The sequence below is a fragment of the Arachis hypogaea genome, chromosome 20 (assembly GCF_003086295.3).
Source record: "Arachis hypogaea cultivar Tifrunner chromosome 20, arahy.Tifrunner.gnm2.J5K5, whole genome shotgun sequence".
NCBI classification, from domain to species: Eukaryota; Viridiplantae; Streptophyta; class Magnoliopsida; order Fabales; family Fabaceae; genus Arachis; species Arachis hypogaea.
In genome coordinates, this window is record NC_092055.1 from 140,823,477 (window position 1) to 140,927,500 (window position 104,024).

The 104,024-nt window shown below is 33.2% G+C and overlaps 10 protein-coding genes and 1 long non-coding RNA gene across 15 annotated transcripts; 7 read left to right on the forward strand and 4 right to left on the reverse strand.

The window, feature by feature from the left end:
- Positions 1–1,949: 1,949 nt before the first annotated feature.
- On the forward strand, positions 1,950–5,010 carry LOC112784710 (B3 domain-containing protein LOC_Os12g40080). Of its 3 annotated transcripts, XM_072230255.1 has the most exons (7): positions 1,950–2,107; positions 2,802–2,931; positions 3,019–3,366; positions 3,460–3,608; positions 3,734–3,983; positions 4,335–4,456; positions 4,595–5,010. In XM_072230255.1, exons 1-7 carry the CDS (start codon positions 2,003–2,005, stop codon positions 4,838–4,840), a joined length of 1,350 nt encoding a protein of 449 aa, XP_072086356.1. In that variant the 5' UTR covers positions 1,950–2,002; the 3' UTR covers positions 4,841–5,010. The 3 variants fall into 3 exon arrangements, with proteins under 3 accessions (XP_072086356.1, XP_025683790.1, XP_025683791.1); XM_025828005.2 differs by having other exon boundaries at positions 2,802–3,366; XM_025828006.2 differs by having other exon boundaries at positions 1,976–2,107; positions 2,786–3,366.
- A 521-nt stretch (positions 5,011–5,531) lies between these two features.
- LOC112784568 (B3 domain-containing protein At4g01580) lies at positions 5,532–6,691 on the forward strand. The gene is made up of 2 exons (XM_025827824.2): positions 5,532–5,770; positions 5,914–6,691. Exons 1-2 carry the CDS (start codon positions 5,672–5,674, stop codon positions 6,433–6,435), a joined length of 621 nt encoding a protein of 206 aa, XP_025683609.1. The 5' UTR covers positions 5,532–5,671; the 3' UTR covers positions 6,436–6,691.
- A 611-nt stretch (positions 6,692–7,302) lies between these two features.
- On the reverse strand, positions 7,303–8,477 carry LOC112784569 (uncharacterized). The gene is made up of 3 exons (XR_003193945.3): positions 8,066–8,477; positions 7,890–7,992; positions 7,303–7,557 (listed from the first exon to the last, which is right to left on the reverse strand). It is a non-coding gene; the product is annotated as an uncharacterized lncRNA (long non-coding RNA).
- Positions 8,478–31,929: 23,452 nt separating this feature from the next.
- LOC140183278 (zinc finger BED domain-containing protein RICESLEEPER 2-like) lies at positions 31,930–34,449 on the forward strand. Its single transcript, XM_072231313.1, has 3 exons — positions 31,930–31,950; positions 32,058–34,281; positions 34,391–34,449. The coding sequence occupies exons 1-3, from the start codon at positions 31,930–31,932 to the stop codon at positions 34,447–34,449; spliced, it is 2,304 nt and encodes a 767-aa protein (XP_072087414.1).
- A 17,233-nt stretch (positions 34,450–51,682) lies between these two features.
- On the forward strand, positions 51,683–55,533 carry LOC112785297 (B3 domain-containing protein Os12g0591400). Its single transcript, XM_025828758.3, has 7 exons — positions 51,683–51,886; positions 52,757–53,330; positions 53,462–53,786; positions 53,918–54,069; positions 54,164–54,413; positions 54,861–54,982; positions 55,119–55,533. The coding sequence occupies exons 2-7, from the start codon at positions 53,250–53,252 to the stop codon at positions 55,362–55,364; spliced, it is 1,176 nt and encodes a 391-aa protein (XP_025684543.1). The 5' UTR covers positions 51,683–51,886; positions 52,757–53,249; the 3' UTR covers positions 55,365–55,533.
- Positions 55,534–56,107: 574 nt separating this feature from the next.
- LOC112783686 (uncharacterized) lies at positions 56,108–57,351 on the forward strand. Its single transcript, XM_025826732.3, has 3 exons — positions 56,108–56,123; positions 56,275–56,408; positions 56,552–57,351. The coding sequence occupies exons 1-3, from the start codon at positions 56,108–56,110 to the stop codon at positions 57,089–57,091; spliced, it is 690 nt and encodes a 229-aa protein (XP_025682517.2). The 3' UTR covers positions 57,092–57,351.
- Positions 57,352–58,004: 653 nt separating this feature from the next.
- On the reverse strand, positions 58,005–63,701 carry LOC112782297 (cationic amino acid transporter 2, vacuolar). 2 transcript variants are annotated; one of them, XM_025824641.2, is made up of 15 exons: positions 63,571–63,690; positions 63,241–63,475; positions 62,695–62,896; positions 62,481–62,565; positions 61,844–61,984; positions 61,522–61,640; positions 61,338–61,434; positions 61,039–61,211; positions 60,864–60,930; positions 60,207–60,365; positions 59,685–59,889; positions 59,400–59,505; positions 59,037–59,149; positions 58,641–58,716; positions 58,005–58,397 (listed from the first exon to the last, which is right to left on the reverse strand). In XM_025824641.2, exons 2-15 carry the CDS (start codon positions 63,395–63,397, stop codon positions 58,241–58,243), a joined length of 1,857 nt encoding a protein of 618 aa, XP_025680426.1. In that variant the 5' UTR covers positions 63,398–63,475; positions 63,571–63,690; the 3' UTR covers positions 58,005–58,240. The 2 variants fall into 2 exon arrangements, with proteins under 2 accessions (XP_025680426.1, XP_025680425.1); XM_025824640.3 differs by having other exon boundaries at positions 63,241–63,701.
- Positions 63,702–70,151: 6,450 nt separating this feature from the next.
- On the forward strand, positions 70,152–71,023 carry LOC112786549 (uncharacterized). The gene is made up of 2 exons (XM_025829919.1): positions 70,152–70,873; positions 71,011–71,023. The coding sequence occupies exons 1-2, from the start codon at positions 70,152–70,154 to the stop codon at positions 71,021–71,023; spliced, it is 735 nt and encodes a 244-aa protein (XP_025685704.1).
- A 2,795-nt stretch (positions 71,024–73,818) lies between these two features.
- LOC112782298 (histone-lysine N-methyltransferase SUVR3) lies at positions 73,819–76,852 on the forward strand. Of its 2 annotated transcripts, none has more exons than XM_029296109.2 (2): positions 73,819–74,556; positions 76,248–76,852. In XM_029296109.2, the coding sequence occupies exons 1-2, from the start codon at positions 73,917–73,919 to the stop codon at positions 76,691–76,693; spliced, it is 1,086 nt and encodes a 361-aa protein (XP_029151942.1). In that variant the 5' UTR covers positions 73,819–73,916; the 3' UTR covers positions 76,694–76,852. The 2 variants fall into 2 exon arrangements, with proteins under 2 accessions (XP_029151942.1, XP_025680427.1); XM_025824642.3 differs by having other exon boundaries at positions 76,305–76,852.
- LOC112782299 (uncharacterized) lies at positions 75,173–79,891 on the reverse strand. The gene is made up of 2 exons (XM_025824643.3): positions 79,388–79,891; positions 75,173–77,893 (listed from the first exon to the last, which is right to left on the reverse strand). Exons 1-2 carry the CDS (start codon positions 79,763–79,765, stop codon positions 77,498–77,500), a joined length of 774 nt encoding a protein of 257 aa, XP_025680428.1. The 5' UTR covers positions 79,766–79,891; the 3' UTR covers positions 75,173–77,497.
- Positions 79,892–83,678: 3,787 nt separating this feature from the next.
- LOC112784311 (probable inactive leucine-rich repeat receptor-like protein kinase At3g03770) lies at positions 83,679–88,127 on the reverse strand. The gene is made up of 7 exons (XM_025827462.3): positions 86,411–88,127; positions 86,192–86,325; positions 85,785–86,025; positions 85,069–85,271; positions 84,872–84,924; positions 84,673–84,781; positions 83,679–84,193 (listed from the first exon to the last, which is right to left on the reverse strand). Exons 1-7 carry the CDS (start codon positions 87,756–87,758, stop codon positions 83,915–83,917), a joined length of 2,367 nt encoding a protein of 788 aa, XP_025683247.1. The 5' UTR covers positions 87,759–88,127; the 3' UTR covers positions 83,679–83,914.
- Between the last annotated feature and the right edge of the window lie 15,897 nt (positions 88,128–104,024).

A 104,024-nucleotide genomic window follows, 5' to 3' on the forward strand; every position in this document is an offset into this window, starting at 1 on the left:
AAGTAAAAATAATAAATATATTTATGAAATGTTAAAAAAGGTATTTTATTATATAAAAAATATAAATTTATTTTATAGTTATTTTTTATTATATTATTATTATTTAAAATATAAATTCTAATTTTTTTAAGTACTATTTAATTTTATAAAAAAAAACTATAAATTTACCATTTTTATCGTATAATTCACAGTAAAAGAAAGAGTATAATAATTTCCGCATAAATAAATTTAAAAAGATTGTTGTCATTCTCTATTTCTCTTCATAGAGTGCTGCACAACAATATGGCATAATAAATTAGCGCACTAGATAACATACTTTTTTATTTTATCTTTCGTTTTTTATTTGAAATTGTTGGACAATTATTTTTCTTGGACAGTGTTATTTTATTTGTTACAACTTTTAAAGTATGCATGTTTTATTTTTAAATTTTTTAATCAGTTTTCAAGTTTCTATCATTAATATTATTTGTCATTTAGTATATAAATTATTATTATTATTATTATTATTATTATTATTATTATTATTATTATTATTTGTGACGGAACCTAGGATTACTATAAGAACAACGGATTTTGATGACATTTTGACCCGTTTGTTTTTTAATTCATTTTTTTTTGTGTGGTAACATAAATGAATAAAATAATTTTAAAAAGGGTCAGAAGTAAATAAATAACAAGCTCCAGTTTATAATTTAACAATGCATTTTTTTCTACAATTGATTAGGGATATCACTGCGTTTAGTTTAGTTTTTATCATAGATATATTATGTTCGTTCCAGAAAAAAAAAAAAAAAGCAAGTTTCTTAAAATTTTGCCCTTATTTGTTATTCTTGTGTAAATAATATCCTTTTATTGTTATGATAAAAAGTTAATTTTGGGTTCACCAAGGTTCGAACTCTTGATCTTTTAGATCTAAAATTCTAATACCATGTCATGAAACCATTCATCCAAAAAACATAATCTAATAGGATAATGTAATACTAATAGTCATATCTCTAATACTTTCATAAAAAAATACCATCATTTAAAGTACCTTTGATATATTAAAGAATCATTTTTGCCGATTGTAAATAGAGCCGTCAAAATGGGTTAAACCTATTGGGCCAGCCTATTTATCCATTTAAATGGGTGTGGTTTGCCTCTAAAAGTTAAGTTTGTTTAAATTTCAGGTTAAACGGGCTGAGCCCGATTAACTCGAAAAAAAATGAGAGGTTAAATGGGCTAGTCCATCGGTTAAACGGGCAACAATCTATTTATTTATTTTTTAAAAAAAGTAGCATTTTTAGTTGACATTTTTATCGATTCAACCCGAAAATCTGACTCATCGACTAAAAAAATACTATTTATTTAAAGTTTTTTACCTAAAAGTGATATAATTTGTCAAAATATTTTTCAAAAAATAAAATAAAATGATAAACGGACCAGTCCATTTAACAGATCAAGCTGACCATAAATGACATGGGCTAAAAAATTTTATCAAACTAAGCCAAACTTTAACTCAATTGATTATTAGTATTCACTTTTTATTTTATGTACTAACATTTATCAATTATTATACCACTTTATTATGCCTCTATTTTGTTTCTTTTCATATACACCTTCTCCTTTTGTTTAACTTGTCTAATAGTGTTTCATATTTCCATTTTAGAAATATTTGATCAAAAAAATAAACAAAAATAATTACAAGATAAATTTTAACTATTTTTTTTGTTTTTCCAATAGTACCATTATCCATTAAGGTTATATAACTCTGCAATCAATTATGAATGAATCCATATCCTCACTTGATCCTTTTAACTTATTAAACTATATTAAATATATATTAAAATTATCTAAAATTATATAATACATAAAAATAAATTAAAATATATATAACTAATTTTAGTATTCACTTGTTATTTTTGTAATTTAATTATTATCCCAAAATAAAGTTATTTAAGCAGCACCGGTGAGAGAGCCTGTGAATCTCAATAACAGTCAAATACATTCATCATCCATTGCTATGGTTCCCTCTAACTGTCAACAAAACAAGCATTCTCCTTCTAATTCTACTGTGATCCGTTTCTTTAAGGTTATCCTCAGAAAAACTCTTCAAGATGAAAACTTTGTAAGTATTTTCTGATCTTTTTCATTTCCTCTTTTTTTTTAAACTGTTTATCTTTTGAGATATTGTTCAGTTCAACAATAGTTTCTCTCTTTATTTCCTTGTATATGATTTTTTTGTTTATAAACACTTTCCTCGTAGAACAACACACATGCATGGCTTCTTAGCTCCAAAGATAGTAATAGTAAACTCTTTAAAATTAATAGGATTATTATTCATCGCTTCATGATATCTAGATCATCTTTCATTAGCAATAATGTAGCCTTAATTATAATTAATTTTGCAGCAAAAATAGATAAAAAATACATAAGATGAAATGAAAACCTAAAAATATATTTTTTAAGTGGTTACATCTTATGTACTCATGATGTATTCTTACTACAAAATTAATTACAATTAAATCTACGTTATTCTTAATGAAAAATAATCAGGTAACACTTTCACTAATCATTTTTTATTGTGCATATGTTCTTATTCTTATCATTCATTACTGATTTGGTAACACTTTCACTAATCAGGTAACTATTTATAATTATCAGTAAAGGATGAATTGGGGGTTTAATGTTACTATATGATGGCTTGACATGTTTGATTAAATTATTTAACATAATACATGTCAACATCTTGGTGAAGACATGCTAATGTATATCACCTTATTGTTAATATGGTTATTAACATCAGGTTCATAACATTGCAGAAGTTACCAAAAAAGTTCACCAGAATATATGGTTCTGGTCTATCAAACCCGTTGTATCTTAAGCCTCCTGATGGTACTGAATGGAGAGTAGATTGGATCAATCAAGATGGTGGAATTTTGTTTAAACAAGGTTGGAAAGAGTTTGTTGCATATTACTCTCTTGATGATGGCTATGTGTTATGGTTTGAGTATAATATTGGAACTTCTCACATTGAAGTACAAATATGTGACATGAGTGGCCTCCAAATAAAGTATCCTGTCAATGATCAGATCAAAGAGCACCCGCCACAACACAGGGGCCATCCGGTGAAAAGGCCAAAAGAACAACAAACTATAGACGTGGATAACAGTCCCAACACTCAAAACATGAGACTTAACGAGGGACGGCAGGAGAAAAGATTGAATGAACCAATGTCAGGAGTCGGGGGCCAATCGAGGAAAAAACTGAGAGCACCAGTGTCATCTGCTTCTAAAGGTAGACAGTTGGAAAGTGACACACAAATCAGAGAAAGTATTAAATCTAAAAAGAAAAACCATAAGATGCCTGTCAATCAAGATTCTAATGGTATGTGTCTCACGATTGGATCATCCTTTCCTTTTGTGGATTCAACCGTTATTACTTGCAACTGCTTCTAATTCTTTGTTTCCCATGTACAAGGCAAAAGAAATAGAAAAAGAAAAGATTCTGAATCTTCTGTTAGGCCCTGTCTTGCAAGACCTAAATCTCTGAAAGAAGCTAAGTTCAAGTGGGAAAAGCCCTCTTTCATCATCAAGATAAAGCAACTGTCTCAAACGAGAGCACCATGTGTAAGTATAGGTTAATACATATATCCGTGTTGAAAATTATGTATCATGTGAATCTCTATGTGCTATCATTCTTTCAAACTTTGTCTTATTTCTAACGATAATGACATAAATATGATGTGCTGCAGTACTTTTCAACTAAATTCTTCAGGAAGTATTTTGTAAATAATCCACAAAATGCAAATATAAGGTTTGGAAAGAAGTTGTTCCCTGTTAAGTTGATCTATAGGCCATCATCATGTGATGCCTTTATCTCTGCTGGTTGGAACTTTTTTGCTCGAGCTAGTAAATTACAAGCCGGAGATGTTTGTTTGTTTAAGCTCGTCAATAGAAAAGATCCAGTGCTTGATGTTCATATTTGTCGTCGACAACGCCGCGGTAAGGCAATTGTTTAGAAATTCTTAAACTGTGTTATTCTGTAAAAAAATTAAGATATCAGTCCAACATTGAAAACGTAATTAACTTTAATAATGGAATAGGATTTAGCATTATCCTCATTAAAAAAAATTATATTAAAAATTAATTGATCCCGTGTTTGACTGAGAATGCAATTAGCTTATAACTGCAGTGACTATATATTTGGTTTTTAATGTAATCACAATTTGTTATATAAACTAATCTTATGATAAAATTTTTGTTGGTCTCCAACCCTATAGAAATAGCTTGTATCTAAAACTCTCCACAAGTAAGATTTACACTAATTTTTTTACAATTCTATTATGATATCAGAGTCACTTTCCAAACCAGTGACTCATGGGATTCAGCTCCTGAAAGAAGTTGAGGAGCTCAATTCACAGAATCCCTCTTTCATGGTCAAGATAAAAGACAGTGATCCAAGAAGATCAAGGCCTGTAAGTTTATTTCTTTTCTGTGATGAAACATAATATGCCATACAAACTTTTTTGAGTGCTAATTTATACTTAATTTCACAAATTGTAAGTTTATAACTATTTTTAACCATAGTGATTCAAAAATGAAATGTGGTGCAGAACTTATCAGCTATCTTCTACAGAAAATATTTTAAAAAGAATCAGCAGAATGTAAAGTTACAGTTCGGAAAGAAGTTGTGGCCTGTTACGATAATCTACAATCCGTCGTCAAGAAACACCTTTATTTCGGCTGGTTGGAGCTCTTTTGCTAGAGCAAGTAAATTAGAAGCTGGAGATGTTTGTGTTTTTGAGCTCATCAATGAAAAAGATCTGTTTAATGTTCATGTCTGTAGAGTCCAATGCTAGGCTAATGTATTATAACTTCAGGAACTAAGAGCTCTTAATTCTTAGACAAGTTAATTTTGTGAAGAATGTATCAGCTTTCTTTTGTTGAATCAAACTTCTACTGTATCCTGTATTCCTATCTTTTTTGGTGTCACTAGTTATATATATATGTATGAACTGTTTTAATTTTACTTCTTGTTTTGTCACTTCATGATTTGCATTGTTTATCTTCTCAAAGTGAAGATATGGTTGTGTTTGGTATAGGGATAAAAAAAAAGTGAGGCAGAATTTTCATGGATTTTTACCTATGAATCTAATCGATCAACTCATTAAAATAGTATATCATAAAAAAATTGAAGATTAAGAAAATATAAAATAATTATAATTAATTTTATGTCTATTATAATTCCAATATTTGAAAGATTTTTTTTAGAATACTAATGTGCTAAATTTGTGCTTTTTATTTTGAGAGAATTTTTTTTTTATTTATCAAATAAAATTTATAAAAATTGGAAAGGTTAAGAATTCTTTTAAAATAATTTTTGAGTCTTTTCCACAGTTAAAGAACCTTATTGATACATTAAAGATAAAACCATTTTTAAGTACTAACACCAGAATTTTAATCCTCTATAATTAAGAGTTTAAATATAGTTTTTGGTTTAAATATAGTTTTTGTGTGTATATATATAACTGCTTATATAAGTAGCGAGTTGGTCATGTATCTAGCATTAGATTTGATGACGGTTCTTCTTGGTATTGCATCAAGTACTTTCATGAGAGTAGAGAGTAGAGACAACTCATATTGAGGGTAAAATGATAACTTCATCATCCACCACCGCCTAAATACTCTCCATGGCTTCCTTTATTTTCCAAACAAACAAACATTCTCCTTCCTCTCTGAGCTGTTTCTTTAAGATTGGTCTCAAAAAAAGCCTTGAAGATGGAAACCTTGTAAGCATTTTCTTCACTTCATATCCTTTTTACTTATAATATTATTTAATGCATGCATTTCTCTTTGTGATTTTTCCCTTGTAAGGGTTTCTTCATTTATGCTTATTACTAAGACTAGTTTCATACTTTTATTTGAATTGCAGAAGTTAACAAAAAAGTTCAGTAAGAAATATGGTGATAGTCTTCCAAATCCAGTGTATCTGAAGCCTCCAGATGGCACTGCATGGAAGATAGATTGGTCTTTGTATGATGGTGTGATTCTATTTGAAAATGGTTGGAAAGAATTTGCTTCATATTACTCTTTGGATAATGGCCATATGCTGTATTTTGAGTACAATGAAACTTCTAACATTGAAGTACGCATTTTTGACATCATTAGTGGCTCTGAAATAGACTATCCTTCCTTGGATCACATCGGCCATGACAATTCGATTGAGATCTTGAATGAACTGCCGCCACGAGGCTGGCCGAGGAAAACAGAAGTATCATCTCCTTCTACAAGTAAAAGATTGAGGAGTTCTGTCAAAACTGGAGATGTAGAAAAGGGCCCTGATGAACAAAACTGGATGCAGTGTTGCAAGAATGAAGAAGCTAGTCAATCTGAAGAGACAAGTCTTAAGATGCCAACAATTCAAAGTGCCAGAGTTGATCCTGATAGTATGTAATTTCATGATGAGTTCATCCTTTTATTTTCGTAGATTTTAATGTATGTCTTTGTGGCTAAAATGCATAAATCATAGTTACAAATTCACCAAATAGGTAGCGTACGCATATATTCCACATAAAATATTTTACATATGGCGTACTCTAAAAAATATCAGAGCATATTGCATTTCATGTAACTATGTAATAAATATCTTATTGTTCTTAGGCTGTGTTCAAATTTTGTTCAAATGAATAAAACTTACTGTGTTGTTTGAAGCTTGAACTTAGCTACAAGTAACTTCTATGCAAATTTTTATGGTGTACATGTAAAGTTGTTCGGAAGCAAGGAAGATCAAAGAATCCTTATTTTCCATAGTGTATTCATGGCAGACGAAGTTTCGAATATAAATGGTGGTTCTTCTTCAAGTGACAGTGTGCCTGTAGTTTCACAAGTGATTTAAAATAGGATATGATGACACATGTCACTCCACTAACAAAGTTAGTTCTTACAGTTACTATTTTATTTCTCATTAAAACCTGGGATCAAAATATCTTACATCACAAGTATACTTACAAGAATTAGAGTGAACATTAGCCCTTCCTCAGCATTTCAACAATGAAATACTTCTAATGTAATAGTTCTTTGGTTTCAAAATGTTGATCACTTTTGCATCTCTACATTACTTCTTGACTATATCTGAATAAGCAATAGTGACAAAAGAAAAACAGATTAAACATTCTAATTGCCCTGGAAATCACTGTAGTATCAAGATTTGGCTACATCAATATGGAATGAAAATTTGAAATCTGAGGAGATGTTTGCTCATTTGCGTTATCAACTTTTTAAATTATATTTGCATTTAGGATGATACAGAAGGTATAATCCGTATAAAAAGAATATTACAGCTGTAGTTTAAGGCATAATACAACTGTTGCTATAGGAAATCATATTCCACACTACAATTGCTAAACTATTGAATCTCGATATTATATGCATTTTCTGTACAGAAATTACAGATATATACAACAAAAGTGGAGCTGCAGTTTGGGCTGCCACCAAGATTAAGCAAGACAACTTGTCGATGCATGATAGGCGTCGTCCACTTGCCAGCCATATAGAAACACGCGCCCATGTACCAGACCTGGAAGTAAAAACCGGCTAGATAAGTTGCGCAATGGAAGAAAAAATACAGGTTAACCGAGCTATACTGAGTAAACGGGATGCTGAAAGTGCAGTAATATCCTATTAATTTGTTCTTCAAGTGTTCCCTAGGTTCAAGTTATGGCACAGATTTGGTATGTAATCAAGAAACTAATTGCTTTTCCAAGGTAATGAATGAAGAGGATAAGTTCTATGTACTTTCAGACAAGAAACTTGTGTATGCTAGTAGCAAAACTAATTACAACTCTTAGTAACAAATTTTGCATCATTTATGACAGAGAAAATGGTAATGGAGAAGGATGTGTAACTCACAGTTGCCAGCAGAAAGATATTTAGAAATGAAGTCAGCTGATACATCTTCTTTCACAACTAGACATTTATGTTTCTCAGAAGAATCAACTGAGATAATTGGTTCCTGGAGGGATATATCTTAGAATTAACACAGATATTGCCACAGCAGTGAATGCGAGAAGGGTACCCACACTAACCTGCAGATGACTAAGGGGAGTGGATCCTCTCCAGTGAATAAAAAACTGGATGGTGTGCAGTGTTTAATCTAACCATTCACCACATTCTTTCTCTTATTTATTTTTGGTCCCACTATTAAAATCAAAGGTGAGAGATTGCACTGTATTTTGTCAAGTGTTGAAAAAACTGGAGATGATTCATTTCCATGACTAAGCCAAATACACTTTTAGTGCTTCAAATACACTAAAATACACTTTTGGGTAATTTTAAAATAAAAAATAGCAACTATATAATTAAGTTTGTATTATTAAATTAGAAAGAAAAAATTGGATTTGATTTTAATAAATTGAAATATAATACTAAATTTAAGTTTGATTTTAAAGGACTAAAATACACTTTTAGGTCATTTAAAATTTAAAAAAAATAGCAACTATATAATTAAGTTTGTTTTATTGAATTAGAAAGAAAAAATTGGATTTGATTTTAATAAATTGAAATATAATATTTAATATTAAATTTAAACAATAAAAACTATTTTAGAATTAAGTTTATTAAATGAATTAAAAAATATAATTTTGAATTAAAATTTTTATTGGAGTTGATTTATGAAATGAAACCGATATCACTTTAGAGATACAGTATTACATTGATAGAGAACCAATAAAATTTTGGTACTTATATAATTATGTTGATAAAATAATTAAAAATAAAATAAAATTCTAATTGAACTAATATTAGGTATTAGAGGAACAAAATTTATTTTTAGTTTTAAATCACTATTTATAATGTATAGTCTCACAAATATTTTTATAGATCTAAAATAAAATAAAATTAAAATTAGCATTGAAAATGCTCTCATAATTAATTATAAACATATTCAACAATATATATACAAGTACAAATAATTAAGTTGCAATATTTAAATAAGAGAAAATTTCATTCTCTTCCCTTGAGAAATGCTAAAATAATACTCTCCTTCCTTCTATTTATAAAATGTACATTTTTCTTCCTTATAATTTTTAAAAAATTTCTTCTTTAATTCATTTTAAAATTTTTGTATTAACTAATATTAACTTTATCCATTTTTCAAAAAAAAATTATTTTTATAAAAATATCCTTTAGTAAAATTTTTTTTCCATTAAATTTTGCTTACTAAAATATCCTTTAATAAATTATTTTTTTATTGATTAAATCGTATTTTTACCAAAATATTTTTTAAAAAATTTAATAATTAAATTAATTTTTTTAAAATACCCTTCAATAATTTTTTAATTATTAAATTATAATTTTACCAAAATTTTTTTGTTAACAATTATTTTTATATTTTACTATTAATTTTTTGATATCAATATATATTATTTTAATATTAAATAAAAAAATCTTACCACTGTTAATATGTATAACAATTAATATATATTGATATCAAAAAATAATCTTACCAAGATTTTTTAATTAATGTTAAAATAATATATATTGATATCGAAAAATTATTAGTAAAATATAATTATAATTGTTAAGAAAAATTTTGATAAAGTCACACTTTAATAATTAAAGAATTATTGTAAGATATCTTAAAAAATAATTTAATTATTATTTTTTAAATAATATTTTGTTAAAAATATAATTTAATCAATAAAAAAATTTATTAAAAAGTATTTTGGTAAGCAAAATTTAGGATAAAAAATAAAATTTTTGTTAAAGGATATTTTTGTAAATAAATAATTTATTTTTCTTGAAAAATAGATAAAGTTAACATTAGTTAACACAAAAAAAAATTAAAATTAATTAAAAAGGAAGTTTTTTAAAAATTATAAAAAAATATACATTTTACAAATAAAAGAGAGGTGAGTATCATTTTAGTATCTTTTAGGAGAGAAGAGTAAAATTTTTTCTTTAAATAATGTTACGTCAAAATATTTAAAGTACTTTTAATTGTGTAAAATATCATGTAAATAACTAATTTATTGAATTAAATTTAGATCATAGGATTTAATTGGTAAATTTATTTTAATTATTATATATCTTCTTCATAATTGTATTTTATTGGAAATATATTTTAGAAGTTATCATTAATTAATGTGTTTGCAGTTAACATAAACAAATTTAAAAAGATTGTTGCCATTCTCTTCACAGAATGTTAGTGTAGTTAATTAAGTATTGCACAAGTCAACAATACAGATGCCATAATAAACTAGTGCATGTACACCACGTATCTATTTATTTTATCTTTCTTTTCTTTCTCGAAATTATTGTCGATGAATTATTTTTCTTTTACAGTGTTATTTATTTATTCTAAAGCATGCATGTCTCATTTTTCCCAGATTACCATCATCCATATTATTTGTAACAAAAAATTCAGTTCCATCGATAAAAAAAAGCAAAAGAAAAACAGAAGAAGAAGTTTGGCTAATATAGCCCACCAATATTCCTCAAAACAAAAAACGAAGGCTCAAGACAAAAATTGCTTCTGTGACATCCAATCAACAAACATGCAAATTAAACCTGCTGCATGTATTATGATCATGATTAAGTAATACAGTACAAAAGAAAATTAACAATATATAATAGCAAGAGAAGAAGAAGAAGAACAACGTCAATAATAAATGAAGGTATAAACTATAAAGCATCAACGGTCACTTTTTAATCTATCAAAAGATTTTAAATAAATGAAGAAATGAATTAGAAGATATGGGAGTACAATCACATCAAATATCTTTGATGCTCTATAAATTCTTAAAAGCATCACAAGCAAAGGAGAGGGCCAAAAATGAGAAAATCCATAAAGCAAACGAACTTAAGAAGCGAATTTTTTTTATTACATAAAAAATATTTCTGCAGAGAATATCATAGTTAAAAAAAAAAGTTGGAGAAGAAAAGTGAGAACTTTTATTTTTAATATTAGAGTGGTAATAGTGTTTTATTAAAATGTAAATTATTGGGGTGTTATTCTTAAATGTGGGATCGTTTAATTAGAGAAATAGAAATCAAACCATTTAATTTATTAGAAGTACAGAAATCGAATAGTCCAATTTCTAGAGGTACATAATCGGACCGTTCGATTTGTGAAAAGTACATAAATCAATCTGTCTGATTTGTATTAAAAAAAATAAAAATTTTGAGGTATAGAAATCGCACCCTTCGATTTGTATACTTTCTACAATTTTAAAAAATACAAAAAATTATAATGATAAAATATATCAATTCTTTTACTTTTATAACAAAAAAAAACAACAAATAAGAGAATCTTGGAACTAACAAAAAATTTGAAAAGAGAGATGCATGCTTTGAAAGTTGAAACAAGTAAACGACACTACACAACATATAAGAAGAATAATTAACAACCGACAATTTAAGAAAGAAAAGAAAAATAAAATAAATAAATACGTAATCTACATACACTAATTTATTATGACACATGTATTGTTGACTTCTTGTGCAATACTTAACTACACGGTATGAAGAGAATGGCAACAATCTTTTTAAATTTGTGCTTGAAGTAAATTGTAAAATTAGTTTTAAAAAATTTGTTTTTTAAAATAATTAAAAAAAATTAATTAATTTTTTTTTAAAAAATTTAAATTAATCATATTAATTTTTTGTCACTTTCATAACTACTAATATCATAATTTGTTATGTAGTACGTTAAGCAATATCACAATATACATCTAATAGTTGTAATTGACTATTAACATGATTAGTTTATGAAATTAGATAAAATCAATCTAAAATTAAGAGATTCTAATAAAAATAATAGAAAGTCTAATAAAATTAATTTAAATTTTTTAAAAGACAAATTTAATTAAAAAAATTTTAAAGGCTAATTGAAAAAATAAATAATTTTTAAAATTAATTTTCCCATTTACCTTTTATTTGTGTAGTTGCACACATTATACTCTTTTAATTTATCATATTTGTGTAGTTGCAAAATTTTAAAAGAGTGTGTGCAATTATTATCATATTTTACTTTTTTTTAATTTATTATTTAACTTATTTGTATTTTTTAATTTGACAATATTACATATACAACTGTTTTTTTAATTAAATCCAATCAAATTGATATATGTAAAATTTTTCAAAATTCAATATGCATGTGCATTATACATTTTTTTTTTATTAATATAGCACATAAATTTTTGTTAGAAAGTACAAAATTTTATTCATATAGTACATAAATTTTTGTACTAAACAAAAAAAATTTGTACATAATATAAATTTGTTAAAATAGCATAAAAAATTTTGCGTAAATTAATTTAAGAATGGAAGTAATAATGAAGATGTGCAAGTATACTGTGATTTGGGGTGTATTCCACAGATGTGGATCCGTTGAAGTCAGTAACCTGCAAAACACAAGTTACTTTTTGCATTACCTAAAACGAAAAAAGCTGAGGCTCCTGCAAAACGCAGGATACGTTTTACGTAAATCTAACCTCTTCCATAATTTCAACCTCAACTAATGTTGATTTTCGTTTCTTTGACATAAGTAACTGTAAAAAAAATTCACAACTATGACATATACAGAAGTTTTTTCATTAAAATAAAATAAAAAAATTATTATTTTCTCAGACACCATTTTTAAACTTTAATTTTCCAAATACTTAAGTTTCATAACAGACAATGACAACCATTATCATCGACTTCATAGTATATATGGATACACAAGAGTACACAGACAACAAGCATAACTTCTTCAATATCGCCGGCACCAATGGCAACCATTATCATCGTTCAAAAATTCACAGACACACTCTTGATTAAAATATTTTTTCTACTAAAAACGCAATCTGCATTTTAAGCCTTCTACAATAGTTTTTGACACCTTAAGAATGCAACCTGCATTTTGCGTCCTTAAAAAAAATCCTGACACCCAAAAAATTTTTGTTGTTAAAAAAAAAACGTGAAAACAATAAAACAAAGGCTACGTTTTATTATTTTGATGAATAAAAAAAATAAAAAACGATTAAAAATGGTAAAAAACAGGTTACCATTTATACTGAGATCATAACAGTGAAATTTTTGTTCATCCGTTCATTTCATTGCATTACACCATTATTGTTTTCATATAAAAAAAATGAGCTAAATTTTACACATAGCACATAAATTTATTAATTTAGTATAAAAAATTTTGTACATCATTCAAAAAATTTTGCTAAATAACTCAAAAATGACTTTTACTATCACTGTTCTGGATTCTATGCTCAGTTATTTTGCTGCACAACTCAAATTATTTTTACTACTACTGCTATTATGGGTTTTGTACTGTGTACTAAAATTTTTGTACTCAATAACTTTACTAAACATATATATAAAAAAAGATGATGACCATAAAGATAACGAAGGAGGAGAAATAAAAACAAAGAGCAGAAGAAATCAAATGAAAGAAAAAGGAAGAAGAAAAAAAGATGACGAATTTATTTCTCACTGCTTAATTATAAAAGAAGAAGATGACGACCATGAAGATGACGAAAGAGGAGAAGTAAAAATAAAGAGTAGAAGAAATCAAATAAAAGAAAAAGAAAGAGAAAAAAAGATAACGAAGTAGACAAAAAAAAGTAAGAAGAAGATGACGACCATGAAGATGAGGAAGGAGGAGAAGTAAAAACAAAGAGTAGAAGAAATCAAATGAAAGAAAAACGAACAGGAAAAAAAGATGACGATGTAGACAAAAAAAAAGTATCAGAAAGAAGTACTTGGAATGTGTTTTTATTTCTCAGTGCTTAACTAGACTTGGTTGTATAAAGTATTTGGCTGCCTAACATTCTATAAACATATTTATAAACGAAAGAGCTGGGTATGTTTGGCAAACGGCATTGGAAGAGAGAAGCACCATTTTTATCTTTTTGAACGCAGAATTAATTCTGCCTGTGAAAGCACGTTCGGCGAAACTAAAATTTACGGTTTCACGTTCATGGTTGCTTATTATTCTTAAAAAATTAGGTGAAAATTTTATTTCTTTTTAACAATCCTACCCTTCATTTTCTTCTATAAAAAGGATACTAGTAACTATTACCTTTACAATAATTCTTTGTAGTTCTTTCTACTTCTTCATAGTTCTTCGATCTAATTTTTTTTCATTAAAATAGTTAGATTATCAGATTTGTTTTAATCACTAACAAATTGAATATTTTAATTTTTTTATTATTTTTAGTACTCATTTTCATATTTTAATTTTTATATTTTTATTATATTTTTATTTATATTTTTTATTTATATGATAAATATTTTTATATTATTTGTGTAGTATTTTAATTTCTCATGTTATGTGTTTATGAGTTTTTTTATCATTTACTATACTATTTTTTATATGTATATTTTTTATGATTTTTTTATTTTTGTATGATTTTGTTCATATGATTTTTTATTTATTTTATTGTATTTCTTTTATTCGTATGACAAATATTGTTGACTTTTTTAATAATATTTTTATTATTTTTTTCATATTAATTTTTTTCTATCCTTTACTACATTGTATTTACATTGTGTATGAAATTTTTTTATTTTTTATTTAATTTTATTCATACAAATTTTATTTACTTTTTATTGTATTTTTTTGTTCATATGATATATATTGTTGATTTTATGAAATTTTTATTATTTTTTATTTGTATAATTTGTTTTCTATTCTTTGATGTACTTTATTTTTGTTTTGTATTAATTTATTTTATTTTTTATTCTGACGTTGTAAAATTTGTAATGGTAATTATTATATACTATGTTTATTGTCAAAATTTTGTATAATATAAATTATAATCCTATAAAAAAGGACAAAATAAATAAAAAATTAATTATAAGTAACAATAAAGTCATAAATAATAAAAATTTATAGTCTAAAATAATAATAAATTAAAGAATACTAGCAGTACTAGAAAAATTATAGAATATTTTCTTTTTGTTTGACATTATAAAATTTATAGTACTCTCTTTCATATTTTTCTTTTTTATTGTATTTACTTTATTTATATGATAAATATTTTTTATATTATTTTTTGTTAGTGTTCTGATTTTACATATATATATATATATATATATATAATTTTTAAATTGATGTCTCTTTTATTAATTTTTTGTCTAAAAGTAATTTTGAGTAGTATAATTTAAATAACATTTATTTTACTACAATCAATTTTAATATAAAGATTGCCAAACATAAATTACGTTAATCCAAACTTATTTTTCATCTAAATGAATTTTACAAAATCAATTTTATACAAACTTCAATTTGTAAACTGTAATCCAAATATAATGTGTGCAGCTACACAAATAAAAGGTAAATGGTGAAATTAGTTTTAAAAATTATTTATTTTTTAAATTGGTCTTTAAAATTTTTTTAATTAAATTTGTCTTTTAAAGATTTTAAATTAATTTTGTTAATCTTTCTATCATTTTTTTAATTGATAATGTCAAAATTTACTAATGTAGCACATTAAGGGCCCGTTTGGTAAATTCTAGAAGTAACTTTTTTTAACTTTTGACTTATGAAAAGTAATAATATTAATGTCTACTGCAATTTTCAAAACCAAATTGCAACTTTCTAAGAAGCTATTTAGGAGCTTATAGAGAAGTTAAAAAAAATGATTTCTCTCATAATACTTCTACTTTTCATCACATTTCTATAAAATAAGCACTTTTAGAGTTAAAAATTCAAACACAAAATAACTTATTTATAAGTTACTTTTAACAGAGTCATTTATTGTTTAAGTTATTTTATCAAAATGAGCTTAATTAAGTTGGTTATTCAAACTGGGCCTAAGTATACTACAAAACACATTTATAAATTTTAATTGACTATTAACATAATAAGTTTATGAAGTTAGATTAAATCAAAATTTAATTGAAGAAAAAACTTGAGACATTAAAATCTCTTAATTTGAGATTGATTTTATCTAATTTCCTAAACTCATCCTATTAATAGTCAATTATAACTATTAGATATATTATGATATTACTTAACGTACTACGTTAACAAATTCTGAAATTATTAGTCATGAAAATGACAAAAAAAAAACTAACATAAAAAATTTAAAATTTTTAAAAAATAAATTTAATTAAAAAAAATTTTCAAAAGCTATTTTAAAAAATAAATAATTTTTAGAAACTAATTTTACAATTTACTTCAGGCACAATTTTAAAAAAATTGTTACCATTCTCTTTATAGAGTGTTCGTGTAATTAAGTATTGCACAACAATACAGACACCATAATAAACCAATGTATGTAGACCACATATTTATTTTTTCTTTCTTTTCTTTCTTGGATTCTCCGTCGTCAATTATTCCGTCAACTTCCAAAGCAGTCTACATATTTATTTTTTCTTTCTTTTTCTTTCTTGGATTCTCCGTCGTCAATTATTCCATCAACTTCCAAAGCATGCATCTCTCTTTTGTTAGTTCCCAGATTCCCTTATTTGTCATTTAGCATATAAATTATTATTATTATTTGTGACGGTACCTTGAAATCTGGGATTACTATAAGAACAACGGGTTTTGATAACATTTTGACCCGTTTGTATTTTTTTATTATTTTTTTTGTGAGTTAACATAAATGAATAAAATAATTAAAAAAGGGGTCAGAAGTAAATAAATAACAAGCTCCAGTTTATAATTAAACAATACATTTTTTTCTACTATTTATTATTGATATCACTGCGTTTAGTTTAGTTTTTTCATAGATATATTATGTTCGTTCAAAAAAACAAAAGCCAGTTTTTTAAATTTTTGCCCTTATTTGTTAATGAAAGCTCTACCTTTTTTTTCCAAATAAGGTTAGTTAATGACATATCTCATATTATCAATTAACTAATGATAAAATGTAATTAATTACTCTAATAGTTTTTTAAATAAAAATTTAACACAATTATAAATGGAACGTATTATAAAAATTAAAATAAAACACAAAACACAAAACAATAAATAAAATAGAATAAAAGCTAAACCACAAATTTATAATATATTACACATATTCTATTTTATATCATTTTTAAAATATAATATCCTCATTTTATTATTAATCTTAGATTACTCACTCACTTAAATAATATTATTATATATATATATATATATATATATTAAAAATTTACCAACACATTCACAAAAGATAAGAGAATTTCTAATAATTCAATAGATTTTCATTCATATGGAGTTTGTAATATTTCATTAATTTAATAGAAATTTTGATTAGTCAAGTTCTTTATTTAAATTTGTTTTAAATTTTTTAAGTTAAGTCATTAATTTAAAATTTTTAATTTATGATTCTTCATTCTTTATAAATATTATGTTCTTTTGTACTAAAAAAATAACTTGCATTCTTATAGTTTTTACCATGTAATTTAGGGTGTAATTTGGTTATTAATTTCAATTCAATTTGATTTTGAATTTTTTAATGTTTTAGTGTAAATGCCGAATTTTGTCTAACATAATATTAAAAAAAAAAGTAGTTGATAATTTAGTTTGCACTTATTATTATTCTGTGTGAAAAAAAATTCAGTTCCATCAATAAAAAAAAAAAAAGAAAACATAAAAAAAAAAGCAGAAGAAAAATAGAAAAGTCTAGCTAATAGCCCAATATTCCTCAAGATAAAAAACGAAGGCTCAAGATTTTTTATTGGACCAACAAAACATCCAATCAACAAACATGCAAATTAAACCTGCTGCATGCATTGGCTGAGGCATGTGATGTAGTGAACTTAATAAGCGAATCTTTTTTACTACAAAAATATATTTCTGCAGAGAATATCACAGTTAATAAAAAAATAAGTTGGAGAAGAAAAGTGATAGTTCAAAATCTGAAGCAAAATAGGCATATTTAATATTAGGTATATCTTAAATTTCTGAACGCAATTTTTTTTTCAATTTTTTTATTTTATCATGTAATATTCATAAAAAAAAAATCATCAATTCACCCATAAAAAAAAATAGTTAATATGTGTCTTATAAATACATAATAAACTTACTATTAATAAAAAATTTTAAATATTTTTATTTAATGACTACAAAATAAATGCATAAAAATTTTAAATAAGAAAAAGACAAATAGGTCATTAATCTTTTGATCCGCAAACATTTAAATTTCGAGAATTTGAAAATATATTTAAATCTCTAACATTTTTTAAAATTTGGACATATCGATCATTTATATTCACTTGGGTCAACGAAAAAATTAAATGTGACTTCTGTTCTACTCACCTGGTTAATACGAATGTATATGTGAAAGAGTTTTTAAAATGGGACAAATTAGATCTAGGGATTGTATCTAGATTTTAATTTAAAAATATCCGAAACTTAAATGTATTTTTAAATCTTTAAGAACTTAAATATGTGCAGATAAAAAAGTTAGAGATCAATTTGTCATTTTCTCTTAAATTTTTTATATTTTCAATAAAAACTTTTTGTTTTGTAATCTTAACATGTGTTTTTAGAACATATGATAAATAAATTCTAAAAAAATTATACTATTCTTGTTTCTATATCAATAAAAATTATCTTCAATATCTTTTTTCTTTGCTAATATTTTGAATAGAATAAGTTCAGGCTTGCATATATATTTAAATTGTGTTGCAAGTATTTATGAGTGAGTAAGACATAAAATAATAAAAATAACAAAAATAAATGTGTGTGAAGTAAAAAAAATAAAGGAGAATAATATATCAATAGAGAAGTAAAAATAATAAATATATTTATAAAATGTAAAAAAAGGTACTTTATTATATAAATTAAAATCATATAAAAATATAAATTTATTTTATAATTATTTTTTATTATATTATTATTATTTAAAATATAAATTCTAATTTTTTCAAGTACTATTTAATTTTATAAAAAAAAACTATTAAATTTACCATTTTTATCATATAATTCACCGTAAAAAAAAGAGTATAATGCGCTGCACAAACAAATTTAAAAAGATTGTTGCCATTCTCTTCATGGAGTGTTCGGATAGTTAAAGTACTGTATTGTGTTTGTTTACAGAGACAGAACACTGAGATATGGACACTGAGATACAAAATTATGTTTGACAGAGGAGACATGGATAGAGACAATGTGTCAAGAACACTGAATTAGTGTATTTTGTATCCATACTGTATTGCGTTTGTTTACAGAGACAGAACACTGAGATATGGACACTGAGATACAAAATTATGTTTGACAGAGGAGACATGGATAGAGACAATGTGTCGAAAACACTGAATTAGTGTATTTTGTATCCATCTTGACAAAAAGGACACAACTTATTTTTCATTCATTTTTTATTATTTTTGTTAATTTTTCATAATTATATTTTTTTATTATTATATTTTTCATCTCAAATTTTTTGAATGAAAAAAAAATGAGAATAAATTAGATTTTCATAATTTGTTCTAGTTTATCACCAAACAGAATACAAAAACACAAAATTTTGTGTCTCTATCCATAAGTGTCTTGTCCTGTCATATTCTCAGTGTCTTATCCTATCTTATTATCAGAAACAAACGCATAGTGCACTAGACAACATACTTTTTTATTTGAAATTGTTGGTCAATTATTATTCTTGTACAGTGTTATTTTACTTGTTTCAACTTTTAAAGTACGCATGTTTTATTTTAAAATTTTTTAATCAATTTTCCATGTTAATATTATTTGTCATTTAGTAAATAAATTATTATTATTATTATTATTATTATTATTATTATTATTATTATTATTATTTGTGACGGTACCTAGGATTACTATAAGAACAACGGATTTTGATGACATTTTGACCCGTTTGTTTTTTAATTTTTTTGTTTTTTTTTGTTTGTGTGGTAACTGTTTTACTCAAATTTTTGTTCCATTGTTAACAACAAATAAATTAACAATTTTCGAGTTTTGTTTCACAATTTTAATTTAAGGAGCGGAAACGACTCTTTTTGTGGATGCCTCAAGGTCTCAATTGTAGTTTCGAAAGTAAAATTAAAGATGAAAAGAAAACATGCAAGGTGCCGGAGGCAAAGTAAAATGCAGAAATTAAAACAAACAGGAAATTAAAAAGAAAATGAAGGAAGAAACATGAACGTAAAAGAGAAAAAGACGTAAAAGTAGAGGAATTTTATTAATAAAAACTGGAAAAAAGCAAAGTACAAGTGTTTGAGTTCAGAGGAATTACTTAAGATTCCCAATTTTACTCTGTGATGCCAAGGGATTGAGAGCGTTTTTTGGGTTTCTAAGCGTTTTCCAAGAAGAATTGAACTGCCTACAATATTTTCCTAAAGTTCTATTTATAGACTAACCTAATGTCAGCTAACAGTTACCATTTGTACACCACTTGCGAAAAATTTGAATTTCTTGTAACTGTTCCCGCACCTCTTGTGAATTTCAAAAGTTAAATAGATAGCTGTTTTACTCAAATTTTAACGCTCCATGTTGATAACTGCTCCTGCATATAGCACGTCCTATAATTCAGGCTTAATTCAAATTTTGAATAAAAATTGCTTCTTTGCTAGTGAATTAGAAGCTTCTCCTAATATATTGAATCTGGCTTCATAAGTTAATAATAATATTATCTTATATTTATTTACTTAAAACAAATTATTTTTTCCTAAGTGATAATAATTTTTTGCCTAACAAGATGCCCCCCAAGATTTCTCACTTGAAGATATGCAATGATTGAAAGTGAGAAAACTTAGTTGTTTATTGACATTTTTCTTATTTTTGATATTGAGAGTCAATTGACATTTTAGACACATCCGCTTGACAGATTAAATGCCTACTAGTAATAGACTTAACAGAATTTCTAAGTCTATAAAATTTTTTACATTAATAGTTGAACTGTCAATGGGGTCTATTCTTTTGTATGAAAATTTTAAGTGTGTCAAATGATATCTGTTCTAATTTCGACACATTAAATGTGTATCAATTGACCTTTGTTTTGACCTTTAATATTTCAATTAAGAATTTTTTGACACACACTTTCATTGTTTTAATTGACACAATTTTCCTAACTTCAGAAGTAACAAAATCTTAACTTTGTGAAGTCGTTTCTTTCATATGTTAAACTCTAGGTGTCAATTAAATTTGATAAAATTTCTAATCCTATAAAATTTCCACACTAACATTCTAATAGTTTTGACTCCAAGTGCTAAGAGACTCAACAGAATTTCTAAGTCAATTAGGCTTTTGTATTTATGAAGTACATACCCAAATGTCAATGAGAGATTATTTTTGTCCAAGATTTTAAACTTGATGCATTTTCTTTAAATAAAACCATTCATAAATCAGGTTTTTTGTGCCATTTAAATTAGGTTTATGAGGATCTTTATGCCAAATTTCCAAATTCTCAGGCAGCCATCTCATCGTGTCAACAATTAACTGAATCTCTTTCTAAGTTGAAACAAGACACCTCCTCTTTTGAGACTGTCAAAGCTACCCTGGCTGCCCATATTACAAAAGCTAAAGATCGGGCTCATGAGCTATCTGAGGAGATTCGAGACTTAGAACAACAACTGACTGTCAAGAGAGGAGCAAAAAATAGGCTGGATGCTGCTTTGATAAAGAATGAGGCTCAATTTACCAAAGCAAGTAGCATGCTTGACAGTAGCAATGCAGCCTTACAGTCACTTGAAGAGAAGATGCCCTCCTCACAGGAAGCTGCCAAAGAAGCCAGGAACTTCCAAACCGCTCTCCAAGCTGAAGTTACTCGCTTGAAGGAGATCTTTGAAACCTAGTCTTGCATTGCTTATGTGAACCTTTGTGATTTTAATATGTGTCTGCAATCTTCACTTTTTGAACCTTTAGAATTTTGTTTATTATTCGCTTTTGTATGCACTTTATCCTTATTTTGGAGATTGGACACTTGCTATTTTTTTCTTTAGACACTTCAACTGGATATTTTCATGTCCTTAAACATGTGGAATGTTTATCTCATGTATGCCTGGCCTATATACCTTTAAATATTTGCCATTTATTGAAGGAATTCTTCTTCCTGATCCGATTTCAATAATCTTATAGGCATTTCCAGAATAAACTTTGTCAACTACATAAGGTCCTTCCCAAGTTGGAGACCACTTACCATAAGTTTTTTACTTTTTTTCTATAGGCAAAATTGTTTTCCACACTAAATCTCCAACTGCAAATGTCTTTGTTTTAACACGGCGGTTGTATGATTTTGACATAACCTCTTTTTGTCGAATCACCCGCTCTAAAGCTCTCAACCTTTCGTCATCTAGTTCATTGAGCTCATCATGCAAAGAATTTCAATAATCTACTACTGCTATCTCGTCTTGTCTAGCCACCCTTACACTTTGCAGATTAATATCAATTGGCAACACCGCATCATGACCGTAAACTAACTTATACGGGGTGGTTCCAGTAGAACCTCTTGGAGAATTTCGGTAAGCCCAAAGAACTTGACTGAGAGTTTGGTGCCAATTTCTTGGCTGCCTTCCAATGTGTTTTTTAATTAATGCAATCAAAATTTTATTCGCTGCCTCCACTTGTCCATTGGCTTGGGCATAATATGGTGTAGAAGAAAGTATTTTTTATATCCCTAGATTTGGCATATTCCATGACCTTTTTCCCAATAAACATGGTTCCTTGATCAGTGGTAATAGACTGAGAAATTCCAAACCTATGCACAATATGCTCCTCAATAAAATCTATTATTTCATTGTGAGTCACCTCCCTTAGAGGGATAGCCTCTACCCATTTAGAAAAATAATTGTTCATACCCAGGATTGAGCTGTCCGACCTGGGATGTTTTGCAGACAAAGCAACCGACCTCTTCAGATCAGACTATCCGACCTCTTCTCAAAGAGCTCGGCCAAATTGCCAGGAAAGCCCACTAAAGGGCCCGAATAGAGGAATACGACCCAAATCCAAAGGCATCCCAAGCCTATAGAGATAAGGGCGGTTCCCTTGAAGATAAGCTGACCTCACCCAAAGATAAGATAAGATAAGATAACTAACTTATCTTATCTAAAAAGGTCACTCTACACCATTATAAATACACTGGAACACCCAGGTATAACTCATACTTTGATTCTACTAAAAATCTGCTTAATACCCTTGCTAACTTAAGCATCGGAGTCCCTTGAAGGTACCCCCACCCTCCGGTGGTGAAGGATCAGCAGTGCAGCCAAGTCCAACAAGTCGGACATGACAGCTCCGGACACGTCATCTCCGACCGGTACAGAAGATCTCGTCCAAGATCGACCTACAGTTTCAGGTAACCCTCAGAATATTGGCGCTGTTGCCGGGGACCTGGAAGTCATCCCATCGCCATGGCGGGCGACCATGACAACAACCACGATTCAGATTTAGAGGATAGAACACCGCACAAAAACGCGGACACTACACTGAAAGACACCCCGGAATCTAACAGGGACAAAAATGCAGCAATCCGGGAATGATAGAAGCGCTTCAAGATCGTTTAAAGTAACTTGAAAAAGAAAGCCAGCATCAACGAGAAACAGGGAAGGATCTACAAAAAGAGGTAAGGCGACGCCGAGAATTAGAAGACAAACTTCTAAAACTCGAAACCGATCTCAAAGCCAAAGCTACTCGATCCACTCCTGAGGACAACTCTCGCAAGGATCAAGATCCATTCACTAGGGAGATCATGAGGACCAAAATACCTAAGGACTTCAAACTTTCGGATATGGCTTTGTACGATGGCACTACAGATCCCAACCATCACCTCAGCAATTTCAGAAGTAGAATGTACCTCACCGACGCCTCAGATGCAGTCCGCTGCAAAGCTTTTCCAACAACTCTCACAAAGACAGCAATTAGATGGTTCGACAACCTACCTCCGAAATCCATCTCAAGCTTTGACGACGTAGCCAAAAAGTTTCTGGCCAGATTCTCCATCCAAAAAGATAAGGCTAAGCACGCCCCCAGTCTATTAGGAATCAAGCAAGGAGATTGGGAAAGTCTTCGTAACTACATGGAAAGATTACACAAAACATGCCTAGATATACAAAGCCTACCAACAGAGGCCGCCATCATGGGCCTCATTAATGGCCTACGAGAAGGACCTTTTAGCCAATCTATATCAAAGAAATACCCCACATCTCTGGATGAAGTGCAAGAACGAGCGGAGAAATACATCAACATGGAAGAAAATTCTCGACTAGGAGAAACCTCAAGATCCGGATTCACCTACCGAGATAAAGATAAAGAGTCCAAAAAGAAGGAAGATCGACAAGGGGAAAAAATTAAAAAATATCATAATTACACCCCTCTTCGGGTGTTCCTTGTGGATGTTTACAAAGAAGTCTGCCACACAGAAAAAATACCCCCAGCTCGACCACTCAAAGGCAAAAGAGGAGGAGGAAACCGGAACGAATATTGTGAATACCATCGAGTCCGTGGGCATTCCACCAATGAATGCTTTGATTTAAAAAATGTTATAGAAAAATTAGTGAGAGAAGGAAAACTAGATCGGTATCTGGCCACCCGAGACGATGATCAAAGAAAAAGGAGGAGGGACGAGGAGGTTGGACGAACTGAGCGATCACCTCGTACACCAGAAAGACATGTTCATATGATACACGAAGGGTTTGCAGGAGGAGGAATCCCCAAATCATCTTGCAAAAGATATCTCAAAGAAGTATATCATGTCGAAGGAAAGGAGGAAACACCCGACATCCCTGCAATTACGTTTACCAAAGAAGATGCATCCGGTATCATCTCAGAACACGACGATCCCATGGTCATCACTATTATACTGGCAAATGCAAATCTCCACTGCACACTAATAGACCAAGGGAGCTCCGCCAATATCTTATTCAAAACTGCCTTCGACAAGCTCGGCTTAGAAGAAAAGGAGCTTAGAGCATACCCAAACAGCCTGTTCGGACTAGGAGACACCCCAGTGCAACCACTTAGATACATCTCACTACACACAACGTTCGGAAGAGGAAATCAATCCAGAACACTCAAAATAGACTACATCGTGGTCAACGTGAGTTCAGCCTACAATGCCTTAATAGGTCGGACAACATTGAATCAACTCGGCGCAATAGTCTCAACTCCACATCTATGCATGAAATTCCCAACTGCAGAAGGGATAGCTACAATAAAAGCAGATCAGAAGATGGCGCGCCGCTATTATAACGAAAGTCTAAATCTCAGAGGCAGAGGAGAAGAATTCCACACAATTGAACTTGGTGGAGTTCAGAGGCGAGAAGAACTCCGTCCACAACCTGAAGGTGAAGTAGAGAAAGTCCAGATCGGAGACATCCCGGACAAAACAACTAATATTGGCACGATTCTAAGAGGAGACATAAAAGAATCACTCGTACAGTTCTTACGAGATAACGTCGATCTTTTTGCATGGAACGCTGCAGACATGCTAGGCATAGACCCCGAACTAATGAGCCATAAGTTGGCAGTCTACCCAGGATCTCGGCCCGTACAGCAGAGATGAAGAAAACTTGGGCCAGAACGATCCCAAGCTGTGGAAGAGCAGGTACAAGCCCTACTGGAGGCAGGATTCATAAGAGAAGTCAAATACCCACTATGGCTAGCTAACGTCGTCTTGGTGAAAAAATCAAACGAAAAGTGGCGAATGTGCACTGATTACACTGATCTCAACAAAGCCTGCCCAAAAGATCCTTATCTACTCCCAAGTATCGACGCTCTGGTGGATGCCTCATCCGGATATAAATACCTCTCGTTTATGGATGCATATTCCGGATACAATCAAATCCCAATGTATCCACCTGATCAAGAAAAAACCTCGTTTCTAACACCAAAAGCAAACTACTGCTACATCGTAATGCCTTTTGGTCTTAAAAATGCGGGAGCTACTTATCAAAGGCTAATGAATAAAGTCTTTTCAGATCATATCGGAAAAATCATGGAAGTCTATGTGGACGACATGTTGATAAATACACAAAGTGAAGAGACATTATTGTCCGACCTGGTCCAAGTGTTCGACACTATAAGGAAGCATGGCATGCGACTCAATCCTGCAAAATGCACCTTTGCAGTAGAAGCTGGCAAGTTCTTGGGTTTTATGCTCACACAAAGAGGAATCGAGGCAAATCCGGATAAATGCCAGGCCATACTCAACATGAAGAGCCCAACTTGTGTCAAAGAGGTACAACAACTCAACGGGAGGTTGGCAGCCTTGTTTAGATTTCTAGCGAGATCAGTAATAAGGTCTCTCCCCTTCTACGCCACTCTAAGGAAGGGAAATAAGTTCGAATGGACAACAGAGTGCGAGCAAGCCTTCCAAGATTTCAAAAGTTTCCTGGGACAACCACCTATCCTAACTCGACCACGAGAGGGAGAGCCACTCATATTGTACCTCGCAGTAGGAAGTCGGGTAGTAGCCTCAGCGCTAGTTTGAGAGGACGACAAGGAGCAACAACCTGTATACTTCATTAGTAAAGCACTACAGGGGTCCGAGCTGAACTACCAAAAAATAGAAAAATTTGCCTATGCGCTCATACTAACATCTCGACGACTTCGCCCGTACTTCCAAGCTCACACCATTAAGGTTCGGACCAACCAGCCCATAAAAAGGATATTACAGAAAACAGATCTAGCAGGCAGAATCCTACAATGGGCAGTCGAGTTGTCTGAGTTCGACCTTCAATACGAAGCTCGGACAGCCATCGAATCACAATACTTAGCCAACTTCATTGCAGAATTTACAGACACCCCGGAAACCCCCACAGAATGGAATCTCTACGTGGACGATTCCTCGAATAAGACTAGAAGCGGCACATGTGTGATAATCGAAAGCAAGCAAGGAACCCAAATTGAACTTTTTCTCAAATTCGGGTTCCCTGCCTCAAACAACCAGGCGGAATATGAGGCACTACTAACTGGTTTAAAGCTGGCTAAAGAGGTCGGAGCTCAAAGACTCATTATCTTCAGCGACTCACAGGTGATAACTTCACAAATAATGGGGTGCTACCAAGCCAAGAACTCCACTATGAAAAAGTATCTGGCTAAAACCAGGGAACAGCTCAGACAGCTCCGGGAATATGAGATCCACCACATACCCCGCGAACAGAATGCCCGAGCTGGCGCACTCTCAAAGCTAGCCAGCACCAAACCAGGGGGCAACAATAGGAGCCTCATCCAAGAAATATTGCAGAGTCCGTCCATCTCGGAAGAAGAAAAAGTCCTAGCCATAACAGGTCAGGATCAAGGATGGATGACCCCCATAATTAACTAGCTCAAAACAGAAACACTCCCTACAGATAAAAAGGAGGCAAAAAGGTTAAAACGGGAGGCACAACATTACACTATCATAAATAATACTCTATACAAAAGAGGGATTTCAATACCATTGTTAAAATGTGTACCGACTTTCAATACAAGAGAAGTTTTAGAAGAAATATACAGTGGCATTTGTGGCAACCGTCTCGGAGCACAAGCACTTACCAAAAAAGTACTCCGGGCAGGATTTTATTGGCCAACTCTACAAAAGGAGGCCACAGAGTTCGTAAAGACATGTCCACCATGTCAAAAATATGCCAACTTTCACATCGCCCCGCCAGAGGAGCTAATCAGCATAACCTCACGTTGGCCATTTGTAAAATGGGGACTCGACCTTCTTGGACCCTTCCCTCAGGGGTCAGGACAAGTTAAATTCCTCATAGTAGGGGTAGACTATTTCACAAAGTAGATCGAGGTAGAACCCCTAGCTAACGCCACTGCTCAAAGAAGTCGAAAATTCCTGTATAGAAATATTGTCACAAGATTCGGGGTCCCATACTCCATCACCACAGATAATGGCACACAATTCACAGATACAGGCTTCAGAAAGTTAGTGGCCGACTTAAACATAAAACAAAAATTCACTTCCGTAGAATATCCTCAAGCCAATGGACAAGCCGAAGCTGCCAACAAAGTCATATTAGCTGGGATAAAACGGAGGTTACAGGCCGCAAAAGGAGCCTAGGCTGAGGAGCTCCCACAAGTCCTATGGGCATATCGGACAACGCCACATTCCACCACAAAGGAGTCACCCTTCCGATTAGCGTACGGAATGGAGGCAATGATCCCAGTGGAGATCGAGGAAGGGTCCCCTAGAGTAATTCACTACAATGAAGAAGCCAACTCCCAACTCCAAAGGGAAGAGCTCGACTTACTTCCTGAAATCCAAGAGAGAGCTCGGATCAGGGAAGAAGCATTAAAACGTCGAATGGCTTCCAGATATAATTAAAAGATTGTACCATGAGGTTTCGTGGAGAATGATCTCATCCTAATCCGAAATGATATCAGAACAACTCGACCTGGAGAAGAAAAGCTGGCAACAAACTGGAAAGGACCCTACCGAGTCATAGAAGTACTTGGGAAGGGCTACTACAGACTGTCCGAACTCGAGGGGCGAGAGCTTCCCAGGTCATGGCACGCCTGCAACTTAAGAAGGTACTATAGCTAGGGATGGTAAAGGATCTCAGCATAGGGTGCACTCTTTTTCCTGAAAAGGTTTTTTAATGAGGCACCAAGTTGAGATCCACAAATTATCCGACTTAAAAGGATAAAAACTTCACATGTACATATTTGCATTTCCTTTTAAATAAAATATGTTAGATGTTCTACAAGTTTTCAAGATGCATTAATCTGAAACATTTATCGCCCGATTATAAAGCAACAGATCGGCGGAAAGTGAAAAACAAATTCACTGCATGATCACGATAAAGACCAACAGAGATGAAAACACAATTCATCTAAAGGTCGACCAAACAAAGATTGAAACCACCTTCTACAAATCGGCAAAGATGAAAATAGAATAATGCAAGAATTTATCGAAAGTGATCCGGAGAAAGGACCTGACGAGGTCTTGATAAGATGGATTGCTAAATAATAACTTAAAGACTGGCCGACGTTAAGAAGTCGAACCAAGTCAACCCAAGTTATCAGTAAATCCCTGGAAAGAGGTCTGGCCAACCCTATAAAAGAGGATTGCTATAACTTAGAAGAGATCGACATGACGAAGTTGGTCTCCTACAAAACATAAAAGTTATAAAAGTAATCCCTGAAAGAGACCTGAACAAGGTCCAAAAAAGAGGATTACAAAAATAACTTAGAAGGGCCCGACATGACGAAGTCGGCCCAAAACATAAAAGTTATAAAAGTAATCCCTGAAAGAGACCTGAACAAGGTCCAAGAAAGAGGATTACAAAAATAACTTAGAAGGGCCCGACATGACGAAGTCGGCCCAAAACATAGTTATAAAAGTAATCCCTGAAAGAGACCTGAACAAGGTCCAAAAAAGAGGATTACAAAATAACTTAGAATGACCCGACGCGAAGAAGTCGGTCCAAAACATAAATCTACAAAAGTAATCCCTGAAAGAGACCTAAAAAGGGGCCCAAAAAAGAGGATTATCAACAACAGCTCAGACAAAACCGACATAATGAAATCGGCGACCTCAGCGTTATACAAAGAAAATTCCTAACAAAGACTTGAACAAAGTCCAAACAAAATGAATTGATGGAAATGACATCAGGCAAAGGAACCAAGCCAACCCAAAGAGGTCAGACAACGAAAAGTTCCAACACTCCCAAAAACTAGAAAGGTACCAAGACGAGTGCAGACAGATATGATATAAAAACTACTAGCTACAATAACAGCAAGCTTCAGAGGCCACCAAAATCAGCCCCAAAAGCTTGGAAACTGCTTTGTTTTTCAAAAGAAAGTTGCTAAACAAGCAACCAAGAGAGTGTCAACAATCAGCAAAATACCATTTACAAAAATAAACAGTTCAAAAGCCCGCAGATAGGGCCATACGCAAATATATCGAGAATAACTAAAGAGGATCCATAGGTTTCCCAGAAGCTGCATCAACATGGGGCAAAAGAGGCCGAGTCTGGAGGGGCACAGCATCCACTGTCCCATCCTCCCGGTTTAAGATTTGACAGTCAGGTTTTGACTCAATTTCGGCTGAAGGAGCTGAAGAAGTCGGCACGACAAAAGCCTTGGCAACAGGCGCAGGATGAGGTTCAACATCATCATCATCAGGGTCGTCAGGGACAATCTTACCGTCCCTCACAACATTGTCAAGACTAAAGAGAGTAAGGTTGAGCTCGGGCGCCAGAACCCGAACCTGCTCCCTTAAATTCTCATAAGCAGCAGTCACGCTACCCACAAGGTGACCCTGGAGCTCAGAATAATCATCCCGGGCAGTCTCTAAATCACCCCTGAGACGCAACACCTCTCTGTAGGCCGAAACATAGCTATCCTTGTGCCTCAACGCTGTGTCTTCAGCCAACTTCACAGAAGCCGCCAAGGCCACAGAACTAGCCTTTTCACCCTCTAATTCTTTCTCCACTTTCGCCAACTTTACCTCCAACTCCTCCTTCAAACCTTTTATTCTATCAAACTCCGACTTAGCCTCCATCATGAAAGATTTTGTAGCATGAACCAGGATACCCTAAGCAGTTCGAAAAAGAGCCGCACCCATATGAGCCATCTTCACACTGCTTCTAGTTATGAACTCCAGGTGATGAAGAATGGACACATCATCCATTGAAAGACCTCCATAGGGGGCAATCTGTTGGTTGACAAACTCGATGGCATCAAAATCAGGGGCATCAAGGTTAAAGGTTTCAGATGTTTTTTGCTTTTTCGGAGGAGGAGCGCCAGAAGCAGCAGCTGAAGTTTGTGGAGGGTCAGCCAGACAAACCCGGGGAGTAGGGATCACCCTCTTCGGCCCAGGTGAACTCGGCACGGGTGGCTTCACCTAGGGGTGTTCAGATCCAAACCGGTCCAAAAAAAACCGCGAAACCGGACCGATCCAAACCGAAAACCGAATTAAACCGCTCTATTTTAGATATTTTTTGGATTTTGGATCGGTTTTATTGCGGTTTGGTTCGGTTTGCGGTTCCATTCTACATAACCGAACCGAACCGAACCGAACCGCATATATTACAAATAATAATAATAATAATAATAATAATAATAATAATAATAATAATAATAATAATAATAACAATAATAATAATAATACCTACCGTATCACTAGCACACTAGTGCAGTAGTGCAGCGCCGATTCCCATTTGAAACCCTAAACTAAAGAAAGAAAGTAAGAAACCCTTTCTGCTCAGTGCTCTCTCTCGCTCCTTAGTCCTTAGTCTTCGTTCTTCATCTTTAGTTCCTTACACAACATCACTCACTCTCACTATCACAGATTCACAGCATCACTCACTCTCAGTCACTCCCACTGACACACGCCGCGTCGTCCGTCGCTCTTCTTTTGAGTAATGCCCTTCGTCGCCTCCTCTTCTCAGTGACGCCGCTGGCGGCTCCTCTCCGCGGTGACGCCGCTGCCGCCTTCTCCCCTCGGTGGCGCCGCTGCTGCTCTTCTTCAAGGTATATTTTTACTTAGTTTTGTTTATTTTGTTTTGTTCTGTTGTTTTAGGATTTTGTTTAAATTTAATTTTTACTTGTTAATCTGTGTTAAACTATGTTAAATTGTTCATTGTTGAAGGTAGATTTTTACTTGCTTTTATTTAGTTTGTTTTATTCTGTTATTTTAAGATTTTGTTTAATTTTAAATTTTACTTGTTAATCTGTGTTAAACTGTTCAAGCCTCAAGGTATATTTTTACTTGGTTCTGTTTATTTTGTTTTGTTCTGTTGTTTTAAGATTTTGTTTAATTTTATTTTTTACTTGTTAATCTGTGTTAAACTGTTCATTGTTGAAAGTAGATTTTTACTTGCTTTTGTTTATTTTGTTTTGTTCTGTTGTTTTAAGATTTTGTTTAATTTTAATTTTTACTTATTAATCTGTGTTAAACTGTTCAAGATATATTTTTACTTGTTAAACTGTGCTTTAATTTTTATTTGTTAAACTTTGTATTAAATTAAGTATTTTGTTCTTGTTGATTGAAATTGAATTCTATTTTTTTTTTACCTTCTGCAGATTTTATATTTGTTCCAGTGATTTTAGCTTTCAATTCGAAGGTCAACAATGTCAGCTTCATATCCTGAGGTAATTTTTTATTGTGTAATGTGTATGTTGGTAACAACTCAATATGTTAATTAATTGAGGAAAATATTAAAATAACATAAACTGATTAATTATTTTTGTTATCACAGGATGTTCAAAGTAGCGAGCCAGGATTTACCAGTGCTACTCCATCCACTTTTGAATCAGTCAGATCTTCAAGACAGTTAGAGTCAATGCCGCCTCCACAGCAGCAATCGCAGCCACAAACTCAGACGCAGACGCAGCCACCATTGCTGCCGCCACTGCCGCCGCACAGTGATCAGAACAATGAAGGAACTAGATCTAAGAGGAGGAGAGGCAAAGCAAATGTTGCTAATGAGTCATCTAATCCTGGCCAGTCTGAGGAACAAGGTACATGTAACACTAAAAAACCTGTTAGACCTAGATCTTGGACTTGGGAGCATTTTAAAAAAGATGATAGTGGTCCCAAACCTAGGGCTATATGTAAGTGGTGTGGAGCATCTTATGCGGATGATTCACATAAAAATGGTACTAGCAATCTTAAAAGTCACTTGTTGAGTCAGTGTAGAAAATTTCCAAAAGATTCACTTGATCCCACTCAAAAAACACTTGTTATGCAGCAACTTAAAAAAGAAGAAGGAAATGGGCTGGGTAATTGTTTGACTTCTGTATCATTTGATCCTGATTTATGTAGACAAGCTCTTGCTAGAATGATAATCATAGATGAGTTGCCTTTTAGATTTGTTGAAGGGGAGGGATTTCGTTATTTCATGAGTGTTTTACAGCCAAAACTCCATATTCCGGGCAGAATTTCAGTTGCTAGGGATTGTTGGAACTTGTTCATGAATGAAAAACATAAGTTGAAGAGTGTCTTTGTAAACTCAAATCAAAGTGTGTGTTTGACCACTGATTGTTGGACTTCTGTACAAAATCTAAACTATCTTTGCCTCACTGCACATTTTATTGATCAAGATTGGAAGTTGCAAAAGAGAATTCTTAACTTTTGTCTCATCAAGAATCATAAAGGTGAAACAATTGGTAGGAAGATAGAAAAATGTCTTTTGAATTGGGGAATAAGTAGAGTCTTTAGCATCACAGTTGATAATGCTAGTTCAAATGATGTTGCCATTTGTTACTTGAAAGGTAGAATGGAAGATTGGAATTCACATCCTTTAAAAGGTGAACATTTGCATGTTAGGTGTTGTGCTCATATCTTGAACTTGGTGGTGAATGATGGTTTGAAGGATATGCATTCTTCAATTAGTAAAATTAGGAATGCTGTTAGATATGTCCGTGCTTCTCCTAGTCGTATGGATAGGTTTAAAAGTTGCATTAAAGAGGCTAGGATCCAAGACTGCTCTTGTGTGCAATTAGATGTCCCCACTAGGTGGAATTCCACTTACATAATGCTTGATAGTGCTTTAAAATTCCAAAAGGCCTTCAAGAGATTAAGTGAGAGGGATGCTGAGTTTGTAATGATGCAAGGGGGCATTCCAAAGAATGAAGATTGGGATAATGCAAGATGCTTTGTGAGGTTTTTGAAGATTTTTTTTGATGTAACCAAAAAAGTCTCGGGTTCTACATTTGTGACTTCTTCTTTATATTTTCATCACTTTTGTTCAATTCTTAGTTCTTTGAAGACTTGGGCTGATAGTAATGACATACTACTTAAGGGTATGGCTACAAAAATGAAGGCTAAGCATGATAAATATTGGGGTAACTTGAGGAACATGAATATGATGATTTTTGTTGCTGTGGTACTTGACCCTAGATACAAGATTAAGTTTGTTGAGTGGAGTTTTCAAAGGTTGTTTGAGAAGGAGGATGCTGATTTCTTATGTGGTAAGGTGAAGGAAGTATTCAGTGACTTATTTAACAGCTATAGAGTTGCTCTCAATAGTGATCAAGCACACCAATCTGCACAACACAGCCAAGATGTGGATATGGATGATAGTGCCTTTGATGATGTTCGCTTTGCGGCAGCATTTGAAAATGATGTACAAGCAAGTGAGAGTGTCAACACAAATGAAGTGGATTTATATCTCATGGAGTCCTTGGAGAAACCAGTTGATCCAAGTAGTTTTGATATTTTAACTTGGTGGAAAGTGAGCTCTAACAATTACAAATATCCTGTTTTAAGTCAAATTGCGAGGGATATTCTAGCTATGCCAGTGTCAACGGTTGCTTCTGAATCCGCCTTTAGCACTGGAGGTAGAGTGCTTAATCAATATAGGAGCTCTCTTACTCCAAAAACTGTTGAAGCTTTGATTTGTGCACAAAATTGGTTTCGAGCCAATTCATTGCCAATTGACCTTGAGGAGTCTTTTGAAGAATTTGAAAAACTTGAGAAAGGTAATGTTCTTTAATATTATGTTTTATTTTATCTTCACATAGTGATTAACTTTACTATTTGATAATATGTTTAACTTACTAATATTTATTTTATTACATTTTATTGTAGAACTTGAACCAATTCCTCAACTAATAGATGAAGAAGGCTCTGGTGATGAATCTGATTAGTGATCAGTGTTTCAGCTTTCAGTTTGGAGTTTTTTATGTTATGTTTTTATTAAGACTTTTCTATATTATTTAATTTTGTGTTGTTGAGACTTGTTTAGTTATTTTGATGTTGAAGAATTATTATTTTATCAAGACTTGTTGAATATGTTGGATTGTTGGACAATTGGACATGTTAGTTTTTTTTTTTGGTGACTATTGGACATGTTAGTTTATAATGTTTTATGGAATTTTTGTTTTATTATTTTGTTGAATTGTGTTTTATTATTATAATGGATTATTGGACAGGTTATATAACTTTATAAATTAAGTTATTATTTTGTATTTAAAAAACCGCGGATTCAAACCGATCCAAACCGCTTGTAATCGGATCGGATCGGATCGGATTTTCAAAAAATGTTCATCCAATCCAAACCGCACCGCACATAAATTAAGTGTTCGGATCGGATGACTTTTTCCTTCAAAACCGAACCAAACCGCACCGCGAACACCCCTACCTGAACCTGAGAAGATCCCTCTCCTGCCACCTTGGCCGACATGTTCTTAGCAGCAGCAGCCTTCCTTGCCTTCTTGAAGCCTTCATGGAATCATTATTTTTAGACATCTCTGAAAAACAGAATCAACCACAGTAATGGGTTACAATCACAAAAAGAGGGTGCAAAGCTAAAAACAAGGATAAAAGCAAGTCAGACAGTACCCAACACAGTTCGGACCAGGGACGGGTCCCCCAGAAACTTTTTGTTATCAAGGTGGGGAGATTTCCCCATATATCTTCAAGAACAATTACAAAAGCCCGCTCAACCTCGTCAAGCATCTCCCAAGTATAACGAGACACTGTCACATTCTGTTGCCATTCTAGAGGAAAAGCAGGCTCATCATTCTCATCAAGAAAAAAGGGACGGGCCCCCTCAACAGCTCGAACTTTAAAGAAATAGTTCTTAAAGTCCTTAAAGGACTCATCATACATGGCAAAAACTTTATGTCCCTGGGCAGATCTAAAAGAAACCCAAGAAGCTTTCTTTTTGGAAGAAGCCTCGGGCTTGGCCGAAACAAAAAGATAGAGGAAAAGGGCTTGAGAAGGTGTGACACCTAACTCTTGACAAAGCAGCTGAAAGACTTGACAAAACCCCAGGAATTCGGATGAAGCTGGGACGGGGCAACGTTACACGACCACAACAAGTCGGTCTCAAAAGCAGTAAAAGGAAAGGTAATGTCCAACTGGCCAGTAGCGGATCTTGAAACAAAATTTTGGGGGGCCAGATAGAAGATAATTGTTAAGATGCTTTTGATATGAATCCCATTGAAGATAAATTTATCTAACCTCATTTCTCTGATTTGGGTGATATTGTCAAATTTAAAGCCGTTTTTTAAGGTCTCGTTCCAAAAAATTAAGGTCAAACTCATCAGATGCAACTCTTTAAACTTTTAAAGGTTGTATCTCACTTTCTTCATAATTTATTAAAGTAAAAGAACTATCTACAAGTGTTGATATTATAAAAGTTATATGTTCTCTTTCTTGAATATTAGCCTTCCTCTTAAAAAATTGTATCAATTCTTTAGTTTTTCACAATTATTTTATATAAAAATTTGAATATATATCCTGTAAAATATGTAAAAAAGAAGTTAGAAGAACAAATATTAAAATTTATAATATTTATTGAATTTTTTTATCAATTTATACAAATACAATAATATTAATACTTATTGAATATTCTAATATTTTTTATCATATAAAAAATTAAATTAAATAAACAATAAAATATAAAATAATATCAAATTACATAAATAAAAAATACCTAATTTTTTATATTTGAACTCAAAGGTAGAGGGAGTATTATTTATTGAATAGAGATGAAGATTGAACTTTAGTATTTTAAGTCATAATAAAGTATTTGAGTCAACTGAACTATTTTTTATTTTTTGAAAAAGTACTACTAATTTTTTTAACAAAAGTTTGGGGGGCCATGGCCCCCCTTGTCTCAACTAAGCTCCGCCACTGCAACTGGCTGAAGAAATATTCATAGGCATAGAAAAAGGGACGCTCCCCCTCGACCGAGGTTGGAAAACAAACCCTCTCGTTAGAATCAGGCGCTACAAGCTCATAATCCCTCTCCTGGGCACCGCTACCACAAACCCTATGATGTTTTCTCAGCTCTACACAAAACTCAACATCCACCACAGAAACACACATTAAGACAAGGGAGTCCAACCAATCGGACATCCCCTCAGGAACTTTAGAAGACATCTCTATAATATTTTTGCGAGAAGACATGGCCAACTAGTCCTACAACCAAAGAAAAGGCGAATTACTAAAATTACTCAAGATCAGACAGATAACTCGGGCAGTAAAAATAAAACAGCAGATTGCAGACTCAGCACAAACAACAAAAGGAAAGATCCAGGACCCACACAGAAGGCTTAGGGGCATCCTTTGGAGGTAGTCAGGGAACAAGGATTCAGGAAAACCTACAAAACTAAAGCTCGCAGAGAAAAACCCTTTCTCAAAAAAGTAGCATCCCAGAAAGCTACAAATCAAACAAAACCGAAATAGCTACCTTCCAAATTCGCAGTCTCAGCTTATCAACAAGCAAAATAACAAAACATATCAAGAAGAAGTCATCAAAGAAGCCACCTTTTTCAGAGAAATGAAATCCCCCAGAATAAGCAAAACAGCACGAAAAAATAATCACGGAGTTCATCAGCAAAGCTATCAGCATGACAAAAGGAACAATCTTTTCGAGAAAACAAGCAGTATGAGCCCTAGAAAACAAGGGGACCATTTCAAAAGCAAGAGAAAACCCCCAAACAGTGAAAATGCAGGCACACAGTGATACGAAAAGATTCAGACTTCAAGAGAAAAATCAAAACTCTATCAAAAGCCAAAGGCAAAATGACAAAAGAAGTGCAGAGAAAGAAAAACCAACCTAAACAAAGGAGGAAGCTTTGAAGAAGATTGAAGATGGAGAGACGGAATCGCCCAGAAATCGCCGAATGACACCGCAACGCAAGAAAGGAAAAATTTAGGCAAAAACAGAAAGCGAGAGAGTAAAGGGGGAAGTTACAGAGAAAAACGAAAAGAAGAGAAACCGTTTTTGTGTGTAAAATTCAAAATAAATGAGTTTTGTGAAACGGAGACAATTAATGAAGGTATTAAAACCTCGCACGTTCCCAAGAACAGAGCGCTAATACAAAAGTGCGGGCTTTTAGAAGAAAACGTTCCACATTCAAAAAGGGAGACTCTACAAAGAAAGAAGTCGACAAATGCTCGAGTTCGGCTTCATCCAAAGAGGATCGAAGTCCTTAGATTAAGGCACGACCTCAAGAAAAGACCGAGCTCGAGCAGGGGCACTGTTCATACCCAGGATCGAGCTGTCTGACCTGGGATGTTTTGCAGACAAAGCAACAGACCTCTTCAGATCAGACTATCCGACCTCTTCTGAAAGAGCTCGGCCAAATTGCCAAGAAAGCCCATTAAAGAGCCCAAATAGAGGAATACGACCCAAATCCAAAGGCAGCCCAAGCCTATAGAGATAAGGGCGGTTCCCTTGAAGATAAGCTGACCTCACCCAAAGATAAGATAAGATAAGATAACTAACTTATCTTATCTAAAAAGGTCACTCTACACCATTATAAATACACTGGAGTACCCAGGTATAACTCATACTCTGATTCTACTAAAAACCTGCTTAATACCCTTGCTAACTTAAGCATCGAAGTCCCTTGCAGGTACCCCCACCCTCCGGTGGTGAAGGATCAGCAGTACAGCCAAGTCCAACAAGTTGGACACAACAGCTCCGGCCGCCACCAACCAGCCGGACACGTCATCTCCGACCGATACAGAAGATCTCGTCCAAGATCGACCTACAGTTTCAGGTAACCCTCGGAACAATAATCAACACCAACTAAAATGAACTTATGACCTTTAGAAGAAGGTGGGTGAATCTGTCGATAAGATCTAGAGCCTAACCTTTAAATGGCCATGGCTTAATTATAACATGCAGTTCTGATGCTGGAATATGTTGAAGGCTTCCATGTTTTTGGCATTTTTCACAGGACCTAGCATAATTTATACAATCTCTTTGAATAGTTGGCCAATACAATCTTCTCCTATTTATCACCCATTTCATTTTTTCCCCTGATTGATGGGCACCACAAATTCCCTCATGTACTTCAGCAAGAGCCAAATACGCTTTTTTTTCTCCCAAACATGTCAAGAGGTTTCCATCAACAGATTTCTTAAACAAGACATTACTTATTAGAACATAACTTTGAGCCCTATATTTAAGTTTTCTATCGACACTAAGACTTGGATTTTTTAAATATTCTACAATTGGTACTCTCCAATCTTCTGGATCTAGTTTTTCTAATGACAACACTTCTCTTTCTCTCAAAGGCATAAATATGTCCTTTATCCTTACCAATTTTTCTAGTGTTGAGGGCTTGATCTTATATCTTGAAGCAATTTGAGCTAATTCATTTGCTTCTTGATTTAACTCCCTTGGAACATGCCTTACAATGACATTATCAAATTTACTCAACAACTCTGTAGCCACATTGAAATACTTTCTTAAATTTTCACTAACACACCTATATTCAAGTGATACTTGACGGACTACAAGCTGTGAATCTCCAAAAATTTCCACATTTTTAACTCCTCTTTCTAATAATAATTCCAGTCCCATTATTAATGCTTCATACTCTGCCTCATTGTTGGAACATGAATAATTCAATTCAAAGAGAAATTTACTTGGCTCGCCACTTGGAGAAATAACTAAAATTCCTATACCAACACCACCCTTATGGCATGAACCGTCAAAATATAATTTCCAAGGCACCAAACCAACGAAACCCAATAAACTCTCATCAATGTCAATACAAGGATGATCAACCAGGAAATCAGCTAGAACCTGACCCTTAACGGCTCTTGCAGGAACAAAATGTAAAGAAAATTCCGTTAAGGCCAGCATCCATTTTCCTAGTCTACCATGCAATATTGGAGAAGACAACATATATTTAAGAACATCAAACCTAGAAATTACATAAACATTCCTAGGAATTAAATAGTACTTAAGTTTTAAACAAGAAAAATATAAAGCTAAACAAAGTTTCTCAATTGGAGAATAACGGCTCTCAACATCATTTAGCACACGACTTAGATAATAAATCGCTCTTTCGTTGCCATTCTCATCTTCTTGAGCCAGCATTCCACCAATTGTTACTTCAGAAGCTGACACGTAAAGTTTTAGAGGTGCTCTATGCCTTGGAGGTGTCATAATAGGAGGATTAGTCAAATACTGCTTGATGTTGTCAAAAGCTTCTTGATGCTCTGTTTTCCATTGGAACTCTTCCTCTTTTTTCAACTTGATCAGAGGCGCAAAAACTTTGATTTTTCCTGACAGATTGGAAATGAACCTTCTGAGGTAATTGACCTTCCCTAAAAATGCTTGCAGTTGCTTTTTGTTAGCTGGAGGAGGAGCCTCTAAGATAGCCTTTGCCTTATTTTTGTCAACTTCAATCCCTTTTTTCTGCACCAAGAAACCAAGAAAATTCCCTGCACTCACACCAAATGCACATTTTAAGGGATTCATTTTTAATTTATGCTTTCTCATTCTTTCAAATGCTTTTTTTAAAATTTTCTAAATGCTCTTTTTTAGCATTTGATTTGACAACCACATCATCAACATAAATTTCCATAAAATTTCCAATAAAGTCATGAAAAATTTTATTCATCGCCCTTTGATAAGTTGTACTAGCATTTTTTAGCCCAAATGGCATCACAACCCATTCAAAAGTTCCTAAAGCACCTGGACACCTAAATGCTGTTTTTGACACATCTTCTTCAGCTATGTATATTTGATTATAACCTGAATATCCATCCATAAAACTTAACATTTCATGACCAGCAGTAGAATCTATCAACATATCAGCTATAGGCATTGGATATTCATCTTTTGGTGTTGCAGAATTTAAATATCTAAAATCAATGCAAACCCTTAATTTTTCATTCTTTTTCATGACAGGAACAATATTAGAAATCTAGTTGACATACCTTGTTGTTCTTATAAACTTAGCCTTAAGAAGTCTTTCAATCTCTTCTTTAATCTTCTGCACGACTTCAGGAGCAAATCTCCTTGGTGGCTGCTTGACAGGTTTAACATTGGCTTTCAATGGCAATTGATGTTCTACTAATTCACGACTCAAGCCTGGCATCTCTGCATAATCCCATGCAAAACAGTTGCAATATTCCTTCAAAATCTCCACCATTTCTTTTTTGAAATCATCAGGCAGCATCTTGCTCACATATGTTGGTCTAGGATAATCACCGTTACCAATATCTACTTCCTCCAAAGGATCCTGCACTTCAACCTTTTTTTATAGTGTCAGTGTTATTTTTTTCAAAACCTAAAGGACCATCATCATATATACAATCATAAGGTACACTATCAATGCACCCTTCTCTGTCTGCCATATAGGCTGACAGTCGAGCCAGTTGGCTCGTCAAGCTCATCTAAGTTTCTCCTGAGGCCGTATCCGCCCCGGCCTTATGGACCAAAATAAAACTATTCATATCTATTTTGCACATCTCAATATTTTCAGGATTAAATGCATTGGTGTCAACTGTCAGCGGCTTGACTCCAGGATTATACATCTTAAACTCCACATGCATCTCATCGTAGTAACAGGTACTATTGTCAGCAAGAACTTCTTCCACTCCTCCATCTTCATTCTAGAAAATCAATTTTTGATGTAAAGTGGATGGAATAGCACCCATTCCATGAATCTAATCATGTCCCAAAAGCAAGTTAAAACCAGCCTTTGAAGGAACCACAACAAATAGAGTTGGCCTATTGACAGAACCAACTTCAATTGACAGCAGAACCACACCTCTAACAGAAGAAGTCTTTCCATTAAAATCTGTCACCCCAATGCTACTTTTAATCAGATATTTTTCAGTCTTTCCAAGCCTTCCCATCATTCTTTCAGGTATGAGATTAACAGCAGCTCCTCCGTCAACCAAAATCTTATTGACTATCCTTCCGTCAACACGAGCCTTGATATGCAGTGGACGCAAGTGTTCCTTATCATTTTTAGTAGGCTTCTCAAATAATCCTCCACCACACATATTGTCATCTAGCAATAAGCATTCGCTTCCAGGGAAGACATCATAACAATCATCTTCTAATGACTCTACTTCCTGGACTTGACTATACTCCTCAGGTAGTATTGACACCACAGCTATAGGTTGCTTAACACCAAATATTGCTTCTAAGCTGTCATCAAAACCAGTGTCAAAATTATCAGTAATTAAATCTTCATCATTTTCTCCCTTGTTTTCAACCATTACCTTCTTCCCAGCAAGATTCTTCTTGACATTTTTATTGCATTTAGGGTGATTAGAAGAATTGCCTGTTTCTACAGACTTGGCCATGGTTGGCAAAGGAGGAAAATCTACTCCGTGTCCCTTGTATGGATCCAAAGGAACATACTCAGGTATATTCTCTTTCTGCTCAAAAGTTGTAAAAGGAGAATATTTTAGAATATTTTGACAATTTGGCTAAGGAGAATAATTAGGAACCTACTGCATGTTAGGATTATAACAAGAATAAATTGGCTTTGAGGGAATAGGCACATTTTTTGGAATATATATACTACCTCCATCTTGTGCATGATTCATGTTCCATAACTGAGACTCATAGTACCTGGGCTTGAAAGGTCTAGGCTTCACCCATTTATTTTTTCCTCTTGCAAAAGTAGTAGGTTGATTCTGCAAATTTCTCACATTCTGGACCCATTTATTGTTTGAAATTTTGGTGGGAGGAACTCTTGTCTTTTGAGAAAATCCATCAAGTTTTCCATCAATCATGACCACAGTCTTCATCTTCTAGTTGACGGGTTGTACCCCAGTGTTGTTGACGCACTTGTTCAAAGGAGTTTGACCGCCCAACTTTTGTTTTCCCTCGGCTATTTTACGCTTTAGCTCGTTAGTTTCATTTTCTTTTTCAGCAATCTTCTTTCTCAACTCAGCCTTTTCTTTCTCTTCATCTTTGTACTTTTCAAACTCTTTTGCAGCTTCCTTGTCAAAAATAGCATTGCACTTTGGGCACATGGAGATGGTGCTGTCAGATTCTTTAATTCTCAACAAAAAATCTAACAGATCCTTACCAAGACGAGGATAAACTGGCTTCTTATCTTGCTCAAGACTCTCAGGTCTTTATTTTCATCTTTAGCACTAACCATTGTGGCATCAACTTCTACCATGTTGATTGACAAATTGAATGGCTCAACATAATTTGAGTCAGCAGCAAATGGCTCAGTGTCTACCTGCATAGTAGTTTTATCCTCAAACTTCAATCTTCCCTCCTCAATTGCTTTTTATATCAAGTCCCTGAAACGGACGCAATTATTAATGGTGTGTGAAAATACCTGATGAAACTTACAAAATTTCTTATTCTTTATTTCATCAGCTGAAGGCATCTTTTTTCCTTCTGGTAAAATAAGCTGTTTATCTTTTAATAAAACCTCAAATATTTGATCTTCCTTAGAAATATCAAAAGAATAAGTCTTATTTTCAACTTTAGAATAAGAAGAAAATTTTTTTTCCTTTAACAGGCTTCAAAGATTTGCATACATAAGGAGGACCCCCACGTAATTCAGCAATATAAATATCTTTCTCATCTGAATCACTACTATCAGAAAAACAATCAACATATGCAACCTTTTTTGAACCCTTTTTAAACTTTTCTTTTTCTTTCTTAATTTGTTCTATCTGCCTTACTCTTTTAGCTAACCGGGAAAGATCTAAAGTATGTTGATTGACAAGTTTCTTCCTAACTCCAAATTCTAACCCATTAGTAGCCATCTTGACAACTTCAGTTTCCGGGATCGGAGTAAAACACTTATTTCTCATGTTTCTAAATCGCGCTAAATAAGTATCAATGGATTCTCCTTCTACACGTTTGACAGAGAATAAATCCATAAGACTAACTTTCAATTCACCTCGAAAAAACTGATCATGAAAATTTCTTTCTAACTGCGCCCAAGAATGAATAGAATTTGGTCTCAAGTTGGAGAACCATGTAAATGCATTTTTTGTTAAAGAAGAAGGAAAGTATCTCATCTTGAGATATTCATTAGAAGCTGCTTCCCCAATTTCAACAGTATATCGAGCAATATGCTCTACTGTAGACTCATTTTCTTCTCCAGAAAATTTTGTAAGGGATTTTGGAATTTTCCAACCCCTTGGGAGCTCTGCTTGTTGGACACATTCAGGAAAAGCAGACACAAAATATGGCCTATTTAAGCAACTAACATTAAATCCCAAACGGTTTAAAACTTGTTCAACATTTCTTGCTAGATTATAATGCCCCCCTAAGTTGTTTTGCCTAAGTCTTTCTAACATATCATCAGCATTTTGACCATGTCTAGGCATATGGACATCATAATTAGGAATCGCTCCACCATTTTGATTGACATTATCAAATCTTAAACTCTGGTTATCATTTTCTTCTAAATTTACCATAGTAGCAATCCTATTAACTTGCCTATTTAATTGTTCAATTCTAGTGTTTGTGTTTTCTAAAAGAGGATTTAAAACTGTCACCGTTTGATGAGTTAACATGTTTACTAGATCATGGTGATTTTCATCCATCTATTGCCTAATATTTGCTAAAGATCCCACAGTTTGACTAGGTTGATTAACAGGCATTGCTCTTGACATGTCAGGAAATACAGGTCTAGAATTTTCTACCCTAGTGACAGTGGATGTAGTAGAATTAGATGCACTGTTATTTCCTGTATTAATAGAATGTGAAAAATTTTGTTGTGATATGTGTGAACCTGACGCCCCAGAAACAGGTACATTTGACATGCCATATGGATTTTGAAAAGTTGAGTAGAGAGGCACAGGCAATCCTTGTGTCACCATGGAGGGGACATACCCTGGTGGCAAGCCATATGGCGGCCACCCCACGGTATTTATGTGAGTTGCATTTAACCTTGTATGGGCATGGCCAACGCCATCATGCCTCACTGACATCAAGGTAGGCTCTGCGTTTGAAACCACAGGAGAATTTCCGGATTCATTTCCTTTAATCTCATCACTAGAAGTAGAAGAAGATGCTGCAGAAGTATTTGACATGTCAACTGACACTGATTTCCTTGGCTCTGGACGCACGAACTTACCACTGCGCAACCACATTCAAATTCAAAACTCTTGATTTTTCTTTTGACAAACTACACTTTATTGACAAAGTCCCACCGGTCGTGCCAATTTGTTTTACTCAAATTTTTGTTCCATTGTTAACAACAAATAAATCAACAATTTTCGAGTTTTGTTTCACAATCTTAATTTAAGGAGCGGAAACGACTCCTTTTGTGGATGTCTCAAGGTCTCAATTGTAGTTTCGAAAGTAAAATTAAAGATGAAAAGAAAACATGCAAGGTGCCGGAGGCAAAGTAAAATGCAGAAATTAAAACAAACAGGAAATTAAAAAGAAGATGAAGGAAGAAACATGAACGTAAAAGAGAAAAAGACGTAAAAGTAGAGAAATTTTATTAATAAAAACTGGAAAAAAGCAAAGTACAAGTGTTTGAGTTCAGAGGAATTACTTAAGATTCCCAATTTTACTCTGTGATGCCAAGGGGCTGAGAGCGTTTTTTGAGTTTCTAAGCGTTTTTCAAGAAGAACTGAACTGCCTACAATATTTTTCTAAAGCTCTATTTATAGACTAACCTAATGTCAGCTAACAGTTACCATTTGTACACCACTTGCGAAAAATTTAAATTTCTTGTAACTGTTCCCGCACCTCTTGTGAATTTCAAAAGTTAAATAGATAGCTGTTTTACTCAAATTTTAACGCTCCATGTTGATAACTACTCCTGCATATAACACGTCCTATAATTCAGGCTTAATTCAAATTTTGAATAAAAACTGCTTCTTTGCTAGTGAATTAGAAACTTCTCCTAATATATTGAATCTGGCTTCATAAGTTAATAATAATATTATCTTATATTTATTTACTTAAAACAAATTATTTTTTCCTAAGTGATAATAATTTTTTACCTAACAGTAACATAAATGAATAAAATAATTTTAAAAAGGGTCAGAAGTAAATAAATAACAAGGTCCAGTTTATAATTTAACAATACATTTTTTCTACAATTTATTAGGGATGTCACTGCGTTTAGTTTAGTTTTTATCATAGATATATTATGTTCGTTCCAAAAAAAAAAGCAAGTTTCTTAAATTTTTGCCCTTATTTGTTATTTTTGTGCAAATAATATCCTTTAATTGCAATTTATAAAAAAAAAACAAAAAAATAAATACTAATTAAATCATAATAATTGACATAATATACTCAAAAGATAACAATTTTAAATGAATGTATTAGGGATGCATTGAAATTAAGTTTTCGTCCTTTTTTAGGCATAATCAAAATTCTAGATATCTTTGAAATGTCAATTTTTTTAAACTAATAATTTTATCCAATTTTTTCTATAATAAAATTGGTGGCGACTCTATTATTTATATTATTTTTTTTTTGTCACAACCTCATCGTATGTGTAGTCCGTTTTGAGCACATTGTAACATCTAACATATTATATTTATACTATTTTTAAATGTTCTTAATTTAATTATCTAACATTATATCCCTTAAACTAAGCTTACAAAATTAATCATTTCCGGCATCTCCTTCAACTTGTTAAATATCTTGGTTTTAAACAATTTTGTAAAGATATCTACGACTGTACTTAATCTTTAGTAGGACAATACTCAATTAAAATTTCTTTCTCATTTACTAATTATTTAATTTTGTGAAATCAAATATCAATATACTTTAATCTTCCACGAAATACAAGATTTTTACAAAGTGCAATAACTAACTTGTTATTACAAAATATCGTTGTTAAAGTACTTTATTTCTTGTTCAATTTCTCAATAATTCTTTTTACCTATATTGCCTGTGTTGCATAATTTATTGTTGTTATATATTCTACTTTTACGGTAGAGAATGCTACTACTGATTATTTTTCGAAGACTATGAAATTACACCAGAATCAAAATGAAATGCAAACTTTGAAGTACTTTTTCTTGTTTCAATATCTTCAATCCAATCACTCTCAGTGTAATCAACAAGATTTATTTCATTAGTATTTTCATAAAAAAATACCATCATTTAAAGTACCTTTGATATATCAAAGAATCCTTTTTGCCGCTTGCAAATAGAGCGTCAAAATGGGTTAAACTTATATGGCCAGCCTATTTATCCATTTAAATGGGTGGGATTTGTCCCTAAAAATTAAGTTCGTTTAAATTTCAGGTTAAATGGACTGAGCCCAATTAACTCGAAAAAAAAAATGAGGGGTTAAATGGGCTAGTCCATCGGTTAAATGGACGATCCATTTATTTATTTATTTTTTAAAAAAAATAGCATTTTTAGCCGATATTTTTATTGATTCAACCCGAAATCTGACCCATCGACTAAAAAAATACTAATTGTTTAAAGTTTTTGACCTAAAAGTAATATTGTTTGTCAAAATATTTTTCAAAAATAAAATAAAATGATAAACGGACCAACCCATTTAACCGATCGGACTAACCATAAATGGTATGGGCTAAAAATTATGGCCTACGAATAAAGCGAACTTAAACGGGTCAGGCATAAATAGTTCGGATTGGCCCGTTTGACAGCCCTACTTTCAAATAGTTGATACAAGACTCCTCCATAAATCTGCTAAGCAATCCAACTCTAAACATAATATATTGTCTAGTTGCAGTTAAGTACCTCAGACTTTTAATCAAGCTTTTGTAATAAGTAGAATTTATTATTCTTCTTTTATCTCCTCTTAACAACTTAAACTTTTCTTCGATCGGAGTAGGAACTGATTTGGAATGTACCATATGAAATTTCTTCAAAATATCATTTGCATATTTGTTCTGTGAAATAAAATATTTCGTCATCTTTCTAAATGACTTCGATGTCGAGGAAGTAAGACATCAAACACATATCTCTCATTTCAAATTGCTTTATCATAACCTCTTTGAATTATGCAATTATCTTCAAATTTTTACTAGTAAAGATCAAATCATTAATATAAAGGCACATAATTAAGATTTATCTAGATTCAACAAACTTGATATAAAGAGTATATTCAAATGTACATCTTCTGAAACCATTTTGAGTGAAAAAAGAATAAATAATTTTTTGTATCATGCTATTGTTCTTTGCTTCAACCTGTACAAAATTTTCTTCAATCGATAAACTGTACCTTCTTCTTCGCTCTTCAGGAATTTCATATCTTGCAAGTTACTCAACATACACTTTTTCTTTTAAAGTGTCATTTAAAAATGCAGATTTAATATACATTTGATATATCTTCTATTTATTTTGAGCCGATAGTGAACTAATCATATGGATAGTGTCTAATATAGCAACAAGAGTAAATACTTTAAAGTAGTCAATACTTAATTTTTATTTGTATCCCTTAGCAACTAATATTACTTTGAAATGATCAACTTCACCGTTGGAATTGTATTTAATTTTGTAAACCTACTTTACTCCAATTGACTTTTTATTTGTTGGTAAATCTATCAGCTCCCATATGTCATTCTTCTCAATGGCATGAATCTCTTCATGTATTATTTTTTTTTCAATTGTTGCCTCTAGAGACTTCTTCAAAGTTCAATGGCTCACAATTTGAAAATAAAGCAAAGTTGACGATTTCTTCATCAAATAGATCATCATCGTTGCCAACTTTATAATCTGCCAATCTAGCAGGTAGTCTACTTTTTCTTTGAGGTATTCTAGATGATTTTAGTTGTTTAGTTGTGTTAGGTTGTCTTTCTTCTAATTTATCACATGAATTTGAAATTACAATTGGCTGCTTTCTGTTCCAATCCCAAATATCTTTGTCGTCAAGCGTCACATTTTTTGCTAATGATCATCTTCTTTGATTCTGGATTATACAACTTGTATACTTTTGAGTCTGTGCTATAGCCATTAAAAATACACTTTTCGCTTTTGTCATCTAACTTCTTTCTTAATTGATATGGAACATGGGTATAAGCAATACACCCAAAGATTTTGAAAATGATTAATGGAAGGCTTCTTTCCACTCCAAACTTTCTATGGAGTTTTATTACGGACATTTTTTATTGGATATCTGCTATATACTAAAATATGAACTGTTGTTGCGACATACATGAATATACTTTCTATATACTAAAATATGAGAATGCTTTATAACAATAGAAAGTATATCCATGTATATCTACTAAAATCATTAATAAAAGTGATAAAGTACTTGCTACTACCATTGCTTGGAATGTCAACAAAACAAAGATCTGAATGCACCATTTCAAGCAATCTTCAAGCTCTCCATGACTTTTCTGTAGAGAATGGATCTCCGTGCGTCTTTTTCAGTTGACAAATCTCACAAACACAATTAGGAATATGAATCTATGGAAACAAGTCTTTTTTTTTACAGGTAATTTAGGCCAGAAAAATGAAAATGCACACCGCATATGCCACAGTCAGCTATCATCAAGTATTACAGAACTCATGCAAGAAGGATTAACATGTTAAATTTTCAATGAAAACATTATGTTTGAAGTCATCTTTACTTTATCTATGAACTTTTTGTTGTTGTCAAATATTATGCAAATATCCACTATATATTATTATCTTTTATCCGTTCTCAAATAACTGTCCCATACTCAATAAATTTTAATCAAGTTTAGGAGTATAGAAAACATAAAAAATATAACTCAGAAAACCATCATTCAATCTAATTGGTCTTTGCTCTTTTCCTTCAATAAGAATTTTGTACTATTATCAAATTGCAATAGGAATTTTTCTACCAGACATATGATTATCACGACCATTATCCAAGTATTATATATTTTTATCTTCAGCATATGAATCCCTTGTAAAAAATAAAGTTTGAATATCTGAATTATGATCAGTATTTTGTTGTTGATTTTCTGCAACGTGTACTTAATTATTATTCATCATTTTAATTTTGCAATCTGCCACTTTGTATCCATACTTTCTACAATAAAAACAGTTGAAATTAGTTCATTCTTGATAAAAATGCATCGACTTCTTCTTCGGTTGACAAACCTGAAATTTGTTCCACCTTCTCCTTGATTAGGTAGTATAAAATTACTATAACTTTATGGCTGTAATTTCTATGACCCCTGTCTCTAGAACTTCCTCTACCTCTACTTTAAAAATTGAAAGCACGGTCTCGTCCTTCTTGTGTACAGCTTGATTCTGCACCATTGTTTAAATTCACTCGGCTTTTCACGGCTTCTTGAGTTGATTTTTCTAACTTCTCTAATATTCTGCTAATGTGGCTTTACATGGCTCCTTGCAACTTTGCAATCATCATAGTATCCATATCATGAGACTCTAATATTGTAATCGCCACATGACCATACTTCATCAGCATAGTGCAAAAAATTTTTTCCACCGCTTTATTATTGGGAATATCTTTTTTTTAGACTCTTTCTATTTGTAACACGAAAAAAATATTGCTCAACAGTTTTTGAGTTAGACATTATCTCGTAACTTTTATATTCTATTCTCAAAGACTGTAGCTTTATTTTTTGGGCTTTATCTATGTCTTTGTATGACAGTTTAAAATTCTACAAGTTTCTGAACCTTCAAATGGGTAGACATCAAAGTCTCCTGGTAATCAAATTTCATCTAATTTGAAAACAGACCACACAACATTAAAAGTGTTTGCTATACTAACTCTATGAACAAACAACTATGTGAGAACTCTCCCACACCTCACAAATTTTCAAACACTTGTAAGTATAATATCCACACTTTATTGGTCTCAGGACCAACTCACTCACTTAAATAATACTAACATTTTTTATCTTTCAAACTCACTAACACACTCACAAAAGAAGAGAGAAATTTTAATAACTGATTAAAATACGTGGGTTCAAGCTTATATATGGACAAAGTTTTAAAATAAAATAATAATTTTTATAACAACGAAGTACGGTTATAATATTTTATTAAGTTAGTAAAAATTTTGACTAATCAAATTTTTTATTCAAATTTGTTTTAAATTCTTCAAATTTAGTCCAACTTGAAATTTTCAATTTATGATTCTTCGTTCTTCATGAATATTGTGTTGTCTTGCACTAGAAAAATAATTTGATTCTTGTAGTTTCTACCACCTTCTAATTTAGCATGCAACTTAATTTTTAATTTTAATTCAATTTGATTTTAAATTTTTTTAATATTCTAGCTTATTGTATTTGTATATTATTCTTAAATGTTCTTGATTTAATTATTTAATACCTTTGTCTGTCAATATTTTTATAAGTAATAATCTAACTATTATCAAACACATTAAAACTTGATTTGGTAAAATTTTTTAAAAAAAATGTAAAAGTATAAGTACTTTATTTTATATTTGGTAAATAAAAAAGTTTATGTCAGTGTGTTTGTAACCTTTAAAAGTTATGAGTATTTTTTAAAGCATTTCAGACAAAATTTTTTAAAATTTATTTATACTTATTAAAATTAAAAAATTTACTATAACCTCATAAATTAATTAATATCTAAATTTAATTTTTATATTAATATTATTATAATATTTTTAAATTTTAAAAATTATTTTACTAAATACACTTGTTATTATTTATGTTTATTAAAAATTATTTTTAATTTATTAAATATAAATACTATAACTTTTAAAAAATCATATATAAAAATTAATTTTTATAATCTAATTTTATAAAATAATTTTTTTTATCAAACTAAGCCTAACTTAACTCAATTGGTTATCTGTATTCACCTTTTATTTTATGTACTAACATTTATCAATTATCATACCACTTCGTTATGCCTCTATTTTGTTTCTTATGCACCTTCTCCTTTTGTTTAACTTCTCTAATAGTATTTCATATTACCATTTTAGAAATATTTGATAAAAAAAAAAGAAACAAAAATAATTACAAGATAAATTCTAACTATATTTTTTTTTTGTTTTTACAGCAGTACCATTATCCATTAAGGTTATATAACTTTGCAATCAATTATGAATGAATCCATACCCTAATTTGATCCTTTTAATTTATTAAACTATATTAAATATATATTAAAATTATCTAAAAATATATAATACATAAAAATAATTTTTTTTGTGACTAAAGAAAAAGAAAATAAATTAAAACATATATAACTAATTTTAGTACTCACTTGTTATTTTTGTAATTTAATTATTATCCCAAAATAAAGTTATTTAACCAACACCGGCGAGAGAGACTGTGAGCCTCAATAACAATCAAATCCATCCATCATCCATTGCTATGGCTTCCTCTAACGGTCAACAAAACAAGTATTCTCCTTCTAGTTCTACTATGATCCGTTTCTTCAAGGTTATTCTCAGAAAAACTCTTCAAGATGAAAACTTTGTAAGCATTTTCTCGTTTTTTTCATCTCCTCTTCTTTCTTTTAAACTGTTTATCTTTTGAGATATTGTTCAGTTCAACAATAGTTTCTCTCTTTATTACCCTGTATATGATTTTTTTGTTTATAAACACTTTCCTCATAGAACAACACACATGCATGGCTTCTTAGCTGCAAAGATAGTAATAGTAAGCTCTTTAAAATTAATAGTATTACTATTCATTGCTTCTTGTTATCTAAATCATTTTTCATTAGCAATAATATGGGCTTAATTATAATTAATTTTGCAGCAAAAATAGATAAAAAAAAAATACATAAGATGAAATGAAAACCTAAAATTATATTTGTTAAGTGGTTACATCTTATGTACTCCTAATGTATTCTTACTACAAAATTAATTACAATTAAATCTACATTATTGTTAATGAAAAATGATCAGGTTACACTTTCACTAATCATTTTTCATTGTGCATGAGTTCTGATTCTTATCATTACTGATTTGGTCCCTACTGATTTTCATGTTGGACAATTCCGTCCTTAACATTTTTTTTATTTCACTTCTAGTCTCTAACTATGCAAATCATGTTGCAAAATAGTCCTTTGAGATTTGAAATTAGTCTCTCCTTTAAAATAGGTGAAAGATTAATCTTTACCTACATACAAAATTTAGGACTAATATACTTGGACTATTTTATTGCACTATTTATAATGATCAATGAAGGATGAATTGGGGGGTTTAATATTACTATATGATAGCTTGACATATTTGATTAAATTATTTAACATAATACATGTTAACATCTTGGTGAAGACATGCTAATGTCTATCACCTTACTGTTAATATGGTTATTAACATCAAGTTCATAACATTGCAGAAATTACCAAAAAAGTTCACCAGAAAATATGGTTCTGGCCTATCAAACCCATTGTATCTTAAGCCTCCAGATGGTACTGAATGGAGAGTAAATTGGACCAATCATGATGGTAGAACTTTGTTTAAAAGAGGTTGGAAAGAATTTGTTGCATATTACTCTCTTGATGATGGCCATGTGTTATGGTTTGATTATAATATTGGAACTTCTCACATTGAAGTACAAATATTTGACATGAGTGGCCTCCAAATAGAGTATCCTGCCAATGATCAGATCAAAGAACACCCGCCACAACACAGGGTCCAGCCGGTGGAAAGGCCAAAAGAACAACAAACTAGAGACGTGGATAGCAGTCCCAACACTCAGAACTTGAGACTTAATGAGGGACGGCAGAAGAAAAGATTGAATGAACCACTGTTAGGAGGAGTCCAGGGACAATCGAGGAAAAAACTGAGAGCACCAGTGTCATCTGCTTCTAAAGGTAGACAGTTGGAAAATGACACACAAATCAAGGAAGGTATTAGATTTAAAAAGAAAAACCATAAGAAGACAGTGTCTGTCAATCAAGATTCTAATGGTATGTGTCTCACAATTGAATCATCCTTTCCTTTTTTGGATTCAACCGTTATTACTTTTGTAGTTACAACTTGCAACTGCTTTTTGTAAGTTATGGTGGTAACTTCTGATTCTTTGTTTCCCATGTACAAGGCAAAAGGAATAGAAGAAGAAAAGATTCTGAATCTTCTGTTAGGCCCTATCCAGCCGGTGGAAAGGCCAAAAGAACAACAAACTAGAGACGTGGATAGCAGTCCCAACACTCAGAACTTGAGACTTAATGAGGGACGGCAGAAGAAAAGATTGAATGAACCACTGTTAGGAGGAGTCCAGGGACAATCGAGGAAAAAACTGAGAGCACCAGTGTCATCTGCTTCTAAAGGTAGACAGTTGGAAAATGACACACAAATCAAGGAAGGTATTAGATTTAAAAAGAAAAACCATAAGAAGACAGTGTCTGTCAATCAAGATTCTAATGGTATGTGTCTCACAATTGAATCATCCTTTCCTTTTTTGGATTCAACCGTTATTACTTTTGTAGTTACAACTTGCAACTGCTTTTTGTAAGTTATGGTGGTAACTTCTGATTCTTTGTTTCCCATGTACAAGGCAAAAGGAATAGAAGAAGAAAAGATTCTGAATCTTCTGTTAGGCCCTATCCTGCAAGACCTGAATCTCTGAAAGAAGCTAAGAAGTTCAAGTGGGAAAAGCCCTCTTTCATCATCAAGATAAAGCAACTGTCTCAAACGAAAGCACCATGTGTAAGTATAAGTTAATACATATATCTGTGTAGAAAATTATGTATCATGTGAACCTCCATGTGCTATCATTTGACATTAATATGATGTGCTGCAGTACTTTCCAACTAAATTCTTCAGGAAGTATTTTGAAAATAATCCACAAAATGCAAATATAAGATTTGGAAAGAAGTTGTTCCCTGTTAAGTTGATCTATAGGCCATCATCATGTTATGCCTTTATCTCTGCTGGTTGGAACTTTTTCGCTCGAGCTAGTAAATTACAAGCCGGAGATGTTTGTTTGTTTAAGCTCGTCAATAGAAAAGATCCAGTGCTTGATGTTCATATTTGTCGTCGACAACGCCGCGGTAAGGCAATTGTTTAGGAATTCTTAAGCTGTGTTATTCTGTAAAAAAATTAAGATATCAGTCCAACATTGAAAACGTAATTAACCTTAATAACGGAATAGAATTTAGCATTATTCTCATTAAAAAAAAATTATATTAAAAATTAATTGATCCCATGTTTGACTTGGAGTACATTTTACAAATCTCTAATTTTTCCCTTCCTCTAAACATTTATAGCAGTAGAATCCCAATCTCAAGAGAACTATTGTTAGTTTTGGCTGAGAATGCAATTAGCTTATGACTGCAGTGACTATATATTTGGTTCTTAATGTAATCACAATTTGTTATATAAACTAATCTTATGATAAAATTTTTGTTGGTCTCCAACCCTATAGATATAGCTTGTATCTAAAACTCTTCACAAGTAAGATTCATACTAATTTTTTTACAATGCTATTATGATATCAGAGTCACTTTCCAAACCAGTGACTCATGGGATTCAGCTCCTGAAAGAAGTTAAGGAGCTCAATTCACAGAATCCCTCTTTCATGGTCAAGATAAAAGACAGTGATCCAAGAAGATCAAGGCCTGTAAGTTTATTTCTTATCTTTGACGAAACATAATATGCCATACAAACTTTTTGAGTGCAGTTTATACTTAATTTCACAAATTGTAAGTGTATTACTATTTTTAACCATAATGATTCAAAAATGAAATGTGGTGCAGAACTTATCAGCTATCTTCTACAGAAAATATTTTAAAAAGAATCAGCAGAATGTAAAGTTACAGTTCGGAAAGGAGTTGTGGCCTGTTACGATAATCTACAATCCGTCGTCAAGAAACACCTTTATTTCGGCTGGTTGGAGCTCTTTTGCTAGAGCAAGTAAATTAGAAGCTGGAGATGTTTGTGTTTTTGAGCTCATCAATAAAAAAGATCTTTTTAATGTTCATATCTGTAGAGTCAAATGCTAGGCTAATGTATTATAACTTTAGGAACTAAGAACTCTTAATTCTTAGATAAGTTAATTTTGTGAAGAATGTATCAGCTTTCTTTTGTTGAATCAAACTTCTACTGTATCCTGTATTCCTAATCCTTTTTAGTGTCACCAGTTATATATATATATATATATATATATATGTATGAACTAAGTGTTTTAATTTTACTTCTTGTTTTGTCACTTGCATTGTTTATCTTCTCAAAGTGAGATAAGGTTGTGTTTGGTATAGGGATAAAAAAAAAGTGAGGCAAAATCTTCATGGACTTTTACCTATGAATCTAATCCATCAACTCATTAAAATAGTATATCATAAAAAAACTGAAGATTAGTAAAATATAAAATAATTATAATTAATTTTATGTTTATTATAATTCCAATATTTGTAAGATTTTTTTTAGAATACTAATGTACTAAATTTGTGCTTTTTATTTTGAGAGAAAATTTTTCTTATTTTATCAAATAAAAATTTATAAAAATTGGAGAGGTTAAGAATTCTTTTAAAATAGTTTTTGAGTCTTTTCCACACTTAAGAACCTTATTGATACATTCAAGATAAAACCATTTTTAAGTACTACCACTCGAATTTTAATCCTCTATAATTAAGAGTTTAAATATAGTTTTTGGTTTATCACTTCTTATTACACGGCGTGTGTTGTTTTTTCTCACTGTTTTGTGTGTATATATATAACTGCTAATATATATAACTGCTTAGATTTGATGACAGTTCTTCTTGGTATTGCATTGAGTACTTTCATGAGAGTAGAGAGTAGAGACAACTCATACTGAGGGTAAAATGATAACTTCATCATCCACCACCTCCTAAATACTCTTCTGTTGCTGTCATCTTCTTTGGCTTTTTCAATTAACTTGTCTTCTTACCGGAGACTGTGTGACTGTGTCTGTGAACAAGAAGAACATCCATGGCTTCTTCTATTTTCCAAAGAAACAAGCATTCTCCTTCCTCTGTGATCAGTTTCTTCAAGATTGGTCTCAAAAAAGCCTTGAAGATGGAAACCTTGTAAGCATTTTCTTCACTTCATATCCTCTTTACTTATAATATTATTTAATGCATGCATTTCTCTTTGTGATTTTTCCCTTGTAAGGGTTTCTTCATTTATGCTTATTACTAAGACTAGTTTCATACTTTCATTTGAATTGCAGAAGTTACCAAAAAAGTTCAGTAAGAAATATGGTGATGGTGTTCCAAATCCAGTGTATCTGAAGCCTCCAGATGGCACTGTATGGAAGATAGATTGGTCTTTGTATGATGGTATGATTCTATTTGAAAATGGTTGGAAAGAATTTGCTTCATATTACTCTTTGGATAATGGCCATATGCTGTTCTTTGCGTACTACAATGAAACTTCTAACATTGAAGTACACATTCATGACATCATTAGTGGCTTTGAAATAAACTATCCTTCCTTGGATCACATCAGCCATGACAATTCGATTAAGATCTTGAATGAACTGCCGCCACGAGGCTGGCCGAGGAAAAAAGTGAAAGCAGCAGCAGAAGTATCATCTCCTTCTACAAGTAAAAGATTGAGGAGTTCTGTCAAAACTGGAGATGTAGAAAAGGGCCCTGATAAACAAAACTGGATGCAGTGTTGCAAGAATGAAGAAGCTAGTCAATCTGAAGAGACAGGTCTTAAGATGCCAACAATTCAAAGTGCCAGAGTTGATCCTGATAGTATGTAATTTCATGATCAATTCATCCTTTTATTTTCGTGGATTCTAATGTAATCCTTTGTAGCTAAAATGCATAAATCATAGTTACAAATTCACCAAATAGGTAGCATAACCATATATTCCACATAAAATATTTTACATATGGCGTACCGCTAAAAAATATCAGAGCATATTGCATTTCATGTAACTATGTAATAAATATCTTATTGTTCCTAGGCTGTGTTCAAATTTTGTTCAATTGAATAAAAATTACTGTGTTGTTTGAAGCTTGAACTTAGCTACAAGTAACTTCTATGCAAATTTTTATGGTGTACATGTAAAGTTGTTCAAGAAGCAAGGAAGATCAAGGAATCCCTCTTTCGATAACTAGTAGGTTTCGCACTCAAACCACTAGATATCGAACCATTTTTTTATTTGCTAAAAATCGATAAAACAAATTGGCACACCCAATGAGACAGTTTGAAAGTTTAAGTATGTCAAATGATTGTGAAGTGGAATAATTATACGCATGACAGATGAAGTTTCGAATATAAATGGTGGTTTATCTGGAAGTGATAGTGTTCCTGTAGTTGCACAAGTGATTTAAAATAGCGAAATGATGACACATGTCACTCCACTAACAAAGTTAGTTCTTACAGTTGCTATTTTATTTCTCATTAAAACCTGGGATCAAAATTAGAGTGAACATTAGCCCTTCCTCAGCATTTCAACAATGAAATACTTCTAATGTAATAGTTCTCTGGTTTCATAATGATGATCACTTTTGCTTCTCTACATTACTTCTTGACTATATCTGAATAAGCAATAGTGAGAAAAGAAAAACAGATTAAACATTCTAATTGCCCTGGAAATCACTGTAGTGTCAAGATTTGGCTACATCAATATGGAATGAAAATTTGAAATCTGAGGAGATGTTTGCTCATTTGTGTTATCAACTTTTTAAATTATATTTGCATTTAGGATGATACAGAAGGTATAATCCGTATAAAAAGAATATTACAGCTGTAGTTTAAGGCATAATACAACTGTTGCTAAAGGAAATCATATTCCACACTACAATTGCTAAACTATTAAATCTCGATATTATATGCATTTTCTGTACAGAAATTACAGATATATACAACAAAAGTGGAGCTGCAGTTTGGGCTGCCACCAAGATTAAGCAAGACAACTTGTCGATGCATGATAGGCGTCGTCCACTTGCGCCGCCGGCACATAAACTGCATCCTTCAGCGCGCTGTGGGTTCGGCCATAAAATACATAAACAAGTAGCCCTATTGCCAGCCATATAGAAACACGCACCCATGTACCAGACCTGGAAGTAAAAACCGGCTAGATAAGTTGCACAATGGAAGAAAAATACAGGTTAATCGAGCTATACTGAGTAAACGGGATGCTGAAAGTGCAGTAATATCCTATTAATTTGTTCTTCAAGTGTTCCCTAGGTTCAAGTTATGGCACAGATTTGGTATGTAATCAAGAAACTAATTGCTTTTCCAAGGTAATGAATGAAGAGGATAAGTTCTATGTACTTTCAGAATTGAATATGAATACTTACTCAAGATTAATAAGTAAATAGGAATTGATCAGAATGCAAGTTATGGGCAGCAGTGGCACAAGTGGGCAAGTGAAACCTGAAAATAAATCAGTAAAAAAAAAATCATTTATCATTTTACATCCAAGCCAAATTTATCTAATACATTCTTATATCAATAATCAATGTATCTGGAATTCTGGATACATTAGTTTAAGAATGTACAAAAAAAATTCTAAACAATGTATTGTAGAATGGAGGAATATTAGTAAGAGACTATGGCGAATCTATTAATTTAACAATTTAGCTTTTGCCAGATAAAATGCTTTTGACTCAATAATGTGCATGTTAGTTGAATAAAATCAAGACACTCATCCTGCATAAATCTAATTACCCTAAGATCATAATGGGAAGCCATACCAGTCGAGTTCCCGAAGTTGTGCCTTGCATCATCTTGATCGATGCAAGTTAGGAAGACAAGACCAAACAGAAGAAGAGTGACACCAACTCCACACAGTGTAAATCGAATAGAACTGGTAAAAGGTAAACACAAGAAGTAAGAACATTAAGAAATACCCAAGTGGCAAGACAAACATTACTAAAGAATACAACTCTAATTTAGCTACTATCCTGCAAAATCAAGACCCTCTCTTTCCCTATAGATAAAGCAAAGTCCCTATATAGTCCATTTAGCATCTCAAATCAGCTGCTAAACTGTCTACAATTTGATCTTGTTAAAAATGAGAATGAAAATTAAAATAACAATATGAATCTAAAACCAACCTGGGAAGAACCAAGTCTGAAGCTGCATATGTCAGGACTAATATCCCTATGCATGTCGATGCTATTACCCACCCTACAACTTTTCGTCTGTTACCATTGTGTAAATCTGCGCCAATAAGGAATATGGTGTAAAACAGCAGATCAAAAGGCAGAAGAAAAAGTAAGGACAATAAATGGAAAAAACTTGTGTATGCTAGTAAAGCAAAACTAATTACAACTCTTAGTAACAAATTTTGCATCATGTATGATAGAGAAAATGGCAATGGAGAAGGATGTGTAACTCACAGTTGCCAGCAGAAAGATATTTAGAAATGAAGTCAGCTGATACATCTTCTTTCACAACTAAACGTTTATGTTCCCCAGAAGAATCAACTGAGATAATTGGTTCCTGGAGGGAACCGGGCAGCGGTGCATCTTCCGGAGGGATATATCTTAGTATTAACACAGATATTGCCACAACAGTGAATGCGAGAAGGGTACCCACACTAACCTGCAGATGACAAGCCAAATACACTTTTAGTGCTTCAAATACACCCTACTCGCAGCCAACAAACAAGTCCGTGCAGGCCATGAGAACAGCCTTAGAAATGTTTTAATAATTTCAAAACAATCAGGAATAGAAAGGAAAAAAGATTCTGGATTAAAATTGAAGAAGCCAATTATTTCATCCGAGGGATTTCGTTGCTCTAGCAAGATAGGGATTGTTACTACTAATAAAAGCAATTCTTCAGACTGAAGTAGCTTAAGCTCTTGGATGGAGTTGTTTCTTGACAGCAATGCTAACTGTTATAAACCTAGTAGACTTACCATGCCAGCTAGTTCAGAGACTTCCATAGCAAACGCAAGAACCGCAGCGACAAGGCCAGTAGCTATTGTGCTCTTGACAGGAACCTGGGTGTGCTTATTTATATCAGAAAAGAGTGGTGGCAGCAGACCATCCCTTGCCATAGCCATCAAAATTCTCGGCTGAAAGATATTGAAGAAAACAGATTAAAATTCTTGGCCCTCAAAATAGAAGACGTCAAATGAAAATGAAAATTTTGCGATAACTGCATAAAGTAATCATTGGAAATTAAAAAGCCAAAAACTAGCATGAAAAAGTGCACCTATTACCAGGAACATAATAGTAGTCTTCATTGAAACCAGTAGACTATGACTAGATTATTGCATAAAATTTAAGCAAAGAAGCCTATTAGTATGAGGCTAATAGAAACGATGAAACTTACATGAATCCAGTGTAATTAAAGACGACAAAAGGCATGCCTAATTTGCATCTAATACTCGATATGCATCTTTTAACCCTTTGGAATTTGATGAACTTCAAAGTTCAAACATAACATGCATCCAAAGCATTAACCCCTATGATCATGTATGTAGTAAAAGAAATTGCAAAACCATCGAGGGAAGAATAAATTAAACAATTTCAGAGTTTAATGTAGCCCAGAAGTGTTCCAATTAATTTACCTGGGGCAGTATCCCACCCATCAATGATGCACATAGAGCTGTAAATGCCCCAACATTTATAATATAACTGCAAATCACAAATTGGGGAGAAAAAGTGATTTTACTACTTATACTAGGTGGTGTAAACTTCGTGAAGAATCATAAGTACTATAGCATAGCTTAATTATTCACTTACGCTGCCCATTGCATCCCATGGTCAGCAAACGCAGACGATATGGGGGTGTCAGGATCAATAGCATAATAAGGTACTAAACCGACAATAACAACGGAGACCATCATATACAATCCACAACATAGAAACAGTGAACCACCAATACCCAGTGGCAAATCGCGTTGAGGATTTTTAACCTGTTGATCAAAGTAACACATTAATAAGTAGCTAGAAGAACATCCTTAATTATGTATGTATCAAGCACAGAAATGGCATTTAGAAACAAGAATAGACAATCTGCACTGTGTCATCATTTATACTACCTCTTCGGCAGTGCTGGCTACTGCATCAAAACCTATATAAGCAAAAAAGACAGTTGCAGAACCAGCAAGCATTCCATCTACCCCGAATGGAAAGTACCTATTACAAAAAGAGCAAGAGAGAAGTAATCAGTAACTATAAGACACCAAAATGCATGTTGAATAGCAAAATAAGGATGTAAAGTACCCTGTAGGAAGTTCATATCCAGCCCATCCAGATTTGAATCCAAGGTAACTGCCGGCTAAAATTACAAACATCAAAGCACATATATTCACTGATGTGACTATACTTTGTACCATTGCACTCTGCAATATCATGAATTCATATAAAAATTAAGAAAACATTCGAATGGGTTTTCGGGGGGAGTGAATATAAGCAAAGGATAAATACAATAAGTTGCAGCAACCAATGTTTAGAGAAACTCAAGAGCATGAAATCTAGAAACATAGCTAAGTACAACATTTAAAATAATATCATATTATAGAAAAAGATTCTAACAGAGATATACCTCTTTAATCCCAAAACAAAGGAGTGCAGTGATAATAAATGTCACGATTGCTGCGCATGGATCCACAACAATATCAAGCCCGGGAATATGATGACGTGATAAAAAGGTGGGCAAATTTTCCGCACCTCCAACAAGTGCAGCCTAACCAGAGAAATATATATTGAAGTTAATAGTTGCATCAGAAAATTTGTACAACTCTACTCACAGTTCCAACAAATGAATCTGCTAACTATATATATATATGAATCTTGAAAAATAGAATCTGCTAATATTCCTTTAGACTTTAGAGTCAAACACCAATTAGGACTAACAAACCATGGGATATGCCAAGTTATTGATGATGGATTCAAGGGTATACTTCATGCAAGAACCTACAACAGAGAGCTTCAGAGGGTAGTTTCAAAGAATAGTTCAAACCTAAGACTTTATTTCTAGTAGAATGGGTAACAAACGAGTGAATAACGAAATCACTTGAAAACTTCCATAAATAGTAAATAAAAGTAAACATGAACAATAAAGTCAAAGTCGAATCAACCTCAAATAATGTGGTGTGTAGAATAAATAAAATGGTACAGTATACAATCAAAGTTGCTAAGACAAATAATAACTCAACAGAATAGTTAATAGAAAACCATACCAAATTGGGAGTTATGCCACGAGCAACAGCAGATCCACCAATTGTATATTCAAGTATCAATGCCCAACCAATCAACCAAGCAACTCTGACAAAATAATAATAAAATAATGAATAATGAATAATTTTCCAGATATAAACATTTCTCAATTGAAAATCTTTCTCAATAAAGGACCTTATTGATTTAGAACTAATGAATCCAAAGAAAGTGACTTACCCTTCCCCAACACATATGTATGAATAATGATAGGCACTTCCAGCAGAAGGGCAGCGACTCGCAAGCTCTGCATAGCAAAAAGCTGAAAGAGCAGCTGCAAATCCAGCTACCAGGAAAGAAATCGCCAACGACGGACCGGAATGCTCGCGAGCAACGGTTCCAACAAGAACATAGACACCAGCACCAATTGTTGCACCAACACCTGAATCAAAGCCAAAACTGAATGAATTAACCATCAAAACAGCTTAGATCCAAATACCAGAGAAGGGCATCCCTTAATTCGCAGGACAAAGGGTGTAATGCAGGCAGTCTAACCTACGAAGCAAGCATAAGTGGCTTACTTCAAAGTTTGTAACAAAGATCCAACTCAACCATTGTTAAAAGCCTACCTTTCTGGACCCAAATACAATACAAAACAAAAATTCAGCTAGAACAAGAAATCAATCTCAAACCAATTACTTAGATCAAAAGATATTCTAAACAACATCCTACAATAAAAATCAGGAATCATGATTCTCTAATTATCAGAAAAGAAAACTGAATTACCAATTGCCATGAGTTGAGGCACAGTCAACTCCTTGGCAAGTTGACCCTTGGAGCTGCTTTCATTGGCAGAATCAACCTTCTTCCTTCTAGTGAAGAACATCCATGAACCCTGAGTTCCATTTTCACCACCATCTTGTGAATCAACCAAAATTCCCATCACAAAAGTAGCTTCCTTTTTTGTTGAGTTTGACAAAATAGCAAATTCAGCAGATTCTCTTTTTCTTTTTTATTTTCCCTAGGAAATGATGGGTAAATTTAACAATAGATGATAATGTTGTGATACGTTGAAGAAGATTGATTGGTAGTTAGAATGAAAAATTCTCGCTTTACCAATCTGTTGTTGACAAGTCCCAGTCTCTGTTGTGCCGCTACAATTCTCAAAATGGTTTCATGTGTTTATAGAAAGTTAGGTAGCAATTATTGGCAATGAATAATATAACTATATAAGAGAATTGAATGTTAGGTTAAAACAAGTAATTATGTTGCTAACATAAATAGTTTTATTATTTTGTTATAATAAATTTAATTATTTTACTTTAAAATTAATATTTTTTAATACGAAAATCAGCATACAAAGGTTAAAGGAAAAAATATAAAAAATTCAATAATTATGCAATCTTTTCTAATAAATGATATAAATATAAAAACTTTTTAGGCCCGTTTGAATAGGTTTATAAGTGATTTTTTTTTTAACTTTTAACTTATGAAAATGTGTAGTATTAATGTCTGGTACAATTTTCAAAGTAAAATTGTAACTTTCTAAAAAACTATTTTGATACTTAAGGAGAAGTTAAAAAAAATGACTTTTCTCATAATAAAAAGTTTTTTTATCATTTTTCTCTTAATAAGTACTTTTAGAACTGAAAAACCAAACACAAAATAACTTATTTATAAGTTACTTTTAATATAAGCATTTATTATTTAAGCTATTTCTTCAAAAGTAACTTAATTAAGTTGTTTACCCAAACTGGGCGTTAGTTTAAGAGCATTTACTTCTATATTTTTTTTATTAATAAAATCTCAACTATATTTATACTAAATCAATTATCAAAATTAGGGATGAACACAGGTCGGTTTGGTTCGGATTCATTGTAAAATTAGAATCGAACCGATCAAAATATAATTGATTCGGTTTGATTTGGATTTGTGTTTTTTTGTATATGTACCGAATCAAACTAAACCAATTAAGAATGGATTGGTTTGGTTCGGGTAATTGGGTACCCGATGATTTTGAAATTCATAAAAAAAAATCAAATTTTTATTTTAAAAATTCAACAAGTATAATAAATATGTAACATCAATAGAAATAATCCAAACATGTTAAACACCAAATACATTAAAAACTAAACTCATTAAAATCCAAACATATTAATAATGAATAATCTTTGTCTAATGAAAAAATCATATATATATTATTTAATTAATATATGATCGGATTTGCGGGTTGGTTTGGATTCTGCACCCCAAAACCAATACCCAAACCAATCACTAACAAAAACTATCAGTTTAGTTTGGATTGAATCCGATTACCCATTGATTTTAGAACTAATTTAATTAATTCGGTTTGAATTCGAATAGATAATTGGATACCCGCTACTCGTACTCACTCCTAATCAAAATCAGTTAAACAGTAAACTGAGAATCCCATAAAAAAAATTTGATATGTTCCCATTTAACACAAGGATAACATATATCAAAAGAATAGATGGAGTCATAATTCGAAAATTAGATAAATTGTGATACCAAAAGGTATACTTAAGACTGTAAATATCTAATATTTATTTAGTAACAGTATAATACCTCAAAATAAGCTACAATCTCTTCACTATAATCATCCCAAAAAATACTACTAATTAAATATCAAAATGTCTCTGTAAAATATTCTCCTAACTTGATGTTCACGCAGTTCACGTCGGAGTCTCAAAATCTCGTGACTAACTAAAAGTATTGGTTATTATTATAAAATATATATTAAAAATAAATTAAAAATATATAAATTTATATACAAATATATAATTATTAATTTTTTGTAACTAATTTTAATATACAAATAGTATTTTTAATAAAATCACATGATTTATTGCTAAAACATGGTTTATTTCATGTCACAAATCATAGTTTGAAATAATTCTATGGACAAAGCAATCGTCAAAACGTTATTCTGAAGACGTAATCGGCATGGTCAAATGTTAAAAACTCAGAAGAAGAAAATTGATCCGATGAAAAATAAAAAAGAAAAAAGGACGAAAAATCTTGATAATTTTAAAATGAGAGGAAAAGGGATCTCTATCCTCCATTCTTCCACGACTCTGCCCATTGCCGTCGCAGAAATGGCCCACAATAATGGCATATGGTTAAATTGTCAATGATTCTCCTCTCCTTTCACCAAAAAGAAAACATGATTCTCGGCTCCAAAAGTGTTACGTCACTTGAATTAGAATCTTTGATTTTTTATTTGCCAATGGTTAAATCAGGAGTATTATATTAAGAGCATGTCATGATTGTTATCACTGTTACGATTATTATCAAGTATCAACTATGCTAATAGTAAAATATAAATATATATTAAAATATAAATATAAAAAATATTAGAAAATTCGTAAATTTTATAATTTATATTTATTTATTATTAATATTTTTAATAATGTGAAATTTTATCTAATGATATGAGATTATTTATTTTTTTATGGTTAAATACTGACTAAATTTTAATAAAAATATTAATCTCCTAAACTTTTTCTATAAATATATATTAAAAATAAATTAAATTATATATATTTATATATAAATGTATTGATAACTAATTTTAATATATGAATAACATTTTTGTCCCAATAACGAATAAACTATTTTTTTTGTCCCAATAAAAACTCAACTGGTCCTCATTGAGTTTTTAGCACTGTTAGCAGAACCGGACCGGACCGGTCGATTTGACCGAAAAACTATACCTTATACTAATCCAATAATTGGACCGCACAAAGTTAAGAACCAGTGCGAACCAGTCAAATTCACAAAGAACCGATAAAAACTGGTCAAATTCGATAGCAACCGGTACAATTTAAAATTTTCTCAAAATGAAGCAGGTTCGAACACCCATCCCTCCAGGAAATAAAAAATTTAAAATTTTCTCAAAATGAAGCAGGTTCGAACACCCATCCCTCCAGGAAATAAAAAGTAGCTACACCCACCAGACTAACTTGCCTTTTACTAATGTATATACAAATTAAAATACATATTAATATTTTTCGATAAATAATTTACTTTTATTTAATTTATTTTAATTTTAATTATAAGCTCATCATTTTTAAATTAATTATATTTTTATTTAATAGTAATTATAAACTCACTTATTATTTTTTTTATAATTATATAATATCTATTAATATTATTTTTTAATAAATACTTGTAGTATATAATAGTATAATAGATATAAACTAATTAATAAATTATTAAAATTCGAAAATAATACTTATTTTAATATAAAAACAAAATAAAAATATTTATGATAGAGTAAAATTAACAAAATACTTATTGTTTCTGTTCCGTATTGTTTAGAATAGCTAAATATTTTTAAAATATTAGTAAAAATATATATTTTAAATTTTTAATTCTAATTTTTTTACTATATTTTATTTTTTATTTACATAGGACCGGGTTAACCGGTTCAACCAGTAATCCACCGATTAAACCAATAATTCAGTAACTCAATAGTCTGACCGGTTTGATCACCGATTCAGTTCTGACAACTGTGGTTTTTAGTATGTAGTAACTACTTGAGTTATTTATCTTTCTTTGTTAATCCCTAAATTTTCAAATTATGAGATAAATTAATCGCTAAATTTTTTAAAAGAGACATTTTACTCAATATGCCAAACAACCAAAAGTTACAATAAACTGTTATAAACTTTCATTTACACTATACCTTTTTGTGGGTTGTAAAAATTACTGTAGATATAAATTGTTGTTGTGACTAATATCATTAGTTTTATTTTTCATTTTATCTCTTTAATTCCCTCACTACACATCAATTTGTGTTACTATAGATGTATAGTTAAAAATTGTTTAATAAATAACAAATAAGAAATTATCTCTCTCGTATAACCCTTCTCAAAGCTTGTCTTTATTTTAAAAAAAATTATATAAGAAATGAGAAATATTAAATAATCGATAGAATTTATTAATTTTAAATTTTGACGACCATCAGTTAATCAATATTTAAAAAATATAAATTAAAATTATGTTATTAAATTATTAAATTAAAAAAATAAATTCATAATTAAAAATAATAAAATCTACTTACTTTTGAGTATTTCTTATAAAAAAATTAATTTTTTTGTCGGTCTTTTATAATTTCATTAAATTTTTAATTAGCTTCTTATATATATATATATATATATATATATATATATATTTTGATACTATATCAGATTTTATAATTAAGTTTCTATCGTGATAAAAACGCTGAAATTAACGGAATATTCGATTAAGCAAAATAAATATACCTAATATTTGACTGAATATTTTGTATAGTTTAATAGAATATTCTATCAATTTTAATATTTTTGTCACAATAAAAATTTAATTATAAAATCTGATATAATATAAAGACTTAATTAAAAAAATATAAAAATTTAATTAAAAATTTGATAAAACTATAAAATTGATAAAATAATTAAATTTAAAAAAAAATATGCAAATTTAGTGAGACAAGGCAAGGATGGAGGTGTGATATTTTGACATAGGTGCATGCATACGTGTGGATCTATCATAATCCATATGTTTGGGAAGGCCATGTGGTCATGTGGGTAGATTTAGGTTCTTCGGTTCTTTCTCTTGTCGTTGTCATTGTACTTGGGATCTGCAACCAAATTTGATTTAAATATGGTAATGGATTCAATCGGCGTGGCCTCTGTAATAAAATAATATTAATTAATAGTCTAATAATATAATATTATGACTAATCTTATTTATTTGCAGTTTGGTGCTTGCTTGCAATCTTGTTTGGTTAGAGGCTGCTTCTCTAATACACCGTACACGCTCGAAAAGGATCTTGCTTCCACTAATCCTTTCATACATATTTATTGATACAACAAATATTTTCTACATTCTGACTTATGTAACCCTTAAAATAATAATAATTCTCACACAACACTCATCCTCGACTATATTATATGACAGCACATATAAATGTTAAGTTGAATCAAAATATTTTCTATACCAAGCTTTGTCAGTATTATACTATTATTCAATATTATTGTTTCAACTGTTTGTTTGCGCATTAATCATGCTCAACACCCTTAACTATTTGACAAATAAAAATAATATGTTTGTTTATAATCCAACAATCTCATGTAACCATATATAAGCAACGCCCTACACTACTTCAAAGGCATATAACATATGATTAAGTAGAGGCAGTTCACATCCATCCAAATATATTCTATATAAAAACTAACTTAAGTAGCTCATAACTATATAAAGATTTAAATAAATTAATACAAGATCACAATGTCTAGAGAGAAGTTGTTTAGTGATCTCCTTTATCTTCTTTCGATTAGTTTGCATGAGCAAGTGGTTGACTTATTTATCAAGTACATGTCTCTAGCTCCATTCAATTCGTGTATCCAAACTTGGCATGCTTGATTCTCACAAATCAAGTACTGCAAGTTTGAGAAGACATGTTACTTAGCTTAGATGATATTTCATTTGTAGTTTTGGTATATGGTAGATAGACATTTTGTATAGCAATTAGGTTCGGTGCGGGTAAATAGCTTAATTAAACTTTTTTTTGAAAAAATAGTTTAAACAATAAATGTTTATATTAAAAGTAATTTATAAATAAATTATTTTGTATTTGATTATTTAGTTTTAAAGTATTTATTTTAAGAGAAGAATGATAATAAACTTTTTATTACGAGAGAAGTAATTTTTTTTAACTTTTCTATAAATACTAAAATAACTTTTTAAAAAACTGTAATTTAATTTTAAAAATTGATATGGTCGTTACACCTACAAAGCTCGGCAAAACACGTTACATCTCAGCCATAACTCGGCGATATACGTTACAAATACCGCCTTCATGAGTAATAACTCGGCAAAACCGACGTTATGGATCCAAACAACCGAGTAAAAGGCAACATAATGACCATATACGTTATCAATCATCACCAAGACAGACGTTGAGGAAAAAACCGTTACTGACAGAGAACCGATCATATAAAAGCAAGGTAAAAGTATCTTTTCCAGGGACTACTTACTTGAATCTTATACTGACTTAAGCATTGGAGTGCCTTTGCAGGTACACTCCCCCCTCTCTTCCTCTTCATTGTCCACACTTCTGCAAGTTGAAAGGAAAAGCTCGGAACTGACGAGCTAGCAGTGCAGCCTCCCGAGGAGATAGCTCGGCTGACATTCCATACGAGTAGCCGACCTACTCTACAGGCAAGAACAATTGGCGCCCACCGTGGGGCCGAAGAGATAAATTTTTTCCTCTTTTGGTCTCGATTCCTCCGCATATACCTATGGCTGACGCGCTGCCTCCTACTCCATCCGAACTTCTCCGGATGGTGACCGAGCTGCAACAAGCAAACCAACGTATGGCAGAAGAAAATCAGAGAATGGCTGCCCAGATCACCGAGTTGAACAATGGCCAAACTGAAAATAACAACATTCGTCAATCTCAGCCAGAGGATGCCGAACATCATTCAAACCCCACTCATGTATTTGAGACCATTCAAGTCGAGGATGCCCAGCCAGAAGACGAGAATGAGGAACCAGACGAACTTGTAGGCCCTTTCACGTCAGACGTGATGAATTTCGAATTACCATAACGATTCACTTTACCATTGACCCTCACACCTTATGATGGACTCGGAGACCCAAAAAAAATCATCAAGAAATTCCGATCAATAATGATCGTCAACGGTGCATCTGATACTATTTTGTGTCGTTGTTTTCCAAATTATTTAGACGGTCCTGCACTTGATTGGCTTTGTGCTTTGCCTGCAGGTTCAATTTTACGATTCCAACAGCTGGCCAAGCTATTTGAGGATCACTTTGCTGGCTCCGCAATTTATCTGCATGACTCAGATTATCTGAATACAATTAAGCAAAGACAAAATGAGAGCCTAAAAGACTATATGACTCGTTTTACGAAGGTCGTCATAAGCATACCTGATCTCCACCCTGAAGTTCGCCTTCATGCCATCAAAAGCGGACTTCGACCTGGGAAATTCCAAGAGACAATCGCCGTATCTAAACCAAAAACACTCGCCGAGTTTCGAGAGAAAGCAAAAGGCCAGATTGATATTGAGGAGTTGAAACAAGCTCGGAAGTCCGACAAAACAAACTACAGAGACGAGGAAAAAGTGCATAACAGTAAGAAAAATTTTAAACTAACCCCTCGTTTTGACTCTTATACACAGTTCAACGCTAAACGGGAGGATATAATCAAAGAGATCCTGAACTCCAAATTAATCAAACCACCAAGAAAAGCGGGGACATATCAGGACACAAAACACGTCGACAAATCTAAGTACTGCACTTTCCATCAGAAGCACGGCCACACAACCGACGAATGTGTCGTCGCAAAAGACCTCTTGGAACGATTGGCTCGGCAAGGGCACCTTGACAAGTATATTGGAGGACACATTCAAAAACATACTCCAACCTCGGCAGGCAATACTCCATCCGAACAACCAAGCCGAGGAAAGGACAAGCCTTCCTCGACCCAGTATGACCAACCACAAGGTATCATCAATTGTATTTCAGGAGGAGATGCTAGTGGAGGCTCATCCAACTCGGCTAGGAAAAGATATTTCCGAACAATCAGATACAACTCTACAATAACAATTCAAAACGAGAAACATTTACCTGCATATACTGCCCGACGGCTATTTCCCCAACCTCATTGGCCAATGATACATCGGCCGATGATTGGCAAATATCATCGGCCACAGACATATACGGGAAGTCACCTCCCCAAACCGATAACCCATCACTATATTCAGAAATTTCATGAAGTTTCTTCTGGTTCATTAGAAATGCACGAATTTCCTCCAACGAAACATCATCCCCCCTTTGACTAGATTCTTCGGACAGGTCAACAACTTCACTCTTTCTTTTCTTCACAATAACTTTCCTCCGATCAATTACAGGCTTGCTGACCTCAGCGGCAACAGTAGTTTTCTCCTTATTGGACGAGGATACTTCTTTTTCCAGATTCTTATTCTTGAACCTGGACCTCAAGGATGCAGCTGAGACACCAGGATACTTACCCCCTGTATAAACATACAAAACGAAGTTAGCAACATTTCAAGTAAGGATAAAGCACACAAAATAACAAAACTCACCCAAATATTCTATAACCGAATCCCTATTTTCCTCCCACTTTAAAATTTCAAACATAGATATCAAATCCTTCCGATCAATTTGCTCCACCAGGAACTCAATAATGCACACATTCTTCGGAGTTATCACCTCGGGTCTAAGTATATTTTGCTGCTCCGAGCACCATCAAAGGGGAAATCTCTCAGCTACAAACTCGTCCATATAAAAAGGAAATTGATTCTCCACACTCCTCACTTTTAGATACATCTCTTTGAATTCTTTAAAGGAAGATTTATACAACTTGAAGATACCAAACCCAGGAGTTCTATTTAGATTAACCCATCCCCTTTTCAAACCCCTTTAGCTTGAAACAAAGAAAAAAACAAATCCACAGAAGGCTTTTTCTCAAGAATTTCCATTAATATCTCAAAACACTTCAAAAATGCCCACCCATTAGAATGCAGCTGTGAAGTAGCACAATTTAGTTGCTTCAGAATTTGGCACTCAAACTCAGTAAATGGCAACTTAACCCTCAGTTCCTCCAAAACACAACTATGCATGTAGAAGTATTCAAACCCCTGACCCCGGTGATAAACCCTATCTTCCACACTACACGGCAACAACTCCACCTGCACCCCAGAACCAACCCTCACAACCTTACCAGTATCAATCTCCTTAACAGTCGCCTCATCACAAAATAAAGATACCCGAGACTTAACATCTTCACTAACCCAATCATAAGACCAATCAATAGTCTTCTTTTTATCCTTCTCAAAACCCATAAGAGAGCCCAGACAATGAAAATAACAGAGGAAGAAGGAAATGAAAAATCAGTAAAGGATACAAAGGACATGCATACCTCTTTTACTCTTACTGTTTCGAAAGTAGCAAGACCAAGGATCAGGGGTAACCAAGTTGAAACTTAACCCTCAAAACTCAATCACATCAAACGGTAAAGTGTGTTTTGGAAACGTAAAAAACCATTTAATAAACACAACATCTTTCTCTCTCCTCACTAATGGCTTGACACGACTCCCCACTTTTCCCACTAACATTCTTTTTAATGAAGAACGTTGAACTGGGGGCTCCATAACTAATCAATTTAACCGAGCTATAACTCATCAAGAAGCTCAACCTGCTTCATTAAAAATTTTCCTCAGGCTAAACTTGGGGGCTGTGATATAGTCGTTACACCTACAAAACTCGGCAAAACACGTTACACCTCGGCCATAACTCGGCGATATACGTTACAAATACCGCCTTCATGAGTAATAACTCGGCAAAACCGACGTTATAGATCCAAACAACCGAGTAAAAGGCAACATAATGACCATATACATTATCAATCCTCACCAAGACAAACGTTGAGGAAAAAAACCATTACTGACAGAGAACCGATCATATAAAAGCAAGGTAAAAGTATCTTTTCTAGGTATTACTTACTTGAATCTTATACTGACTTAAGCATTGGAGTACCTTTACAGGTACACTCCCCCCTCTCTTTCTCTTCATTGTCCACACTTCTGCAAGTTGAAAGGAAAAGTTCGGAACTGACGAGCTAGCAGTGCAGCCTCCCAAAGAGATAGCTCGGCTGACATTCTATACGAGTAGCTGACCTACTCTACAGGCAAGAACAAAAATTATACCAAATATTAATACTATATTTTTTAATAAATTAAAAATTAAAAAAAAATTTATAAACCTATCCAAACATATCCTTAATATTATTAGTTAATTTATTTTAAGTGTAAAAACTTACTCTATAGATCACACTTTACTCTCTCAATTGTAAAAAAAATGAAGGATTGTACAACTCTAATTGATTTAGTCAGCTTGAAACTCACACCAATCATTTCTCTCACATTATAGCAAGCTCTCTCGTCTCATGTCTCTTTCTCTCTCTCATTTCACAAAATAATTATCGAGGGATCAAAATTGATTATTGCGTAAATGATTTAAGAATTGAAGAACCATGTGAAAGAGAAAGACAGTGAAAATTTGGAACTTGATAATTAAAAATTTTAGAAATTGAACTATGTATGAAATTTAAGAAAGCAATTGAGTTCTTACTCTATGAATTTGATAAAATTGATTGTATGTTTCGCGAAGAGCGAGAAAACCGTCGGGAATTCGCAATTCCGCATCCAGCGAGAAGCCCTGTCCCCTATCCTTGCATACAACACCTATACCTCCCATAATCCAGCATTAATATCCATTTAAAAAATAATTTCTGCAAGAATAATGGTATTTTTTTCCCCCGAAATAATACTATTTTTTTTTTCCCTTCGAAAAATAAATAGTTTTCATCTTTTAATTTAAATTAGTTTTATCCTCGTCTTGAGCATTTCATGTTAATGGCAGAAGAGACAGTTCCCAGAAAAGCCAGCTGCTCCAACGACCCACTTATCCAATGCGCCGACCTCATCCTTCCATGGCTAACCCCACCGGAACTCGCCACCGTCTCCATAACCTCTACATCCCTCCACAAGGCCTCCGCCTCCATCACCACCCGCCGATCCTCCGACGCTTCTAGAACCTTCGAGAACCTTCCAGTCCCTTTCCGCAACACCGTCGACCACTACCCCTACGCCTACTTCCTCTACACCCCTTCCCTCATCCTTCCCTCCGCCGCATCCCGCCTCCTCCGCCAACCCTGGGGATCCGCTGCTCCTCTCGCCTCCGCGCCGAGTCGGATCCCCGCGGAATCGGTGAGTTTGGTCGACGAGTTAGGTCAGAGTGTGTTGTCTGGTTGCGACTGCGAGGCTTGTGGCGGTGTGGGTTCCGACTGTCCTTGTTTGGGCTTGGGTGGGCTGGATGACGTGGGCAGTGAGTGCGGGCCGGGATGTGGGTGCGGACCAGAGTGCGGAAACCGGTTGACTCAGAATGGGATTGCTGTTCGGGTGAAGATTGTGAGGGATGCAAGGAAAGGGTGGTGTTTGCATTCTGACCAGTGGATTCGGAAAGAGGAGTTCTTGTTTGAGTATGCAGGTATCTGCTATATCATTTCTGTGTGTTTTCTTCTTTTAAATTTAGTGTTTAACTCATATAGCTTCAAACATGTGATAAAATTCGATTTGATAGTGTTAAATAAAATTCTATCATGCCTTATACAATGTACAAAACAGGGCCTAGTGATGAAATAATGTATGACTGGTTGATAGGAGAAGTATTTTTATAGATATGAAAATTGTTAGTTTGTTTGATTGAGTTGGCTGTAGGTTATAGAACAATGGATACTAGATAGTCCTAGAACCACTGGTTTCTCTGCTTTTTGGTCTTTGCTACCCATATTGGAGGTGCAATCAATGTTATGTATATCATTGAATACTTGAAATCCATGTATGAGTTCAAGTTATTGAATGCTGACTGATGTTGTAGGAGTGTCCTTTAACTAGTGGCAAAAGTCTCTTTCTTGTTTGAATTTTTGTTCTGGTTAAGTACTCACCTACGTTGCTTTGAAGCTATAAGGACTAAGGAGGTCTTTATCTAGAAAGTGACAGAGGCCTCTTTGCTTATGGCAATCCATATAGGAGGTGAAATCAGTATCTTCGCAGAATGCATATTTGAAATCTGGAAATGAACCTAAGAAGTTATTGTAAGTTCACTGGGGTCATCAAGTGAGGCATTCAATTGCAACCTTCTATTTAAAAGGGTTATGTGAAAGGCAGTTGACATAGACAGAGTACAGAACTGAATGGTTCTCAATTATGAGATCAGATGTCTTCTTGCCCTTTATAAAGTTGTATGAATACTAGTTCAAGCCACGTTCTAGTATTTTCTATGGTGTTTTATGATCGGATTCCTATTCTCTATCATTTTTCAATGCTGCTTTGCCTACAAGTAATTTTAGGAACTCCTTTGGTCTCTGTATGAGATTGAGATCGATGTGTTTGATTGTGGGGTTGATGGGATTGCACATAACAAGTTAGGAGTTGTTTATCTGTGAACATTAAACTGAAGAGCCTGCCCTGAAATATAAATGTGAAGTCTTAGGGCCACTAGTCCCATCCTCAAAATGCTTGATAAGTGAACTCTTGGTGCTTGCTTCAAATTTGTGGGTGCCATCCGTCAAACTCTTCTGAGCTTGTCTTTCAATCTAATGGTCTTGTTCTTCACTTTTTCGTACAACCTGTTCTTCTAGTTTGCTTCTTCTCTTTTTCTGACTTTGCTTTGAGTTTGACTCAGTGCTCTGTTTTTTGTTCGAAGCACATGATTCTAATTTTTCTCTGGTTGTGAAGTTTTATGACTGTTTGATCATTTTTTTTGTTGATGCTAATTGCTTTGATCAATTTTATTTCACTGTCGGGTGCTTTAGTTGTCTGATATGCGATCTGTCTGCTTTAGCTATCTCTGTTTGGGGATTTGAACCAGATATTTGCACAAGTTATCTATTTGAGTTGTTCTCTTTTGATTTTTTATTTTTGATTCTTTTGAAATCATTTATCTTTTAATTCTATTTGCGCAACTTTACCTTCAACTTGCTGTGGTGATCTTATGCATTTGTAGTTAAGAGTTAGAGTTTAATAAGATGTCTTTCCAAGGTTGGTTTGCTTATCATGCATATATACACATTTGAGAAGTATTTTTGTATTTTGGTTAGGATGTCATTGTTAACTACCTTGGTTGCTAGTAATTCCTTGATTCTTTAATTTGTGTTCTCACACTTGGATTTCTTTTAGTGTATCCAATACATCATACGAATGTAAAACTGATTCATGGTTTCCTGCTTGGAAAAGGCGAACTCTTGACAACCAAGGAAGCGCGGAGGAGACATCAATGTTATGATGAAAAATCATCACATGGTAGATTCTCTTCTGCACTTTTGGTTGTAAGGGAACATCTTCCATCTGGAAACGTATGCTTGAGATTGAATATTGATGCCACAAGAATAGGAAATGTTGCCCGGTTTGTTAATCATTCTTGTGATGGTGGTAACTTGAGCACAAAGCTAATTAGAAGTTCAGGAGCTTTGTTCCCCCGCCTCTGCTTCTTTGCTTCGAAAGATATCCAGACAGATGAAGAGCTTACATTTAGCTATGGAGAAATCAGGAAAAAGGCCAATGGTCTGCCATGCTTTTGCAGTAGCCCTTCATGCTTTGGAACTTTGCCTTCGGAAGACACTTGAGACACGTTTTTGTTTAAGGATATGGATTAGTTGTGAAAGGAATACCGATGTTTTTGTTGGCATGAGCTTTTACAAAATGAGTTAATGTGGATAAACTCTTCCTTTAGGTCAACCTCATTTGACTTGAATAAATCTTAAATATACCTAGTTTTAAATGTACATTTTTAGTCATTTTTTTAATATTTAGTGCCTTGTTAATGTTATATATAACATGAGTTGGCGAACGTATTTGGGGTAGAAAACAACAAAGTAAAAGGTTCTTTTGAATTGATTGAGGAGGGAGTCATTGCCTTCAAACTATTAAAAGAAAGGAAGAAAGAAGGAATAATAATAAATTAAATAAACAAATTATTAAAAGAAGACAATTTTATATTTTAAGAGGATGTTGCTAAAACAATTTGCATCATACTCCTTCTCAAATGAGGTAAGTTAGGGTTAGGAAACCATTATGTCATTTGAGTTTAGTACCTAAATTTAATCTAACTTAAATCCTTAATGCTTCACAAAGCAGGATTTTCGGCCTTCCTTGTATACAATTAACAGCATGCTTAAGTAAAAAGGGAATTGCATTGTCATTCCATCAATCAAGCAATGACCATAATTTATATTATAAACTTAAAACTTCATTTAGTTGGAAAAAGTTTAGGTAAATTTATCATTTATTAATCCCCCAACTATACCCCCAAACTCAATTTTCTTTCGCATGTAAACTTGAAACTGACAGAGTCATAGAAAGAGTAAATCAAAGGAAGACCAAACATTAAACAAAAACTGATGGTTTTTTACGGTGAATATAAATAGCCACTACAGATCAGGGTTAAAGACCGGAGGAATCTTGCTTTCTTGTTCATCATCATCATCATATTGAGACAAGCGAGAGAAATTGCTATTATGATGAAGTGGATGAATGCTGTGAGACGATGAGGGTGCTGTTGCCGCCTCCATTGAGAGGTCGAAACCACCGGTAGCAGGGTTGAAGTTGGTGATGTTCATAAGGTTAGTTGTGGAGGCAGATGAGCTGTTTGAGAATGCTGGATACAGCCCCAAATTGTTGATCATCATGTTTGGGTGGTGATGCTGTAGTGCTTGTTGTTGCGGCTGCTGCTGCTGCTGGGTGGTGTCAAGAACACTTGCATATGCAATCCTTCCATTCATCACTTGAGTTTGAGTCATAGCCACCTCTGCTTGCAAAGATGCCACCTGAATTGGCCCAAAAGAAAATTTAGTTTTTATTAGAGATATAATTATTCACGTTGTCTCTTCTTATTCGCTTAAGTTTGTAGGATGAGTGGTTTTATGATATGGTATCAGAGCTCTATATTCAAAAGATCTAGAGCTCGATCTAGAGCTTCTGTTTTCTTATATATAATGACGTTATTTTATTTACAGACGATGGATCTACAATTAGTGGTGAAAAAATAAAGAGAATTTAATAATAAATTTTATAAAATTGAAGGTGCTAATTAGGAATTTTAGCCAGATCTTTATTTTTCTTATGATTTTTTTAGGTGGGGAGAAATTTATAAGAATAGTAAGAATGCCTTAATCATTCAAGTACATGTTTTGTAGCATGCATGTTAGGAGCTAGTCATTCAAGAGCATATAACTGCGTCAATCGACGTATAATCCTGAATCCTAAACTTAGAGCATAACTACGAGAATGAATACGTGGTATGTACATCACCTGTTATTCCATATGCAATTTCAATATACAGTATATTTTAATAATATAATATTTAGTACAAGAATATGTATATACTTTAAAACTTAGTTGATGTTGTTTTAGAGATTTTACTTTTTGTAATCTGTCATCTATTACTTATTACATATTGGAATATAGGAAGAGTTTGAAGCACAATTTTTTTTGTCTGAAATATATATATACATACACGGATACGGATACAATACGAAATACGCAGATATATTTTTTGGTGTTTTGAGAATACATCATATATATATATTATAAAATATTTTTTAGATAAATTATAATGATATTTTTATATTTTATTAATATTAAAATATAAAATAAATTTTAACTATTTTTAATGTCTTTTTTTAATTATATAAAGTATTTAAAGTATTTTTTATTTTAATAAAAAATAACATATACTATTTCTAAACTCATTTTAAAAAATACATGTTAAGAATATTGAACACGCTGATATATGTTGGTATATAAGTGTATCTAAATGTATTAAAGATTTCTTTTATTTTTTATTAAGATACAATTAGATACCACAAATATGTGCGTATAGATGAGTGTCGATATATATCGTGTCCAAAATGTGAGCCGACACGTGGATACAATAACTCACTAAAGTTTGAATGTAATAAAACTTCTTAATTAGAGCATTAAATATATATTTACTATCTTGACTTGCTTTATATTTGTTATTATTCTACGTATTTAATTTATAAAAAAATAAATTAATAGACGTGTTAGTATTAATTAATACATTAATTTCTTATAAAATTGTTCTTGTGTTTGTCCAAACATCTTCTATCATTGTTAATTCTTTTTTGAAATCAATTATCTTTCTGAGTTTTAATTGCAAACTAGTAACATTACTATCTGTATTGACGATCCATATAGCTAGCTACTTGGTGTCACTGAATTCATGCAAGCATGCTTTAATTTGAACAACTAAAAAAAACCAGGAGTTGTAAAAAGCAAGTGCAAAATTAAAGATTAACCTGTTGTTGCAAAGAGAGAATGGTGGACACACAACCATAAACCGGATCAGATAGCCTTGCCTGAGCCTCGTAACAAATAGTCGCCACCGCTTCATTGCGGCGGTGTGCCGGAACATGCAACAAAAGCTTCGACACATTGCTAGCACCAAACACCTTGTGAACCGCCGCAAACTTAGCGGCACCTTGGTCCGAGCTAAAGTGGGGTGCAAAGATGCACCCTGCAACACACTTCCTCCTCAAGAACTTGCAAGCCCCGCATGGACTACTCGGAGATGGCGGCGGCGCTCCCTCTTGCGTTGGCGCCGCCGCGCCACGCCTTGCGGCACTAGTGCTTCTACGCCTGCTTCCTTCAGCACCACCGCCTTGTGGCTCAGCCATATTGGGTTATGAATTATGAAATATCTTTGTATGGTATGTGATTAATTAGATGGGAATATAGAGACTTGATCCTTATATGGAAATTTTTGGGGGGCGTCAATGCACGTTGGTCTTGTGAGTTGATTGGCATGGTGAATAATGTGGCCCTTTTTGTTCATTGTGAAAGAAGAAAACGTTAAGGTTGGTGAGGGTTGTGTGTGTGAGGAGCACGTGCCAAGTGAGTGATGATGGTGTGGCTAATGTGGCCCTTTTTATTGTATGGAAGTGTAGCACATAAAATACTTGTGTTTGTTTGTTAGGCGTTATGTATAAATATTATTATAACGGTTAAATAGTGGTTGTTATGATGAGAAAATTGAAAAGAAATAAAAAAAAAAGGATATTTATAATTTATCTTTGGTGGGGAAGCACACAAGAATTGTGTAGTCTTTTTGCTTCTCTTCGCGTGTGTGGGATTCATATGCAAAACACCAAACATGCATTCATGTCATGGCTAGACGACTACCAAAGATTGCTTTTTTCTCTTTTGTTCATTTCTTCCTCTTTTGTATCCACTAAGCATAGGGCAAACGCTATAACACAAATTTTGAATTAATAAAGTCATGGCTGTTTAGAAGCGCATCAATTATTTGTCTCAACTCGAATAATTTGTGAGTTAAATAGATTTGAATTAAGCAGACACGAGTACACTCTCATTGCGGCTCTCAACTCTCCTCTTTTAAACTCTCTATCCTTCTCACCCATTTTAACGAAACTTGATGAGTTTATATTATGTGTCGTAGATTTGTTAACTATTTTAACATTTTAGATAGTTTATTATGAAAATATATGAATGTATATAAGGATGACAACGTGACAGATTTTTACACTATCCGATTCTGTGCCCCGTCTTACTATATTCTAAGAAAAATCCATTTTGCTATTACTCGCGAATAGCAAAATTTTGTATCCTTAACCATTTCTATCTACTCCATCTCCTACTCACTCTATAATCTCTTAAAATTAAACATTTTTTTATCTTTTATATTATATTATATATATACTGAAATGAGTAAAGCCAAAATCCGACTCTTGATCCACCTGAACAAAAATCCACCCCCTCAAAACTATTTTTTTATAGAAAAGTCTAGGGGTCAGCAACTTTGTTAAATTCTGGTCAGCATATAACCAGCAAAGAAAAGTGAGCCATTAGATGAAATCTCACACCCATCTCACACCATTAAAATCATCATTGATGGCTATTTGATGGCTACAAATCACAAAAATTGCTAGTCCCCTAGCATTCCTCATTTTTTATTATATATATATATATATATATATATATATATATATATATATATATATATATATATATATATATATATATATATATCAGAGCAAATAGCCAATAGAGGTATTCATAGATTGTCGATTTGCATATCCGCGGTATTTATCCAAATTAAATCTAAAAATTGCGGAAATAGATCCGATCCCGCAAGGCTATCGGATCGGATCCGCACACTAATAAAATTGGATTTCGAATTTTGTGTAGGTATCTACATATCCACAAAAATAAATAAATAAATAAATAAATAAATATTTTTTTATGTTTTATTTCAACTAATAATTATCATATATGTTGTATTATTTTAATTCATTATTTAAAAAAAATATGTTTAATATTATTTAAGAGTAAGCATATTTAAGCTAATAGAAAAGATAATTTTATTGATATTTTTTTAATAAAAATAAGTTTTTAAAAATATTTTAGTGTTTTGTGGATATATCTGATATCCGACATTCGATACACAAATATGCGGATCGAATCGGATTGAATCCAAACATAAAAACTGCGGATATTGAATTTGATGATTTTAGTGTGGATCAGATTGAAATTTTGGCTATATCTAATCCAATCCAATCCAATCCGTGTTTACCCCAATTCGCAAACCAACCTAAAGGTGGAGTGAATAAGGGTTGGATTTTTTTTTTTTACCAAAGATAACCCGCAACCTCTTAATTGAGTATGTGGAGATTATGCCATTTGAGTTATTACTCATTGGCAAATAAGGGTTGGATTATCATCCCTAAATATATGACAAATTTTTTTATTTATATGAAAATTGATTAAAAACAATTGTTGAAATTATGTAGTGATTTTTTAAAAAGAAAAGAAAGAATTAAACGAGTCAAATTGAGATGGTATTTTTTTCATTTGTTTAGAAGCAGATCAATTTAGCTGGCCTACAATAATTTTTTAGTTAAACAGATTCAGATCGAACAAACACACGAGTAGGCTCTCAACTCTCCGCTTTCAGACTTTACTCTTCTCATCCATTTTAACGAAGCTTAATGAGTTTATATATTATGAATTATATATTTGTTAACTATTTTTTAGATTTTAGATAGTTTATTATGAAAATATATGAATCAATAATTTTTTTATTTGTACGAAAATTAAATAAAAATTGCTAAAATTCTGTAGGAATATTTAAAAAAAAAAAAAGAAAAAAAATCGAATTGAGCTGATATTTTCCTAACTTGTTTAAAATTCAGGCTAGTCCATCTTTTTTAATTTTGTTTTACCGATGGTGGTGAATCTGCTTGAATCCAACCCGTCTACTCATTTTTTGACAACTCTGTGCCAATTATTAAACTTTTAGCATTGATCGAATAATGATTTGGAAAGATCGATGAATTTATTTGTTTTTATTTTATTTTTAATGTTGAAAATATGTTTAAATTAAAGAATAAACATTGTAAACGCAGAATTCTTATATACAATATAATTTAAAATATATTTGAATTATTTTTGTATAATATTTGGTATATTTTATAAACAATCTTTTTATATAATTCACTAATAAAATATATGATATTTACCATAATATGCTATTTTTAATAAAAATGTTTCTGTATTACAATAAATTTTAATAAAAGTAATAGGTTTTAGGAACATTATCTATATGATTTTTATTTACAAAAAAAATTATTGAATAATAAAAAGATTTTTTGCCATCAAGATTTTCATTTGATTTTAATTTTATTTTGACCATTTGGTTTTGATTTTATTCTTTAATTTGGTCAGTGTTACACAAATTGAAAACTCTTTTTTGAGTGTGAATAGTTTGGCAATAAAGAATAATCTTACATTTATAGTACGTCATATTCTTTTTTATTTATTCTAGACAATTCATTTTTTTTTTAATTATTCACCTATCTTTATACATATATAATTAGCTATACTCAAAGTTTGGCTATTTGAAATGTATGGCACAAGTATATAAATAGAAAAAATACTCATTTTGGTCCCTAAAGTTATATTCGAGTCTCAATTTAGTCTTTAATGTTTTAATTGTCTTAATTTAGTTTCTAAACTTTTCAATTGACTATGGATGGAAACCACGGCAGGGACTAATGTGATTAAAATTTGAAAAGTTTAGAAATTAAATTAAATCAATTAAAACTTTAAAGACTAAATTGAGGCTCCAATGTAAGTTTATGAACAAATTGAGTATTTTCTCATATAAATAATAACAAAACATAATTACTCATGTAGAAAACATAATGCCATCTCAAATATCTAAATAGAAAAATTTTATGGTATCTAAAAACATAATTACTCATGTAGAAAATATAATGCCATCTCAAATCTAAATAGAAAAAAATCATGATATCTAAATTATTACGGTCTAATTTATCTAAAAAATGAGAAAAATAAAAGTAGATCCCATTTTTTTTATTTTTTTTTATCAAATAGTTAAAAAATGAGGTACTATAGAACACAATATCTAAATATTACATACATTTATCATGTACTATAAATGTTTAGATGTAAACTTAACAAATTCATATTCATTAGTGTTTATTACTTAATAATAGAAATAGATTAAGATGACAATCTTTCGTATCTAATTTCTATAATTATCAATCATTTTAATTAACGATTTTGTATTAAACTAACCTGTAACTCGTACTTTCTTACATCATGAATTCATGATGAAGTTGCACAGTTCTCATGCTTTAAAAATGAGAAAACTCACAATCTCTAACCATTAATATTCAAGGCTTAAACTTAAAGATATATCAAAGAAGAAAAATAAATTGAAAAACTTCGGTGCATACAACCTTAAACCTTAAATTCTAAATCCTAAACTAAGCAGCCACCTGCTAATGGAAGTTCATTGGTCGCGACGCCAAAGGTGATATGGGAGAGCCATCACTGCTTTGACTTTGAGAGTCAACTCTCCATGCATCTTGGACTTGAGCAGCAAACTGCAAGTTCCATAGAACATCCTCGATTGAGGGTCTCTCTGATGGATCTTTAGCCAGGCACCTCACACACACTTCCATCATTGTCTTCAGTGATTGATCCAAGCACGCCTTGCGAATCGCCGGATCTATGATGCTCATTCGAGCTTCATCGTTTGATGTTATGCTTGCTTGCAACTACCTCACAATCCCATCATCAATGGAAGCATCAGACTCACAAATATTGTATTGCAAAAATAGTGAACCGTTATATTCAACAAAACTACTATTATCTATACAATTTGACTATCTCTAGCATTATTGATACTCTAAATATGTTAATGCGTTCGATTTCAGTCGCAAGATATTGAAGATACGACAAAAACAATACTTTTTTTTTTTAACCGAAGATAAGAGACTCGAACCCGCAACCTCTTAATTGAGTATGGGGAGACTATGCCATTTGACGTATTACTCATTGGCGACAAAAACAATACTTTACTCTTTCAGTATATTAATTCAAAGAAAATAGATTATAGGAACTCTCATAATTTAAAGAAATAATTGATATTCTTGGTTAATTTCTGTGAAACTTAATTATTTTTTAAAAATATATAAAGAAAGAAAATAAAAATGCTGAAAATACTGAATAATAAATCACAGTATCCATTTATTACCAGGTCCTTTAAGGTGTCTACATTCCTTGGTTTTATTGTCCTTCCAAGAATGAGTTCCAGTAGAATTACTCCAAAGTCATAAATATCTGACTTATCTTCATGTCTTAAACTGCAAAATAACATCACTTGTCAATTCTTAATGAGTTGCCATACCCTTTATAGTTACATTTGTTATCAGATAAATTTTCTAGTAAATCACCTTTGTTTAAAGCTTGGACTTCTGAATCCAATGGAAAGATTTCCACTTCCACTCTGCATCAGGCATGAATACACCAAATTTACTAAGAAAACAATGTAACTTCTTTATCATAAAAAGAAACAAAAATGATATTTCAACAACTTCGTATAACAAAACAGATCTATCAAACTTGTGAGAGAAAGAAATTTTATTGGTACCTTTACAATATTAGATAACAAAGGTAGGTTGTAACTGCTGATTTTTGCAACAAAATTCTGATCCAATAAAACATCAGTTATCTTTATATTGTTTGAGAATACAGCAGGGACAAGTCCTGTATGCAAAAATTCAATTCCCTTTGCTACTCCAATTGAAGCTGCTATCCGTTGTGTCCAGCTCAGTGATTTTCTATAATGTCCATCTGCCAAATAACATGCAAATATAAAAAGATGTGACTCCTCAACTTCACAAGTGCCAACGAAGTTCAAGAGGATAAATTAGAACTCTTAGGCTGCGTTTGGAAGGGAGACGGATACTGAAAGATTGAGATTGAAAGACGGAGACTAAGGGACAGAGATTAAATTAAGTCTATGTATTGTGTTTTGTATAAAATATACTGGATTAAGTTATGTCTCAGTATTATGTTTAATTTAAGATAAATATGGAGATTGTGTGATAGATTTAGAATTTGAAAAGTTATATGATGATATTTTTAAGAAGAAATATCATTAAAGTTTCCGTCTCTATCCTCAAAAATTTCATTCCGCGTCTCCACTTTCTGGAGGTACTAAAATGACTGAAATTTTGAGTTTTAAAACTGAAATTTTAGTTCCATTTTCTGACCACCAAAACACAATACCGAATTTTAGTCTTCAATCTCAGTTCTAGACTCCGAAGACAAATGCTTCCTTAATCATTGCTGTTTGGGAATTACCTGAGATCCAGCTCTTGAGTGTGCCATTGGGTACATATTCAAAGACAAGGAATATTCTGCTGACACTTGAATCATCTAAATAGCATTCAAAGCAGTGTCCAAGGGCACTGACTAAGTGGAGATGCCTATACTTTGATATCAGCTCTATGTAGTGCATAAAGTCTTGAGTGCTGAAGCATTTTCTCATTTTCACACATCTTATGGCAACAAGTGAACCATCCCTAAGTTGACCTCTGTACATCTGACAGAATGCATTACGATTTCAATTTTTCTTTGAATCAAAGTACACGTGCATCAACCAATTTGGATTGATTGACACTTAAGCAATGTGTCAGAATATTCATGAAACAGAAGCTTTCATACAACTAAGAAAACAAGATGGAGTGAAATAGAATTGGTATATATACCTGTCCTTGAGAACCTTCACCCATGAAACGAGCTGAGTCAAAATTGTTTGTAGCTACCTCAATCTCTTCCAGTGAGTAAGCTCGATAAGGTGGCAGACCAACAGATCCGAACTTCATTGTTTGAGATACATACCCTTTGATTACAATGCAAAATGGTTATCATCAAGTCTTAGTTTATATCATTTGAGCATTTTCAAGGGGAGAAAGAAAGAAAGTTACTTGCATCAGATTGTAGCTTAGTGGTGTATCCAGAAGCTGCATTTTCTGATATCAATTTCGTTGGAGGATTCTTCTTCACTCTGCTTTTGGAATTTCCTCTTCTAACAATAAACAAAATCAATGAAAAAACAGCTACAACTCCAAAAATTCCACCAACTATCACACTTGAAAGAACTGCCTTAGACACTCTTCTGTGCCTCTTCCTTTCAGGTAACAATATTCCAACTGCTATGGCTTCAGTGTGGCAAAACGACGATTCGTGTTGATCTCGATCCGTCTCCTCGAGACAATTCCCAGCATACCGGACACTCCTTCCATTCGAATTCGACTCCAAACATTTTGGTAAGCTTCCAGCCAAAAGATTTGAGGATAAATCCACTGCTTGGAGTTGAGAGTTGCAAGAAACATTATCATAAAGCATTCCTGTTAATCTGTTTCCAGAAATGTTTAGATAAGTAATAGATGGAAGTGATAACAGTTGCAGCTGGAAGGGCCCAACGAAAGAATTCGAAGAGATATCGAATCGTTCGAGCTGATAGTATGAGCTTAATTCATCAGGGATATTAGATCTAAACTTGTTGTTTCTTAGCACTAAAGTAACCAACTTGTTTCCAAGCTTCGGAAAGTCAGGTCCAAAAGCATTCTCATCCAATTCCAGCACTTCTAGATTCACCAACCGGCTTAAATCAGGTACTGCTCCATAAAACCTGTTATGAGAAAGCGAAAGAACGCGCAGATTCTCTAACTGACCGAGCGAATCAGGAAGAGAACCGTTGAATGAATTAGTCTTTAAACTCAGCACGGTTAAGGCCGGGAAGGAATCCAGCCAGTCCGGAAGACGGCTGGCAAACATGTTGTCATCAAGAATTAGTGTTTGTAGATGTGAAAGCGAAGCAAGCTCGGGAGGGATGGCGCCACAGAGAAAATTTGAACTCAGATTAAGTATCTCGAGCGACGACAAACGAGCTATCTTAGCAGGCAAGGGACCCCAAATGCCAAGAGAAACCAGTGTGAGTACTTTCAATGTAGGAAACTTTACCAGTGCTTTGACAAAGGAATCAACTGAGAAAGTTTTCGGAAGAGGCGAAGCTTTCGCTTCGCCTACGATATTAAGCTGAGTTATGGTGCCTTCATAGCACACAACAGTTAGAGAAGTTTTTGAATCTGAGCTGCAGAAGTCTGTGCTGCTATTCCAGCTGCTTAAAACAGCAGGGAAGTTTAATAGCCGTTGGATTGTTAGAAGCGCCTTAGATTGCGTTGATTGAATTCGTTGTTGCTCGGAATCGAGAATTGAGAGTGTAATTGTTACCAGAATGAGAAGCATTGAAGGATGAAGTGTTTTTGCCATTTGCAGAGTACCAAGAACAGAATGTGGCTGCTCAAGTATACAAGAAAGAGAAAAAGAAAAAGAAAAGTTGAACCACTTGGAGAAAAGTTTTATCCTATCAATCAAAGTGAGTGATGAATAAACAAAATTCAAACAATGAAGTGAAAACAAATGGAAAGAAAACAAACAAGTGTAAATGCCTTGAGAAGTAGCATTTTGCACCTTACAATAATTTCACATCACCAAAAATCTTAGTGAAGCATAGGCCAAGACAAATTTGGTGACACGGGTTGAATGAAAATGAACGGGGGGTCACAAACTCACACTGGACACTTACTCAGAAACCGACATTTCATCACTGTCAAACAATAAATGAACCACAAATGTTATGGCCATTAGAATTTATTATTTTTTTATCATTTAGACATCATTCAATTTTTTTAGTGTAATAATCTAACAACATACTTTATTCCATACTTTTAAATATTAATGGCTAACTAATAGTTAAAAACAATAAATTTTAACGGCCTTTAAACATTTCTCTAAATGATGTATAAATGTTTTCATCATCTCTTTTTCTTCTGGAAGCTAAGCCTAAAGGAAAGTCATGGCTTTCAACGAGGAAAAAGCAAAAGAGAGATTCTTCAACAGAAGCTAACCCTTTATTCTTCACTATATATAATTCCTCAACATATCCACATTTCATCATGTGGATTCCACAGATTTTGTAAAACCATAGCTACGAAATTCGTTAAGTATTTCTTAGGCTGCATGCTTTAATACGAAAATTGGTATGCTATTAATTTAATAAAATAAAATAAAATATTTTCTATGAATATACTTTCTATGTAACATATTTTACATGTGATGTATTGTGTATTTTTTGCTAGTTTCCAAACAAACCATATCGAAACATAATGCTAATATTTGTTATCTACAGTGTTTTAGCATTCAAAATAATTGTGAATCAAATAAGAAACTTTATTTTGTCATAATTTTAAGATGATAATATTGTTGATTAATTAATATTTGTTAAAGATGGTTTTGGGAGACAGTACTGTGATGTACACTTTCGCTTTCAAGGAGCGGTAAGACTTAGCTAATAGCTAGTTAGCTTTATTGTCACACTTCAACTTTGTTTGTGTGACCTTTCATTTTATTTGTGTCTTTTGCTTTTGCCGCCTTTCTTTCTTTTCACTTTCTTTCATTTTATTTGTGATCATTGAACTAGTGAAGAAGAGTACTCTTGACAGTGAGATTGTGCTCACTCTATTCTCACATCACATGAAGAGCTGACAGTGCCACGTCAGCATACACAAATGATTTTAAGGACATGCAGCCAAACCAAATTATCTTTACAATGCATATACTAAAAGAAATATATATATATATATATATATATATATATATATATATATATATACGAGAATTTTAATTTTAATACACAAATAATATAAAAATTTTATAAAATTATCTAATATTATTTTTGCTAATACGTTAAATAATTAGATACATATATAATTATTTAATGATATAGAATATAAAAATAAGTTATTACACATTATAAAAAAATATAAAAATAAAAATAATTTCTATTTAACTCTCTCATAAATAAAGGGATAATGATTCTTTATAATATGCTTTATAATTATTAAAAGAAATAGATTGAGTCATCATAGTTAATTTTAAATATTTCTTTACTTAATAAGTTAGAAAAACTAAATTAATTAATTAGAATAAACTCATTTTAACAAATTACAAGAGTTTAGAAAGAAAAGGATTTTTTTCAAAAATAAAAAAAATTTATATTTTTTCAGAAACCATTTTTAAATTTTAATTCCACAAATATAATTTTTTTTTATAGAATAAATTTGTCGCACCCCAACAAATTCTATAAAATTTTTCTTTGTTTTTCCTTTTTTACAACTATCCGTTGCGTTTCTCGAGGTGTCATAATGGTACGTGATGGGAGAGAGAAGGGTTTTCTTTGTTTTTCCTTTTTTTCCCCTTGTCCCTCCATATTACTATTTGAATGGTGTTGGGGATTTTTTTTTCGGAAAAGTATAGGTAACCAACAAAATTTTTGAACAATGTGTAAACAATGTGAATTAATAGGATTAAAAAAGTAAATTTAATTAGTAGCATTAAATTAAGGTGTAGTTTATTTTCATTTGATTGGTGGTTGTTCATGTTGTTCAAAATTTTCATTGTTCCCCTAGCACTCCCCTTTGTTTTCTACCCTTCTTTATAACTGTTCTTTTCTCTTTCTATTTCTTTTTCGTTTGTGAGAGCGTCTGCTTTAAACCTTTGTTTGTTCATTATTGTTGTCGAGAATTTGTGGTTCCACATTCCCCTGCGATCGTGCTTTTCATTGCTCTTCTCCCCTTTCAAACTTTGACACAGGTTGGTGCCTCTTCTTCTTGTTTATGTTTCACATTTGTTGTTTTATTCTTGTTCTTTTGGAAATTTTTTATGGTGGTATGGAAAGAATGGGGTGCACTTTCGTAGCTTTAAAACTAGAAAGGATTTTATTTTTGGGATTTGTTCTTAGGATGTATACTTTTCTGAAATTCTGGGTAGTGAGCTGATGGTGGTGCCCCTTTAAATATAGGTATGGTGCCACGGAAGGTGGTTTAGGAGAACCCGGGACCCATCTTCCCGGCCAGGGGTGTACCGGACTGTTATCATTAGATAACTTCTGACGTGTTGGGTACACCCTCCGAATTGGGCGAAGATGATCTTCGGAGGCTCCGGGAAGAGGGAGCCGTTTATGGAGGCGGAGCAGCAGTAGAAGCTCCTACTCGACGATATGAATAAGAGAGTATGCTACCTTAATTTAGATTCTCTTACTGTCCTTGATTGGAGGTGGGTGCACAAATCGTTGTTCACAAAGGTAGGGATTCGGTTGCCTCTTTTTGAGTTCATTATAGCCCTTTTGAACTAGGTTTTCGCAGCTCCAAGTCGGCTACATCCGAATAGCTGGGATACTATTCGGACTTTTGATTTGGATTGTACTTTCCTAGAGATCCCTATTTGGGTCGAGATTTTTTTATATTTCTTCCTCTGCACCATTCCTCATAAGGAAGGAAGGCATCAGAAGGGTTATATTTCTTTTCAGGCCCAACCGAATCGTCGGATATTCGATTTATTCGAGGATTCGTTTAATGGGTTCAAGGCGGAGTATTTTAAGATTCGTCCTGCCCTAGGGCATTGATGCATGAGCATCTTTAGTTGTTTTTTTATTATTTTCTTGAATAAAGTTAGTAATTTTCTTGTTATAATTGAGATTTTTTCTGCTCTAATCAATATTTCTTGAAGTCATCTTAAGCTTTGGTATGTGTAGAAAAAAGTTAAAAATGAGCAAAAATAAGGATGAAAAGAAGCAAGCAAGAGGAACATTAAGATCAAAGAAGGGAGAGATAACCCAAGAAGCTCCTGGGAGAACTAAGAAAAATGGCATGCAAAAGAAAGCAACCTCCCAGGAACCGGGAATTGAAAACAAGCCAAGGGAAGTTCAAAAAGAATTTGTAATCCTGACCTCTCAGCATGCATAACTTGAGTTAAAGAAGTCCAAATGAAGTAGTTTAAGCAAAATTAAAAAGCCAACTTCTAAAGATTTTTAACGATATATAATTATCCATAGTGGAAATGCTTCTAACACACCCAAATCCTGCATTGAACGCAACCCCATCTCAAGCTCGAAATTCCCTGCGCCTCACGCAGCAACCTATGTGCTTCACGCATGAGTCCCTAAACTCTTCACACTCTAATGAGTATAATTTGAGTTACAGGGGTCCAAATGAGACAATTCTAGTGGCTTTAGAAAGCTAACTTCGAGAGCTTTCCAACAATATATAATAGTCTATAGTGGATATGCGTCTAAGACAGCTTCCTCCTGTGTTGAAAGCATCCCTATCTCAAGTGCAATTGCCATGCATGCACTTCACGCCTCAACAGCCTCACCTCCCAAGAGCTGTTTCTCCTTGCCTTCTCCCCATGCACTTCACGCCTCAGCCTAGGCACTTCACGCATGCATCCAGAGACACCCAAGAGCTACCTTCCATGCCATGTGCCTCACGCATGGACTTGTGTGCTTCACACATACTCAACAAAAAGCTCCCAGCCTTGCCTTCTCCTCATGCACTTCACGCATGGTTGTGTGCGCCTCACGTATAGTTCACAGAGGCCTCCAACTCCTTGTATTTTGGGCTGCGCTTCACGCCTCCATCTCATGCGCCTCACACACCAAAGTGGGCTACTCCCAGGGCTTGTGATTTCTTGATAAATCACTTCCTAATTCTTCCAAATCCTTCAATTCTTCAGCACTTAATTGGTTGCCCAAGATTTAGTTTTAAGCCCATTATTTCAACAAGGCACATCAAGTTTTGAATTTCAATTACAAGAAAGATCATTAATTAATTAAGAGTTATTAGAAAATATTTGATTTGATTAGATTTGATTTTGTTTTTATTTAGTTTGAGTTTGAATTCTAGGTTTAGCTTTTAAGTTTTAATAAATCCTTGTGCATGAACAGACAAGGACACCACATTACACCACACTTTACAGCTTAGTATTTTTTTCATTATGAGCAACTAATCTCCTTTGTTAAGGTTATGAGTTTTGTTCATCTTTTTATGGATTGTTAATCTAAGTATTTTACTTTATTTGAGGCTTATGCTTTGATCTATTTCATGATTAATTTTTCGTTCTTCATCCCTAAAGATTTAGAATTGTTGAAAAATATTTTAACTCCGTTTTGAATTCTAAATATTGTTTTGGAAAAAGTAATATTGGAATTAGCTTGAAAATATTTTCTCATTACTTTTTTATTTAACTAGGAATAGTGTTTCAAAGAGTGTGTGGCACGTATTGATTTTCAATTGCTCTAGTTTAAATAAGCGACATAAAATTCGGATTATAAAACTTTTGAAAATCATTTTTTCCTGTAAGTTTCAATTGTTTAGGACTAGCTTGGATAGGTAACATATAATTCAATCTAAGGACTATTCTTGAATCTTATTTGAAATTAAATTAGAATTGTACTTTATCTCTTTTTTCAAATAATTGACTAAGGAATTAGCGATTAATTAGGTTAAAGAGAAATTGAATTACCAAAGAATTAGAATTTGATTAATTGTGATTTGTCGTGATTGATCATTGCATGCCTTAAATAAATGAACATAAAGATTGTTTTCCTAGAGGGTGAACATCTCTGAAACTTTAACATTCTCACCATTATTGTCTTCCTTCACTCACTGATTGCTAGTTTTATTGCTCTTTGTTACAAGTTTTGAATTCCTCATTCATTCCTCTGTTTATTTAATTTGTCAAATTAGAACAATTAATTAATCATTATTGCTTTGTCTTACTCATGGGAACGATAACTCTAGGGGTGGCAAACGGGCCTAAACCCGCCAAACCGACCCGCGTAAGCCACCAAAAAAGGCGGATTGGGCTGGAAAATTGGGACCACTAAATAGCAAAAGTTCGCCTAACCCGCACCGCTTAAACCGTGGGCTTTGGCGGGGCCAGCCTGACTTCTCCGCCGGGCTTAGTATTTTTTTGGCAAGGGGTATTTTTACAATTTTTTTTGCCAAAATCCAACTTCCCCCAACCCAACTTACAAGAGAATGAAGATGAAAATTTGGTATTTTGGATTATGTTTATTTTGTTTTAGAAATAATATTTATAATTATATTTTGGATTATGTTTATTTTGTTTTGCGAACAATATTTATAATTATGTTTTGGATGAAAACTTGGTTTATAATTATGTTTATTAGATATTTATAATTACAAAGACTTTAATATTTGTGAATATAAAAATTATAATTTGTTTATATTTTTAGAAATTATAATAGTTAAAAGTAAAAAGCAGAAGGGTTTTTTATGCCTTTATATATATTATTTAATAGTTAAAAGTAAAAAAAAGAGGATATTTAGCGGGCTTAGCCCGCCGGCCCGCCAACCCGCCGTTAGGCAGGGCGGGCTAGGATTATGGGACCGCCTCACTAGGCGGGGCGGGGCAGGCCAGCCTGCCAAAGGGCGGGATTCTGGCGGGGCGGGATAGGCTTTCCCGCCTGCCACCCCTAGATAACTCACTCAACATGATATTACTTGATAAGACTCGGTGCACTTGCAGGTAGTTTATGGTTTATAAAAATTTGCATCAGGCATCACTCATTTTGGTTGACCTTGGAAGGGGAGTGTCGAATTTCCACTTATTGGATCTTCAGGGTAGGGGCTTCTTACTTGACGAGGATAACCTACAAAGGTCTGTTGCTCGAGAATAAAGATATTGCTGATTGTTGAGTTTGGAAAACTAATACCTAATTTGATGATCAAACATTATTAAATTATTAAATTGTTATTTTCTTCCAATAGGTTGTTTAATGTATTTGTTAGTGTGCAGATTTCATATTAGGTCAAAAGATAATATGAGCCCAACTTGTTATTAATCAAGCCATGTGCAAAATTAATATAAGTGGGTGTGCTTTGAAATAAAAGAAAACCAAATAGGCCCAAATCACAAGCCCAAATGGATCATTGAAGAAAATTCAGCCTTGGACAAAATTAATTCAAATATTAGTTGCTGAATATTAAAAAAGAAAGAAATCCAAAGTTGGCCCAAGAAACTAATAAAAATTCCAAATAAACTCTTCTCTTGGTCCAACATCATTATTGATCCAAACTAGAAGAAGAAAGAAGTGGATCAATGCATGCTTTGGTTACCTTCTGGAATCCAAATTCCAATTCAATTAATTATATTCCTTGGTAACTGAAACTCCCATGGTTAATGGACTTCATATTGTGACTCAATTAAGCTCATACTTAAGAAACCAAAAGCCAAACACGTGACTCCATGTATTGGTAACAGGAAATAAAAATTAAATTTGATTTAATTATATATTTAATGCTTTACACGTTACTTTATGCATAGAAAAATGAAAGTGGGAATTTAATTTGCTTTAATTTCATTTATTGCTTCCTTTAAAAGTTTCTTTCTCTCTTCTCTCTCCTCTCTCTTATCTTTCGGTCATGTCAATAGGAAAGAAGAAGATAGAAGTTATCAGAGGAAGTCATCAGTGGCCTAATGGAAGAAAAGGATAGGATGAAGAAAGGCTAGGGTGATGGCCTTTGCAATAAGAAGATTTGAAGCATGGAGTGGCTAAGATTTTTGCCACTAAAGGCAAGATGTGAAGAAGAAGCTTCAAGATCTTCATGCCAAAAGTAGAAGCAATCGGCCTCGGTCAGAGAAGAAGATCTCTATGATAAAGCTCAGTTCCATTTTTGTTTATCCAAGACAGAAGGTAGCTATTATAGCTACGTAGAGGAAGAAGCAAATATGGAAAGGAAGGAGCTGTCAAGGATCAGAGGTTCATCAAGGGTCAGAATTCATTCTTGGGGCCAAAGTCAAGATGGAAGGCTCAAATTGAAGAAACTTGATGAGAAGGGATGAGAGAGGGGTACATGCATGTTGATTTGCTTTCGGTTTTCCCTCTCTCCTCAATCGGTTATGTGTGTTGGAGAAGAAGATGGTGGCTTGGTTGAACCGGTTTCAACCTTGGAAGCTTCCCCTTCTATAATAAGGATGAACGACCAAGGGTTGAGACAAGGAGAGTAAGCACAGAGTTCTCATAGCTATCCAAAGCTTATAGAGTTCTTCTCCTTTAATGGGTTTTATTTTGTATTCTTTTCTTCAGTTTTTTCTGTCTGGGTCTCGTGGTGAAAAAGGCAAACAGAGTGAGGTTTGTAAGAAAAAGCCAGTGAGATAAAAAAGGTAGAGAATGCAAAATTAAAGAAAAATCTATAGATGTATAAGAGTTCCTTTCTACAGCTGTGTTGTGTTTCATAATCCTGTGGGGATTCCCTTGCAAGTTGGGTTAGTACTTTGCGGTTGAAAGCTTGGTTGGTGACCAAGTCAAGTTCAGTTTTGGGGATAGATTCTGGACTTGTCCCGGATAGAAATGGGTAGTTCCTAGGGAAGATTTGGTTTATGTAATCAGTTGATTATAGTGAAATTCCATCACTGTTGTGATGGAGACTGGATATAGGAAGCATTGCACTTAGCAGCTGAACCAGGATACTTCTGGGTGTGATTCTCTCTTTCTCTTCTACTCTATTTCTGATTCTATTGCGTAGGAGACAAAATTAGAAAATATCTCCTAACCAGTTACGAGACAAAAAGAAAATTTCTCTTGACTTGTTATGAGACAAAAAGCAGAAATATCTTCTGAAGCTATCTTAAAAGGCAGAAAGTTACACACAGCAAAAAGGGGCTAAGATTCAACCCCCCTTCTCTTAGCCACTAATTACCATCAATTGATATCAGAGCTTGGTCTCAAAGAGATCAAGCTTTGCAGCTTGGAGAAAAGATCCTGATGGCGGCTAACAGTGGCTCAAATCTGGTGGCATATACTCTGACAGAAGGGCAGTCAAGCAACAGACCCCCATTCTTCAATGGAAAGAACTACAGTTACTGGAAAGAAAGAATGAAGATATTTTTTCAATCTGTAGACTACAGACTTTGGAAGATAACCCTGGAAAGTCCACAATTTCCAACCATTACATGAGCTGATGGTGTGGTTACACTCAAAGGCAAAGCCGATTGGAATGAGGAAGACAGGAAGAAAATAGAGTTCAACGCCAAAGCTGTCAACTTTCTTTATGAGAAGGGGTTGGGAGAGTCCCCTCTTGTATAGTTGTCCCACCATGATAGTGTATTTGGTCCCTTCTTGCTTTATGCACCTCACTTCCGTCGGGTCCTTGGGTAGTTCACCCTTTTCCAGGTACCGGACGAGGGGGTTGTCCATGTCGATTGGTCGGAAAAAAGCATGCAGGTCGGGCTTGATGACAAGACGGAAGGCATCTGTACGAATTTTTGGATTAAGGATCGATTTCTGTAGTGTGGCTTGGTACTTGCTAGTTTGGAGAGCAGATCTGTCCTTGCGTTTTTCTCTCTGGGAATGTGCTGAACCATTACTACATCGAATTCGGTGGTCAGTTCTTTTACCCTGGATAGGTATTTTTGTAAAAAGGGATACCGTGCTTGGTAATCTCCTTTTACCTGGAGCTGACAACCTGAGAGTTGTTGTAGACCTCCAGAGCCTTTACGCTGATTTCTTTTGCTAGTGTTAAGCTTGCCAGGAGCGCCTCATATTTGGCTTGGTTATTGGAGATATGAAGTTCGTATCGAATTGGCTGTTCAATGTAGATTCTGTTCTCATTTTCCAATATTACTCCCGCTCCTCTAGAGCCTATGTTCAACAATCCGTCGATGTGCAGCCTCCATGGCTCGGGCGTTTCGCCCCTCGGGGTCATCTCGGCGATGAAACCCGCCATGACTTGAGCCTTGATCGCATTTCTGGACTCAAATTTTACTCCGTACTGGGATAGCTCCACCGACCAGGCGAGCATTCGTCCCGCCAGGTCCAGCTTTTGAAGGACTTGTCTGACGGCTTGGTTTGTTCGAATGGGGTGGCTTTGAAAATACTGACGAAGGCATCGAAAAGCCGTAAGCAGAATGTAGGCTAGTTTTTCGATATGCGAGTATCGAGTTTTAGCATTTTAAAACACCTTGCTTATGAAGGATATTGGTTTTTGGATTTTTTGCTTGTCTTTACGGACCAACGCTGCCACTAGTGCCTCTTTCGTTATGGCGAGATAGAAGTACAACGTTTCCCCCATTTTGGGATTGGAAAGGATGGGGGGTTCCGTTGACACCCTTTTAAAGTGCTAGAAAGTTTCTTTGAATTCGGGTCCCCATTGAAAGTGGATGCCTTTTTTCATAAGTTTGAAGAACGGGAGAGCTTTCTGTGCTGAAGCTCTGAGGAACCGGAAAAAGGTAGCTAGTTGTCCAGTCAATTTTTGAATGTCTTTGAGGTTTGATGGATTGTTCATCTCGAAAATGACTCGACATTTTTCTGGGTTGGCTTCCACCCCACGTTGCGTGAACATGAAGCCCAGAAATTTTTCAGCCTGGGTTGAGCGGCATCTAATACTTTCTTAGGGTTTCGAGTATCAACTTGAGGTCATTGATGAGCTCATCACCAGTTTTCTTCTTGGCCAACATATCATCTATGTAGAATTCGAGCTTCGTTCCTGAAAGACCTTTGAAAACTTTTGTCATAAGTCTTTGATATGTTGCGCCCGCATTCTTTAGGCCAAACGACATGATGGTATAGCAGTACGTTCCTTCCAGTGTAACGAACGCGGTCTTTTCTTCGTCTGATTCATGCATGGGTATTTGGTTGTACCTAGAATACGCATCCATGAAGCTAAGATATTAGTGTTCCGATGCAATGTTCCATCGATGTTGGGCACAGAGAAGGCGTCTTTTGGGCAGGGTGAAGACATCTTTTGGGCGGGCCTTATTTAGGTCCGTGTAATCGACGCATATTCACCACTTACCGTTTACTTTTTTGACTAACACGACGTTCGCTAGCCAAGTAGCGTAGGGCAATTTCCGGATGAATCCCCCTTCCAGTAGGCCCTTGACTTGTTCTCTCACTTCCTTTGCTCGGTCTGGGGACATTTTTCTTCTTCTTTGGGTCATTAGTTTGGCTTTGGGATCCACGGTTAGTTGATCAGACATTATCTCTGGGTCTATTCCTGGCATATCGGCAGGCGTAAAAGTGATCAAGTCTCTGTTCTCCTTTAGCATCTTGATTAGTGGTCCTTTCAGATTGAAAGGCAAGTTCCAGTTGATGTAAGTGATCTCCTCCCCATAATCCCCGATCTTTAACTTCTTCAAGTCTCCTTCCGCTTTTGGTCTCGGCAAGTCATCTTGCAGCATGCCTAAGCTAGTGAGGAAGATTCCTGCCGCATTGCGAGACCATTTTCAGAGTGCTAGGCTAGCCTTGTTGCATTCTACTGCTATTTGTTTATCCCCATGGATAGTTTCAATGGTCCCGTCGTCTGCTTGATACTTCATGACCAAGAATTTGGTGAATATAGAGGCAGAGAGGTCATTGATAGTTTTCATGTCGAGAATGATATGATAGGTCGTGGAGTCTTTCAAGACTACGAAATCGAAGAGCACAGTTTTCTTTGACTACCGGTTCCAATGGTGATGGGCAGAACTATGGATACGTCTGACTTGAGAAAATTGTCTCCGTGTCTGATTATTCTGTTGCGAAGGCTTTGTAAATTTTCATCTCGAAAACCCTAACTTGTTGAAGACTCCCCTAAACAGGATGTTTGAGTCAGCTCTTGTGACTACCAAGATGCATTTTACCAGTCTGGTTTTGACTCTAGTTGAGATGACGAAGGGGGCATCCTCCTCCAGTGTGCCGTTTTGGCAGTCATCAGAAGAGAATGTTATCATCTTTATGGCAGGGGTGTCCTCTTTTTGTCCTTGACGACCAAGACACGGATGTCCTTTTTTATTGCGGTTTTGGACTTCCCTGACGTGTCCTTCCCGGTGATGTTATTTACTACGATGGTCGGGTTAGTATCTGGGTTCTCATGTTGCGCCGACCATACCACCTTGGGGTTTCTTCCTTCTTGTTTGGGTGATATTTCCCTTCTGGTCCTCCGGGACTCTCAGATGATGTTGGCGAACTCGGAAATTTTTCCGTATTGGATGGCTTGTTCGAGAGCGTCCTTGAGGTCAAAACAGTCTTGGGCTTTGTGTCCGTAACCCTGGTGATAGTCGCAATATAGACTTTTGTTTCCCTCCGCGCACTCTTTCAGCTGTTTGGCTTTCGGGAGCATGTCTCGTTCTGTTATCTGATGATAGATTTTGGTGATCGGGGCCGGCAGGGGTGTGTAGTTTGTGAACTTTCCCACTCAGGGAGGCCGGCTAGTGGCGGGTGTTTTGGTTTGTTCTTTCGGTGCTTCCTTACCCGAAGGATTGAATCATGGTGCTATGTTGCCGTGATGTCGTTTATTGGCTGCAACGACCTGGCCCACTTACTCATCATTAATGTATTCTCTTGCTACATTCTAAAATTTGTGCATTGTCCATACTAGTTTGATTGTGAGGTGCTTCCTGAAATCTTCTTTTATGAGTCCATTAGTTAGACACAAACTAGCCATTGAGTCCTTCAATCCATCTACCTAGAGGCATTTGTTGTTGAATCTATTCAGGTATTTTTCTTGTGGACTCGTCTGGCTTTTGGGTGACTCAAAGCAAGCTAATTAGATGCTCTGCCTTTGCAATCCGTGTGGTGAATTACGCCATAAATCTTTTGGAGATGTCAGTGAAGCAAGAAATCGCGCCGTTTGGAAGCGTGTTGAACCACTTAATGGTTGGGCCGCCTAGCGTTACTAGGAAGGCTCGACATTTGACAGCGTCAACAGCTCCATCTAGATTCATTCTGGCCTCAAAGGCCGTTCAATGCTCTTGGGGGTCTTTAGTGTCGTCTTATTTCATGTCGGTTGGCTTGTCGAAACCTTTTGGCAGCTTGACCCTTAGGAATTTTTCGGAAAACGAGATGGCTCCCATTATTTTGTGATTGCTTCTTCTCCACTTGGGTTCCCTTTGGCGTCATTCGTCGCGATCATATCGGTACGTGTCAGGATCGGAGTCGCGAGATCTGCTCCTGTCCTTACACCTCTCGTAATCGTGAACTGGGGTTCTTGACCAGTTAACCCTTCAGGAGGCGGTCCAGGAGATCGCTTCGCCTGTGTGCTCCGGTTGGTAGCACTCATTAGTGGTGACTCTGCCTTCTAGGGATTGCACTCGGTGGCAGAGTTCTTGGATTATTCGGTTCGTATTCTCTCGTAAGCCGTCGACCGGCCTACTTTCGTTGGATCGACAGTCATCTCCTTGCGAAGGTGGCCTAGGCTGGCTGTGTGTCATGCAGGGTTGGATCATGCTGGCTATCCTTCCGTGAGTTGGATGGTCGTCGTGGTCCTAGGGCTCGAGTTGCTCGGGTTGGTCGTGGGGGATTGATTCAGCGATATCCAAGAAACGTTCTTCGAGAATATCTGCCATGACTGTTGGGATCCTAGCGATCCCACAGCCAACGCCAATATACAAGAAAATTGCCTAATGGTTCAGTTGGATGAGATAGATCGGGTGCCGGCTGGTCTAGCAAGGTGGCAAGGCAAGATCTTCGGAACGAGAGTAGCACCTATAATGACACTCCAACATCCAAATTAGAGAGCTAGAGGGGTAAAGAGTAAATATATAGAGAAGAGTGATCATACCTAAGAGAGTGAAGGGACTCCCTTTTTATAGCTACGAAAGGTTGTCTTATCTTTTCTGGTGGAGGGAGCCCCTTAATAACCAAAAGATGATTAGGGCAGACAGTTATAAATAGTGAAAGCTATTTGGGTCAGATCGTATTCGGTCCTACTACAGCTCCAAGTGTTAGGTCCGGAACATATTGTTTTTTACTTTTTTTTTTCCTTTGTTAAACGATAGATTAACGTTATGTTGTGCCAGAATGGTGCAACATGAGAGAAAATATAATTTTTAAGAATATTTTAATTGATCTCATAAAATTATTTGTTTCCGTAACATAAAAATTCAAAATTCCAATAATATTTATAAGATTTTATATACCTAGAAGAGTGTATTCGAAATTAGAAAATTATTTCTCAACTGTGTTATCATGATAATTCAAGACTTCCATGACTTTCCATGCACACCACCATCCACCATTCTCAACCGAATCTTAAGAAAAATAATTTATTTAATCCTAATAAATATATTTCAAAATGATAGAATTTAAGTTGAGTGCACATAATTTTGCTAAAAGTTAAAATTCCTAAAATATGTACTTCTTTACGCAACTTTAGAGAATTACAATTTCACTTGGCCAAAATGCCAAATAACGAAAGACGTTACGAAAATGCAATGTAAGACTGTAAGGTATAATAAAAGGAAAAGTCAACTATGTCTATGTAATATAATTAGCTTTCACCATTTTCCAAAAGCATAAAAACAAGGTACAAGGATCATGTGATTCACCGATGCCAAAGATTACGAGTCGTTTAGCACTATATTACATGATTCAATGTACTTACTTGAAACAACAAAAAGAAGAATAAAATTGAACCAAAAACATAGAATGTTAATAAATAAGATTTTGTTGAACAAAAATTCAAATATTTGAGGATTTTAATATTTTTCTAATATATTTATTCAAGTACAAGTTTTAAAATATATATTCTAAATAATCTTAATTAGTTCTAATCGACCATTCAACGTCTTTTATACTTAAAAAATTCACTTGTTACCATTAGATTAATCTTTAAATTTACTGTTGAATTTTTTTCAACAATAAAAACCTCGACGCAAAATATAAAAATGGATATTACCATTAAATTTTTTGTCTGACAATAATTAATGTCGAATTTATCATAAAAAATTTTCACATTATTAATACTAACCTAGATTCAACGAAATAGTGATTATTGCTATCAAATATTTTAGAAAGTTTGAAGTGATGAAGAAGAAGATGATGGTTTGAAGATGAGGGAGAGTTTCAAGTAGGGCAGGGCTCGAAAATTAGGAGAGGGAGGAAGGAGGCGTGAAGTTTGAATTTTAGGGTACATGAGTGTTAGATTTTCGATTGAATTAATTTGACGGTAACGATTTCAATGATAAAAATGATGCGATTTTGACTTAGCATTGGATACCATTCTCATGATAGATTTTTCTTCTCATTATTGTAAAAAAATTTTGATAGTAATGACAGGTTTTTATAGACAATGGAAGGTCATGACCTCTCCAAACTTTTATAAAAGAATGAGTAGATTCCAATTTTAATTTTATAAAAACCCTAATCTATTTTTTCTCTTCTTCTTCCCTACTTCTTTCACTGTATATCTCCACCAATTTCTCTTTTCCTTCTCCTTCGTCACTCGTCCCGATTTCCTTCCTTTCGGTCCCTTTAGATTCATTTTCATCTTTCTGTTGCTGCATTTTCAGTCTCTTCTGCTCGTAATTCTCCGGCGAGAAACTGTCACTGAACACTGAAATTGATTCAATTGAAAATGAGAGTTTCTAGGTCTTCACTTAAAAAAGTGAGTAATTTTTGTAATTATGATAATTGTTAACTGTCATGTCATTCTTAAACTTTAACTCAATGTAACTCAATTGACGGTGGGTTATTTTTGTCAAATTTTAAAATTTTTAAAAAATTATTTTGTCAATAATAAAAATTAGATACCATTTTATCAGCATCAAAATTTTTTGGATACTAATTTGATATTTACCTCTAATCAAATGTCTTTAGTTCAACTACTACTGAGGGTAACACTCGACTCAAATTGAGTCAACTTTGGCGCTATAATTACTTAAGATTTAATCTCAAATTTTCATATTCAATGGTAATTTTTTATATTTCTAATTTGTTCTATTACCGTCGAGAAATCCAACAATAAATTCCACCATAATAATGTGGAATTCTTTTTGACGAAAAGTTTCAAGGTAATGTCCGTGTTTCTGTTAATGTTATCACTACAATGAATTGATCATTAGCCATTGATGAGTTTGGAAAACTCCAATTTAATTTTGATGATGAACAAACATTATTGAAATATTTAATTATAAAATTATTAATTTGATTTTCATTTAACATATATTAATTAATAATTTTGTGATGCAGATTTTAATTGGGCCGAAAATAAAATTCTGGTGCAAGTCCAATTATACTCAGCCTTGATTTAATGCAAGAATACATGATGAGTATGACTGAATTAATTTTGGGCCGAAACAAAAGAAAATTGACAAGCCCAAGTGTTTTACTATTAGCTCAGCTTTGAATGTCCAAATTAATTTGTGGCTGAAGCTAGTTGTTATAATGGGCCAAATTGATTTTATTATTGTCACAAGCCCAAGATCTATGCTAAGTGATCCAATGCTTGATCCAAAGTCCATCAGGAAAGCAAATATTATCATTTGCCTTATGCTCTCCAACGGATTCCATTTTTTTCACTTCGGGATGGATTTCAAATTTTAATTTGCAAGCATTGGAAACATAAGTGAGAGAGTATGAGTGACATGATTGATTTGATTAATGCAGCACACCACTCAAGCTAGGAAAGAAAAAGCAATCACATTAATTTGTTTTATTTTAACTAATTGCTTTTACTTTAACTCTACACTCTCTCTCATCTTTCCTTCTTCTCTTTCGGTCATTATCCAGGAAGCCATGGAAGCTACACCTACTCACCGAAAAGAAGATGGAGCACGTCTCAAGACCATCACAATGATGGCAAGAAAACATAAAAAATGTAGTGGCTGAGATTCTTATCACTTGTAGTATGATTTTGTGATGAGATCTTAGCTTCTCCATACCAAAAATGGAGCAAGGAGATTCGGCCAGTAGGA

Coding starts and splice junctions, on each gene's coding strand:
- LOC112782298 (XM_029296109.2), top strand. CDS start 73,917: ATGTTAATGGCAGAAGAGACAGTTCCCAGAAAAGCCAGCTGCTCCAAC. Junction 74,557..76,247: donor GTTCTTGTTTGAGTATGCAG/GTATCTGCTATA, acceptor GATTTCTTTTAG/TGTATCCAATACATCATACG.
- LOC112784710 (XM_025828005.2), top strand. CDS start 2,003: ATGGTTCCCTCTAACTGTCAACAAAACAAGCATTCTCCTTCTAATTCT. Junction 2,108..2,801: donor CTCTTCAAGATGAAAACTTT/GTAAGTATTTTC, acceptor ATAACATTGCAG/AAGTTACCAAAAAAGTTCAC. Junction 3,609..3,733: donor CTCAAACGAGAGCACCATGT/GTAAGTATAGGT, acceptor GATGTGCTGCAG/TACTTTTCAACTAAATTCTT.
- LOC112782299 (XM_025824643.3), bottom strand. CDS start 79,765: ATGGCTGAGCCACAAGGCGGTGGTGCTGAAGGAAGCAGGCGTAGAAGC. Junction 77,894..79,387: donor TTCTCTCTTTGCAACAACAG/GTTAATCTTTAA, acceptor GGGCCAATTCAG/GTGGCATCTTTGCAAGCAGA.
- LOC112783686 (XM_025826732.3), top strand. Junction 56,409..56,551: donor GCCTTGAAGATGGAAACCTT/GTAAGCATTTTC, acceptor TTTGAATTGCAG/AAGTTACCAAAAAAGTTCAG.
- LOC112784311 (XM_025827462.3), bottom strand. CDS start 87,758: ATGGCAAAAACACTTCATCCTTCAATGCTTCTCATTCTGGTAACAATT. Junction 86,326..86,410: donor TAAGCTACAATCTGATGCAA/GTAACTTTCTTT, acceptor TTGTAATCAAAG/GGTATGTATCTCAAACAATG. Junction 86,026..86,191: donor GTGAAGGTTCTCAAGGACAG/GTATATATACCA, acceptor GCATTCTGTCAG/ATGTACAGAGGTCAACTTAG.
- LOC112784568 (XM_025827824.2), top strand. CDS start 5,672: ATGGCTTCCTTTATTTTCCAAACAAACAAACATTCTCCTTCCTCTCTG. Junction 5,771..5,913: donor GCCTTGAAGATGGAAACCTT/GTAAGCATTTTC, acceptor TTTGAATTGCAG/AAGTTAACAAAAAAGTTCAG.
- LOC112786549 (XM_025829919.1), top strand. CDS start 70,152: ATGATCGTCAACGGTGCATCTGATACTATTTTGTGTCGTTGTTTTCCA.
- LOC112782297 (XM_025824640.3), bottom strand. CDS start 63,397: ATGGGAATTTTGGTTGATTCACAAGATGGTGGTGAAAATGGAACTCAG. Junction 61,985..62,480: donor GTGGCATAACTCCCAATTTG/GTATGGTTTTCT, acceptor TTCTCTGGTTAG/GCTGCACTTGTTGGAGGTGC. Junction 59,506..59,684: donor ATATCTTTCTGCTGGCAACT/GTGAGTTACACA, acceptor TTATTGGCGCAG/ATTTACACAATGGTAACAGA.
- LOC140183278 (XM_072231313.1), top strand. CDS start 31,930: ATGTCAGCTTCATATCCTGAG. Junction 31,951..32,057: donor TGTCAGCTTCATATCCTGAG/GTAATTTTTTAT, acceptor TTGTTATCACAG/GATGTTCAAAGTAGCGAGCC. Junction 34,282..34,390: donor ATTTGAAAAACTTGAGAAAG/GTAATGTTCTTT, acceptor ATTTTATTGTAG/AACTTGAACCAATTCCTCAA.
- LOC112785297 (XM_025828758.3), top strand. CDS start 53,250: ATGACACACAAATCAAGGAAGGTATTAGATTTAAAAAGAAAAACCATA. Junction 53,787..53,917: donor TGTCAATCAAGATTCTAATG/GTATGTGTCTCA, acceptor CCCATGTACAAG/GCAAAAGGAATAGAAGAAGA. Junction 54,983..55,118: donor ATCCAAGAAGATCAAGGCCT/GTAAGTTTATTT, acceptor AATGTGGTGCAG/AACTTATCAGCTATCTTCTA.